The sequence below is a fragment of the Tachyglossus aculeatus genome, chromosome 2 (assembly GCF_015852505.1).
Source record: "Tachyglossus aculeatus isolate mTacAcu1 chromosome 2, mTacAcu1.pri, whole genome shotgun sequence".
Taxonomy (NCBI): Eukaryota; Metazoa; Chordata; class Mammalia; order Monotremata; family Tachyglossidae; genus Tachyglossus; species Tachyglossus aculeatus.
In genome coordinates this window covers 142,688,039-142,802,920 of record NC_052067.1, presented here as the reverse complement: position 1 = coordinate 142,802,920, position 114,882 = coordinate 142,688,039, and the positions used below count along the sequence as shown (strand labels likewise).

General features: G+C 45.5%; 1 protein-coding gene across 1 annotated transcript; it reads left to right on the top strand.

The window, feature by feature from the left end:
* The first annotated feature begins 25,487 nt into the window (after positions 1-25,487).
* ERGIC2 (ERGIC and golgi 2) lies at positions 25,488-92,386 on the top strand. The gene is made up of 15 exons (XM_038740856.1): positions 25,488-25,570; positions 34,203-34,322; positions 53,612-53,757; positions 56,786-56,894; positions 61,764-61,810; positions 62,817-62,887; positions 65,207-65,247; positions 67,611-67,712; positions 70,453-70,548; positions 73,755-73,810; positions 74,602-74,700; positions 77,644-77,741; positions 86,678-86,840; positions 90,918-91,000; positions 91,213-92,386. The coding sequence occupies exons 3-15, from the start codon at positions 53,652-53,654 to the stop codon at positions 91,273-91,275; spliced, it is 1,134 nt and encodes a 377-aa protein (XP_038596784.1). The 5' UTR covers positions 25,488-25,570; positions 34,203-34,322; positions 53,612-53,651; the 3' UTR covers positions 91,276-92,386.
* The last annotated feature ends 22,496 nt before the right edge of the window (positions 92,387-114,882 follow it).

Genomic DNA, 114,882 nt, shown 5'->3' with positions numbered 1-114,882 from the left:
ATGCAGAGCATTGTACCAAGGGCTAAGTTGAGCGCTTACTCTGTGCAGAGCACTGGACTAAGCACCCGTCTTGTCTTACGCTAAGTCGTCTCCGACCCATAGCGACGGCACGGACACATCTCTCCCAGAACGCCCGGCTCTCCATCTGACGTCGTTCTGGTAGTGGATCCACAGAGTTTTCTTGGTCAAAATCCAGAAATGGTTGACCATTGCCTCCTTCCGCGCAGTCAACTCGAGTCTCAGCCTCGACTCCCTCCCGTGCCGCTGTTGCCCAGAGTGGGTGAGTTTTGACTTGTAGCCGATTGCCTGCCACTCGCTAGCCGCTGCCCAAGCTAGGAATGGAACGGACAGGCCTCTGCTTGACTCTCCCTCCCATAGCCGAGACTGGCAGAGGACTGGAAACGCTCCTGGTGCCACCCTGAGAGGGGACTAAGCACTTGGGAGAGGACGGAGAAGCAGCGTGGCTCAGTGGAAAAAGCACAGGCTTTAGAGCCAGAGGTCATGGGTTCAAATCCCCGCTCCGCCAATTGTCAGCTGTGTGACTTTGAGCAAGTCACTTCACTTCTCTGGGCCTCAGTTACCTCATCTGGAAAATGGGGATGAAGATTGTGAGCCCCACGTGGGACAACCTGATCACCTTGTATCCACCCCAGCGCTTAGAACAGTGCTTTGTACGTAGTAAGCGCTTAACAAATAGACTTCTAGACTGTGACCCACCTTCTAGACTGTGAGCCCACTGTTGGGCAGGGACCGTCTCTATATGTTGCCAACTTGTACTTCCCAAGCGCTTAGCACAGTGCCCTGCACACAGTAAGCGCTCAATAAATACGATTGAGTGAATGAATGAACAAATACCAAAATTTATTTTTTATTTTCATTTTTTTTACAATTCAGTAGAGTTGAGAGACATAATCCCTCCCCAAAAGGAGCTTTCATATGCCCCTAAGCAGGCATGCTTGAAAATGCAAGTGGTGACGTTTAATTTGCAAGTTGATATTTTTCCTGGTTTCTCAATCACTTTGATTGAGAATTGATCTTCCAAACTCCTCACATGCAGGTGAAAGATTTGTTTGGAGAAATTGATATCATTCATATCCTGATTTCACATGACTATAAGTGAGTTCTATTCATGAACTCAATCTGTAGCTTTCAAATTGATGGAATATTGTTGGATATCACTAAATGCTATATGTCTACAACTTGTACTTCCCAAGCGCTTAGTACAGTGCTCTGCACACAGTAAGTGCTCAATAAATATGATTGAATGAATGAATGCTGCTGGATTTGAGTAGCAGCTTGAAGATCGCTAAAATCGGATGGAACATTTTGTCCTAGAATCATACCTCTGTATCATCTCATTTTCCATATTATTATTGTTATTATTAATCGTATTTATTGAGCACTTACTGTGTGCAAAGCACTGTATTAAGCACTTATATGACTTCAGGGGTTGTGTCTGCCAACTCTAAGGCATTACACTCTTTCAAGCGCTAAATACAGTGTTCTATCCACAGTAACGGTTCAATAAATATCACTGAATGGCTTAGGGTTATGTAAACATAACTCCAGTTATTTGAGACTTAGCCAAGCTAATGAGTTTGCCAAGCTAATGAGTTTTTTACTTTTCAAACAACCCATCAGGGAGACTTAAATGGAACTCTGTGATCTTGATAAACCAATAGCAATGGTATTCACATTTTATAAATTGGCCCCTAGAAAATGTTGCTTTTTTGGCTATAAGTGGCCTTATTTATAATTGCAACCTCAAGAGGCATCAAAGCCAGTGATATGAACAACTATACATCACTTTTTGAATTCGTAGCCTTTATCTTGCCTTTAGAAGGTACATCTTCATTCATACCTGTCAAACAGAATCCATCCAAAAATACTGCATTCCAACGTGGCTGCTAACTCTGTTTTATCGTACTCTCCCAAGCATTTAGTACAGTGCTCTACACATACTAAGCGCTCAATAAATGTCATTGATTGGTTCCAGATAGTTCGGATTGTACTGGGGCTATTATGTATAGGAGCCCAAATAGAAAGTGTCACACACATTGAATGTGTCTCAGGGCAGCTTGCTTGTATACTAAGCACAAATCAGGCCCTCTGTCAATCTGGAGGAAGGGTCATGATACCGAGGAGACAAAATCAGTGAAAATAAATGTGGCTTATTGTTTCAATGTAACACAAGGTGAGTGCCACTAAAATCATAGGGCAGATTTTACGTTAGCCGAGAAATGTGGTGAACCTAACGAGGCTGTTTTCCAAGCATGTGTTTCAGAACTTTTCTTCCCGTATGTTCAGTGATTTCCTGAGATTAAAATGACATCTGTGGAAGTTACAGACTGCCTTTTTCTTAGACCGAAGTTGGCCTCCAAGTGAGTTGACCCTGCTATTTCCTTTTGTCATTGAGGAATACTTGCTTTCGATTTTGTTAGGAGAAGCAGCGTGGCTCAGTGGAAAGAGTACAGGCTTTGGAGTCAGAGGTCATGGGTTCAAATCCCAGCTCCACCAATTGTCAGCTGTGTGACTTTGGGCAAGTCACTTAACTACTCTGGGCCTCAGTTCCCTCATCTGTAAAATGGGGTTCAAGACTGTGAGCCCCCCGTGGGACAACCGGAACACTTTGTAAACTCCCCACCGTTTGGAACAGTGCTTTGCACATAGTAAGCACTTAATAAATGCCATTATTATTATTATCATTCTTGTTTCCCAACCTCTATTTTTGAGATGTTTTTACTGTGCTTTTTTTTATTTACATCTGGAATACCGATTGGGAACATTTCATTTTAAAACACTTATGCCGCTTCCATGTTTATTACTGAATTCACAAATCATTATAAACTCGGCTTGTTCAATGTCTAGTTATGAATACTTTTGGCTAAAGAAGCCTTTCCCAAGCAAAATTGGTGTAAATGTCCATTTTACATAAAAATAATCATTAAAATAATGCCACTGGCCTGATTTTTCATGTCACAAGATGCAAGACATAGAATCCAATCCATGGATAGACTCTCTCCTTCCATTGACCATCATCATCATCATCAACCAACATTGACCACCCCTAACTCTCTGTCCGAGCCTCCCAGCCTCCTCTTCTTCTACAGGTCCCGCGGAATAGGTGCAGGGAGGAGGAAAGGGACAGCGAGAATGTTAAAACAGACACTAATAATAACTGTGGTATTTGTTAAGTGCTTTCTAGGTGCCAGGTACTGTACTAAACGCTAGGAATATACGCAAATCGAGTTGGACACAGTCCCTGTCTCACATCAGGCTCACGGTCTTAATCCCCATTTTACAGAGGAGGTAACTGAGGCCCAGAGACGTGAAGTGACTTGCCTAAGGTCATGCAGTAGACAAGTGGTGGAGTGGAATTAGAACCCATGACCTTCTGCCTGTCAAGTCTGTGCTCAGTCCTCTAGGCCACGCTGCTTCATTCATTCATTCAGTCATATTTTTTAAGCACTTAAGCTGTGTGCAGAGCACTGTACTAAGCGCTTGGGAAAGTACAATATAACGATAAACAGTGACATTCCCTGCCCACAACGAGTCTAGAGGTGCTCTAGACTGCTCACAGTCTAGAGGTGGGGAGACAGATGTCAGTAACAGTGCTTTGCACTTAGTAATCACTTAATAAATGCCATTATATCATTATTATTATTACACAGAAATAAAACAACAGATAGGTACATAAGTGCTGTGGGGCTGGGGAGTGGGGAGAGCAAAGGGAGCTAGTCATAGCGATGTAAAAGGGAGTGGGAAATGAGGAAAACTAAGGCTTAGTCTGGGAAGGCCTCTTGGAGGAGATGAGCCCTCAACAGGCCTTTGAAGATGGGGGAGAGTCATTGTCTGTAGGATTTGAGGAGGGAGGGCATTCCAGGCCAGGGGCAGGATGTGGGCCAGGGGTTGGCGGCATCATCAGCCTTTCATCATTTCTTCCACTATTCTACTTTCCCTTCCTCACCCAATAAACTTTTTCTCCTGCAGTTACAAGGCAAGGAAAAATTAAAATTGATCTCGAATGACCTTGAAACCTCAGAGACAAGTGGAGTACAGGCTCGTGAAGCTAAAGGGGCATCATATTATTGGTGCAGTTCAGCGAAGCCGAGGTGTAGGTAAATCACGTCATGATCAGATTACTGCTCTCAACTCTACCCTTTCTACTCAGCTAGACTCGCTCGCTCCCCTTTCCCTTCGCCGCTCTCGCACCACTAACCCACAGCCCTGGATCACTGCCACTGTCCGCCTCCTTCGCTCTTATGCTCGAGCTGCCGAACGCTGCTGGCGAAAGTCTAAACACCATGCCAACCTCGTTCACTTCAAGTTTATCCTTTCCTGCCTTAACTCAGCCCTCTCTTCTGCCAGACAAAACTATTTCTCCTCCCTTATTGACACCCATGCCCATCACCCCCGCCAGCTCTTCCGTACATTCAACTCCCTTCTCAGGCCCCCGGTTCCTCCCCCTCCTCCTTCCCTCACCCCCAACGATCTGGCCTCCTACTTCATTAACAAAATTAAATCCATCAGGTCCGACCTCCCCAAAGTCTCTTCCCCCCTTTCTCCAACCCCCCGGCTCTCAACACTCTCTGCTACTCTCCCATCCTTCCCAGCGGTATCCTCAGAGGAACTCTCCTCCCTCCTCTCAAGTGCTACTCCGGCCACCTGTGCTTCTGACCCCATCCCCTCTCATCTTATGAAATCTCTCGCTCCATCCCTTCTCCCCTCCTTAACTTCCATCTTCAACCGCTCACTCTCCACTGGTTCCTTCCCCTCTGCCTTCAAACATGCCCATGTCTCTCCCATCCTAAAAAAACCCTCTCTTGACCCCACCTCACCTTCTAGTTATCGTCCCATATCCCTCCTACCATTCCTTTCCAAACTCCTTGAACGAGTTGTCTACACGCGCTGCCTAGAATTCCTCAACAACAACTCTCTCCTCGACCCCCTCCAGTCTGGCTTCCGTCCCCTTCATTCCACGGAAACTGCGCTCTCAAAGCTCACCAATGACCTCCTGCTTGCCAAATCCAACGGCTCATACTCTGTCCTAATCCTCCTCGACCTCTCAGCTGCCTTTGACACTGTGGACCACCCCCTTCTCCTCAACACGTTATCTGACCTTGGCTTCACAGACTCCGTCCTCTCCTGGTTCTCCTCTTATCTCTCCGGTCGTTCTTTCTCAGTCTCTTTTGCAGGCTCCTCCTCCCCCTCCCATCCTCTTACTGTGGGGGTTCCCCAAGGTTCAGTGCTTGGTCCCCTTCTGTTCTCAATCTACACTCACTCCCTTGGTGACCTCATTCGCTCCCACGGCTTCAACTATCATCTCTACGCTGATGACACCCAGATCTACATCTCTGCCCCTGCTCTCTCCCCCTCCCTCCAGGCTCGCATCTCCTCCTGCCTACAGGACATCTCCATCTGGATGTCCGCCCGCCACCTAAAGCTCAACATGTCGAAGACTGAGCTCCTTGTCTTCCCTCCCAAACCTTGTCCTCTCCCTGACTTTCCCATCTCTGTTGACGGCACTACCATCCTTCCCGTCTCACAAGCCCGCAACCTTGTTATCATCCTCGACTCCGCTCTCTCATTCACCCCTCACATCCAAGCTGTCACCAAAACCTGCCGGTCTCAGCTCCGCAACATTGCCAAGATCCGCCCTTTCCTCTCCATCCAAACCGCTACCCTGCTAATTCAAGCTCTCATCCTGTCCCGTCTGGACTACTGCACTAGCCTTCTCTCTGATCTCCCATCCTCGTGTCTCTCTCCACTTCAATCCATACTTCATGCTGCTGCCCGGATTATCTTTGTCCAGAAACGCTCTGGACATATTACTCCCCTCCTCAAAAACCTCCAATGGCTACCGATCAATCTGCGCATCAGGCAGAAACTCCTCACCCTGGGCTTCAAGGCTGTCCATCCCCTCGCCCCCTCCTACCTCACCTCCCTTCTCTCCTTCTACTGCCCAGCCCGCACCCTCCGCTCCTCCACCGCTAATCTCCTCACTGTACCTCACTCTCGCCTGTCCCGCCGTCGACCCCCGGCCCACGTCATCCCCCGGGCCTGGAATGCCCTCCCTCTGCCCATCCGCCAAGCTAGCTCTCTTCCTCCCTTCAAGGCCCTGCTGAGAGCTCACCTCCTCCAGGAGGCCTTCCCAGACTGAGCCCCTTCTTTCCTCTCCCCCTCGTCCCCCTCTCCATCCTCCCGTCTTACCTCCTTCCCTTCCCCACAGCACCTGTATATATGTATATATGGTTGTACATATTTATTACTCTATTTATCTATTTATTTATTTATTTTACTTGTACATTTCTATCCTACTTATTTTATTTTGTTGGTATGTTTGGTTCTGTTCTCTGTCTCCCCCTTTTAGACTGTGAGCCCACTGTTGGGTAGGGACTGTCTCTATGTGATGCCAATTTGTACTTCCCAAGCGCTTAGTACGGTGCTCTGCACATAGTAAGCGCTCAATAAATACGATTGATTGATTGATTGATTGATTGATTGACGTCCGGCAACTCCCTGTCCAGCTGGTTCCTGAACTAAACCCCTCTTTGAGGTGCTCGGGTCTGCCCAGCCCTATCCTCTGCCCAGGGTCTTCTGATCCTACTTTTCTTGTCTCAGCCTCCTTGCAGACCTCCTTGCCCCCTGTCTCTCTCCACTCCAGTCCATACTTCCCTCTGTTTCCCGGATCATTTTTTTACAGAAGCGTTCGGGACGTGTTTCCCCACTCCTCAAGAAACTCCAATCACTGCCCATCCACCTCTTCGTCAAACAAAAACTCCTCACCATTGGTTTTAAAGCACTCAATCACTCGTACCTCACCTCGCTTCTTGCCTTCTCCAACCCAGCCCTCACACTCCGCTCCTCTGGTGCTAACCTTCTCACTGGGCCTCCATCTCGTCTATCTCACCGCCAACCCCTCGCCCACGGCCCGTCTCTAGCCTGGAAAGCTCTCCCTCCACAAACCTGACAGACAAGGACTCAACCCCCGCTTCAATGCCTTATTGAGGCCCAACTCCTCCAAGAAGCCTCCCCCAACTAAGCCCTCCTTTCCTCTCCTCCGGCTCCCTCTGCGTCGCCCTGACTCACTCCCTTTATTCATCCCCCCTCCCAGCCCTACAGCACTCTCATCCATATCTGTCATTTATTTATTTATGTTAATACCTTTCTTTAGACAGTAAGCTCAATGTAGGCAGGGAATGTATCAGTTTATTGTTATACTGTACTCTCCCATGCTGTTAGTACAGTGCTCTGCACACAGGAAGCCCTCAATAAATATGATTAAAAAAAAAACTGAGAATCATTATTCCAGAATCTGCCCTTCTGAGGGCTGAGGCCGCTCTGCAACTCCCAAGATATTGATGGCGGGGGCTGAAGGGGGTGGCATTTAGCTGCTGGCCATCAATGCTATATCCCCATTAATCACTGACTCCAAGGTATTTAATGCGCTCCTAATAATAATGGTAATTATGTTACTTGTGAATCACTGTGTGCCAAGCACTGTTCATTCATTCATTCATTCATTCAATCGTGTTTACTGAGTGCTTCCTGTGCGCAGAGCACCGGACTAGGCCCTTGAATGAGTACAATCAATCAATCAATTGTATTTATTGAGCGCTTACTGTGTGCAGAGCACTGTACTAAGCACTTAGCACTGTACTAAGTGCTTAGAATATAACAAGAAACAGACACATCCCCTACCCACAATGAGCCTACACTGATCCCCGTCCCTCATGGGGCTCCCACTTTGAATCCCCATTTTTTGCAGATGAGGTAACTGAGGCCCAGAGACGTGAAGTGGCTCGCCCAAGGTCACCCAGCAGACGTGTGGCAGAATCGGGATTAGATCCCAGGCCCTTCTGACTCCCAGGCTGGTGGTCTGTCGAGTAAGCCAGCCTGCTTCTTCCATGCTCTACCTGCTGAAAGCAGAACACTGAGACGGTAAAAGGGAAGGAAAAGAATCGGTTCCCCGCCCTCAACGTTTACAATCTAAGGGCCCAGCTCAGGAGGCCTCTGAACTTTTGACCGATTTATCTCTGATTTGGCCACTGTTGGCTTTATCGCTCCGAACTTTGGTCCGGACCACCAGGATTAACTGTGATCCATAATGATGAAATCCATCTCTGAGGTATGGCCAACGTGCCTGTTGCTGGGTAGGGACCGTCTCTGTATGTTACCGACTTGTATTCATTTAATCGTATTTATTTACTTGTACTTGTACTTGTGTACTTGTACTTCCCAAGCGCTTAGTACAGTGCTCTGCATGTAGTAAGCACTCAATAAATATGATTGAATGCATGAATGAATGGTCTGAGGGAGCTATATTATGCGAAATGGGTTTGTGTGACTGAGACTCCTAAAATGACGTCAATATAGTCTGAAGAGCAGAAAGAAGAGAAATTATCTGAATCTCCATTTGTCATGGGTTCTAATCCTGGCTCTGCCCCTTATCTGCCCCTTTTAGACTGTGAGCCCACTGTTGGGTAGTGACTCTCTCTATGTGTTGCCAATTTGTACTTCCCAAGCGCTTAGTACAGTGCTCTGCACATAGTAAGCGCTCAATAAATACGATTGATTGATTGATTGATTGATTATCAGCTGTGTGATTTTGGGCAAGTCACAACTTCTCTGGGCCTCAGTTACTTCATCTGTCAAATGGTGAACCCCGTGTGGGACAACCTGATTACTTTGTATCTACCCCAACACTTAGAACAGTGCTCGGCACATAGTAAGTGCTTGGCAAGTAAGCGCTTAGCAAATGTCATTATTATTATTATTATCTGAATCTCCATTTGTTTTAACTACCACCCACTTTTTTATGAGGGTGGAACAAACAAGATGCATGAAAGTGAATTCTGCCTAATCACAGGGTGGTTAGTTTATTATTACTGGCATTAAAAATAGAGTTAGGAAAAGGTCTGAGTTATATTTCCCAACTCCCAATTCTTTTTGCCCAAAATAAAATGTGTGGTAGTAAGTGAGTCCTGTCTAATCACAGGATGGTTGGTCTATCGCTACTGGAATAAAAAATGGTGTAGGAAATGGCCTGAGTTTTATTTTTAAAAAATGTGTGGAAGTACCATTGCTACTGGCATAAAAAATGGAGATGGAAAATGTGTGAGTTTTATTTCCCAATTACCGATTTATTTTATTTCTCCCTCCCCCACCCCTAAAAAAATGTGGAAGTAAATGAATGCCGCTTAGTCAGTTGGTTATTCTATAAGTCCTGTTATAAAATATGGAGTAGATACAGGTCTGAGTTTTATTTCTCAATTCTCAATTTTTTTTTTGCATTTCAAAAAAATGTGACAGTAAGTGAATTCTGCCTAATTACAGCGTGGCCAGTCCATCACTACTGACAGAAGTGCTTAGTACAGTGCTCTGCACACAGTAAGCGCTCAATAAATTCGATTGAATGAATGAACAAAAATGGAGTAGAAAAAAGGCCTGTTTTATTTCCCAATTGCCAATTTTTTTTTTAATTTTCCAAAAAAAAAAAATATGAAAGTAAGTGAATCCTGCCTAACAGAGGATGGTTAGTCTATTACTTTTGGCATGAAAATGGAGTAGGAAATGGTCTGTTTTATTTCCCAGTTTTTTTAAATTTTCCAAAAAAAATGTGTGAAAGTAAGTGAATCCTGTCTAATTAAAGAGTGATTAGTCTATCATTACTGGCATGAAAAATGAAGTAGGAAAAGGTCTGAGTATTTGTTTCACCATTGCCAATTCCTTTTATTCCCCACCCCACACACCCCCAAAAAAGATTTTTTTGTGGTTTGACATCGTGATTCGTAAATGCCACTGGCTAACGACAGTGGTCTTTTTATTTGGGCCGCGAATGCTCTGTGCTTCAGGCATCAGCCCTGCAGATACAATTTGCCATGATGCTAGAATTGGTAGAAAATTTTGCAGGTTGGTAGGTTAATTTTTTTCCTTACCTAGTCGATTATCATTATTAATGTTATTACATTAATTAATGATCCCTGTCCCACATGGGGTTCACAGTCTTAATCCCCATTTTCCAGCTGAGGGGACTGAGGGCCAGAGAAGTGAAGTGACTCACGCGAGGTCACATGGCAGACTGGTGGAAGCCCGTTGTTGGGTAGGGATGGTCTCTTTCTGTTGCCGAATGGTACTTTCCAAGCGCTTAGTAGCGTGCTCTGCGCACAGTAAGTGCTCAGGAAATACAATTGAATGAATGAATGAAGAGTCAGGATTAGAACCCATGACCTTCTGATTCTCAGGCCTATGCTCCAAGAGATCCCTGACTAAGCCCTCCTTTCTTTCTCTTTTCTCACTTCCTTCTGCGTCGCATGACTTGCTCCCTTTTATCATTCCCCCTCCCAGCCCCACAGCACCTGTGTCCGTATCTGCCATTTATTTGTCTGTATGAATGTCTGTCACCCTCCTCTAGACTATAAGCTCGCTGTGGGCAGGGATTGTGTCTGTTTATTGTTATATTGTACTCTCCCAAGCACTTAGTACAGTGTTCCACACAGAGTAAGACTGTGAGTCCCTTATGGGACAGAGACGGTATCCAACCTGATCACCTTGTATTTACCCCAATGCTTAGAACAGTGCTTGACACTTAGTAAACGCTTATCCAATAGCATCATTATCATTATTACAGTAGGCGCTTAATAAACGCGATTGACCGACTGACCACGGGGAGTCCTGATTGGCTCCCAGTTGGCTCCCAGAAGGTAAAGGGCCAAACCACATCCTAGCATGCCACCCCTTCCCATCCCGGTAGTTTGGTCTCCTTGAGGAATTTATTCAATCGTATTTGTTGAACGCATACTGTGTGCAGAGCACTGTATTAAGCACCTGGGAGAGTCCAGTACAACAACAAACAGACCCATTCCCTGTCCACAAGGAGCTTACCGTCAAGAGGAATAGCTTAAAGCAATCAGTTCCTGCCCTCCTTCCCCGTGACAACCGATCAATAGTCTGTCACAGCTTAGGTCCCACCTCCTGATAGAGCGGAGGCAAGATTGAGTTCAAGACTTGGAGCCTCCCTTAGGACTCTGCTTTCATTCAATCCTATTTATTGAGCGCATACTGTGTGCAGAGCACTGTATTAAGCGCCTGGGAGAACCCAGTACAACAACAAAAAGACCCATTCTCTGCCCACAAGGAGCTCACAGTCAAGTGGAATAGCTTGATAATAATAATAATAATAATAATAATGGCATTTGTTAAGCGCCTACTATGTGCAGAGCACTGTTCTAAGCTCTGGGGGGATTCAAGGTGATCAAATTGTCCCATGTGGGGCTCACAGTCTCAATCCCCATTCGACAGATGAGGGAACTGAGGCCCAGGGAATGATAATAATAATAAGTTCCTGCCCTCCTTCCCCGTGACAACCAATTGATAGTCTGTCACAGCTTAGGTCCCACCTCCTGATAGAGCGGAGGCAAGATTAAGTTCAAGACTTGGAGCCTCCCTTAGGACTCTGCTTTCATTCAATCCTATTTATTGAGCGCATACTGTGTGCAGAGCACTGTATTAAGCGCCTGGGAGAGTCCAGTACAACAACAAACAGACCCATTCCCTGCCCACAAGGAGCTCACCGTCAAGAGGAATAGCTTAAAGCAATCAGTTCCTGCCCTCCTTCCCCATGACAACCGATCGATAATCTGTCACAGCTTAGGTCCCACCTCCTGATAGAGAGGAGGCAAGATTGAGTTCAAGACTTGGAGCCTCCCTTAGGACTCTGCTTTCATTCAATCCTATTTATTGAGCGCATACTGTGTGCAGAGCACTGTACTAAGCGCTTGGAAAGTACAATTCGCGCTAGCCAGCCAGCCACCGCCACAAGGGGGGAGGGGAGGAGGGCTCAGTGGCCATCTTTGAATTCCCCAGAAAGGGATTATATTTGTTAAATATATATTAAATAATATATATATATTATATTTGTATTTGTTAAGCACTTACTATGTATCAGGCACTGAACTAAGCGCTGGGATGGATACAAGCAAATCGGGTTGGACCCAGTCGCTGTCCCACGTAGGGCTCACAGTCTCAATCCCCATTTTATAGGTGAGGTAACTGAGGCCCAGGGAAGTGAAACAATTGATGGAGCCGGGATTAGAACCCATGACCTCCTGACTCCCAGGCATGTGCTCTGTCCACTCCACCATGAGAGCCAGTCCTCTGGACTGTGAGTTCCTTTGGGGCAGGGATTGTTGCCAGTTTATTGTTGCATTGTTCTTTCCCCAGCACTTACTGCAGTGCTCCGCACCCAGTAGGCGCTTAATAAATATGATTGAAAAATGAATGAATGAATGAACCAGTCTCTGAGGCAGTGAATGTGTCTGTTTATTGTTGTGTCATACTCCCCCAAGAGCTTAGTACAGTGCTCTGTATATATGTATATATATATATATATATGTATATACATATATATGTATATATGTTTGTACATATTTATTACTCTATTTATTTATTTTACTTGTACATATCTATTCTATTTATTTTATTTTGTTAGTATGTTTGGTTTTGTTCTCTGTCTCCCCCTTTTAGACTGTGAGCCCACTGTTGGGTAGGGACTGTCTCTGGATGTTGCCAACTTGTACTTCCCAAGTGCTTAGTACAGTGCTCTGTATATATGTATATATATATATATATATATATATTATATATATATGTATATATGTTTGTACATATTTATTACTCTATTTATTTATTTATTTTACTTGTACATATCTATTCTATTTATTTTATTTTGTTAGTATGTTTGGTTTTGTTCTCTGTCTCCCCCTTTTAGACTGTGAGCCCACTGTTGGGTAGGGACTGTCCCTATATGTTGCCAACTTGTACTTCCCAAGCGCTTAGTACAGTGCTCTGTATATATGTATATATATATATATATATATATGTATATATGTTTGTACATATTTATTACTCTATTTATTTATTTATTTATTTTACTTGTACATATCTATTCTATTTATTTTATTTTGTTAGTATGTTTGGTTTTGTTCTCTGTCTCCCCCTTTTAGACTGTGAGCCCACTGTTGGGTAGGGACTGTCTCTATATGTTGCCAACTTGTACTTCCCAAGCGCTTAGTACAGTGCTCTGCACACAGTAAGTGCTCAATAAATATGACTGATTGATTGATTGCTCTGCACACAGTAAGTGCTCAATAAATACGATTGGATGAATGAATGAATCTCTGGACTCTCCCTCTCACCCAGAACCTAGTCGCTTTAAGCTGCCCCTGTTCCTGAAATCTCTTGGCTCCCCAATTTGCAGTAGAGAGAAAGGAGAAAAAAGACTGAAAATAGCTTTTGAAACATGTGTTTCTTTGGCGACCCTCAAAAGGTTACCTGTTTGCTGAAGTTTCACTGCTATTTAGGCTCCGGCAGTGAAAGCTTTCAGGTCCAAAGAGCTGGATTTTTTCTCAGCCAGCACTGGAAGGAATATCAGTCAGGTCCGTATTTTTACCAAGAAAACTCTCCAGATCCACTACTGGCAGATGGAGAGTGGGCGTTCTGGGAGAGATGTGTCCGCGGCGTTGCTATGGGTCGGAGACGACTCGACGACATATAAGACACACTTGCCCTTCCCCCTGGAGAGTTTCCAGTCCTCTACCAGTCTCGGCTATGGGAGGGAGAGTCAAGCAGAGGCCCGTCGATTCCATTCCTAGCTTGGCCAGTGGCTAGCGAGTGACAGGCCATTTGCTACAAGTCAAAACAGTAATCTAGGCAGGATAGGATAAGTAATTGTATGAATCAATCAATCATTCGTATTTATTGAGCGCTTACTGTGTGCAGAGCACTGTACCAAGTGCTTGGGAAGTACAAGTTGGCAACATATAGAGACGGTCCCTACCCAACAGTGGGCTCACAGTCTAGAAGACGTGGTAGCCATGTGGCTGGAGAGAAATGGGTGGATTTTAGCAATGTTGGGAGGTTCTTAGACTCTTGTGCTTACATATGGTTCTGCGTTTGTATTATTTCACCTTTCTTACTCTACCTGTTCACCCTCTCAGGGTCACACCTGGAGAGTTTCCAGTCCTCTACCGGTCTCGGCTATGGGAGGGAGAGTCAAGCGGAGGCCTATCCATTCCAATCCATTCCTAGCTTGGACAGAGGCTAGCAAGTGACAGGCAACCAGCGACAAGTCAAAACTCCCCCGTCCTGGGAGAGAGTCAATCAGTCAATCAGTCAATCGTATTTATTGAGCGCTTAGTGTGTGCAGAGCACTGTACTGAGCGCTTGGGAAGTCCAAGTTGGCAACATATAGAGACAGTCCCTACCCAACAGTGGGCTCACAGTCTAAAAGAGTCGAGGGCGGAGACTCAAGTTGACTGCCCGGAAGGAGGCAATGGTCAAACGCTTCCAAATTTTTACCGAGGAAACTCTGTGGATCGGCCACCAGAATGGATGGAGATGGAGGTGGGACTGTCCCGAGGTGACCCTGGGGTACCGGCCATCTCAAGGTCCGAAGCTATCTCGTGACCACCTGAGCCAGCAGGCGGAACTTGGAAGTGGGACTGTCTCTATGTGTTGCCAACTTGTACTTCCCAAGCGCTTGGTGCAGTGCTCTGCACACAGTAAGCGCTCAATAAATACAATTGATGATGATGATGATGAACCTCGTTCTCGCCCGTCCCGCCGTCGACCCCCGGCCCACGTCCTCCCCCTGGCCCGGAATGCCCTCCCTCCGCAGATCCGCCAAGCTTGCTCTCTTCCTCCATTCAAAGCCTTACTGAGAGCTCACCTCCTCCAAGAGGCCTTCCCAGACTGAGCCCCCTTTCTCCTCTCCTCCTCCCCTCCTCCCTCCCCACGGCACCTGTACATATGTTTGTACAGATTTATTACTTTATTTTACTTGTACATATTTACTATTCTATTTAGTTTAATGACGTGCATCTAGCTTTGTTTGTTCTGACAATTTGACACCCGTCCACATGTTTGTTTTGTTGCCTGTCTCCCTTTTCTAGACTGTGAGCCCGTTGTTGGGTAGGGACCGTCTCTTCATGTTGCCAACTTGTACTTCCCAAGTGCTTAGTACAGGGCTTTGCACACAGTAAGCGCTCAATAAATACGATTGAATGAATGAATGAATGAATGAATGAATACCGCCCCCACGACCAAATCTGCCGGATTGACAGCCCAAGCCGGGAATACAGAAGGTGTCCCTCGCCCCCGTGCCGATCAAATTAGGTATGAAGGAGGGGGGGAGGGCAGAGATTGGGTAGACTGAGGCTGGAAGCTGGAATGGCCTAGGGGCACAGGCAATAAATTCCTGTCGCCTCTGACCTTTGGGGTCAGAACACCAGAACAAGCAGGAGCAGCAGCCCACGGGTCTCTCCCTGCCCAGAAGACCAGATGCCCGCTCTACAACCAGAACCAACACACTGAGGCAAGGGCCGCGGGACGGGTCAGTGTCTCGTGGGTGGGACCCAGGTACCCCGCTGCTGATGGGAATCATGAGTGGATTCCTCCCATGGAGGGAGAGCACATTGGGAGAGCTAGCCGCCCACCACGTGCGCGGGGAATGGAATGAATTCTTCCCATTTGGGAAAGTAAGTGGATTCTTCCCGAGTGGGAAGTGCACATGGGTGAGAGCTAGCCGCCTCACCCAGCCACGATTAACGTATGATTGCGTTCCTCTTGTGTAGGGAAGCTCTAATATTGCTAATATTAGAGAAGCAGTGTTGCTCAGTGGAAAAGAGCCCGGGCTTTGGAGTCAGAGGTCATAGGTTCAAATCCCAGCTCTGCCAATTATAATAATAATAGTAATAATAATGGCATTTATTAAGCGCTTACTATGTGCAAAGCACTGTTCTAAGCGCTGGGGAGGTTACAAGGTGATCAGGTTGTCCCCATTGGGGCTCACAGTTTGTACATATTTATTACTCTATTCATTTATTTATTTTACTTGTACATATCTATTGCATTCATTTTACCCCATTAGTATGTTTGGTTTTGCTCTCTGTCTCCCCCCTTTAGACTGCTAGCCCACTGTTGGGTAGGGACTGTCTCTATACGTTGCCAATTTGTACTTCCCAAGTGCCTAGTCCAGTGCTCTGCACATAGTAAGCGCTCAATAAATACGATTGATGATGATGATGAATGGTATTTGCCACGTGCCCACACAATTGTCAGTTGTGTGACTTTGGGCAAGTCACTTCACTTCTCCGGGCCTCAGTTACCTCGTATGGAAAATGGGGATTAAGACTGTGAGTCCCCTGTGGGACAACCTGATCACCTTGTAACCTCCCCAGCGCTTAGAACAGTGCTTTGCACATAGTAAGCGCTACATAAATGCCATCATTAACTACGCCATGCTGCTTCTTCTATACTCTGCTCTCTCCAGGGCTTAGTGTTGTTTTAGAGAAGTGTTTAGTGTGTTTTAGAGAAGCAGCGTGGCTCGGTGGAAAGAGCCCGGGCTTTGGAGTCAGAGGTCATGGGCTCGAACCCCTACTCTGCCACATGTCTGCTGGGTGACTTTGGGCAAGTCACTTCACTTCTCTGAGCCTCAGTGACCTCATCTGTAAAATGGGGATGAAGACTGTGAGCCCCACATGGGACAACCTGATCCCCTTGTATCCCCCCAGCGCTTAGAACAGTGCTCTGCACATAGTAAGCGCTTAACAAATGCCGTCGTTATTTATTTAATTGATTGTATTCCTCCCGAAAGGGAAGTTCAATCCATTGCGCCTAAACAATTACATAAATTCAATTCACCTCGCGGAATAAATTTGATATAAAACTCAGGCTTTCCATCCCCGGCCTCTCTCTCTCTCTCTCGCCTCGCCGATCACTGAACGAACTCGTCCCCGGACGACGGGTGACAGGGACATTCTGGGAGAGATGTGGCCATGGCGTCACTATGGGTCAGAAACTACTTGACAGTGGAAGACAAGACTCTACCCGTTGTCCCCACCCTATTTTTAGATTGGGAGCCCGTAAAGGGCCAGGGTCCATGTCTATAACTGTCATCTGTCATCTAGACTGTGAGCCCACTGTTGGGTAGGGACCGTCTCTATATATTGCCAACTTGTACTTCCCAAGCGCTTAGTACAGTGCTTGGCACACAGTAAGCACTCAATAAATAGAATTGAATAAATGAATGAATAAAAACGATTGAATGAATGAATGAATCTGTGTGCTTTTTTCCCCAGTGCTTAGTACAGTTCTCTGCACACTGTGAGTGCTTATTAACTATTATTATCACTACTACTAATTGTCAGCTCTGTGACTTTGGGCAAGTCACTTAACTTCTCTGTGCCTTAGTGACCTCATCTGTAAAATGGGGATTAAGACTGTGAGCCCCCCGTGGGACAACCTGATCACCTTGTAACCTCCCTGGCGCTTAGAACAGTGCTTTGCACATAGTAAGCGCTTAATAAATGCCATTATTATTATTATTATTACTCCAATGACAAAAGCACATCACATTCCTGCCCGTAAGAAATGGTTATTCTAGCAAGTCCAGAGAAGCAGCATGGCTCAGTGGAAAGAGCCCGGGCTTTGGAGTCAGAGGTCATGGGTTCAAATCCCGGTTCCGCCAACTGTCAGGTGTTTGACTTTGGGCAAGTCACTTCACTTCTCTGTGCCTCAGTTACCTCATCTGTAAAATGGGGATGAAGACTGTGAACCCCCCGTGGGACAACCTGATCACCTTGTAACCGCCCCAGCGCTTAAGAACAGTGCAGTGAACATAGTAAGCCCTTAATAAATGCCATCATTAATTAATTAAGTCCCATGATAATTTGTAACACTAAGTCCACAACCTCCTACAGCAGAGACGCAGCATCCAGAGGACTTGGTATCCCCCCTCAATCAATCAATCGATCGATCACTCAAAAGTATTGATTGAGTGCCTACTGTGTGCAGAGCACTTTGGGTGAGTATAATCGAATTAGTGGACATAATAATAATGGCATTTATTAAGCACTTACTATGTGCAAAGCACTGTTCTAAGTGCTGGGGAGGTTACAGGGTGATCAGGTTGTCCCATAGGGGGCACACAGTCTCAATCCCCATTTTACAGATGAGGTCACTGAGGCCCAGAGAAGTGAAGTGACTTGCCCAAATTCACACAGCTGAGAAGTGGCGGAACTGGAATTTGAACCCATGACCTCTGACTCCAAAGCCCGTGCTCTTTCCATTGAGCCGCGCTGCTTCTCCTCTGCCCATAGGCTCCCACTGAAAGAGCCTGGGCTTGGGAGTCAAAGGACCTGGGTTCTAATCCTGCTCCGCCATGTGTCTGCTGGGTGACCTTGGGCTAGTCAGCTCACTTCTCCGGGGCTCAGTTACCACATCTGTAAAATGGGGATTAGTTTGTTGAGCCCCAAGTGGGCCAGGGACTGTGCCCAGCCTGATAACTTTGTGCCAACGGCAGCGTTTAGAAATGTCTGGCACATAGTAAGCCCCTAACAAATGCCATGAAAAAATAGTACTTACTATGTAGCAAGGGAGACAGATATTCAAATAAATTATGGACAGGAGGAACAATCCTCCTCTGAATCTCTTCCAGCCATTATTCTCAGCGATGTAAAGCCCATTTATCAAATGGGTAAGCCCTGGCTCACTATAAGACTTGCCTAATAATAATAATGATGATGTTGATGATGGTATTGAGAAGCAGTGTGGCTCAATGGAAAAGAGCACGGGCTTTGGAGTCAGAGGTCATGGGTTCAAATCCTGGCTCCACCAATTGTCAGCTGGGTGACTTTGGGCAAGTCACTTCACTTCTCTGTGCCTCAGTTACCTCATCTGTAAAATGGGGATTAAGACTGTGAGCCCCCTGTGGGACAATCTGATCACCTTGTAACCTCCCCAGCGCTTAGAACAGTGATCCCTTTTAGACTGTGAGCCCACTGTTGGGTAGGGACTGTCTCTATATGTTGCCAACTTGCACTTCCCAAGCGCTTAGTACAGTGCTCTGCACACAGTAAGCGCTCAATAAATACGATTGATGATGATGATGATGACGATGATAGTATTTGTCGAGTGCTTACTATGTACCAAGCATTGTTCTCAGCACTGGAGTCGATAACATGGTTGTCCCGTGTGGGGCTCACAGTCTTAATCCCCATTTTACAGATGAGGTAACTGAGGCACAGAGAAGTTAAATGACCTGCCCAAAGTCACATAGCTGACAAGTTGGCAGAGCCGGGATTAGAACCCATGACCTCTGACTCCCAAGCCCGGGCTCTTTCCACTAAGCCACGCTGCTTCTGGACAAGCTGCTTCTGCTTCTTCTTCCTAAGAGGAATAATCTGTCAGTCAGTGGTATTTATTTATTCATTCATTCATTTCATCGTATTTATTGAGTGCAGAGCACTGTACTAAGCGTTTGGGAGAGTACAATGCAGCAATAAACAGTGACATTCCCTGCCCACTATGGGCTTACGGTCTACAGAGAGGGAGAGAGACATCAATACAAATAAATAAAATGGCAAATATGTACATAAGTGCTGTGGGGCTGGGAGGGGGGAAGAACAAAGGGAGCGAGTCAGAGTGATGCAGAAGGGAGTGAGAGATGAGGAAAAGTGGGGCTTAGTCTGGGAAGGCCTCTTGGAGGAGATGGGCCTTCAATAAGTCTCCGAAGGGGGCACTTACTATGTACAGAGCACTATACTAAGCACTTGGAAGGCACCACGAAAGGACCAAGGTCTTTGTTCAGCTTTTTGGATCATTGGAAGAAAGTAAAAACATATTTATTTTCCAACTGTGGAGTTTAAAGTGCCCAGAGAGTGAGGTCTGCACTTCTCTTGCTTTGAGGTGCATCCAGCACAGAGCCAGGTCCCAGTGAATACTGATTAAATCCTATTAATCGATTGATTGGTCGATATTAATAAAAACAACTCTGAAGGAAAAGTCTTGTCTTATGCCGTCGAGTCTTCTCCGATCCATAGCGACGCCACGGACACGTCTCTCCCAGAACGCCCCACCTCCATCAGCCATCGTTCTGACTTTGGGCAAGTCACTTAACTTCCCTGTGCCTCAGTTACCTCATCTGTAAAATGGGGATTAAGACTGTGAGCCCCCCGTGGGACAACCTGATCACCTTGTAACCTCGTCTGAAAACTCTGATCCACAGAGTTTTCTGGGTCAAAATCCAGAAGTGGTGGACCATTGCCGCCTTCCGCACAGTCAACTTGAGTCTCCGCCCTCAACTCTCCTTTGACTCGTAGCATTTATTCAATCGTATTTATTGAGCACTTACTGTGTGCAGAGCACTGTACTAAGCGCTTGGGAAGTACAAGTTGGCAACATATAGAGACGGTTGCTACCCAACAACGGGCTCACAGTCTAGAAGGGGGAGACACGCAACAAAACAAAACAAAACATGTAGACAGGTGTCAAAATCGTCAGAATAAATAGAATTAAAGCTATATTCAGATGGCCTGCCACTCTCTAGCCACTGTCAAAGACAGGAATGGAATGGACAGGCCTCTGCTTCACTCTTCCCTCCCATAGTCGAGACCGGTAGAAGACTGGAAACTCTCCAGGTGCCACACTGAGAGGAACAGGCAGAGTAGGAAAGGTGAAATAATATGAACACAAAACCATATGTAAGCACAAGAGTCTAATAACTTCACAACACTGCTAAAATCCACCCATTTCTCTCCAGCCCCACCGCTACCACATTCATACAATTACTTATCCTAGCCTGCCTTGATCACTGTATTCATTCATTCATTCAATTGTATTTATTGAGCATCATCATCATCATCATCATCATCATCATCATCAATCGTATTTATTGAGCGCTTACTATGTGCAGAGCACTGTACTAAGCGCTTGGGAAGTACAAATTGGCAACATATAGAGACAGTCCCTACCCAACAGTGGGCTCACAGTCTAAAAGGGGGAGACAGAGAACAAAACCAAACATACTAACAAAATAAAATAAATAGAATAGATATGTACAGGTTAAATAAATAAATAGAGTAATAAATATGTACAAACATATATACATATATACAGGTGCTGTGGGGAAGGGAAGGAGGTAAGATGGGGGGGATGGAGAGGGGGACGAGGGGGAGAGGAAGGAAGGGGCTCAGTGTGGGAAGGCCTCCTGGAGGAGGTGAGCTCTCAGCAGGGCCTTGAAGGGAGGAAGAGAGTTAGCTTGGCGGATGGGCAGAGGGAGGGCATTCCAGGCCCGGGGGATGATGTGGGCCGGGGGTCGATGGTGGGACAGGCGAGAACGAGGTATGGTGAGGAGATTAGCGGCATCATCATCATCATCATCATCAATCGTATTTATTGAGCGCTTACTATGTGCAGAGCACTGTACTAAGTGCTTGGGAAGTACAAATTGGCAACATATAGAGACACTTACTGTGTGCAGAGCACTGTATTCCCCCATCCCCCCTGCCTTACCTCCTTCCCCTCCCCATAACACCTGTATATATGTATATATGTTTATACGCATTTATTGCTCTATTTATTTATTTTATTAGTACATGTTCATTCTATTTGTTTTATTTTGTTAATATGTTTTGTTCTCTGTCTCTCCCTTCTAGACTGTGAGCCCACTGTTGGGTAGGGACTGCCTCTATATGTTGCCAACTTGTACTTCCCAAGCACTTAGTACAGTGCTCTGTACATAGTAAGCGCTCAATAAATACGATTGAATGAATGAATGAATGAATGAATACTAAGCACTTGGAAAGTACAAATTAGCAACATATAGAGATGGTCCCTACCCAATAACGGGCTCACAGTCTAGAAGGGGGAGACAGACAACAAAACAAAACAAGTAGGTGTCAATAATATCAGAATAAATAGAATTATAGCTATAGACACATCATTAAATAAATCAATAGAGTAATAAATATGTACAAATCCCCCCGCCTTATCTCCTTCCCTTCCCCACAACACCTGTACATATGTATATATGTTTGTACATATTTATTACTCTATTTATTTATTTTACTTGTACATATCTATTCTATTTATTTTATTTTGTTAATATGTTTTGTTTTGTTCTCTGTCTCCCCCTTCTAGACTGTGAGCCCACTGTTGGGTAGGGACCGTCTCTATATGTTGCCAACGTGTACTTCCCAAGCGCTTAGTACAGTGCTCTGCACACAGTAAGCGCTCAATAAATACGATTGAATGAATGAATGAATGAATGAATACTAAGCACTTGGGAATCAATCATCAATCAATTGTATTTATTGAGCACTTACTGTGTGCAGAGCACTGTATTAAGTGCTTGGGAAGTACAAGTTGGCAACATATAGAGACAGTCCCTACCCCACTTGGGAAGTACAAATGGGCAACCTATAGAGATGGTCCCTACCCAATAACGGGCTCACAGTCTAGAAGGGGGAGACAGACAACAAAACAAAACAAGTAGACAGGTATCAATGCCATCAGAATAAATAGAATTATAGCCATAGACACCTCATTAATAAAATCAACAGAGTAATAAATATGTACAAATCCCCCCTGCCCAACCTCCTTCCCTTCCCCACAGCACCTGTATATATGTATATATGTTTGTACATAGTTATTACTCTATTTATTTTACTTGTACATATCTATTCTATTTATTTTATTTTGTTAATATGTTTTGTTTTGTTGTCTGTCTCCCCCTTCTAGACTGTGAGCCCACTGTTGGGTAGGGACCGTCTCTATATGTTGCCAACTTGTACTTCCCAAGCGCTTAGTACAGCGCTCTGCACACAGTAAGCGCTCAATAAATACAATTGATTGAATGAATGAATGAATGAATACTAAGCACTTGGGAATCAATCAATCGTATTTATTGAGCGCTTACTATGTGCGGAGCACTGTACTAATCACTTGGGAAGTACAAGTTGGCAACATATAGAGACAGTCCCTACCCGACTTGGGAAGTACAAATCGGCAACATCTAGAGACGGTCCCTACCCAATAACAGGCTCACAGTCTAGAAGGGGGAGACAGACAACAAAACAAAACAAGTAGGTGTCAATACCATCAGAATAAATAGAATTATAGCTATAGACACATCATTAATAAAATCGATAGAGTAATAAATATGTACAAATAAACACACGTACGGGCCTCCTTGCTGGTCTCCCTGCCTCCTGTCCCTCCCCACTAAAGTCAATATTTCATTCTGTGGCCTGTATCATTTTTCTACAAAAACGATCAGGTCACGTCTCCGGGCTCCTCAGAAAACTCCAGTGGTTGCCCATCCACCTCCATAACTAACCAAAACGCCTCACCATTGGCTTTAAAGCAGTCCGTCACCTTGCTCTCTCCTACCTCATCTTAATAATAATAACGATGGCATTTGTTAAGCGCTTACCAGGTGCAAAGCACTGTTCTAAGCACTGGGGAAGATACAAGGTGATCAGATTGTCCCACATGGGGCTCACATCCCCATTTTACAGATGAGGTAACTGAGGCACGGAGAAGTTAAGTGACTGGCCCAAAGTCACACAGCGGACAATTGGCAGAGCTGGGATTCGAACCCCTGACCTCTGACTCCAAAGCCCGGGCTCTTTCCATTGAGCCACGCTGCTTCTTGATGCTCTTCTACTGGGTTCTAATGCCGGCTTGGTCACTTGTCTGCTGTGTGACTTTGGGCAGGTCACTTAACTTCTCTGGGCCTGTTACCTCATCTGTAAAATGGGGATTCATTCAATCGTATTTATTGAGCGCTTACTGTGTGCAGAGCACTGTACTAAGCGCTTGGGAAGTACAAGTTGGCAACATATAGAGACGGTCCTTACCCAACAGTGGGCTCACAGTCTAGGAGTGAAGACTGTGAGACAACCTGGTCACCTTGTAACCTCCCCAGCACTTAGAACAGTGCTTTGCACGTAGTAAGCATTTAATAAATGCCATCATTGTTATTATGAACGGATGAATGAATGAAGGAACTAATGAATGAATGAGGGAACGGATAATAATGACTGTGAGCTCACTGTTGGGTAGGGACCGTCTCTATATGTTGCCAACTTGGACTTCCCAAGCGCTTAGTACAGTGCTCTGCACACAGTAAGCGCTCAATAAATACGATTGAATGATGGCATTTTATTAAGCGCTTACTATGTGCAAAGCACTGTTCTAAGCGCTGGGGAGGTGACAAGGTGATCAGGTTGTCCCATGGTGGGGGGGGGGGGGGAGGCTCACAGTCTTCATCCCCATTTTACAGATGAGGTAACTGAGGCCCAGAGACGTGAAGTGGCTTGCCCAAAGTCACACAGGTGGAAATTGGAGGAGCCGGGATTTGAACCGAATGAATGAACGTACGAATGAATGATTTAGGGAATGAATGAATGAACGATTTAGAGAATGAATGTACGAATGAAGGAATGAACTAATGATTGAATGAACTGAGGAATGGAGGGATGAATGAATGTGTGAATGAATGAACGAACGAATGAACGAACGAATGAATGAAGGAAGGAAGGAAGGAATGAGTGAACGAACGAATTAATGAATGAATGAACGAAGGAATGAACGAATGAACGAAGGTAGGAATGAACGAAGGAATGAATGAATAAGAGAATGAATGAATGAGTGAGCAAATGAATGTACGAATGAAGGAATGAATGAACGAATGAATGAATGAATGAGCAAATGAATGTATGGATGAACGAATGAATGAGTGAGCAAATGAATGTACGAATGAAGGAATGAATGAACTAATGAATGAATGAACTAAGGAATGAACGAATGAATGAATGAATGAATGTGCAAACGAAGGAACGAATGAGCGAACGAATGAATGAATGAACGAACGATTGAATGAACGGACGAATGAATGTACGAATGAAGGAACAAATGAACGAATGAATGAATAAATGAGCCAATGAATGTACGAATGAAGGAATGAATGAATGAATGTGCGAACGAAGGAACGAATGAGCGAACGAATGAATGAATGAACGAATGATTGAATGAACGAATGAATGAATGTACGAATGAAGGAACAAATGAACGAATGAATGAATAAATGAGCCAATGAATGTACGAATGAAGGAATGAATGAACGAATGAATGAACGAACTAATGAGTGAATGAACTAAGGAATGAACGAATGAACGAATGAATGGGCGAACGAAGGAACGAATGAGCGAACGAATGAATGAATGAACGAACGAAGGAACGAATGAATGAATGTATGAAGGAAGGAACAAATGAACGAAAGAATGAATGAACGAATGAATGAATGAACGAAGGACTGAACGAATGGACGAGGGAAGGAATGAACGAATGAATGAACGAAGGAGTGAACAAATCAATCAATCAATCGTGTTTATTGAGCGCTAACTGTGTGCAGAGCACAAACGAACGAATGAATGACTGAATGACTGAATGACTGAATGAGTGACCGAGCACTCACCCCCCCCGGTCACGTGGTCCCTCCCTCGGGCCCCCCCCCCCCCTCCCCGCCTCGGCCGCGCGGGCCACCCTGGTGTCGCGCTGAGGCGAAGTATCGCGAGATCCTGTGGGCTCTCTCGCTCGCTCTCTCTCTCTCCCTCCCCCCCCCCCGCCCAGTGGGGTTCCCACGTGTTCTCGCGATAGCCGTGCGGGCGGCGGGGCCGAGGGGGCCGAGGGGGCCGAAGAGGCCCTAGGCCGGCGGGCGGCGCCCTAGGTGAGCGGCCCGAGGAGGAGGCTGGAGGAGGCTGGAGGGTGGAGGAGGATGGTGCCACACCCGGACCCCACCGCTCCCTCTCCCCTCTGCTCCCCTCCCCCTTTCTCCTCACCCCCTTGTTTGCCCCCCCTTTTCCTGCTCCCCTTCTTGTCCTGCCCCCCTTTCCTGCCCTCCCTTTTTCTGCCCCCCTTTTCCTGCTCCCCCTTTTGTCCTGCCCCCCCTTGTCCTGCCCCCCTTGACCTACCCCCTTGTCCTGCCTCCCTTTCCTTCCCCCTTTCTTTCCCCCCTTTTCCTGCTCCCCCTTTTCTCCCCCCTTTTCCTGCTCCCCCTTTTCCTGTTCCCCCTTTTCCTCCCCTCTTTTCCCCTCCCCTTTTCCTCCCCCCTTTTCCTCCCCTCTTTTCCCCTCCCCTTTTCCTCCCCCCTTGTCCTGCCCCCCTTTTCCTGCCCCCTTTCTTTCCCCCCTTTTCCTGCTCCCCCTTTTCCTGCCCCCTTCTTTGTCCTGCCCCCTCTTGTCCTGCCCCCCTTTTTGGCCTCCCTTTTCCTGCCCCCTGTCTTTCCCCCCTTTTCCTGCCCCCTTCTTTGTCCTGCCCCCCTTTTTGGCCTCCCTTTTCTTGCCCCCTTTCCCCCCTTTTCCTGCTCCCCCTTTTCCTGCTCCCCCTTTTCCTGCCCCCTTCTCCCTCCTCCCTTTCCCGGCCCCCCTTTTCCTGCCCCCTTCCTTCCCCCCCTTTCCTTGCCCCTCCTTGTCCTTGCCCCCCGTTTCCTTTTCTTTCCTTCCCTCTCCGTCTCCCTCTCCCTCTCCCTCTCCGTGGGTCCCCGGGGGTCGTTGGGCGGTATGAGCAGCAGCGCTGGAGTGCTTCCCGGGGGCGCAGAGCACTGTGCTAAGGGCTGCGCGGCGGAGGGGGAGGGGCGGGGGGAGGACACACTGCACAGCGCCCGACTCAGCCCCTGGGCCAAGGTGGACACCATCAACCTTTCAATCAATGCTGTTGAGCGCTTACTACGTGCAGAGCACTGGAATGAGCGCTTGTGGGAATACGCTCTCCATCTTTCCATCAGTGGGGTTTATTGAGCGCCTACTGGGTACAGAGCGCTCCACTGAGCATTTGGGAGGCTTTGCTGTCAATCAGGGGTGTTGAGCTCTTACTGTGTGCAGAGCGCTGTACTAAACGCTTGGGAGAGTACACAATCAATCTTTCCATCAGTGGGGTTTATTGAGCGCTTTCTCTGTGTAGAGCACCGTACTAAGCATTTGGGGGACTGCTGTCAATCAGGGGTGTTGAGCGCTTACTGTGTGCAGAACACTGTACTAAACGTTTGGGAGAGTACACCATCTTTCCATCAGTGGGGTTTATTGAGTGCTTACTGTGTGCAGAGCCCTGTACTAAGCATTTGGGGAAAGCACGCTGTCAGTCTTTCAATCAGTGGTGTTGAGCGTTTACTGTGTGCAAAGCACTGTGCTAAACGTTTGGGAGAGTACACAGTCAATCTTTCCATCAGTGGGGGTTTTTGAGTGCTTTGTGTAGAGCACTGTACTAAGCATTTGGGGGACTTTGCTGTCAATCGGGGGTGTTGAGCGCTTACTGTGTGCAGAGCGCCGTACTAAGCATTTGGGGGATTTTGCTGTCAATCGGGTGTTGAGCACTTCCTGTGTGCAGAGCACTGTACTAAACGTTTGGGAGAGTACACCATCTCTCCATCAGTGGGGTTTATTGAGTGCTTACTGTGTGCAGAGCACTGTACAAAGCATTTGGGGAAAGCACGCCATCAGTCTTTCAATCAGTGGTGTTGAGCGTTTACTGTGTGCAAAACACTGTACTAAACGTTTGGGAGAGTAAATCTTTCAGTGGGGTTTATTGAGTACACAATCTTTCTATCAGTGGGGTTTATTGAGCACTTACTGTATGCAGAGCACTGTACTAAGCATTTGGGGGACTTTGCTGTCAATCAGGGGTGTTGAGCGCTTAATATGTGTAGAGCACTGTACTAAACGTTTGGGAGAGCACACAATCAATGGCACTGATTGTTTCCTGTGTGCAGAGTGCTTTACTAAGTACCTTATCCGTCAATTGAATGTATTGGGTGCTCCTTAAACACTTTAGAGAGTATGCAATCAATCCAAGGTATTCCTTGAGCGCTTACTGTGTGCAGAGCGCTGTACTAAGCATTTGGGGGACTTTGCTGTCCATCAGGGGTGTTGAGCGCTTAATATGTGCAGAGCACTGTACTAAACGTTTGGGAGAGTGCACAATCAATGGCACTGATTGTTTCCTGTGTGCAGAGCGCTTTACTAAGAACCTTATCCGTCAATTGAATGTATTGGGTGCTTCTTAAACACTTGAGAGAGCATGCAATCAATCCAAGGTATTCCTTGAGCGCTTACTATGTGCAGAGCAGTGTAGTAAGCGCCCGGGAGAGTACGCAACAGAGTTGGCAGAGATGTTCCTTGCCCCCAAGGGAAGGGAAATGGGCGAGGAAGGGAACCCAGGTGTGCTCGGGCCCTGCCCGCCCCAAACCCAGGTAGGCAATTTGTCAGACACTGATAGGCTGGGATCTTCCCAATCCCGGAGGACAGGAGCTGAAATCTCCCTCCCTCTCCCCTACCCCCTTCCCCTCCCCACAGCCCTTGCGTACATTTGTACATATTTATTACTCTATTTATTTACTGTGTGCAGAGCACTGTACTAAACGCTTGGGAAGTACAAGTTGGCAGCATAGGGAGACGGTCCCTACCCAACAGTGGGCTCCCAGTCTAGAAGGGGGAGACAGAGAACGAAACCAAACGTATTAACCAAATAAAATAAATAGAATAGATATGTACGAGTAAAATAAATAGAGTAATGAATCATCATCAATCGTATTTATTGAGCGCTTACTGTGTGCAGAGCACTGTACTAAGCACTTGGGAAGTACTAGTTGGCAGCAGAGAGAGACGGTCCCTACCCAACAGTGGGCTCCCAGTCTAGAAGGGGGAGACAGAGAACAAAACCAAACATATTAACCAAATAAAATAGAGTAGATATGTACGAGTAAAATAAATAGAGTAATAAATCATCATCAATCGTATTTATTGAGCGCTTACTGTGTGCAGAGCACTGTACTAAGCGCTTGGGAAGTACTAGTTGGCAGCATAGAGAGATGGTCCCTACCCAACAGTGGGCTCCCAGTCTAGAAGGGGGAGACAGAGAACAAAACCAAACGTATTAACCAAATAAAATAAATAGAATAGATATGTACGAGTAAAATAAATAGAGTAATAAATCATCATCAATCGTATTTATTGAGCGCTTACTGTGTGCAGAGCACTGTACTAAGCAGCTTGGGAAGTACAAGTTGGCAACATATAGAGACAGTCCCTACCCAACAGTGGGCTCACAGTCTAGAAGGGGGAGACAGAGAACAAAACCAAACATACTAACAAAATAAAATAAATAGAATAGATATGTACGAGTTAAATAGAGTAATAAATATGTACAAGCATACGTACATATATACAGGTGCTGTGGGGAAGGGAAGGAGGTAAGATGGGGAGGATGGAGAGGGGGATGAGGAGGAGAGGAAGGAAGGGGCTCAGTGTGGGAAGGCCTCCTGGAGGAGGTGAGCTTTCAGTACGGATTTGAAGGGAGGAAGAGTGCTAGCTTGGCAGATGGGCAGAGGGAGGGCATTCCAGGCCCGGGGGAGGACGTGGGCCGGGAGTCGATGGCGGGACAGGCGAGAACGAGGTACGGTGAGGAGGTGAGCGGCAGAGGAGCAGAGAGTGCAGGCTGGGCTGGAGAAGGAGAGAAGGGAGGTGAGGTAGGAGGGGGCGAGGGGATGGACAGCCTGGAAGCCCAGGGTGAGGAGTTTCTGCCTGATGCGTAGGTTGGTTGGTAGCCACTGGAGATTTTTGAGGAGGGGAGTAACATGCCCAGAGCGTTTCTGGACAGACAGTCCGGGCAGCAGCATGAAGTATGGATTACTCTGTGCCAAGCACTGTTCTAAGCGCTGGGGTAGATACAGGGAAATCAGGTTGTCCCACGTGGGCTCGCAGTCTTAATCTCCATTTATAGATGAGGTAACTGAGGCCCAGAGAAGTGAAGTGACTTGCCCAAAGTCACACAGCTGACAAGTAGTGGAGCCGGGATTAGAACCCATGACCTGACTCCCAAACCCGGGATTTTGCAGTCTTTAGGGGAGGGGAGACCCTCCCTTTCCAGTTTTTTTCCCTGGAGGGGGTGGGATGGGACGCTCTACAATGTAGATTTCATTGCAACAGCTTCTGTTATGCCAAATCATCATCAATCGTATTTATTGAGCGCTTACTATGTGCAGAGCACTGTACTAAGCGCTTATAATGAAGGCATTTATTAAACACTCACTCTGTGCAAAGCACTGTTCTAAGCACTGGGGAGGTTACAAGGTGATCAGGTTGTGCGACTGGGGGCTCACAGTCTTCATCCCCATTTTACAGATGAGGGAAGTGAGGCACAGAGAAGTTGGGTGACTTGCCCAAAGCCACACAGCTGACAATTGGCGGAGCTGGGATTTGAACCCATGACCTCTGACTCCAAAGCCCGGGCTTTTTCCACAGAGCCACGCTGCTTCTAATAAAAACTCAAAAAAAAGCAGAGGGCAGAGACAGTTGGTCTTATTTATTGAGCACATAGTATGTGCAGAGCACTGTACTAAGCACTTGGGAGAGTACAACAGAATCAGATATTTAAGAGACATCTAGAAGACTGTGTTGAAAATACAACTGAGGCTTTTTCCTCTTGGCTGGGTCATTACAACACTGTGTTAGGAAATATTTGGACAGTGTTAACAGCCATTGGAAAACGTTTAGTACATATTTACTATTCTTTTTATTTTGTTAATGATGTGCATATAGCTTTAATTCTATTTGTTCTGACGATTTTGACACCTGTCTACATGTTTTGTTGTCCGTCTCCCCCTTCTAGACTGTGAGCCCGTTGTTGGGAAGGACCCGTCTCTATATGTCCGACTTGTACTTCCCAAGCGCTTAGTACAGTGCTCTGCACACAGTAAGCGCTCAATAAATACGATTGAATGAATGAATTAGACATGTTCCCTGCCCGTAACAAGCAGACAAGCCTACAATCGGGACCAGTCTGGTTATGCACACATTTTGGGCAGTATTCTATTTGTTCTGAGCGTGGCTCAGTGGAAAGAGCCCGGGCTTTGGAGTCAGAGGTCATGGGTTCGAATCCCGGCTCCACCACAAGTCTGCTGTGTGACCTTGGGCAAGTCACTTAACTTCTCTGAGCCTCAGTTACCTCACCTGTAAAAATGGGGATTAAGACTGTGAGCCCCACGTGGGACAACTTGATCACATTGTATCCCCCCCAGCTCTTAGAACAGTGCTTTGCACATAGTAAGTGCTTAACAAATGCCATTATTATTATTATTTTTATTATTCATGAGAAGCAGCGTGGCTTAGTGGAAAGAGCCCGGGCTTTGGAGTCAGAGGTCATGGGTTCTAATCCTGGCTCCGCCACTTGTCAGCTGTGTGACTTGGGGCAAGTCACTTCTCTGTACCTCAGTTACCTCATCTGTCAAATGGGGATGAAGACTGTGAGCCCCTTGACAGACAACCTGATTACCTTGTATCTACCCCAATGCTTAGAACGGTGCTTGGCACATAGTAAGTGCTTAACAGATGCCATCAGTATTACTGTTATTCATTCAGTTTTATTTATTGAGTGCTTACTCTGTGCAAAGTCCTGTGCTAAGCACTTGGGAGAGAATGAGCAGCATTTTTAATGTAGAGCAGTTTAATTGCAGTGTGGCTCAATGGAAAGAGCACGGGCTTGAGAGTCAGAGGTCATGGGTTGAAATTCTGGCTCTGCCAGTTGTCAGCTGTGTGACTTTGGGCAAGTCACTTAACTTCTCTGTGCCTCAGTTACCTCATCTGCAAAATGGGGGTGAAGACTGTGAGCCCCACGTGGGACAAACTGATTACCCTGTATTCTCCCCAGCGCTTAGAACAGTGCTTTGCCCGTAGTAAGCGCTTAACAAATGCCGTCATTATTATTATTGTAAATAAGATCATCATCATCAATCGTATTTATTGAGCGCTTACTATGTGCAGAGCACTGTACTAAGCGCTTGGGAAGTACAAATTGGCAACATGTAGAGACAGTCCCTACCCAACAGTGGGCTCACAGTCTAAAAGGGGGAGACAGAGAACAAAACCAAACATACTAACAAAATAAAATAAATAGAATAGATATGTACAAATAAAATAAATAAATAAATAGAGTAAAAAATATGTACAAACATATATCCATATATACAGGTGCGGTGGGGAAGGGAAGGAGGTAAGATGGGGGGGATGGAGAGGGGGACGATGGGGAGAGGAAGGAAGGGGCTCAGTCTGGGATGCAATAAAGTATTACAAATTAACAGCAACCACATTTAATTGTGCATTTTATTGGGAGCCTAAGGACTTTTATGTCATTCCAGAGCCATTGCGAGTATTTTTTTTTATTTGACATTCGTTCAGTACTTTGTGCAGAACGTTGTTCACGCCCTGGGGATAGGTTCACGGATATTGTGTCAGACAATATCCTTGACATTGATTCATTCATTGAATAATAATAATAATAATGGCATTTAAGCACTTACTATATGTGAAACACTCTGATTTATTGAGCGCTTACCATGTGCAGAGCACAGTTCTAAGTGCTTGGGAGAGTAGAGTACAACAATAAATGGACAGATTACCTGCCCACAACGAGCTTACAGTCTAGAGAAGCAGCGTAGCTCAGTGGAAAGAGCCCAGGCTTTGGAGTCAGAGGCCACGGGTTCAAATCCCGGCTCCGCCAATTGTCAGCTGTGTGACTTCGGGCAAGTCACTAAACCTATCTGTGCCTCAGTTACCTCATCTGTAAAATGGGGATGAAGACTGTGAGCCCCCTGTGGGGCAACCTGGCCACCTTGTAACCTCCCCAGCGCTTAGAACAGTGCCTTGCATATAGTAAGCGCTTAATAAATGCCATCATCATCACCGTAGAGGGGTGGAAACAGACATTAATAGAAATAAATGAGAGATGTGGACATGTGTGCCGTGGGGCTGGGAGAGGGGGAGGGAATAAAGGGAGTCAGGGTGACGCAGAAGGGAGTGGAAGAAGAGAAAAGGGAAGTTTAGTCAGGGAAAGCCTCTTGGAGGAGATGTGTCTTCTGTAAGGCTTTGAAGGATGGGGGGATCTATAAAGGGAAGGAAAAAAGGAGCAAAAAATTATAGCTGGGGAAGTAACCTTCAGGCTTCCCATCCCTCAGTCCCAGCTCCAAGTCCCAAACTTCCCAACATTGTCCCTGCCAGGACTGAGCGATTTTATTTTGGCGTGCTCTGCCCCTGCGACCATAGTCAATCAATCAATCAATCGTATTTATTGAGCGCTTACTGTGTGCAGAGCACTGTACTAAGCACTTAATATGTACAAACATATATACAGGTGCTGTGGGGAAGGGAAGTGTCTTGCCCCAAGTCACACAGCTGGCAGCGCCGGGATTTGAACCCATGACCTCTGACGCCAAAGCCCGGGCCCTTTCCCACCAAGCCACGCTGCTTCTCCATGGTCTTCCATGGTCTTCCCCTCTGGGTGACCGGGAAGGAAATAGGGGGAAGGGGCTGCCCCGTAATCGGCCGCCTTCCGACAGGCCTTGGAGAGGGGCTGGGGAATATGTGCCTTATTTTATTTTATTGGGTCCTACTCTCCCAAGTGCTTAGTACAGCAAAGCAGCAGAGTGTAGTGGGGTAGAGCCCGGGCTTGGGAGTTAGAGGGTCATGGGTTCTAATCCCAGCTCCGCCACTTGTCTGCTGTGTGACCTTGGGCAAGTTACTTTACTTCCCTGTGCCTCCAACTTGGACTTTCCAAGTACTTAGTACAGTGCTCTGCACACAGTAAGCGCTCAATAAATATGATTGAATGAATGAATGTTACCTCATCTGTAAAATGGGATTGAGCCCCACATGAACCAAAGACTGAGTCCAACCTGATTAGGCTGTATCCACCCCAGCGCTTAGTACAATGCCTGGCACATAGTGAGTACTTAACAAATACCATAGTAATAATTATTATTACTATTATTATCATCAATCGTTTTTATTGAGCGCTTACTACATGCAGAGCACTGTACTAAGCGCTTACTATTATTATTATTATTATGTACTATTATTATTACAGTGCTCTGCACAGAGTGTGCGCTCAGTAAATGCGATTGATCGAGCGGGGTTTCCCCCGCACTGCCTCCGTTGCTCCAGCCGAGAAGCAACGTGGCTTAGCGAATAGAGCCCGGGCCCGTCTGCTGGGTGACCATGAGCAAGTCACTTCATTTCATTCATTCATTCAGTCGTATTTATTGAGCGCTTACTGTGTGCAGAGCACTGTACTAAGCGCTTGGGAAGTACAAGTTGGCAACGTATAGAGACGGTCCCTACCCAACAGCGGGCTCACAGTCCTGGGCCTCAGTTCCCTCACTGGGAAAGTGGGGATAAGAGCGTGAGCCCCATACGGGGCAGGGATTGTGTCCAACCTGATTAACTTGTATCTCCCCAATGCTTAGAACAGTGCTTGGCAGATAGTGCGCGCTTAACAAGTGCCGTAATTATTAATATTATTATTATTATTATTAGGTGGCGATAGAGTCTTCTCCCCTGTGATGGAGGACGGGGGACTGTAAGCTCCTTGAAGACAGGGATCTGCCAACTCTTGCTTTGAGCTCTTCAAGTGCTTATTACAGTAGTCCGCACACGGTAAGTGCTCGATAAATGCCATTAATTCGGAGGAAGAGGGGCAACGTTCCTGTCACTAGACCGCCCTGGGGCTTTATTATCGTTGTGCGCTCTCCCAAGCGCTTAGTACAGTGCTGTGCACACATTAAGCGCCCCCAAAATACGATTGGCCGACCGACTGAATGCAACGCTCGATTTGGTGTTAGTTCCCTCTCACTTGGGTCCGCCTAGTCCAGGACAGAGTATTTTCCGGTGATTTTCCTAGGTGTTTTCAGGCTACAGTATCGCAAAGTCTGAATCCAGCACCGTGAAGGCTTATTCCATAAGCTCCTATATAGTACTCGTTTTTATCCACAACAGTGCAAGGATTGTGGCGACCAACTTGAAGGTTTGCTTCGATACACCTCTTGGAAGCCTGTTTCTCCCCTGCACCGTCCATACGTTTTCCAATTAATTCCACGGCTGGAAGCTTTTCTTCATTACCTAAATGCCAGAATAAATGAGCTGTAATGTCGGTTATCACTCGATGTTTCCTCGGCAAGTCAGAGGTGGCAGGGCTGCATTCACAGCTCACGGGGGCGGCGTCTGTTGTGATATTGTCCTCTCCCAAACGCTTAGTACGGGGCTCCGCACACTGTAAGCGCACAATAAATACCATTGATCGACTCCGTGGCATTGTTAATGATGTGAATCTAGCTTTATTTTTATGTCTTCTGGCGACTTGACACCTCTCCACGTGTTTTGTTTTGTTGTCTGTCTCCCCCTTCTAGACTGTGAGCCCGTTGTTGGGTAGGGACCGTCTCTATGTGTTGCCAACTTGTAGAACAGTGCTCTGCACATAGTAAGCACTTCATAAATTCCATTATTATTATTATTACTTCCCAAGCGCTTAGTACAGTGCTCTGCACACAGTAAGCACTCAATAAATACGATTGAATGAGTGAATGAATGTCCTTTGTATCCTCTGCTTCTCGTCTAGTTTTTCCCAGCTTCTCTGGCTTCTAAGGAAGCAGCAGCAGGCTGATTTCAATACCGGGGGAAACGACTTTCTTTGATTGTTTTGCCCTGACAGCTCGGTGTCTCGGCCAGTTAATAATAATAATAATAATAATGATGGCATTTACTAAGGGCTTACTACGTGCAAAGCACTGTTCTAAGCCTTTGTATCCTCTGCTTTTCGTCTAGCTTTTCCCAGCTTCTCTGGCTTCTAAGGAAGGAGCAGCAGGCTGATTTCAATACCGGGGGAAAGGACTTTCTTTGATTGTTTTGCCCTGACAGCTCGGTGTCTCGGCCAGTTAATAATAATAATAATAATAATAATAATAATAATAATAATAATGGCATTTACTAAGCGCTTACTACATGCAAAGCACTCTTCTAAGCCTTTGTATCCTCTGCTTTTCGTCTGGCTTTTCCCAGCTTCTCTGACTTCTAAGGAAGCAGCAGCAGGCTGATTTCAATACCAGGGGAAAGGACTTTCTTTGATTGTTTTGCCCTGACAGCTTGGTGTCTCGTCCAGTTACTTAATAATAATAATAATAATAATAATAATAATAATAATGGCATTTACTAAGCGCTTACTACATGCAAAGCACTGTTCTAAGTGCTGGGGAGGTTGCAAGGTGATCAGGTTTTCCCATGAGGGGCTCACAGTCTTCATCCCCATTTGACAGATGAGGTAACTGAGGCACAGAGAAGTTAAGGGACTTGCCCAAACTTGCCACACAGCTGACAATTGGCAGAGCTGGGATTTGAACCCATGACCTGTGACTCCAAAGCCCACGCTCTTTCCATTGAGCCACGCTGCTTTCCATCTTCAGATACCTCTGGTACTTCCAGCGTACTTTTTTCCTGAGTTCTTTTTGAAGGGCTAAGATTGAGAAGTTTTCATTTTGGCCGTTTGTTTATAGGCTTGGCGGCTAAACTCTAAATCATCATCAATCGTATTTATTGAGCGCTTACTATGTGCAGAGCACTGTACTAAGCGCTTGGGAAGTACAAATTGGCAACATATAGAGACAGTCCCTACCCAACAGTGGGCTCACAGTCTAAAACTCTAAATGCCAAATTACCTAAGGCAGAGCGAGATTAATGGGATCAGTCCATCAGTGGTATTTATTGATTGCGTCCCCTATGCAGGGCACTGTAATAATAATAATTATATTTGTTAAGCTCTTACTATGTGCCAAGAACTCTCAAGTGCCGGGGTGGATACAAGCTAATCAGGTTGTCCCACCTGGGACTCGCAGTCTTAATCCCCATTTTACAGATGAGGTAACTGAGGCACAGAGAAGTGACTTGCCCAGGGTCTCACAGACAGGTGGCGGAGCCGGGATTAGAACTCACGTCCTCTGGCCCCCGAGCCCGTGCCCTTTCCACTAAGCCACACTGCGTCTCTAAGAAAAGGCATTAGCAGCAGGAGCTACACATGAGGTTCTCCCACGTGGGGCTCACAGTCTTAATCCCCATTTTCCGGATGAGGAGCAGAGGCGCGGAGAAGTGAAGTGACTTGCCCAAGGTCACACAGCAGACAAGCGGCGGAGCTGGGATTAGAACCCAGGTCCTCTGAGTCCCAGGCCTGGGCTCTTGCCGCTGGCCGTGCTGCTTCTCCGTGCTAAATTCATTCAATTGTATTTATTGAGTGCTTACTGTGTGCAGAGCACTGTACTAAGCGCTTGGATGCTTAGAGGACATTAGCAGATGTGCGGTTGATGCAGTAGGGAGGCTAATGAGATGAGTCCCGGAAAGCTTCCTGGAGGAGATGTAGTTTTATTAGGCCTTTGAACATGGGGAGGGTAGTGTTCTGCCCTATAGGAAGCAGGCGGGAAGCGAGGGGGGAGAAGGAGAGAGATGAGACTGAGGTACAGTGAGTAGGTTGGTGTTCGTATTATTAATCGTATTTATTCATTCAATCGTATTTATTGAGCGCTTACTGTGTGCAGAGCACTGTACTAAGCACTTGGGAAGTACAAGTCGGCAACATATAGAGACGGTCCCTACCCAGCAACGGGCTCACAGTCTAGAAGGGGGAGACAGACAACAAAACAAAACATATGGACGGGTGTCAAGTCGTCAGAACAAATAGAATTAAAGTTAAATAATAATGATGGCATTTATTAAGCACTTACTATGTGCAAAGCACTGTTCTAAGCGCCGGGGAGGTTACAAGGTGATCCGGTTGTCCCACAGGGGGGCTCACAGTCTTAATCCCCATTTTACAGATGAGGGAACTGAGGCACAGAGAAGTTAGTTGACTTGCCCAAAGCCACACAGCTGACAATTGGCAGAGCTGGGATTTGAAGCCATGACCTCCGACTCCAAAGCCCGGGCTCTTTCCACTGAGCCACGCTGCTTCTCAAATGCACATCATTAACAAAATAAATAGAATAGTAAATATGTACAAGTACAATAAACAGAGTAATAAATCTGTACAAACATATATACAGGTGCTGTGGGGAGGGGAAGGAGGAGAGGAAAAAGGGGGCTCAATCTGGGGAAAAGGGGGATTATTGAGCATGTACTGTGTGCAAAGCACTGTACTAAGCGTGTTAGAAGAGCCAAGAATGGGAGGGCTGGGTGGTGGTGGGAGAGGAGCGAGGGTGCCTTCAGTGGGAAGGAATTCCTGTTGGAGAGCAACTTATTTTCTCATCCGTGCCAATGGGTAAATGTAAAATAAAGGTAAATGTCAATAAAAGGTAAAGGTAAATGTAAAATAAAAGGTTTTTCTTGAGAGGTAAATCCGGACAACGTGCATTTTAAACACACCGGGTCAGATCCTGCGTGGGAAGCTAGTTGGTGGATCGTCCGGACACGAGGGGAAGTAGTTTAGAGAGTAATCTTGATGATGATAGTCGTGGAATTTGTTAAGCACTTACTATGTGCCAGGCACTGTACTACGCGTTGGCGTGGTTATAAGCAAATTAGCTTGGACCCATCCCCTGTCTCACCTGGGGCTCCCAGTCCAGCGCTCAGAACAGTGCTTTGCACGTGGTAAGCGCTTAACAAATACCCTCATCATCTTAATCCCCATTTTCCAGGTGAGGTCACTGAGGCCCAGTGAAGTGACTTGCCCCAGGCCACACAGCAGACAAGTGGCGGAGCTGGGATTAGAACCCAGGCCCTAGTGGCTCCCAGGCCCGGACGCTATTCATTCATTCAGTCGTATTTATTGAGCACTTTCTGTGTGCAGAGCACTGTACTAAGCGCTTGGGAAGTCCAAGTTGGCAACATATAGAGACGGTCCCTACCCAACAGCGGGCTCACAGTCTAGAAGATCCATTAGGCCTTTCTTTTTCTCCGATGGCCTGAAGGGATTTAGGAGCTTTCAAAAGCCTCTGATTTCAGTCATTCTTTCTCGTATTTATTGAGCGCTTACTGTGTGCAGAGCAATCAATCAATCAATCATATTTATTGAACGCTTACTGTGTGCAGAGCACTGTACTAAGCGCTTGGGAAGTACAGATCAGCAACAGAGACGGTCCTTACCCAACAACAGACTTACAGTCTAGAAGGGAGGAGACAGACAACGAAACAAAACATGGAGACAGGTTTCAAAACCTGATTTGCAACTAACAAATAGTGTATCATGTTAGAGTACTCTGTCATTTAGCCATTATCTTTAATTATATATGCAAGCATGTATATATATGTTTGTACATATTTATTACTCTATTTTACTTGTACATATCTATTCTATTTATTTTATTTTGTTAGTATGTTTGGTTTTGTTCTCTGTCTCCCCCTTTTAGACTGTGAGCCCACTGTTGGGTAGGGACTGTCTCTATATGTTGCCAACTTGGACTTCCCAAGCGCTTAGTACAGTGCTCTGCACACAGTAAGCGCTCAATAAATACGATTGATGATGATAATGATGATGATGATTAGCGTGCAGCATTTATTTATCTTCCTGAGGGCCACTTTCCGTTTATTCACCCCACCCTCAGCCCCACAGCCTGTCAATTCATATCCATAGCTTATGTATTTATATTCATGCCTGTGTCCCCCTCTAGACTGTAAGCTTCTGGTGGGCAGGAAATGGGTCTACCAACATTATTATATTGTACTCTGCCAAGCATCTAGTACAGGGCTGTGCACTTTATAAATAATCGGTTGATCGAGGGCCAAAGGAGAGGGCATGTGAGGATTACATCCCGGCACTCAGTTTCCATTTCTCTGGTTAATTTCAGGTCATACTACTTGGCAACAACCAGATAAGGAGGATTACAACCCCGTCACTCAGTTTCCACTTCCCTGGTTCATTCATTCAATCGTATTTATTCATCATCATCATCAATCGTATTTATTGAGCGCTTACTGTGTGCAGAGCACTGTACTAAGCGCTTGGGAAGTACAAGTTGGCAACATATAGAGACGGTCCCTACCCGACAGCGGGCTCACAGTCTAGAAGAGGGGGACGGACAACAAAACAAAGCATGTGGACAGGTGTCAAGTCATCAGAACAAATAGAAATAAAGCTAGATGCACATCATTAACAAAATAAATAGAATAGTAAATATGGACAAGTAAAATAGAGTAATAAATCTGTACAAATATATATACAGGTGCTGTGGGGAGGGGAAGGAGGTAGGGCGGGGGGGAATTGGGAGGAGGAGAAAAAAACGGGGGTTCAGTCTGGGATAATAGTGGACCTCATTCGGTTGTCACAGCTTCTTAGCAGGGGGAAGCAGTGTGGCTCAGTGGAAGGAGCATGGGCTTTGGAGTTAGAGGTGATGGGTTCAAATCCCAGCTCTGCCACTTGTCAGCTGTGTGACTTCGAGCAAGTCACTTACCTTCTCTGTGCCTCAGTTGCCTCAGTTACCTCATCTGTAAAATGGGGATTAAGACTGTGAGCCCCCCGTGGGACAACCTGATCACCTTGTAACCTCCCCAGCGCTTAGAACAGTGCTTTGCACATAGTAGGCGCTTGAATGAATGAATGAGGTGATCAGGTTGGCCCACATCTCTCTGACCCTGGTCTCAGCTCCATTCATTCATTCCATCGTTCATTAATTAATAATAATGATGGCATTTTTTAAGCGCTTACTATGTGCAAAGCACTGTTCTGAGCACTGGGGAGGTTACAAGGTGATCAGGTTGGCCCACAGACGTGCTCACAGTCTTTATCCCCATTTTCCAGATGAGGTAACTGAGGGTCAGAGAAGTGAAGTGACTTGCCCAAAGTCACCCAGCTGACAATTGGCAGAGCCGGGATTTGAACCCATGACCTCTGACTCCAAAATCCCGGGGTTTTTCCACTGAGCCATGCTTCTTCTGTGATTACTGTTTAGGATGCCTGGAAGGTCTAGGCAAATGCATCCTACAAATTGCCTGATTTTTGCATCTTGCCGTGCACGGCATATTGCCAGAACCAAGAATTACAATAAAACATCATAATGTGTACTGACATATGCAGAGTGTGTTTTTCATGAACACATACATTGCAGGAGATAAGTTCAACCCCTTTGAAATAAGCACCCTTTTGAACAAAAGCCAGTGGAAACCGTGAAAATGATTTGCCTGAAGTTATTTGAGACAAAGGTTATGTGGGCCCTTTCCCACTGATTATAAACAGTCTAAAAAATAAATGCCAGAGAAAACCCCCATCACGCTGAATAGTCTTTTTAGTGGTTTTGGATGGCTAAAAGGCCGGTCTCAAGAGGCCGTAAATAGATTGTCATATGAAAAATCACCCTCTTTAAATAAATAATAAATAACTCCAGATGCTGTAAATGCCGAATTTATTTCTGTCGTCCTAAGTTTCGTATGCCCTGGCCCGGGGACTTTTTATTAAATCGTACAGTGTTTTGTCTCTCCTGATAGTATCAGGTCTTCCTCTTTTGTAATTTACTACTGCATCAGTCAATAAATGGTATTTTTCAAGGGCTCGTTGTGCGCAGAGCACTGTACGAAGCGCTTGGGGGAGTCCAGTACTAAAGAGTTGGTAGGCATGTTCCTTGCCCTAAAGAAACGAACAGACTAGAAGGGGAGACAAGCATTAAAATTAAAGGCGGGCAGTGGAGTATGACGATATTTCTGTGAGTACTGTGGGGCTGGAGTGGGTGTTAATTGAATACTGTAGTGTGCTTGGAAAGATCTCAAGAGCAAGGTCAAACCCTCTGCCCAGGAGAGAGCATGGAATAATAATAATTATATTAGTGCTTTGAATAATAATAATATAATAATAATGATGATGATGTCATTTATTAAGCACTTACTATGTGCAAAGCACTGTTCTAAGCACTGGGGAAGGTTACAAGGTGATCAGGTTGTCCCACGTGGGCTCACAGTCCTAATCCCCATTTTACAGATGAGGTAACTGAGGCACAGAGAAGTGAAGTGAGCACCCTCCTTCCTCTCCCCATCCCCCCGCCTTACCTCCTTCCCCTTCCCACAGCACCTGTAGATATGTATATATGCTTGTATGTATTTATTACTCTATTTTATTTGTACCTATTTATTCTATTTATTTTATCTTGCTAATATGTTTTGTTTTGTTGTCTGTCTCCCCCTTCTATTGAGCGCTTACTATGTGCAAAGCACTGTACTAAGCGCTTGAGAAGTACAAGTTGGCAACATATAGAGACGGTCCCTACCCAACAGCGGGCTCACAGTCTAGAATGTTCTTGGCCAAAAGTCTGGGCCCTATGGTAGCCTGCTAGACTGTGAGCCTGCTGTTGGGTAGGGACCGTCTCTAGATGTTGCCAACTTGTACTTCCCAAGCGCTTAGTACAGTGCTCTGCACCCAGGAAGCGCTCAATAAATGCGGTTGAATGAATGAATGAATGAAAGGGACTTGCCCAAAGTCACACAGCTGACAAGTGGCGGAGCCGGGATTTGAACCCATGACCTCTGACTCCAAAGCCCGGGCTCTTTCCACTAAGCCAAGCTGCTTTAAGTGCTTACTTTGTGCCAAGCACTGTACTCAGCACAGGGGCAGATACAGGATAATAAGGTCATCATCATCATCATCATCAATCGTATTTATTGAGCGCTTACTGTGTGCAGAGCACTGTACTAAGCGCTTGGGAAGTACAGGTCCTACATGGGGCTCCTAGTCTCAGTAGGAGACTAGGTACCGTGCTTTCCCGTGTGCTTTGTATAGTGCTTTGCACACATTTTAAGCGCTCAGTAAATATGAATGAATGAATCCGCATTTTTGCGGATGAGGGAACTGAGGCACAGCAAAGTTGAGTGACTAGACTGGAAGCTCCATTCATTCATTCATTCAGTCGTATTTATTGGGCGCTTACTGTGTGCAGAGCTCTGTACTAAGCGCTTGGGAAGTACAAGGCAGGAAACGTGCCTACCAACTCTGTTGTATGGAACTCTCCCAAGCGCTTAGTACAGTGCTCTGCCCACAAAAAAAAATTCAAAAAATTCGATTGATTGATTGCACAGGGCCACGCAGCAGTGAAGTGGCAGAGCGGGGATTAGAACTCAGGTCCCCCAACCCCCGGGCCCCTGCTCTCTCCAGCGGGCCGCACGGCCTCCGAGCAAGGGAAGCGGCGTGGCTCAGTGGCAAGAGCCCGGGCTTTGGAGTCAGAGGCCGTGGGTTCAAATCCCGGCTCCGCCACTTGTCAGCTGGGTGACTTCGGGCAAGTCACTTCACTTCTCTGGGCCTCAGTTCCCTCCTCTGTAAAATGGGGATGAAGACTCTGAGCCCCTCGTGGTACAACCTGATTACCTTGGATCTACCCCAGCGCTTAGAACAGTGCTTTGCACATAGTAAGCGCTTAACAAATACCAACATCATTATTATTATTATCATTATTATTATTATTATTATTATTATTTGAGACTTCCTAGTGGAATTCAGTCCAAGCTCTGGCCCCACCAGACCCTTTTCGCGTCCAAGATGAAGCGAAATCTCACACGTTGGAACCGTTGATGAGAACTGGCCATGGAACTGAGGCATCCATTGATAGCGTCTTTCACCTCCTGCTTGTTCATTCCTCTGATAATCAGGGTTTTTTTTATGCTAGCCCCTCAACCCTCTAGGCAAATAACTCTCCCCCTCGTCCCCCTCTCTATCCCCCCCATCTTACCTCCTTCCCTTCCCCACAGCACCTGTATATATGTATATATGTTTGTATATATTTATTACTCTATTTACTTATTTTGCGTGTACATATCTATTCTATTTATTTTATTTTGTTAGTATGTGTGGTTTTGTTCTGTCTCCCCCTTTTAGACTGTGAGCCCACTATTGGGGTAGGGACCATCTCTATATGTTGCCAACTTGTACTTCCCAAGCACTTAGTACAGTGCTCTTCACTCAGTAAGCGCTCAATAAATACGATTGATTGATTGATTATTGGGTAGGGACTGTCTCTATATGTTGCCAACTTGTACTTCCCAAGCGCTTAGTACAGTGCTCTGCCCACAGTAAGCGCTCAATAAATACAATTGATGATGATGATGATAACTCATTCCCCGTTGGACAAAAAAAGATCTCAAGGAATCAGTGCCTCCGCTCTCCATTTCCAGTAAACTGAAATATTCCATTCAATAAAATTTTCTACTGGCAAGGTGGTAGCTGGTTGTCCTCTGTTTTAGAATACCTTACCAATCAAAAGAAGAGAGTAAACACAGACCAACAGATCCAGTATGTCATTTTAAAAGTAACAGCTCTACTTGAGTGTTTGCAGTGGGCCACTCGTAAATTCGGGTAATAGGCCAATAATCCAGTTTTGTGTAAAAAGAAGCAAATGCTACATATTCATGGGTTCTAATCCCAGCTCTGCCACTTGTCAGCTGTGTGACTTTGGGCAAGTCACTTAACTTCTCTGGGCCTCAGTTCCCTCATCTGTAAAATGGAGATTGACCGTGAGCCCCACCTGGGACAACCTCATCATCAATCGTATTTATTGAGCGCTTACTGTGTGCAGAGCACTGTATTAAGCGCTTGGGAAGTACAATTTGGCAACATATAGAGACAGTCCCTACCCAATAGTGGGCTCACAGTCACAACCTGATTACCTTGTTTCTACCCCAGCGCTTAGAACAGTGCCTGGCACTTAGTAAGCGCTTAACAAATGCCAGCATTATTATTATTATTATTATATTCAGTCTTCCATTCCAGGCACAGATTGGTTCCTGGGGTGACAAAAAAACAGAACCCGGATGAAGGAGGTTTGCCCAGAATGAATACCAACTCATCCAGTCTTTTAGACTGTGAGCCCACTGCTGGGTAGGGACTGTCTCTGTGTGTTGCCAACTTGTACTTCCCAAGCGCTTAGTACAGTGCTCTGCACACAGTAAGCGCTCAATAAATACGATTGATGATGATGATGATCCAAAGCTCCGAGTTTGCCGTTATCCGTGCTTAGCCCATCAATTGTATTTATTGAGCGCTTCTTGGGCGCAGAGCATTGTACTACTACTACTACTAATAATAATGGCATTTGTTAAGCACTTACTATGTGCAAAGCACTGTTCTAAGCGCTGGGGGGATACAAGGTGATCAGGTTGTCCCGCGTGGGGCTCACAGTCATCATCCCCTAGGACAATAAACAAATGCAGTCCCTGCCCACAACGAGCTTACAGTCTAGAGAGGGATTTGGCCAGACTGACAAACCTGGTGTCTCCGGATTTGTAGCGCGTACAGATGCAGCCTTGACTATGCAGGTGTAAGAATTCATTCATTCATTCAGTCGTATTTATTGAGCGCTTACTGTACGCAGAGCACTGTACTAAGCGCTTGGGAAGTACAAGTCAGCAACATATTCATTCATTCAATCGTCTTTATTGAGTGCTTACTGTGTGCAGAGCACTGTACTAAGCACTTGGGAAGTACAAGTTGGCAACATATAGAGACAGTCCCTACCCAACAGTGGGCTCACAGTCTAGAAGGGGGAGGCAGAGAACAAAACAAAACATATTAACAAGCTAAAATAAATAGAATAAATATGTACAAATAAAATAGAGTAATACGTACAAACATATATACATAAATACAGGTGCTGTGGGGAGGGGAAGGAGGTAAGGCGGGGGGGAGGGGGAGGAGAGGGAAATGAAGGAGGAGGCTCAGTATGGGAAGGCCTCCCGGAGGAGGTGAGCCCTCAGTAGGGCCTTGAAGGGAGGAAGAGAGCTAGCTTGGCGGATGTGCGGAGGGAGGGCATTCCGGGCGAGGGGGAGGACGTGGGCCGGGGGTCGACGGCGGGACGCGCGAGAACGAGGCCCGGTGAGGAGATTAGCGGCAGAGGAGCAGAGGGTGCGGGCTGGGCTGGAGAAGGAGAGAAGGGAGGAGAAGTAGGAGGGGGCGAGGGGATGGACAGCCTTGAAGCCCAGGGTGAGGAGTTTTTGCCTGATGCGTAGGTTGATCGGTAGCCACTGGAGATTTTTGAGGAGGGGAGTAATATGCCCAGAGCGTTTCTGGACAAAGACAATCCGGACAGCGGCGTGAAGTATGGATTGAAGTGTGGAGAGACAGGGATGGGAGATCGGAGAGGAGGCTGATACAGTAATCCAGACGGGATAGGATGAGAGCTTGAACGAGCAGGGTAGCGGTTTGGATGGAGAGGAAAGGGCGGATCTTGGCAATGTTGCGGAGCTGAGACCGGCAGGTTTTGGTGACGGCTTGGATGTGAGGAGTGAACGAGAGAGCGGAGTCGAGGATGACACCAAGGTTGTGGGCCTGTGAGACGGGAAGGATGGTAGTGCCGTCAACAGAGACGGGAAAGTCAGGGAGAGGGCAGGGTTTGGGAGGGAAGACAAGGAGTTCAGTCTTGGACATGTTGAGTTTTAGGTGGCGGGCGGACATCCAGATGGAGATGTCCTGAAGGCAGGAGGAAATGTGAGCCTGGAGAGAGGGGGAGAGACCGGGGCAGAGATGGAGATCTGGGTGTCATCAGCATAGAGGTGAGAGTTGAAGCCGTCGGAGCGAATGAGGTCACCAAGGGAGTGAGTGTAGATAGAGAACAGAAGGGGACCAAGCACTGACCTTTGAGGAACCCCTAGAGTAAGGGGATGGAAGAGGGAGGAGGAGCCTGCAAAAGAGACTGAGGCATATAGAGACGGTCCCTACCCAGCAACGGGCTCACAGTCTAGAAGGGGAAGACAGAAAACAAAACATGTAGACAGGTGCCAAAATCATCAGAAAAAATAGAATGACATCTCTCCCATGTGCTAATGAATCTCCATTTTGCAGGGGAGGGAACTGAGGTACAGAGAAGCCAAGCAACTTGACTTTAAACCCATCATAGACAGGAAATGTATCTACTGAGTTGGTACTTGTATCCAGTGCTTAGAACAGTGCTTGGCACATGATAAGCGCTTAACAAATACCATCATTATCACGATCATTATTATTATTATTATCTACCCAACCTTCAACCCCACGGCGCTTAAGTATGTAACCTCGGCACTGAAAGCTCGTTGAGGGACCGGGAGTATGCCTCCCGTATCTGTTGTTGTGTGCCCTCCCGAGTGCTTAGCACAGTGCTGTGTGCACAGTAAGCACTCAAATACGGTTGGTCCATAACTTAGGTATGTGAACGGGTCTCTCCCCTTCCAGACTACCGGCTCTTCATGGGCCATTCTAACTGTGAGCCCACTGTTGGGTAGGGACTGTCTCTATATGTTGCCAACTTGTACTTCCCAAGCGCTTAGTACAGTGCTCTGCACAAAGTAAGCGCTCAATAAATGATTGATTGATTAATTGATTAATGATAACAATGGCATTTATTAAGCGCTGGCTATGTGCCAAGCACTGTTCTAAGCGCTGGGGGAGATACAAAGTAATCCGGTTGTCCCACGTGAGGCTCACAGACTTAATTCCCATTTTACAGAGGAGAGAACTGAGGAATAGGGAAGTGAAGAGACTTGCCCAAAGTCACCCTGCTGGTAAGTGGCGGAGCCGGGATTCGATCCCGCGACCTGTGACTCCCAAGCCCGGGCTCTTTCCACTCCCGGATGCTTAGTACAGTGCTCCGCACACAGGAAGCGCTCCATAGGTACCACTAATTGATTAATTGTCAGTAATCTGACGTAAAAAGTGGAGCTAACTGCCAGAGGTGTAGTGTTTTTGGAACGGTAAAGCTGATTTTAAGATCGTAGTGTTGTATGGTTTTGACTGGAACATCACCTTCATATAGGTTCATTTGCGTATCTAGTGGTTTGTTCAATCAGTAGTATTTATTAAGCACTTAACTGTGTGCAGAGCATTGTAATAATAATAATAATGGCATTTATTAAGTGCTTACTATGTGCAAAGCACTGTTCTAAGCGCTGAAGCACTGTTCTAAGCGCTGACTAATAATGATGATGGTATTTGTTAAGCGCTTACTCCGTGCAAAGCACTGCTCTAAGCGAGGTTACAAGGTGATCAGGTTGTCCCACAGGGGGCTCACAGTCTTAATGCCCGTTTTTCAGATGAGGTAACTGAGGCACGGAGAAGTGAAGTGACCTGCCCAAAGTCACGCAGCTGACAATTGGCGGAGCCGGGATTCGAACCCATGACCTCTGACTCCAAAGCCCGGGCTGTTGCCACTGAGCCACTGCTGCTTCTCATTGTACTAAGTGCATGGGAAGGTACAGTCAGTGAATAGCATTTATTGTGTGCTTGGGCTGGTGAATCTAGACTGTGAGCCCGTTGTTCGGTAGGGATTGTCTCTGTTGCCGAATTGTACTTTCCAAGTGCGTAGCACAGTGCTCTGCACACAGTAAGCGCTCAATAAATATCATTGAATGAATGAATGAATCAATCAATCAATCGTATTTATTGAGCGCTTACTGTGTGCAGAGCACTGTATTAAGCGCTTGGGAAGTACAAGTTGGGAACATATAGAGACGGTCCCTACCCAACAGCGGGCTCACAGTCTAGAAGGGGGGGGGGGAGTCTACAATATAGTTTGCAGACAGCGATCCCTGTCAACAAGGAGCTTTCTGTTATATTGTAGTCATCAAGCAATTGTTTTTGTAGAGTGCTTACTGTGTGCAGAGCACAAGCAGCGTGGCTCAGTGGAAAGAGCACGGGCTTGGGACTCAGAGGTCGTGGGTTCTAATCCCGGCTCCGCTACTTGTCTGCTGTGTGACCTTGGGCAAGTCTCCCCACGTGGGACAACCTGATTACCTGTATCTGCCCCAGCGCTTAGAACAGTGCTTGGCACACAGTAAGCACTTAACAAATGCCAACATTATTATTATTATTACTAAGTGTTTGGGAGAGTACAACACAATGAAACACATATTCCCTGCCCACGTGCTCCCCAGCTCTTAGTACAGTGCTTTGCACATAGTAAGCACTCAATAAATACCATTGACGGATTACTGAGAGCGGTTATCAGCTTTCCATTGCTTTAAGGTCTGTAGTATCTCCCACCAAATAGTCGGGGCCGCCGGTCCCTCATCACCAAACTGTTAAGATGACTGCGAAGACAATGCAGTTTGATCAGATCCAGAAACCCGTTTTAAACAAAATCTGAACTAAGTACAATGTCATCTATAACCGAAATCACGAAAGTGTTTATTCTCCCTGCGTGAGCTTCACGGTTCGTCTTGTCCAGGGTCTGGTTTTGAAATTTGGTGCTATTACTTTATTTATTTATTTATTTATTTTACTTGTACATATCTATTCTATCTATTTTATTTTGTTAGTATGTTTGGTTTTGTTCTCTGTCTCCCCATTTTGGACTGTGAGCCCACTGTTGGGTAGGGACTGTCTCTATATGTTGCCAATTTGTACTTCCCAAGCGCTTAGTCCAGTGCTCTGCACACAGTAAGCGCTCAATAAATACAATTGATTGATTGATTTTGCATTTCCTTGGCTCATTTAGCTGTTTTTTTGACAAATGTGAATGAGAATCAGTCAGCGGTTGCTATTGAGCGCTCACTGTGTGCAGAACACGGTACTAAGCTTTGGGGAAAATACAGTATTACTAGAGTTGGTAGATGTGATCCCTGCCCACAAGGGGTTTGCAGTCTACAGTCTAATCCCGGCTCCTCCACTTGTCTGCTGTGGGGTCTTGGGCAGGTCACTTCACTTCTCTGTGCCTCGGTTCACTCATCTGGAAAATGGGGATTAAGACTGTGAGCCCCATGTGGGATAGGGACTGTGCCCAACCTAATTTGCTTGTATCCACCCCAGCACTTAGTTCAGTGCCTGACCCACAGTAAGCACTTTATAAATATAATAATTGTAATACAGATTGAAGGGTAGAAACTAGGCAGGGAATGCTATTTGACTTTTAAATCGGTCTGATTGTTTGCTCTGCTTAAAAAAGAAGTAGGAAAGCATTTTTATGGAAAAATTGGACTTTGAACAGAGAACAGTGTGTTCTTGACATTAAAACATTTCGTTCAGTTTGAGTTCATTTTAAAGTCAGACAGAGAGAAACAGCGTGGCCTAATGGATAGAGCAGGGGCCTGGGCGTCAGAAGGAGCTGGGTTCTAATCCCAGCTCTGCCACTTTTCTGCTGTGTGACCATGGGCAAGTCACTTCACTTCTCTGGGCCTCTGTTCCCTCATCTGTAAAATGAGGATTAAGGCTGTGAGCACCATATGGGACAGGGACTCTGTCCAACCTGATTACTTTGTATCTTCTTTAGAGCTTAAAACAATTCCTTGGAACATAGTAAGCGCTTAACAAATACCATAAAAATATATAGGTATAGGTTCATTCAATCATTTATTGAGCACTGACTGTGTGCAGAGCACTGTACCAAGCGCTTGGGAAGTACCAGTCGGTTGTGTCAACCAAAAGTTATCCTATAAAGGTCAGATCTAGGAATATTTATAGGTGTACCAATCTCCTGCCTCCAGCCACTTCAGCCTGTTTATCATCCTAAAGTGTCGTATAGAACCCACGTCTCCCCTTCCTCAGATCCTCTGATGTCTATCTGTTTGGCTCCATCTCACCTCAAAACCCCAGACTCGAATTAAAGGCTGCCTATTAGCCGTGCCTGTTAAATAGCAGTGAACCTTCTCGTTGTCATTCTCACTGTGCCCCTGTCCAACCCATTGTATATGCCTCTCCCCCTACCTTAGCACCAAAGGTTCCAATTCCTCTTCTCTTCAGTGGTATTATCCTTACGGATTATCTCTGTGCAGAAACGCTCTGGGCGTGTTACTCCCCTCCTCAAAAATCTTCAGTGGCTACCAATCAATCTGCGCATCACCCTGGGCTTCAAGGCTGTCCATCCCCTCGCCCCCTCCTCCCTCCCCTCCCTTCTCTCCTTCTCCAGCCCAGCCCGCACCCTCTGTTCCTTCGCCGTTAACCTCCTCACCGGGCCTCGTTCTCGCCCGTCCCGCCGTCGACCCCCGGCCCACGTCCTTCCCTTGGTCTGGAATGTCCTCCCTCCGCACGTCCGCCAAGCTAGCTCTCTTCCTCCACAGTTTTAGACTGTGAGCCCACTGTTGGGTAGGGACTGTCTCTATATGTTGCCAACTTGGACTTCCCAAGCGCTTAGTACAGTGCTCTGCACACAGTAAGCGCTCAATAAATACGGTTGATTGATTGATTCCTCCCTGGGCAAGTCACTTTGCTTCTCTGGGCCTCAGTACTCTCCCAAGCATTGAGAGAAGTGCTCAGCACACAGTAAGCACTCAATCAATACGATTGATTGACTCTGTCTCTCAGGCCCATGCTCTATATTGTAGTCTCCCAAGCGCTTAGCCCAGTGCTCCGCACACAGTAAGCACTCAGTAAATACGATCGAATGACCGACTGACCCTGTCTCCCAGACCCAGGCTCTTTCCCTTAGGAAAGAGCTGCTTCTCCAGCAAAAATGTGATTTCACTGGACTTGAAGCAGTCGCATCCTGTCCGCAGTTTTCCCAACGGGGTCGTTTCTGCCCCTTCAAATCTGACAGACCATTACTGTCTCTCCCCTGCATATTTATTACTCTATTTATTTATTTATTTTACTTGTACATATCTATTAATAATAATAACAATAATGATGGCATTTGTTAAGCGCTTACTATGTGCAAAGCACTGTTCTAAGCGCTGGGGGGGATACAGTGTGATCAAGTTGTCCCACGTGGGGCTCACAGTTTTAATCCCCATTTTTGCAGATGAGGTAACTGAGGCTCAGAGAAGTTAAGTGACTTGCCCAAGGTCACACAGCAGACGTGGTGGAGCCGGGATTCGAACCCATGACCTCTGACTCCAAAGCCCGGGCTCTTTCCACTGAGCCATGCTGCTATTCTATTTATTTTATTTTGTTAATATGTTTGGTTTTGTTCTCTGTCTCCCCCTTCTAGACTGTGAGCCCACTGTTGGGTAGGGACTGTCTCTATATGTTGCCAACTTGTACTTTCCAAGTGCTTAGTCCAGTGCTCTGCACACAGTAAGTGCTCAATAAATACGATTGATTGATGGATTGATTCAAAGCCCTACTGAGAGCTCACCTCCCCCAGGAGGCCTTCCCAGACTGAGCCTCCTTTTTCCTCTCCTCCTCCCCTTCCCCCACCACCCTACCTCCTTCCCCATCTCAGAGCACTTGTATATATATTTGTGCAGATTTATTACTCTATTTTACTTGTACATATTTACTATTCTATTTATTTTGTTAGTGATGTACATGTAGCTTTAATTCCATTTGTTCTGACGATTTTGACACCTGACTACATGTTTTGTTTGGTTGTCTGTCTCCCCCTTCTAGACTGTGAGCCCGTTGTTGGGTAGGGACCGTCTCTATGTGTTACCGGCTTGTACTTCCCAAGCGCTTAGTGCAGTGCTGTGCACACAGTAAGCGCTCAATAAATATGATTGAATGAATGAATGATATTTATTGAGCGCCTACCATGTGCAGAACACTCTACTAAACGTGTGGGAGAGTACAGTACATCAGTTTTGGCAGATACATTCCCTGCCCACAACGAGCTTGTGGTCTAGAAGTCTGCATTTCCTTCTAGCTGAAAAAACAAAAGATGAGGGTAATTTTGAGAAATAGTCTCCGATTTCCGCCTCTTGGACGCCCCATCAATCAGTCGTGTCGATTGGGAACTGATTGTGTTGACAGCAATTATACTGAATGCTTGGGAGAATATAATACAGTAGCGTTGGTAGACACAGTCCCTGTCCTCAAGGAGTTTACAGTCTAGTGAGGGAAGCCCATATTAAATTCAGTTCCAGTTAGGGGAAATGGTGGAGTATGAAGATATGTGGAAGCAGTGTGGCTCAGTGGAAAGAGCCCGGGCTTTGGAGTCAGAGGTCATGGGTTCAAATCCCGGCTCCGCCACTTGTCAGCTGTGTGACTTTGGGCAAGTCACTTCACTTCTCTGTGCCTCAGTGACCTCATCTGTAAAATGGGAATGAGGACTGTGAGCCCCCCGTGGGACAACCTGTTCACGTTGTAACCTCCCTAGCGCTTAGAACAGTGCTTTGCACATAGTAAGCACTTTATAAATGTCATTATTATTATTATTATTATGTCTGTAAGTGCTCGGGGTTGGGGGGGTATATCAAAATGCACAGATTCAAGTTTATCAAACCACACCCCCTTTTCCATTCAGCAGTATTTATTGAGTGCTTACTGTGTGCAGAGAACTGTACTAAGCACTTGCTAAGTACAAGTCGGCAATATAGCGACAGTCCCAAAGCCCTCCCGAAAAGTCACCTCTCAGGTAGACAATTCCTTAACTAACCGCCGCCTCTGTACTAAATGTCATCACATCTGACACCTCTCTAGCCCTCTTGGGTCCTGGCTTAACTAGAGGAGGGCTTTGCTTGGAGATTGTTAAAAGATTAGATGACCACATGGAGAAATGAGCTCTTTTTTCTTTTTACATGGTCATTTTTCTCTGTGGAATACCCGTCCTTGAATGGATCTAAGTGTCGTGTTCTGCACCCTAGGAATGCTCTTTTGAAGTCTGTTTCATTCATTCATTCATTCAGTCGTATTTATTGAGCACTTACTGTGTGCAGAGCACTGTACTAAGCCCTTGGGAAGTACAAGTTGGCAACATATAGAGACGGTCCCTATCCAACAGTGGGCTCACAGTCTAGAAGGGGGAGACAGAACAAAACAAAACATATTAACAAAATAAAATAAATAGAATAAATATGTACAAATAAAATCAATAAATGAATAGAGTAATAAATACGTACAAACATATATACATATATACAGGTGCTGTGGGGAGGGGAAGGAGGTAAGGCGGGGGGGAGGGGGAGGAGGGGGCTTCGTTGTTTATCCAAAAGTTTTTGCAGAATATACCCCGGACATCATGACAGTGTCCTATTAAAATAACAGAAGAAAGAAAGACTCGAGCCAGCGATGGATACAGAAGGGAATAAAGTAGGGATAATCATCAGGGATTAATGTTGAGTGGAAAAGCTTGTTTTGTAATGATTTCCTTTTGTTACAGGGGGAATATATGAAGGGAGGAAAGGACGAGTCTGCTGAAGATGAGGCGGCTGAATCGGAAGAAAACCCTCAGTTTGGTGAAGGAGCTGGATGCCTTTCCAAAGGTTCCTGAAAGTTATGTAGAGACTTCAGCAAGTGGGGGTACAGGTGGGCTTTATGCTTTTCATTTTTATACAGAACGGTTCAGTCCTTCTTTCCCCACTCCTCAAGAAGCTTCAGTTCCACCTCAAACTGTTGCGTGCTGTTGGACGCAAATCAATCACTCAATCGTATTTATTGAGCGCTTACTGTGTGCAGAGCACTGTACTAAGTGCTTGGGAAGTACAAGTTGGCAACATATAGAGACAGTCCCGACCCAACAGTGGGCTCAGCCAATCACCTGCCCCGTCTTACCTCATCTTTCTGATTTCCTACTAAAATCCAGCCCGCACACTTCACTCTAACTCCAATCCACGCACTGCCTTTCCACGTCATCCAACTCGATCCTGACCCCTCGCCCACATCCTGCCTCTGGCCTGGACTTTCCTCCCCCTAAATATGCAAAAGATATCCCCGCCTTCTAAGCCGTATTGAAATCACATCTCTTCCAAGAAGTCTTCCTTGGCTACACCCTCATTTCCTCTCCTCCCATTCCCTTCTGCATCACCCTCACACTTGGATTTGCCCGCTTTATTCACCCCACCCTCAGCCCTACAGCACTTATAATGATAATAATTGTTATGTGTCAATCACTCGTCTAAGCACTGGGGAAGAGACAAGATAATCAGGTGAGACCCAGTCCCTGTTCTTAGAAGATCAGCTCTCAAATCTGCATTTTACAGATGAGGAAACTGAGGCACAGAGAAGGTAAATGAGTTGTTCAAGGTCACACAACAGACAAGTGGCAGAGCCAGGATTAGAACCCAGGTCCTCTGAGTCTCAGGCCCGTGCTCTTTCCACTAGGCCATGGTGCTACACTTATGTACATATTTGTAAATTATTTACATTAATGTGTATCCCCGTGTAGACTGTAAGCTCCTTGTGGGCAGGGAATATGTCTACCATCTCTGTTATATTGTACTCTTCCATCCATGTAGTACAGTGCTCTGCACATAGAAAGTGCTCAATAATTTTGATTGAGTGATTGATTTACTGAAAGTATCTGGTTCCAGACTTGACATATACGTATGTATTCCATTAAGCAGATTTGTTCCATTTACTATTCATTTCCATGCCACATATCCAGGAGGCAGTTTGGAAAAGTGAACACTTGTGTAGTATATAGGGATGCATAGATTATTCATATTTTATAAACCCGTTTAAAAAATTAGTTTTCAGGGGCAATGAAGGGTTTTTTTTATATCTTTGATTTTGCTTATTTTTGATTTTGTGCATCTTTTTTGGGTATCTTTGATCCACTGACAAGAAATGCTTTGAGCCAGTACACAATTTTGTAGTTATGCACTTTTTGCATTGAGAATTTGGAAGTTCAAGTATTTTATTGCTTTTATTTATTTTCTAAATGGTATTTGTTAAACACTTAGTCTGCTCCAGACACTATACTAGTCTTTGGGGTAGATACAAGATGCCTCATCTGTGAAATGGGGATTAAAACTGTGAGCCCCTCCGTGGGACAACCTGATCTCCTTGTAACCTCCCCAGTGCTTAGAACAGTGTTTTGCACATAGTAAGCGCTTAACAAATACCAGCATTATTATTATTATTATATTCAAATCGAACACAGGCCCTGTCCTACACAGGGCTCACAGTCTTATTCCCCATTTAACAGATGAGGGAATTGAGGCCCAGAGAAGGTAAGCGATTTGCTCAGGGTTACACAGTAGACAAGTGGTGGAGCTGGAATTTGATCCCAGTTCCTCCACCTCCCAGGCCTGTGGTCTTTCCTCAGCCTTACTGCTTCTCGATTTTATTTGGAAAACGTGGCAAAATTTGGTTAGTTGAAATAATAATAATAATAAGAATTATGGGATTTTGTTAAGCGCTTACTATGTGCCGAGCACTGTTCTAAGCGCTGGGGCAGATACAAGGTAATCAGGTTGTCCCGTGTGGGGCTCACAGTCTTAATCCCCATTTTACAGATGAGGGAACTGAGGCACAGAGGAATTAAGTGGCTTGCCCGGGGTCACACAGCAGACAAGTGGCAGAGCCGGGATTAGAACCCGTGTCCTCTGACTCCCAAGCCCGGGCTCTTTCCCTGAGCCACGCTGCTTCTTAAAATCAATCAATCAATCAATCTGAAAAATGGGGATTGAAACTGAGCTCCACATAGGACGGGGAACCGATTTGCTTGTATAATGATAATGGTATTTGTTAAACGCTGACTAGGTACCAAGCACAGTGCCTGGCACATAGTCAGTGCTTAACAAATGCCATTATTATTATTATTATTATTATGTCAATCCACTCTGCCTGTCGTGCTCTCCCAAGCGCTTAGTGTCTATCCTCTCATCCAGCTGCCTTGGTTGGTGGGTCTTGGTTGCCTTTGAGCGGGAGGCTTTGAGCGGGAGCGATCTATTTATCGTATTTATTGAGCGCTTACTGTGTGCTCAACAGCGGAACAGGGTAGGAAAAACTGTCCACAGGCATTTGTTGCGTGAGTTGTTCTGGTGTTACTTCGTTGTAATTTGCTTTCTGAGGAAGATACTCAATACCCATTCCCCCCTTCTGCTTAAATTGCGAGCCCCGGGTGATATCAGAACTGAATCCGGCCTGATAAGCTTGTATCTTCCCCAGCGCTTAGGAAGGTGCTTGGCACATAGTAAGCACTTAAAAATACCCTGAAGCAAACAAAAAAAACCTGAATGAGGTTAATGTATCAGTCTCTCCAAGTTCAAACAAGGTGCAGTACCTCTGGATTCTGTCTGTATTCCAGCTAGCTGAACTGGGGCTTGGGAATTATAAGAAGGGAAGAGACCCTGGAAAAGGGAGAGATTTTCTGAAATGCGACTCCTGGTTTCACCAAACCATCAGTTTTCTTTAAGAGCGTTGTAGAAGGAGCATTTGTAAGAGAGAGGGTGGTTGCGTTCTTCCTATTACACTTTTATAGAACTCATAAAGATAAAACAACTGCATCGCTCTAGTTAGACATTTTGTACAAAATTTGTACAAAAAGAGGAATAATTGAGAATACTATTGCATCTCTAAACCATTTTGTTTTTCCTTTTTGCTTTTTCAGTTTCTCTAATTGCGTTTACCACTATGGCTTTTTTAACCGTAATGGAATTTTTGGTCTATCAAGATACCTGGATGAAGTATGAATATGAAGTAGACAAGGATTTTGCTAGGTAAAACTCGTTTTTTTTCCCTTTTTTTGTCTTTTATTTTTTCTTTTAGACCTCTTTCGGTTTCTTGTCACTGTCTCCTTGCTGATCTGTTCTGGAAGAAGTTAGTTCTGTCCTAGCCTGAAAGACTTTATATCCGGGGAAGTTTTTCTTGACTCTCGACGTGAGTTGCTCTGGTGTTACTTAATTGTAATATGTAATATTGTGAGGAAGATACTCAATACCCATCCTCCCTCCTGCTTAAATTGTGAGCCCCGGGTGATACCAGAACTGAATCCAGCCTGATAAACTTTTATCTTCCCCAGTGCTTAGAACGGTGCTTGGCATATAGTAAGTGCATAAAAATGCCCTGAAGCAAGCAAACAAACAAAAAAACCCTGAATGACATTAATGTATCAGTCTCTCCAAGTCCAAACAAGGTGCAGGGGGGAAAAAATGATCAATTGCATTTGTTTTGGGTGGAGCCTTTCAGAATCGAATTTTTCAAATAGGGTGTCTTATTTTTGCCCATTAATTGATCCCGTAAATCAGGTGCAGCTGTTGAATTTCACAGTGACGTACGTGTTTGACCTTATGGAGACAGGGAACGTGTCTGCCAGCTGTATTTTATTGTGCTTTCTCAAGCGCTTAGTATGCTCTGCACGCAGTAGGTGCTTAGTTGGTGTTTTCCTCCCAGAAGTGAAGGGGCGCAGCAGCGTGGCTTAGTGGAAAGAGCACAGGCTTGGGAGTCAGAGGTCGTGAGTTCTAATCCCACCTCCGCCACTTGTCAGCTGTGTGACTTTGAGCAAGTCACTTAACTCCTCTATGCCTCAGGTACCTCATCTGTAAAATGGGGATTAAGACTATGAGTCCCACGTGGGGACCACCTGATAACCTTGTATCTACCCCAGAGCTTAGAACAGTTCCGGCACATAGTAAGCGCTTAACAAATACCATCATTATTATTATTATTATTCTTTGGAAGCCTGGGGAGGGAAGCCTTTTACTCGTGGAGCGGGAATTCATTCAATCATATTTATTTAGCGCTTACTGTGTTCAGAGCACTGTACTAAGCGCTTGGGAAGTACAGGTCAGCAACATATAGAGACGGTCCCTACCCAACAACGGGCTCACGGTCTAGAAATGCTACTCAGAGTTCCAGGCCCGGGCTGAAAACCCCCGGGTTTCTAAGTGGCATTTGACATTTGGGAACGGAGCAGCAAATCACACGCTTCCTATGTTTGGGGCGGCGTGCCATTGCAGTTCCCCAAAGCATCTCTTTCAGACGAGGTGCATAAAGACACAGTTATTGTGCTCGAAAGCCCATCTGGGAGGGGATTGTTTTCCTCCGTGGCCCCACGGGGCACATTCTGGAAACTCTGCGCGAGAGCAATGAGGAGGAGAACGCTCAGGATTTCACAATTGCTCGTTTGTATGCTTTGGATGAGAAACAGCGTGGCGTAGTGGATGGAGCCCGGGCCTGGGCGTCAGAAGGACCCGGGTTCTAATCCCGGCTCCGCCACTTGTCTGCCACTTCAAGTTCAAGTCACTTCACTTCTCTGGGCCTCAGTGACCTCATCTGTGAAATGGGGATTGAGACTCTGAGCCCTACGTGGGACAGGGACTGTGTCCAACCCGATTTGCTTGTATCCACCCCCAGCGCTTAGTACAGTTAAGTACCATAATCGTTATTAATAATATTCAGACACGGAAATAACTTAGAAATGGGAATATCAGAGAGATTTTACTGATGATGTACATATTACCTGGGAAGCTGCAAGGGCCTGGGAATCAGGGGACCTGGGTTCTAATCCCGGCTCCGCCACTTACACTTTTGGGTGATCCCAGGCAAGTCACTTCACTTCTCCGTGCCTCGGTTCCCTCATCTGCAAAATGGGGAGTCAGTCTTGTTCTCCTTCCTACGTAATCTGTGAGCCCCATGTGAGACCCGATTGTCCTGTATCAGCGCTTACAGCACCTGTATATATGTATATATGTTTGTACATATTTATTACTCTATTTATTTATTTTACTTGTACATATCTATTCTATTTATTTTATTTTGTTGGTATGTTTGGTTTTGTTCTCTGTCTACCCCTTTTAGACTGTGAACCCACTGTTGGGTAGGGACTGTCTCTATATGTTGCCAACTTGTACTTCCCAAGCGCTTAGTACAGTGCTCTGCACACAGTAAGCGCTCAATAAATATGATTGAATGAGTGAATGAATGAATTTTATTTTGTTGGTGTGCTTGGTTTTGTTCTCTGTCTACCCCTTTTAGACTGTGAACCCACTGTTGGGTAGGGACTGTCTCTGTATGTTGCCAACTTGTACTTCCCAAGCGCTTAGTACAGTGCTCTGCACACAGTAAGTGCTCAATAAATGCGATTGATTGATTGATTGATTGATTGGCACATAGTAAGCGCTTAACAAATACCATTATTATTATTTTTTTATCCCAGCATTTAACAGCGCTTGGCACATAATAAGCACCGTAGGCAGGCAATGTGTCTGTTATTGTTGGCTTGCCCTGACTAAGCCCTCCTCTCCTCCCACTCCCTTCTGCGTTGCCCCGACTTGCTCCCTTCATTCATCTTCCCTCCCAGCCCCACAGCACATATGTATAGATCTATCATTTATTTATTTATTTATATTAATATCTGTCTCCCCCTCTAGACTGTGAGCTTGTTGTGGGCAGGGAGAGTTCCTGCTGTTGCATTGCACTCTCGTGGCTCTTAGTACAGCGCTTTGCTCAATAAATACGATTGACTGACAACAGAAAGCAGAATTCTTACAAGTCCACCATGCAGCTCCTTCTCCTTGTTTGGGTCAGCTCAGGAGTTCATTCACCACATTCATTTGCATTTATTGAGCGCTTACTGTGTGCAGAGCACTGTACTAAGTGCTCATAAGAATACAATCTAACTTTAAGGAGACACATTCCCTGATCACAATGAGTTTACATCTAAGCCATGGGGTAGACACAAATCGATTAGGTCGGACTCAGTCCCTGTCCCCACATGGGGCTCTCAATAAGAATAATGATGGCATTTGTTAAGCGCTTACTATGTGCAAAGCACTGTTCTAAGTGCTGAGGAGGATACAAGGTGATCAGGTTGTCCCACGGGGGGCTCACAGTCTTAATCCCCATTTTACAGATGAGGTAACTGAGGCACAGAGAAGTCAAGTGACTTGCACAAAGTCACACAGCTGACAACTGGCGCTTACTATGTGTCAGGCACTGTACGGGGTTAGAGAAAGGGGCAAGGGGAGGCCGAGGGGACAAAGCTGGAGGTCCGGGGTTTGGGTGGGCTCACAATCTGAAGTAGGAGGGAATAGTTGGTTCTCAACCTTTGTTAGACTATAATAAATTCAGCAAACAGGATCCCGTTCCTCCAGGAGCTTACCATCTCATGAGCTCTTTGGTCTTCTACTTAACATGGAAACTGATGTCTCTGATTGTGGCATAACTTAAATATCTATTATTTATTATTATTTATTTATTTTACTTGTACATATCTATTCTATTTATTTTATTTTGTTAATATGTTTGGTTTTGTTCTCTGTCTCCCCCTTCTAGATTGGGAGCCCACTGTTGGGTAGGGACTGTCTCTAGATGTTGCCAACTTGTACTTCCCAAGCGCTTAGTACAGTGCTCTGCACACAGTAAGCGCTCAATAAATACAATTGATTGATTGATATCTAAATGCCATTATTGTTCCTTGAGAAAAAAACAGGGCAGCAATTGAAGGAAGAGGAAAAAATGAAAAGTGCACAGACCCGGAAGTCTGCGGACCTTGGTTCTAGTTGTGGTCCTGGCTTTGCCATCTTCCTGCCTTGTGACCACGGGCAAATGGCTTAATTTCTGTTTAAATGGGGATCCAAATCCTGTCTCCCTCCTGCTTAGATTGGGAGCCCCTTGTGGGTCAGGGACTGAGTCCAGTATGATTATCTTGTATCGACGGCCGCACTTAGTACAATGTTTTATGCAAAATATTCACTTGACAAGTCTGTCATTATGGCTATTATGATTTTATTCGTAGACTTTCCTAGATGGCTCGATTGTGACCCACATCAGACCAAAATGTATCATTTAACGAACTTCAGAAATGAAGTACGCAAATTAAACTGTACCCATTTCAGAGTTTTACTGTGATTTAGAGAATGCTTTTTATGCTCTTTCCTGAGCCTGGATCAATTTTGGGAAAGGGGGTTGCTCTCCTGAGCTCATGCTGCCTTGCCTCCTCCCCACTCTTCATCTTAGTCATTTCTCCATCCCACTTTCCCTGCCCAAGAAAGTGAGGCTTGGACTTTCTATTCATGTGGCGTAATGGTCTGACCCTGCTGTCTGGAGCCGAAAGCAGGCTACCATAGGGCCCAGACTTTTAGCCAAGAAATTCTGGACTGTGAGCCCGTTGTTGGGTAGGGACCGTCTCTGTATGTTGCCAACTTGTACTTCCCAAGCGCTTAGTACAGTGCTTTGCACACAGTAAGAGCTCAATAAATACGATTGAATGAATGAATGAATGCAGTGGGCAGGGATTCTTGGCGAGGGATTCATAGATCTCATCAGGGCAAGCAAACAGCTAGGTCTTTATCATAGAAATTTCCCATTTTTGTTTCGGGTCCTGCTCTGAGGAATGAAGAAGTATGTTTCCCCCAGTTCCTAAAGGGAAATTCCTGGCGCTCAATCTAGTTATTTAGCTGAAAATCTAAAAACTGCCTGGATAGATTTGAGATTATGCTGTCAAAGCAGATGAATGTAACTCCCAATTTGTTTGCATGCTTCCTTTGGTTATCTATTGCTGAATCAAGCCTTACTTTCTTCTATATCCTTGCCCCTTTACGTCGACATGAAACAGTGTATTAATTGTGACTTTTCTTGTGTTCCAGTAAATTAAGAATCAATATAGATATCACTGTTGCCATGAAGTGTCAATGTAAGTATCCCTTCTCCTTGATGAGCTAGTGCCGTGTCAAGTTCAGGCATGTCACATAAATTTTCAGTTGCCCGAGATGTGTGCTTAAATTTTGCCTGAACATAGCCGGAGACAGCTGTCATATGCTCTTTTCCAGATACAAATGGCTCTTTAACTTATTGCTTGCTTTTTCTGTCCAGAGATTTTTTTTTTCCTATTTCTCATTCAAGTCTTCAAAGTATGAGGCCAATTAAAATTAACAGGATCTGAGGAACGACAGAATGACTAAGTAGATTTTAAGAATACGACATTCCTTCCCTGTCCCTCTCAATTCCTGCTCTTTGCACTTTGCCTTCCCATCTTCAAGCACAAAGGATCCTCCAGTCCCTCTGATCTTATTTGCGTGGACACAGACTCTTATCTTAACTGGCACCAGCGATGAGTCACTGAATTCAGATTCGCCCTGGCCATTTCTTGGTTGAGGGACACTTGTACAATAATTGAGAGAATCTTCTTGGCGATATCGAATGAGACATTTTTTAATCTGCCATTGCAGTGGAGGGCTAGCAGGAAAACTTTAATAACCAGGAGGAAATTTTGAAGGAGGTGACAAATTACCTTTTCAAAAATGATCTATTCTGTGGGTGATCAAATGAAAAAGCAGAACTTTCTTTTGCCTGGTGCCTTATTATTGAGCAGTTTTCATATTCCTCTCCTCCTCTTCACAAACTCTTTGTGTTCAGCAAAATTTCCATTCTGATGCTTAGGGTTGTCTCTTGACCACAACGAATAGAGAAAATATTGGTAGTATTATTGGTGATCAAGGGAATAACGCTGTTGAAGATCTGTGATTTTTCAAACGAGGGGTCCTGTGATAAAATAGTATAGAAAACAACTCTAACCTGATTGACAAACCCTCTTGTAGCATTTGTCACAATTTCTGGTAATTATTTTCACAAGATAAACCTTGCTTCTGAGTCCTTGGGCTGCAAACAATCTTATATTTTCCTATCTTCCCTCTTTTCAGATATTGGAGCCGATGTGTTAGATTTAGCAGAAACAATGGTTGCATCTGCAGATGGCTTGGTTTATGAACCAGTAAGTTTTTGTTTTTATTATAAACAAAAGACTGGCTCACCTGTACTTTTTCCTTTTTGTTTCTTTTTTACACGAACTGGACATTCCAGATTTTTGTATTTAGGCTTACCCAATAAGCGCTGTAATCTTTAAATTTGAAAAAAAGCTCCAAATTCATTCATTCATTCAGTCGTATTTATTGAGCGCTTACTATGTGCAGAGCACTGTACTAAGCGCTTGGAAAGTACAAATGAAAACCTGCGCAGTCAGTGTGAGTTCAGAAAACCTGGGATGATGAAACGACATTCTCTTAGGGAAGCAGTCGAGCAATTTCCCCAGGACCCGGGCTTGGGAGTCAGAGGTTTTGGGTTCTAATCCTGGCTCCTCCACTTAGCTGTGTGACTTTGGGCAAGTCACTTCACTTCTCTGGGCCTCATTACCTCATCTGTAAAATGGGGATTCAGACTTTGAGCCCCATGTGGGACAACCTGATTACCTTGTATCTGCCCCAGCGCTTAGAACAGTGCTTGGCCCATAGTAAGCGCTTAACAAATATACCACCATCATCATTATTATCATTATTATTATTAGATTGAAACCCAAACTTTAGTGCCTCAGCCATCAGTGAATTAGAACTCCGAGCTATCAGTACGGGAAGAGGAAGTAAATTGTATTTGGGTTTCTTCAAGGACTCTGAAAACAGTAGGAAATCTTTCAACAAGCACTGTGTTTCAGGGGTTCCTGCTTTCAAATGTATTTGAAGTCACTTTCTTGGCATTTCGGAAATCATTTTTTCCCTTCATTTTTTTTCTCTAAGGTTAAACAGCTTTTAAGACTGCCAAGCATGATTGGGGAAACACATATTTTTAGGAAAGAACCACCATCCCTGCCCTTACACTACCAAATAATTCAGAATGTTGAAAAGGTTAGCGTGTAACATGAGTGCTTGTTAGAAGAAGTAACATGAAGCATGATTAAGGTCCTCCAGGAGCTTCAGGTTCAAGTCAGTAAATAGAACAGTGCTTAACAAATACCATCATTATTATTATTGTTATTATCAAATGGATCTTCCAAGGCAACCAGTAAAGTGGACAGTTAGGGTTTTTTTATGGTATTTGTTAAGCGCTTATTTTGTGCCAGGCACTGTTTGAAGGGCTGGGGTAGATAACAAGGTAGTCGGGTTGTCCCACATGGGGCTTACAGTCTTAATCCCCGTTTTACAGATGAGGTAACTGAGGTAATGGGGTATTTAGGATGGGTTGGAAGATGCCTGACTCATAAATCCTAAAGTGTATCCCGATGAATAGTATTTAACTTCTGGAAATTTTCACTGTAGGGGAAAAAAGTTCATCTCCAGGAATTTTTTTTTTCATGCTGCCGGTTTAGCAGTCAGTCATTCAATCATATTTATTAATAATAATAATAATGACGGCATTTATTAAGCACTTACTCTGTGCAAAGCACTGTTATGTAAGCGCTGGGGAGTTTACAAGGTGATCAGGTTGTCCCACAGGGGGCTCACAGTCTTAATCCCCATTTTACAGATGAGGGAACTGACGCCCAGAGAAGTGAAGTGACTTGCCCAAAGTCACACAGCTGACAAGGGGCGGGGCCGGGATTTGAACCGATGACCTCTGACTCCAAAGCCCGGGCTCTTTCCACTGAGCCACGCTGCTTCCCCTAATTTGGCCCTTTCAGTGTGCAGAGCACTGTACTAAGCACTTGGGAGAGTATATAGCAATCAGCAGACACATTCCTTGCCCACAGCGAGCTTACAGTCTAGAGGGAGCTTGCATGATGATGATGATGATGGCATTTATTAAGCGCTTACTATGTGCAAAGCACTGTTCTAAATGCTGGGGGGGTTACAAGGTGATCAGGTTGTCCCACGGGGGGCTCACAGTCTTAATCCCCATTTTACAGATGAGGGAACTGAGGCACAGAGAAGTTTAAGTGATTTGCCCAAAAGTCACACAGCTGACAATTGGCGGAGCCGGGATTTGAACCCATGACTTCTGACTCCAAAGCCCGTACTCTTTCCACTGAGCCACGCTGCTTCTTCAGAGACTATACCAATGGTCTCTGAATACCATTGGTGTTCCTTCCTGGAGGTGGACAGTGAAACGCTTAGAATTATTTCCCGCAACTGAAATTTTAGGAATTCATCCATCTGTAACAACTCCCGGCTCTTTAAAGGTTCCTAGATTCTGGTACAATCTTCCTGCAGAAAAATGATGGCTTTTTTCTCTTATTAGTGTCTTCTTTCTATGTATCAAAGAATTACTGTGTATTGTGTTGCAATTTGGCATCCCTAATGACTTACGTTTTGCTTTATTACAGGTGATATTTGACCTCTCACCGCAGCAGAGGGAGTGGCAGAGGTAATAGGAAGCTAAAGTATAATAATAATGGTATTTGTTAAGCGCTTACTATGTGACTCCCTGGAAAATTGAGGTCGAATGGTAGATGCCCTGTCAGCTTTCCGCTCTGAGAAGCACCATGGTCCACTGGGAAGAGCCCGGGCCTGGCAGTCAGTAGGTCACGGGTTCGAATGCTGCTCCACCACCTGTCTGCTGTGTGACCCTGGGCAAGTCACTTCACGTCTCTGGGCCTCAGTTCCCTCATCTGGAAAATGGAGATTGAGACTGTTAGCCCCATGTGGAACATGGGACTGTGTCCAACCCGATTGGCTTGTATCCACCCCAGTGCTTAGTACAGTGCCTGGCACATAGTAAGTGCTTAACAAATACCAGAATTATTATTGCTATTATTATTTTTCCAAAGAAGTTGAGCGTCCAGATAGGGTGTTGCATCAAATGAAGCCATTCTACTTGAGACAACTCGCCGTCTACTATCCCATAATAATAATAATAATAATACTATCCCATAATAAGAAGAATAATGATGGTATAATACTATCCCATAATAAGAAGAATAATGATGGTATTTGCTAAGCGCTTACTGTGCCCCAAGCACTGTTCTAAGCACTGGAGTAGATACAAGGCGATCAGGTTGGACGCAGTCCCTGTTCCTCGTGGGGGCTCACAGTCTTAATTCTCATTTTCCAGATGAGGCAACTGAGGCCCAGAGAAGTGACTTGCCCAAGGTCACACAGAAGACGAGTGGCGGAGCTGGGATTAGAACCCAGGTCCTTTTGGCTTGCAAGCCCATGCTCCTCTACCCCAGGCTGCTCCTATCTTCAGAACTACCGTACTCGGGGGTTAGGGTTGAATCAGAAATCGCCAAAGTCCGGCATCCCGACATTCCCGCCCCAGTATCCCTCCTCCAGTCACCCACCTCCCAGGCGTTTACGACATGAGCCCCCTCTAGGACATGGACCCATGGGCTTGTATCCACCCCAGCGCTTTGTTCAGCGCCTGGCACGTAGAATTTAAAAAATGGGGCACTGTGATCCCGAAACTTAGACCGCAATCAGGTGAGCGCTTTCTGTGTGCGAGCACTGTATTAAGCGCTTGGGAGCACAGTACAACAGAATAACAGGACATGGACCCATGGGCTTGTATCCACCCCAGCGCTTTGTTCAGCGCCTGGCACGTAGAATTTAAAAAACAGGGCACTGTGATCCCCGAACTTAGATCACAATCAGGTGAGCGCTTTCGTGAACGAGCACTGTATTAAGCGCTTGGGAGCACAGTACCACAGAATATCAGACGCATTCCCTGCCCACAACGAGCTTCCAAACCCTGAAGCATATTGGGTAACTTCATTCGTTCATTCAGTCATATTTATGGAGCGCTTACTGTGTGCAGGGCACCATACTAAGCGCTTTTCTCCGACCAGTATCTTCTCATGTTGGTGGACGAACATTTTCCAGTTCCCTAACAAGGTTCTTGAAGCAGTACCATAGCGACCGTGTCCAAACTGATTTTCTTGTATCCACCCCAGTGCTTAGTATGGGACCCCGGAACATAGTAAGCGCTTAACAAATACCATCCTTATCATTATTATTATTATTATTATTATTATTATTATTATTATTAGAGCAGAAACAGGTGGTCAGGTGGAAGTAGGAGGGCCATCTCTAAGTGGCATGGGGATTCCTAACAAACTCTGGTTTGGCAACCTGAATTCATTGTTCAGCTTTATTTTTTTCCTGAAGACAGTAAATGCTTTCACAGCCCTGTGTTTGCTATTCTTTGTGGTGAATGGTACATGCAACAGCGTGGCTTAGTGGAAAGAGCCCGGGCTTGGGAGTCAGAGGACGTGGGTTCTAATCCCGCCTCTACCACATGTCAGCTGTGTGACTTAGGTCGAGTCACTTCACTTCTCTGTGCCCCAGTTACCTCATCTGTAAAATGGGGATGAAGACTGTGAGCCCCACGTGGGACAACCTGATTAAATTGTATCTAGCCCAGCGCTTAGAACAGTGCTTGGCACATAGTAAGCACTTAACAAATGCCATTATCATCATCAGCGCTTAGAACAGTGCTGGGCACATAGTAAGCGCTTAACAAATACCATCATTATTATCATCATACCAGAAATCTTGGTCATAAAGCTGCCGGGTTATTTTCCAGGATCCTAATTTTTCCATGTGGTTGGCACTTTTGCTATAATTTATGAAGCGTTCATTTTTTCTTTTCCTTCAGAAGTTATTACTAGAAGTAGAACCATGTGGCTCTCCTCAAGTGCAAACCTTTGTTGCTTTAGGCCTAGAAACAAAGAATATATTCTCCCTTGTGCATATTCTTTCTCAAGCGTTTCTTCTTCACTTTTCCTGTAGAATGTTGCAGATGATTCAAAATCGGCTGCAGGAGGAACATTCGCTCCAAGATGTGATATTCAAAAGTGCTTTTAAAAGTGCTTCAACTGCATTGCCACCAAGGTGAGAAATCAGAAAGAATGGGAAGTTATTTTATTTCATTTTTAGAAAGGAAGCGTCACTTTATATTTTTGAAAATATCTTCCAAACTGGGTTCACTTTACCTGGGGAAAATAGTTTGTTTCCAAAGGTCACTGTGTATTTGAATGCGTGTTCCCCAAAGAAGTGAGGCTAATTTGGTTCATCCCGCCTCCGCCACTTGTCTGCTGTGTGACCTTGGGCAAGTCACTTAACTTCTCTGGGCCTCAGTTACCTCATTTGTAAAATGGGGATTAAAAGTGTGAGCCCCACGTGAGACAACCTGATTAACCTTGCATCAATCCCAGTGCTTAGAGCAGTGCTTGGCACAGCGTAAGTTCTTAACAAATACCATAATAATAATAATAATAATAATTATTATTATTATTATTATTATTATTATTATTATTATTATTATTATCCAAATGCGACAGTTTAGGATCAGACCGAAATGCACCAGTGATTTGTCTGGAAATAGTCAAGACGAATTTAGAATTTTGTTCAGAGTTATCTGAATTTTTACTTACTTGGTTAGTCTAGGTTCTGATTTGTTTGGATCACTGGCTTTCTATTTTATTTCTGCCCACCTTCCTTTTCCTTTTGACAAACCATGCAAGAGCTCACATTCTTATTTGCTCTTTCTTTCTTTCGGCTCCTCTTTCTCTCTGTTTCCTTTCTTGTATTAAGATGATTGATATCATTCATTCATTCAGTCATATTTATTGAGCACATACTGTGTGCAGAGCACTGTACTAAGCACTTGGGAAGTACAATTGGCAACTGTAGAGACAGTCCCTACCCAACAGTGGGCTCACAGCGTGGAAGGGGGAGACAGACAACAAACTAATACAAGTAGACTGATGTCAATACCATCAGAATAAATAGAATGCACACATACACATATATACACACGTCATTAATATTATAAATCGAGTAATAAGTATATACAAATATACACAAATGCTGTGGGGAGGGGAAGGGATAGAGCAGAAGGAAGGAGGGAGCGATGGGGAGAGGAGGAGGAGAGGAAAAGCGGGGTCTCAGTCTGGGGTCACTGACTGACGTACCTGGCTGTCACTCTGACACCTCAAACTGAACATGTCCAAAACAGCCCTCCTTATCTTCTCACCCAAACCCCAACCTCCCCATCACTGTGGACACTACCACCGTCCTCCCTTGTCTCACAAGCCTGTAGCCTTGGCGTTGTCTTCAACTCATCGCTCACTCAACCCGCCACCCGGTCCTGTCAGCTCTACCATCCCACCATTGCTAAAATCCACTCCTTCCTCTCCATCGAAACGACGACTAGCCGAACCAAGCCCTTACGTGATTATTATTATTACTAAGCACTTGGGAGCGCAGTGTACAGACATGAGTCCCGACTGATCCCTCAAGCAACGGAAAAAAGGTGCAGAATTAGCTGGAGGCTGTATAAGCAGGAAGGCCTAGGATTAGCTCGTGTCTACCCCAGCTCGAAGAACAGCGCTTGGCATATAGTAAGCGCTTAACAAATACCATAATTATTACTTACTGTGTTCAGAGTACTGTATTAAGGGATTGGAAGAGCACTTATCCTACCCCACCTTCTTTACTGAATCAGCCTCCTCTCTGACTTCCCTGCCTCCCCTTTCCCACATCCTTCCTCTGGTCTGGAATTCCATTCCCCTCCATAGACAGCAGGTCATCACTCTCCCACCTTCAAAGCCTTTTTACGGCCACCTTCTCTTCAAGAGGCCTTCCCCGATTAAACCCTCTTTTCCCCCAGCTTCCTCTCTCTTCCCTGTCATCTGTGCGCTTGGATCCGTGACTTTGGAGCATTTGTTATTTGGTCCACACTCCCTCCCCCCATCACTTTTGTTCATATTTGTAATTCATATATCATATTTTTTATATTGATGTCTGTCTCCCCCTCTGATAAGCTAGTTGTCGGCAGGGAACGTGTCTTCCAACTCTTGTATAGTATTCTTCCAAGGGCTTTGTGTTGTGCCCTGCACACAAGTAAGTGCTCATTGATTGATTGATTGAGGGGGTATGTGTGTGTGTGTGTGTGAGAGAGAGAGAGAGAGAGAGAGAGAGAAAGGGAAAGGGAGGGAGGAAGGGAGAAAGAAAGAGAAAAGAAAGAAAAAGGAAGGAAGGGAGAAAGAGAGAGAAAGGAAAAGAAAGGAAGGGAGAGAGAGAGAGAAAGAAAAAAAGCGTTAACAGAGAGAGAAAGAAAGAGAGAAAAAGAAAGAAAGAGAAAGAAAAAAGAAAGAAAGAAAAAGGAAGGAGGAGAGAGCGAAAGGATATTTTTTCTTCTGTTGTTGATCCAGTTCCATGTAGCTGATGTGCTACATAGTAAGCGCTCAATAAATACGATTGATGATGATGATGATGATGTGCTAGCTTCACATCCTAGGCTCAGTTTATCTTCTACTTAGAATTCTGAGGATTATCCAACCTAACATTCAGTGAGGAAGTTAGTTATCCAAGGAGTCATTTCAGTGGGTCCGCTTTCCCATTTTATCCCACTGCTTTCAATCTCTGAAAGCATTTTTATACTGATCTAACTGTGAGACACCTCAGTCTAAGGACTTTGGGATTCACGGTCCCATTGATGAAATTCCGGGCCTTCACCAAGTGACTGGATTTCACTCAATATAATTTTCTTTATGCTCGAACACTTAGGGAATTGATAACCGCTCTGTTTAATGGACTTGCTTTCTTACCATGTTTTGCTTTCCAACAGGGGAGATCTTTCACTACAACCTCCTGATGCTTGCAGGATTCACGGACATCTTTATGTTAATAAAGTGGCAGGGAATTTTCACATAACTGTGGGCAAGTATGTTCTTTTTACTGGTCTAATTCACATGCACAGTTGCATTTTAATTGGACCCAAGTCCCAAAGCTGAGCCCCAGGGGAACTGGGACGTCACTCTAAAATTTGGGGAGTCAAAGAACTGTTATCCACCCATGTGATATTTCCACTCGTAGAATTTTTAGCAGATGGAGTGACAACTGATAAAATTTACAGAAATCAAAAATGTTTAGTCAGTGCACGTGTATCTGAGCCCAGAATCAAGCTATCCCCACTCAACTGCGGATATGGGGCTTGAGAGCAATTGAAATAATTAAAAGTGGGGTGGCAAGTGTAAGAATTTTCTGAAGTTTTAATATTTTGTGTTCTTGGCATGTTGTGATGAGTAAATGCCATCGAGCCCAAGCGCTTAGTACAGTGCTCTGCACACAGTAAGCGCTCAATAAATACAATTGAATGAATGAATGAATGAGAAGTAGCGTGGCCTAGTAGCTAGAGCCCGGGCTTGGGAGTCAGAAGGTCATGGGTTCTAATCCTGGCACCGCAACTTGTCTGCTGTGTAACCTTGGGGAAGTCACTTCACTTCTCTGGGCCTCAGTTCCCTCATCTGGAAAATGGGGAATGGGACCGTGAGCCTCCTATAGGACAGGGACTGTGTCCAACCTGATTTGCTTGTATCCACCCCAGTGCTCAGTACAGTGCCTTTCACAAAGTAAGCGTTTAAAAAATACAACAGTTATTATTAACAGCAGTAGTTTTCTTATTTGGGCCATGAATGCTCTGGGCCTCAGGCATCAGCTGTGCAGATATACTTTATTTCGATGCCAGTAACCAGGGGCAGAATTGGTAGAAAATTTTACACATTGGTAGATTTTAATTTTTTCCATACCTAGTCAATTATCATGATTAATATTATTACACTAATTAATTAACCCTGTTCCTTATGGGACTCGGTCTTAATCCCCATTTTCCAGATGAGGGGGACTGAGGCCTAGAGAAGTGAAGTCACTTTCCCAGGATCACACGGCAGACTAGTGGCAGAGCCAGGATTAGAACCCAGGTCCTTCTGACTCCCGAGCCTGGGCTCTGTCCATGAGGCCACGCTGCTTCTATGTGCTAAACACTCGCCCTAAGAGTCGTAAATCTAAGGTAATCAGATGGGAGCAGCTTTTGTTGTTTATGAGGCTCACGATCTCTAAGAGGCGGGGAGAAGGGATATTTAGACTGTGAGCCCACTGTTGGGTAGGGACTGTCTCTATATGTTGCCAACTTTTACTTCCCAAGCGCTTAGTACAGTGCTCTGCACACAGTAAGCGCTCAATAAATAAGATTGATGATGATATTTACTCTCCACACAAGGCACGAAGGGGTTAGGCGACCTTGGCCAGGATAAATCCTGGCAGGCAGCAGCATAGCTACGATTAGAAGGTGGATCTCTCGGCCCCCAGGCAATCCCAGTCAATCAATCAATCGTATTTATTGAGCGCTTACTGTGTGCAGCGCACTGTACTAAGCGCTTGGGAAGTACAAGTTGGCAACATATAGAGACAGTCCCTACCCAACAGTGGGCTCACAGTCTAAAAGATTGAAATAAAAGATCCCAGCCCCGGGCTCTTTCCATCAGGCCAGGCTGCAGTTTGTGGCTTGGATTTTCAGCGTGGCCTAGTGGATAGAGCAGGGGCTGGGAATCAAAGGACCCAGGTTCTGTATCTCTAATTCTATTTATTTATATTGATGCTACTGGTAATAATAATAATAGTGGCATTTCTTAAGTGCTTACTATGTGCAAAGCACTGTTCTAAACTCTGGGGAGGTTACAAGGTGATCAGGGTGTCCCACGGGGGGCTCGCAGTCTTAATCCCCATTTTACAGATGAGGTAACTGAGGCCCAGAGAAGTTAAGTGACTTGCCCAAAGTCACACAGCTGACAGTTGGCAGAGCCGGGATTTGAACCCGTGATCTCTGACTCCAAAGCCCGTGCTCTTTCCACTGAGCCATGCCTGTCTGGTTGTTTTGTTTTGTGGTCTGTCTCCCACTTCTAGACTGTGAGCCTGTTTTTGGGTAGGGATTGTCTCGATCAGTTGCCGAATTGTACTTTCCAAGCGCTTAGTTCAGTGCTCTGCGCACAGTAAGCGCTCAGTAAATGCGATTGAATGAGTGGATGAAAACCCCAGCTTTACCGCTTGTGCCCCGGGTGACCCCTTGGACAAGTCACCTAACTTCTCTGGGCGTCAGTTTCCTCATCTGTATAATGGGGGTTAAGACTGGGTTCAGGTGGGTTCCTGTTGACCATGAGCCATCTCCCTGCCTGCAGTCCTCATTTCCCACCTGAGATCCAAGTGTCTTTGTACATATTTATTACTCTATTTATTTATGTATTTTACTTGTACATATCTATTGTATTTATTTTATTTTGTTAATATGTTTGGTTTTGTTCTCTGTCTCCCCCTTCTAGACTGTGAGCCCACTGTTGGGTAGGGACTGTCTCTATATGTTGCCAACTTGTACTTCCCAAGCACCTAGTACAATGTTCTGCACACAGTAAGCGCTCAATAAATACGATTGATTGATTGACTGTGAGCCCCATGTGGGATCAAGGACTGTGATCTTGATCTTGTATCTCCAATCGGACAGACAGTTACTCTCCCGCCCTTCAAAGCCTTATTGAGCGTGTGCCTCCTCCAGAAGGCCTTCCCAGACTAAACTCCTCCTTTCCTCTTTTGCTCCCTTCAACATCACCCTGCTATTTATTTGTTGGTGTTGATGTCTGTTCTCCCGTCTCTAGAATGTAAACTCCTTGTGGGTAGGGAATGTGTCTGTTTACAGTGTTCAATACACTCCTGGTGCATAGTAAACACTTAACAAATAAATTCATTCATTGTCATATTTATTGAGCTCTTACTGTCTGCAGAACACTGTACTAAGTGCTTGGCAGAATACAATACAACTATAAACAGACACATTCCCTGCCCACCGTGAGCTCACAGTCTAGAGGGGGAGAAAGAAGGTAAGAAAGAAAATGAAGGAAGGAAGGAAAGAAAAAGGAAAAAAGGAAGGAAGGAAAAGAAGGAAGGAGAGAAAGAAAGCGAAATACCACGATTATTATTCTTCATTAGGAGATATTGTTCTTTGCAGTTGATCTTCAGCTAAATCCATTTTCTGATCTTTGATCAAATGCCCATGAAGCGTGGTTACTTTTTAAACACTTTTTTTTTCTCCCCTCTTTTTAGGGCTATCCCCCATCCTCGAGGTCATGCACACTTGGCAGCCCTCGTTAGCCATGACTGTAAGCATTTTCTGAAAACTTTTTTTTTCAGTGATGGTGTCTTTGAAGGGAGTGAGATGTTTCTTTAGAGTCACTAGATAATGAATGACAGTTTCGTATCGAATGAATATCTTCCCCTTCATTGTGGTACTGGGATCAATCTAGAAAATCAAGCTAATGTCAACGGATGCCGTTTTGGCGTGACTGACTCTCTGAAGCAAATCCTGTCGAATTTAGAAGTGTCAATGTAGGGAATCCTACCCGCTAATTATAATGTACATTTGAATGTTCCAAGTGTAGAACAGCTAAAGTTCAGTGTTTTGAAGATAGAAAATTGGGGATGTAGTGAAAAATAAGCAGTTCTGTCATTGGACCACATGAGGGTTATCTATGCTGCTCTAGTGGTGTAGAGAATCTCTTATCACTTGGATTCCTGCCGAGGGGAATGCTTTCGACATGCGATTTATCGCCTCAAAAAATGTTCTGTTTAGTAAACAGAACTTGGTAGAATATCATCTCTTAATAGTTGATTTGGAAAGGGAAATGAGATCATCAGCTATAACCAGCAGTCAATTGATAATATTGTAGCTCTCTGTACCTCTGGATTTCCAAACAATTTATAATATTTTGATGCTTGCTTTGGATCAGATAGTTCAGTGGTATAAAATAATATTACTACATTTAGGTAAATTTTTAGCTCTTAACTCGAATCTGGAGCAGATTGTAAATTGAGCAGTTTGAAATTTTATAGTTTTTTTTTAATATGTAGTCTTTAACTTTTTTTTTTCTGGATTTTTTCCTTTCCTTCTCAGCCTACAACTTTTCCCACAGAATAGATCATCTGTCTTTTGGCGAACTTGTCCCAGGAATTATCAATCCTTTAGATGGAACCGAAAAAATCGCCGTAGATCGTAAGTATTTCACAACAATACCAATAATAGACCCTTATATTCGGGAAGTTGTTCCCTTCATTTAGATCCTTGGTCATATAGTACAGTGCTCTGCACACAGTAAGCGCTCAATAAATACGATTGAATGAATGAATGAATTTTCAAATATACCCAGCTCTCCTGTAATGCGAAGCTGAAAGAAAATTTTGCACTCTGGGATATGCGCTTGAAATGATGCTGTACACAACTTCTGTTTTGTTTTTTTTATGGTATTCGTTGAGCACTTATTGTGTGCCAGGCACTCTACTAAACGCTGGGGTAAATACAGAGTAATCAGGTTGGACTCCGTCCTTGTCCCACATGGGGATCTTAATCCCCACCGAGGCACGGAGATGTGAAGTGACTCACCTAAGGTCACACAGCAGACAAGTGGCAAAGCTGGGATTCGAACCCAGGGCCTCCTGACTCCTAGGCCTGGGCTTTATTCAGCAGGCCACGTTGCTTCTCAGCATCACATCACGTTTGGGAGCGGTAAATGTGCATTGCCAGCGGAATATTCACTCCATAGTTATGCGTTATGGAGACTAAAGGAACCGGTGTTAATTTCAGTTTGGAAAAAGTAGGTGGAGAGTAGGGCTTTCGGTCAATTTCAGATGTCAAATGGACACAGTCTTTTGTTATTGTGAGGAGCCACCATCCATCTCTACCACACCAAACTCTAATAACTGTAGGATTTGTTTGGCGCTCACTGTATGCCAGGCACTGTGCTAGATAAAATCTAAAATAATCAGATCAGTCATCCTCTCTGTCCCTAACTGTAGGATTTGTTTGGCGCTTGCTGTATGCCAAGCACTGTGCTAGATAAAATCTAAAATAATCAGATCAGTCATCCTCTCTGTCCCACGCAGTTCTAACAATTTAGGGAGGAGGGAGGAGAGGTATGTAATCACCCCCGCCCATTTTTTTTTCTTTCCCCAGAGGAGGAAGCTGAGGAACAGTGAAATTAGATGACTCGATCCAGGTCACCGAGTAGGCAAGGTTTAGAACCTAATTTCCTGTGATGCCCAGGCCTGTGGCCAGAGTGACCTTTAAAAGGTCGAGGACTGAATTTTTAATTTCTAAAAGAATGACCTTCAGGGCACATAGTTAACACTCGGAAATCATGGCGACGTATGCCGCTACACCGGTTCAGAAAGAAGAGACCCAGTACGGTCCTTCTTCACCCGGGATTTTGGGCAGTTGTCATCCAGGACCCATTCGGATTATTAAAATAGTAAGTGCTCAATAAATACGATTGAGTGAATAAAATGAGGATTAAGACTGTGAGCCCTGTGTGGGATCTTGGCTGTGTCCAGCCTCACAAACTTTTTTCTACCCCAGTGCTTAGAGCAGTGCTTGGCACAAGTACCATTATTATCATGATTGTTATTAGGGAGGCCTGACTATGGAGGGTCTTCTACTGCCTGAATTAGTCCAAATTCTGGCTTCATTTGTTCTGAAGGTACATTGGAATGTCAACTTGAAAAGTCTTCCCCTAACAGTATCCTCCAGCTTAACTGATCGTTTTGGAAGGAATAAAGCATCAAATGTCAAGTTTATTTAAAACCATTTGGGAGGCCTCGGTGACTCTTTTTTTTTTTTCATAGTTTGAGACCAAATTAAGCTCCTTGAGGGCATGTAAAATATCTCCCAACCCTGTTCATTCATTCAATCATATTTATTGAGCGCTTACTGTGTGCAGAGCACTGTACTAAGTGCTTGGGAAGCACAAGTTGGCAACATATAGAAACGGTCCCTACCCAACAGCGGGCTCACAGTCTAGACAAAACAAAATATGTGGACAGGTGACAAGTCATCAGAATAATTAGAAATAAAGCTAGATGCACATCATTAGGAAAATAAATAGAATAGTAAATATGAACAAGTAAAATAAATAGAGTAATAAATTTGTACAGACATATACAGGTGTTGTGGGGAGGGGAAGGTGGTAGGGTGGGGGAGATGGGGAGGAGGAGAGGAAAAAGGGGGCTAAGTCTGGGAAGGCCTCCTGAAGGAGGACTCCCCCAAGCACTTAGTGCAGTGTGTTGCACACAGTAAGCGCTCAATAAATACCATTCATTGATCGATGTCAGCGTATGCGCTACAAATGAGCATTTGGATCGACGCAGTCATATTGGAGTGTCTGCCTACCCCACTGGATTGGAAATTCCTTGTGGGCCGAGATAATTTCTGCTAATTCTATGACACTCTCCCAAGTGCTTAATAAAGTGCTGTGCACATAGTAAGCGCCCAGATGCTATCAATCAATCAATCAATCAATCAATCGTATTTATTGAGCGCTTACTATGTGCAGAGCACTGTACTAAGCGCTTGGGAAGTACAAATTGGCAACACATAGAGACAGTCCCTACCCAACAGTGGGCTCACAGTCTAAAAGGGGGAGACAGAGAACAGAACTAAACATACCAACAAAATAAAATAAATAGGATAGAAATGTACAAGTAAAATAAATAAATAAATAAATAAATAAATAGAGTAGTAAATATGTACAACCATATATACATATATACAGGTAATTTCAAAGAGTAGTGCATTTTTAGATACTAATTGCCGGGCAACATCAGTTACCACATCAAATGTAATTTAGGAGAAGAATCGCTCAATTAATGATATTTACTGAGCATCTTAGCATCACTTTAGTGAATACTACAGGAACAAAAGACGTGTTCCCTCAGTCAACCAACCAATAGAATTTGTCGAACAGAGCACTATACTAAACGTTTGGGAGAGTACAGTACAGTAGAGTTGGTTGACACATTTACTTTTAGTGGGTAGACAGGCACTGATAAAAGTAAATTATGGAAGTGTACCTAAAATCCCTCAAATGGTAAAATACTATGTCTGTGCTTTATGATCACATTTTTGATTGAACATTTGTTGAGAAGCCTCTTATTTTCATTTCAGACAACCAGATGTTTCAGTATTTTATCACAGTTGTGCCAACAAAACTCCACACATATAAAATTTCAGCAGACACCCATCAGTTTTCAGTGACAGAAAGGGTAAGTTAAATTCAAGCATTCAAACACATGTATTTTTCTACTGATTCTCATGGCAGCATGTTTTACATCAAGAATCTCCTGTGGCAGAATAAATACCGTCAATTAATTTGCCGGTTTTGTATTCTTCAGATGTTTCTAGTATAGGAAGCAGAAAAGTATTTTTCCGTGGCAAAGAGTTTAGCAAGTACAATATTCTGAAATACACGTGCGTTGTTCCTTGGTTTTGGTGGCGGTGGTTGTCACTTGATGAGCAGGAATGGGAGACTTTAGCTGCTAGAACCCTTTTGGGATTCGGTTGTTATCGGTTGAGGCATTCCAATGAATAATTTACAGCCTCCTTCCGCTTCTCATCCGGCACAGTGTTAATTAGAAATTTCAGTGCCGTACGGAGGACAGGCTCCTTTTTATTGGAAACTCAGTCTCCACTCGGTGTCATTCTCTCGTGACACCTCAGGAGGTTTGCGCTAATGCGTAAGGAGCGTTTCCAAAGTGGCCCAGTTCCAAGTCAGCCTCGTTTCCTCCGGCAGAGGTTGACCTTAGTTTTCCTGCCGCTCAGAGGCTGGGTAATTGGGACAGTTGAGATAATATCGGCAGAAGCCTCCTGCCTCCCAAAGAGAGTGTCCTACTTATTCTCTTAAGGAAGCGGGGCTAGAGAATTAGAAGGAAGCCGACTGTGATACTCTATCCAAGCAGAGTAGTACTAATAATAATTGGGGAATTTAAGTGCTTACTATGTGCCAGGCACCGTATGAAACACTGGGGTAGGTTAATTGGGTTGTACATAGTCCCCGGTCCCACACTGGACTCACAGTCTTCACCCCCGTTTTCCAGAGGAGGGAACTGAGACCCAGAGAAGTGAAGCGACTTGCCCAAAGTCACACAGCAGACGAGCGGTGGAGTCTGGATTAGAACCCAAGACCTTCTGACTCCCATGCCAATGCTCTATCCACTAGGTCACACTCCTTCCTTATTATGGTTATTGTTAATGGTAATAATAATAATGATAATAATAATGATGGCATTTGTTAAGCACTTACTATGTGCAAAGCACTGTTCTAAGCTCTGGGGAGGTTGCAAGGTGATGAGGTTGTCCCACGGGGGTCTCACAGTCTTAATCCCCGTTTTACAGATGAGGTACCTGGGGCACAGAGAAGTTAAGTGACTTGCCCAAAGTCACACAGCTGACAGTTGGCGGAGCCGGGATTTGAACCATGACCTCTGACTCCAAAGCCTGTGCTCTTTCCACTGAGCCACCCTGCTTCTCTAACAACAATAATAATAATAATAAAGTTACGAAATGTATTGTGATAATATATCCAAGCAGGGTCAGTCCCCCGGCTGAAGAGTTGACAGGGAGGATTTAGGATCTTGATTATATTCACCTCAGTTTGGGCTAGGATGGTTTTTCGAAGTCACCGCACTCAAGTTTGGACTCTAAGCGGGAACATCCTTGTCTCTTGGGGCATGAGTCTGTATATATGTGTATATGCTTGTACATATTTACTACTCTATTTTACTTGTACATATCTATTCTATTTATTTTATTTTGTTAGTATGTTTGGTTTTGTTCTCTGTCTCCCCCTTTTAGACTGTGAGCCCACTGTTGGGTAGGGACTGTCTCTATATGTTGCCAATTTGTACTTCCCAAGCACTTAGTACAGTGCTCTGCACATAGTAAGCGCTCAGTAAATACGATTGATGATGATGATGAGTCAGAGTTAGGCCGGCAACCCACAGCCCCGGCGGCTACTGTACACGACGCACCCGGGCAACGCGGTGCCGTGGCCGAGTGGAGAGGGCCCGGGCTGGAGAGTCAGAAGGACCTGGCTTCTAATCTCGACTCTGCCACTCGCCTGTCGGGTGACCTTGGGTAAGCTCCTTTGCTTCTCTGGGCCTCAGTTATCTCATCTGGAAAATGGCGATTTAAGAGTAAGATTAAAATGTGGGACAGGGACTCATTAGCCTGTAATAATAGTAATTATTATTATTATGGTATTTGTTTTTGTTTTTCTGTGGCATTTGTTAAGCTTTTACTAAGTGCAAAGCACTGTTCTATGCCCTGGGGGGATACAAGGTGATCAGGTTTTCCCACGTGAGGCTCACTGTCTTAATCCCCATTTGAGGGAACTGAGGCACAGAGAACTTAAGTGACTTGCCCAAAGTCACACAGCTGACAGTTGGCAGAGCCAGGATTTGAACCCATGACCTCCGACTCCAAAGCCCGTACTCTTAAGCGCTTCCTACGTGCCAAGCACCGTTCTAAGCGCTGGGGTAGATACAAGGTAATCAGGTTGTCCCACGTGGAGCTCACAGTCTCAATCCCCATTTTACGGATGGGGGAACTGAGGCACTGAGAAGTTAAGTGACTTGCCCAAGGTCACACAGCAGACAAGTGACGGAGGCGGGGTTAGAACCCACAACCTATGACTCCCAAGCCCGGGCTCTTTCCACTGAGCCATTGCTGCTCCTACCCCAGGGTTTAGAACAGTGCTTGACACATAGCACTTACCAAGTGCCATCATTATTGTCATTATTGTTGCATAATGTGATGTCGACCTAGGGGATCAATCAGTGGTACTGAGCGCGTGCAGAGCACTTATCTATTTATTTTATTTTGTTAGTATGTTTGGTTTTGTTCTCTGTCTCCCCCTTTTAGACTGTGAGCCCACTGTTGGGTAGGGACTGTCTCTATATGTTGCCAATTTGTACTTCCCAAGCGCTTAGTACAGTGCTCTGCACATAGTAAGAGCTCAATAAATACGACTGATGATGAGAGGACAGTATAACAGTTTGGTAGACATGTTCCCCGCCCACAACGAGCTTAGGGTCTGCGGAAGGCAACCCGAATCCCTCCGGACCTTTTTGAGGGATGGTTTCCTCAGCTCCTCTACTTATTCCAGAGCCTTTGGATTCCTTTCCCGGTCCCTGTCAACTCAGGGGTCCCTACCCCATCCCCTCTCAGAGCTCGCGGGCAGGAGCTGAGACGGAAGGCGGTTGGGAGCTCAAATAAATATTTTAGCCAAAAGTATATCCAGTACCTTTTCATTCATTCATTCAATCGTAGTTATGGAGCACTTATGCTCCATATTGAGTAAGCGCTCAATAAATATGATTGAATGAATGAATGAACTTACTGTGTGCAGAGCTCTGTACTAAGCGCTTGGGAAGTACAAATTGACAACATATAGAGATGGTCCCTACCCAACAAAGGGCACACGGTCTAGAAGGGGGAGACAGACAACAAAACAAAACAGTTGACAGGTGTCAATACCATCAGAATAAATAGAATCATCATCATCAGCTGTTTCCCTCCCTCTCACCCACCAAGACCGCTCCCCCTCACCCCCTACCAAGGATTCCTCTGTACCAGCGCAGGTCCTCCGCTTCTCCCTCCCGGCCCCCCCCCCTCCCCTTCTCCCCGCCCCCACCCCATCCCAGTTCTCCTTTCCCATCGCCACCCCCCTTCCCACTCTCCCCGCCCAGGCCCCCGCCAACTCATCCCAATCCAAACCCTCCCCACCCCTCGCACCCTTCCCCCTCCCTCCCCTCCCTTGACAGCTGATGCCAAATGTGGCCTCTGGAACCCCCGCTCCGTTTTAAGTAAGATCCCTTTCATCCTGGACCTTTTCCTTTCCAGTTCTCTACTCCTCCTCGCCCTAACTGAAACATGGCTGTCGCCGGACGACACGGTCTCTTCTGCTGCTCTCTGCAGTGCAGGCCTCTTCTTCTCCCACTCCCCCAGACTCACCGGAAAAGGAGGAGGTGTCGGTTTCCTTCTCGCCCCCCAATGTCGCTTTCGCACTATCCCTCCTCCCCCTTCCCTTTCCTTCCCCTCCTTTGAAGCCCACATTATTCGCCTCTACCACCCCCTCCAGATTCTTGTAGCCGTCATCTACCGCCCTCCGGGCCCCACTTCCAACTTCTTTAACGACTTTGACCCCTTCCTCACCTTCCTTCTCTCCTTCTCCATGCCCACTCTGATCCTCGGAGACTTCAATATCCACGTGGATATCCCTAACGACTCCTCTGCCGCCCGCCTTCTATCTCTCCTTGACGCTGCCAACCTCTTCCTCCACCCCACCTCACCCACTCACCAACCTGGTCATACCCTCGACCTCATCATCTCCTACCGCTGCACTGTGTCCACCCTCACCAACTCTGTGATCCCTCTCTCTGATCATAATCTTCTCACCTGCCTCCTCACTCACACTCCTTTCCCCTGTAAATCCGTATTACTCCCTCACAGAGATCTCCGCTCTCTGGACCCCACCCATCTTTCGGAGCGCCTCACACCCCACCTCGCCGCCCTCTCCTCTCTACCCAGTCTTGATGATCAGATTACTGCTCTCAACTCTACCCTTTCTACTCAGCTAGACTCGCTCGCTCCCCTCTCCCTTCGCCGCTCTCGCACCACTAACCCACAGCCCTGGATCACTGCCACTGTCCGCCTCCTTTGCTCTTATGCTCGAGCTGCCGAACGCTGCTGGCGAAAGTCTAAACACCATGCCAACCTCGTTCACTTCAAGTTTATCCTTTCCTGCCTTAACTCAGCCCTCTCTTCTGCCAGACAAAACTATTTCTCCTCCCTTATTGACACCCATGCCCATCACCCCCGCCAGCTCTTCCGTACATTCAACTCCCTTCTCAGGCCCCCGGTTCCTCCCCCTCCTCCTTCCCTCACCCCCAACGATCTGGCCTCCTACTTCATTAACAAAATTAAATCCATCAGGTCCGACCTCCCCAAAGTCTCTTCCCCCATTTCTCCAACCCCCCGGCTCTCAACACTCTCTGCTACTCTCCCATCCTTCCCAGCGGTATCCTCAGAGGAACTCTCCTCCCTCCTCTCAAGTGCTGCTCCGGCCACCTGTGCTTCTGACCCCATTCCCTCTCATCTTATGAAATCTCTCGCTCCATCCCTTCTCCCCTCCTTAACTTCCATCTTCAACCACTCACTCTCCACTGGTTCCTTCCCCTCTGCCTTCAAACATGCCCATGTCTCTCCCATCCTAAAAAAACCCTCTCTGGACCCCACCTCACCTTCTAGTTATCGTCCCATATCCCTCCTACCATTCCTTTCCAAACTCCTTGAACGAGTTGTCTACACGCGCTGCCTAGAATTCCTCAACAACAACTCTCTCCTCGACCCCCTCCAGTCTGGCTTCCGTCCCCTTCATTCCACGGAAACTGCGCTCTCAAAGGTCACCAGTGACCTCCTGCTTGCCAAATCCAACGGCTCATACTCTGTCCTAATCCTCCTCGACCTCTCAGCTGCCTTTGACACTGTGGACCACCCCCTTCTCCTCCACACGTTATCTGACCTTGGCTTCACAGACTCCGTCCTCTCCTGGTTCTCCTCTTATCTCTCCGGTCGTTCTTTCTCAGTCTCTTTTGCAGGCTCCTCCTCCCCCTCCCATCCTCTTACTGTGGGGGTTCCCCAAGGTTCAGTGCTTGGTCCCCTTCTGTTCTCGATCTACACTCACTCCCTTGGTGACCTCATTGGCTCCCACGGCTTCAACTATCATCTCTACGCTGATGACACCCAAATCTACATCTCTGCCCCTGCTCTCTCCCCCTCCCTCCAGGCTCGCATCTCCTCCTGCCTTCAGGACATCTCCATCTGGATGTCCGCCCGCCACCTAAAGCTCAACATGTCGAAGACTGAGCTCCTTGTCTTCCCTCCCAAACCTTGTCCTCTCCCTGACTTTCCCATCCCTGTTGACGGCACTACCATCCTTCCCGTCTCACAAGCCCGCAACCTTGGTGTCATCCTCGACTCCGCTCTCTCATTCACCCCTCACATCCAAGCCGTCACCAAAACCTGCCGGTCTCAGCTCCGCAACATTGCCAAGATCCGCCCTTTCCTCTCCATCCCAAACGCTACCCTGCTCATTCAAGCTCTCATCCTATCCCGTCTGGACTACTGCACCAGCCTTCTCTCTGATCTCCCATCCCCGTGTCTCTCTCCACTTCAATCCATACTTCATGCTGCTGCCCGGATTATCTTTGTCCAGAAACGCTCTGGACATATTACTCCCCTCCTCAAAAACCTCCAATGGCTACCGATCAATCTGCGCATCAGGCAGAAACTCCTCACCCTGGGCTTCAAGGCTGTCCATCCCCTCGCCCCCTCCTACCTCACCTCCCTTCTCTCCTTCTACTGCCCAGCCCGCACCCTCCGCTCCTCCACCACTAATCTCCTCACTGTACCTCGCTCTCGCCTGTCCCGCCATCGACCCCCGGCCCACGTCCTCCCCCGGGCCTGGAATGCCCTCCCTCTGCCCATCCGCCAAGCTAGCTCTCTTCCTCCCTTCAAGGCCCTGCTGAGAGCTCACCTCCTCGAGGAGGCCTTCCCAGACTGAGCCCCTTCTTTCCTCTCCCCCTCGTCCCCCTCTCCATCCCCCCGTCTTACCTCCTTCCCTTCCCCACAGCACCTGTATATATGTATATATGGTTGTACATATTTATTACTCTATTTATTTATTTATTTATTTATTTTACTTGTACATTTCTATCCTACTTATTTTATTTTGTTGGTATGTTTGATTCTGTTCTCTGTCTCCCCCTTTTAGACTGTGAGCCCACTGTTGGGTAGGGACTGTCTCTATGTGATGCCAATTTGTACTTCCCAAGCGCTTAGTACAGTGCTCTGCACATAGTAAGCGCTCAATAAATACGATTGATTGATTGATTGATTGATTAAAAGGGGGAGAATAACTATATGCACATTATTAATAAAGTAAAGAGAGTGATAAATATGTACAAGTATACACAAGTGCTGTGGGGAGGGGAAGGGGGTAGGGCAGAGGGGGTGTGTGGGGGCGATGGGGAGGAGGAGATGAAGAAGGGGGTTCAGTGTGGGAAGGCCTCCTGAAGGAGGTGAGCTCTCAGTAGGGCTTTGAAGGGAGGAAGAGAGCTAGTTTGGGGATGTGTGGAGGGAGGGAATTCCAGGCCAGGGGGAGGACGTGGGCAAGGATTTACCAGCTGGAAGCCAGTCTGTCCAGTTTAAATCTGGATAAATGTCCACCCCAGGCAGAAGGCTTATCGAACCCTGAGATTTTCCAGCTTAACTCTTGATGTAGTGGCTGATATTAGAAAAACCGTTTTACCTCATTTCTCCCTCTGTCTGTCAAATCGTGGTGTATCTTATATTGGGACAGTTTGTTTTCAGAGCGCATGCAGTGACAACTTGGACCTTTTCATTCATCGTTGTATTTATTGAGTGCTTACTGTGTGGACACTCATTCGTGTACTTTCCCAAGTGCTTAGTACTGTACTGTGCACACAATAGGTGCTCAATAAATACGATTGAATGAATCCTGGGAGGGAGAGCAGGTACTTTGTCCCCCTTTTACAGATGAGCTGCTTGGGAGAATACAATCTAACAATAAACAGACACATTCCCTGGCCTCAACGAGCTCACAGTCTAGAGTGGGGAGACTGGATTTTCATTCATTCATTCATTCAATCATATTTATTGAGTGCTGACTGTGTGCAGAGCACTGGACTAAGCGCTTGGGAAGTACAAGTTAGCAACATATAGAGACGGTCCCTACCCAACAGGGGGTTAAAGGCGAAGCATACGCTTTACTCCCTAGAGTTGGTCTTGGTAGCACTCATAAAGCAAATAACCAGGACCCCGTATGTATTAAAGGAAAATCGCTTATAACCCGGCCAAGAGGCAAAATGAGAATTTAGGAAAGCAGTTGCGTCTTTACATTTACCACTCGATCAAATGCTTGTAATGAAAAAGGACGACACAGTTTACGCTGATATCACACTCGGGGAGAGCATGAGCAAATGAGCGGTCAAAATAAAAAATACCTTTTATCATATTAATTGGAAATTTTCCGATTCCAAGCAGGTGTTTGTTTCAGGTGTGTTTCTCTCCTTCACTGAAGGACCTTTTCAGTTCAGCAACATTAATAAATATTTCATGACTAATGATAGTATCCTTGAGTAATGGGTCTTTTTTCCAGAGGGTGGCCACCACCAATAACGTTGGCATTGAAGGTCCTTTCTCATAAGTTGGATCGCGTTTGAGTTAAGATTTTTTAAGGTCCTTTATCTTATAAACCTAATCTCTAACTCTCCCTACCTCCAAAGCCTTATTAGAATGTGTGCTCCGCTCCTTCTCCAGCCCAGCCCTCACCCTCCGCTCCTCTGCCGCCGCTAACCTCCTCACTGGGCCTCATTCTCGCCCGTCCCGCCATCGACCCCCGGCCCACCTCCTACCTCTGGCTGGGAACGCCCTCCCTCCACACATCCGCCAAACTATTCTCTTCCCCCCTTCAAAGCCCTCCTGAAAGCTCACCTCCTCCAGGAGGCCTTCCCAGTCTGAGCCCCCGTTTTTCTTTTCCTCTTTCCCCTTTTCTTCCCCTCCCCATTGCCCCTACTTCCTCCCTCTGCTCTACCCCCATCCCCATCCCAGCGCACTTGTGTATATTTGTACATATTATTCTATTTATTTTATGAATGAAGTGTATAGATCCATAATTCTGTTCATTTATATTGATGCTCTTGATGCCTGTCTACTTGTTTTGCTTTGTTTTCTTCTTTGTCCCCCCTGCTTCTAGACTATGAGCCCGTTGTTGGGTAGGGACTGTCTCTATGTGTTGCCGATTTGTACTTCCCAAGCGCTCAGTACAGTGCTTTGCACACAGTAAGCATTCAGTAAATACAGTTGAATGAATGAATTTATCGTGCACTGCTTAATGTGTGCAAAGCTCTTGGGAGAAGACACTACAATAAACAGAAACATTCCCTGCCCCCAGCGAGCTAGGGAAAAGACTCTGCCATTCTCTCAAGTCTGCGCTGGTTCCGATCACCAAAGACCGCCGCTCCAAAGATTCCCACAGTAGGGCCATGGTGGTCTCCGAAGCGGGGACAGGGAGTGCCTTGATGTGTAACGGAGCCCCTTGTTTCTGTCCTCCTCTTAGGAACGCGTCATTAACCACGCAGCGGGAAGCCACGGGGTATCTGGAATATTTATGAAATACGATATCAGTTCACTGATGGTGACAGTGACGGAAGACCACATGCCGTTTTGGCAGTTCCTTGTGAGGCTCTGCGGCATCGTTGGGGGCATCTTCTCCACAACAGGTAGGCATCGCTCAGTCGATCCGCGGTATTATTCGAGCCCTTACTGCGTGCGGAGCACTGGGCTGCGTGGTTGGGAGAGCGCGATATAACAGCCGGTGGACACGGTCCCTGCCCACAGCGAGCTTACGGTCTAGAGGATGCCTTTGTCTTTAGTTTCTGAAATGCCCTACTGTTCAAACTGCTTCTCACCGCTTATCATTATTATAGGGCTTTCGCCAATATGGGGGAAGAGCTGTTTTATCCATCAGTGGTATTAATTGAGCACTTACTACTACTACTAATAATCATCATTGTGTTTGTTAAGCGCTTACTATACGTCACACACTGTTCTAAGCGTTGGGGTAGATATGAGATAATCGGGTCATCCCTGACCCTCATGGGGCTCACAGTCTTATCCCCGTTTTGCAGATGAGGTAACTGAGGCACAGAGCAATGAAGTGACTTGCTCAGGGTCACACAGCAGACATTTGGCAGAGCTGAGATCAAAACCCAGCTCCTCCTGATTCCCAGATCCGTGCTGTAGCCACTAAGCCACACAGCTTCTCCCTTAATTGCTTCTCCCTCCTCCCCCTCCTCCATCCCTCACCCCCAATGATGTGGCCTCCTAATTCATTAGTAAAATTAACTCCATCAGGTCTGAGCTCCCCAAAGTCACTCCTCCCTCTTCTCCAACCCCCCAGCTCTCAACCCACTCCGCTACTCTCCCATCCTTCCCAATAGTATCTTCAGATGAGATCTCCTCCCTCCTCTCAAGTGCTACTCCATCCACCTGTGCTTCAGACCCCATTCCCTCTCATCTTCTCAGATCTCTTGCCCCTCCTCCCCTCCTTAACTTCCATCTTCAACCGCTCACTCTCCACCAGTTCTTTCCCCTCAGCCTTCAAACGTGCCCACGTCTCCCCCATCCTAAAAAAACCCTCTCTTGACCCCACCTCCCCTTCTAGTTATCACCCTATCTCCCTCCTACCCTTCTTTTCCAAATTCTTAGAACGAGTCCTCTACACCCGCTGCCTCGAATTCCTCAATGCCAACTCTCTCCTTGACCCCCTTCAGTCTGGCTTCCATTCCCTACACTCCACCGAAACTGCCCTCTCGAAGGTCACCAATGACCTCCTTCTTGCCAAATCCAATGGCTCCTACTCTGTCCTAATCCTCGTCGACCTCTCAGCTGCCTTCGACACTGTGGACCACCCCCTTCTCCTCAACACGCTATCCAACCTTGGCTTCACAGACACCGTTCTCTGCTGGTTCTCCTCTTGTCTCTCCGGCCGTTCATTCTCAGTCTCTTTTGCGGGCTCCTCCTCCCCCTCCCATCCCCTTACTGTAGGGGTTCCTCAAGGGTCAGTTCTTGGTCCCCTTCTGTTCTCTAGCTACACTCACTCCCTAGGTGAACTCATTCACTCCCACGGCTTCAACTATCATCTCTATAATGATGATGATGATGATGGCATTTGTTAAGCGCTTACTATGTGCAAAGCACTGTTCTAAGCACTGGGGGGATACAAGGTGATTGGGTTGTCCCACATGGGGCTCACAGTCATCACCCCCATTTTGCAGATAAGGTAACTGAGGCTCCGAGAAGTGAAGTGACTTGCCCAAGGTCACACAGCAGACACGTGGCAGAGCTGGGATTCGAACCCATGACCTCTGATTCCAAAGCCCATGCTCTTTCCACTGAGCCATGCTGCTTCTCTATGCTGATGACACCCAAATCTACATCTCTGCCCCTGCTCTTTCTCCCTCCCTCCAGGCTCGTGTCTCATCCTGCCTTCAGGACATCTCCATTTGGATGTCAGCCGGCCATCTAAAACTCAATATGTCCAAGACTGAACTCCTTATCTTCCCTCCCAAATCCTGCCCTCTCCCGGACTTTCCCATCACTGTAGACGGCACTACCATCCTTCCTGTCTCACAAGCCCGCAACCTTGGTGTCACCCTCAACTCCGCTCTCTTGTTCACCCCTCACATCCAATCCATCACCAAAACCTGCCAGTCTCACCTCTGCAACATCGCTAAGGTCCGCCCTTTCCTCTCCTTCCAAACAGATACCTTGCTGGTTCAGTCTCTCATCTTATACTGACTGGATTACCGCATCAGCCTCCTCTCTGATCTCCCATCCTGCTGTCTCTCCCCACTTCAGTCTATACTTCACACTGCTGCCCGGATCATCTTTGTGCAGAAACGCTCTGGGCATGTTACTCCCCTCCTCAAAAATCTTCAGTGGATACCAGTGATACGCATCAGGCAAAAACTCCTCACTCTCGGCTTCAAGGCTGTCCATCCCTTCGCCCCCTCCTACCTCACCTCCCTTCTTTCCTTCTACAGCCCAGCCCACACCCTCCACTCCTCTGCTGCCGCTAACTTCCTCACTGTACCTCATTCTCGCCTGTCCCGCTGTCGATCCCTGGCCCACGTCCTTACCCTGGCATGGAATGCCCTCCCTCCACACATCCACCAAGCTAGCTCTCTTCCTCCCTTCAAAGCCCTACTGAGAGCTCACCTCCCCCAGGAGGCCTTCCCAGACTGAGCCCCCTTTTTCCTCTCCTCCTCCCCATCCCCCCCGCCGTACCTCTTTCCCCTCCCCACAGCACTTGTATATATATTTGTACAGATTTATTACTCTATTTTACTTCTACATATTTACTATTCTATTTATTTTGTTAATGATGTGCATATAGCTTTAATTCTATTTGTTCTGACGATTTTGACACCTGCCTACATGGGGTTTTTTTTTTTGTCTTCCTCCCCCTTCTAGACTGTGAGCCCATTGTTGGGTAGGGACCGTCTCTATATGTTGCCAACTTGTAGTTCCCAAGCACTTAGTACAGTGCTCTACACACAGTAATCGCTCAATAAATATGACTGAATGAATGAATGTGTAAAGCACTGTACTAAGCATTTGGGAGAACAGCATAGCCTAGTGGGAAGCAGCACAGCTTGGGATAGATAAAACACTGGCTTGGGAGTCAGACGGACCTGGGTTCTGACCCCAGCTCCATCACTTTTTTTGTGTGTGTGACCTTGGGCAAGTCAGTTTACTTCTCTGGGCCTCAGTTACCTCATCTCGAAAATGGGGATTAAGACTGAGCTGCGTGTGGGACAAGAATTCAACCCGATTTGCTTGTATCTACCCCAGTGCTTAGTACAGTGCCTGGAACATGGTAAGTGCTTAACAAATACCATTATTATGATTATTATTATTCTTGTCATTATTATAATAACTATTATTACAATACAGCAGCGTTGGTAGGCAAGTTCTCTACTCACAACGAGCTTACATCTAGAGGAGGAGTATTTTATCATTGTGATTCCAGAGCCTGGAACCTTCCCAAATGGTTTGGCTTCAGTGCCTGTCATAAAAGATACATGATTAAGTTTTTCCAAAATGTACTCTTCCTGAAGCAACTGATATCCCTTTTAAGTTTGTGTTAATTCACTTTACGTGTATTATCTGTAGGCTTGATAAAGATTCATATGGGGTTCAGCTTGGGCTTTGCCAATTGTTAGAGACACTGTAGTTGAAAATTATAGGTAGATTTAAACTGAGCTGCAGTAGATGTGCTTGAGGTGAGAAGTTACAGGAGAGTGTTTGGCAAATACAGAAATCTGTGATTGAAAATCATAGACACGGGCTTTTTGCCAAGATTTGAGGTAGTAACTTGCTGAATTTTAAGTAAATGTAGTTTGCTCATTACAGATGCTGCTTGGTTGGAAAACTTGAAATTAGCGGTCGCATCAAAAACTTGAAGTTTTCAGGATCACTCTGTCTTTTGAGGGCTTCACTGAAGCTCCCTCTCTGGACTCATAATTTGAAAATAAACTAATTTGCCTTAGAAGTAATAAATCTCATTTAGGTGACTTTGTGAGTAAATTTGTAGATAAGAAAGATAAGATAAGAAGATAAGATAAGAAAGAAATAAGATAGATAAGAAATGTAGATAAGAAATAAGCAGATTCCCTCCCTCCCCTTCCCCAATACAATAATCTGTTCCAACCCAGTTACGGAAAAATGAGGTCATAAAATTATTTAAAACAGCTGCCCTTCTAACATGATGTAATGCCCATGTTTGATTACAGGCATGCTACATGGAATTGGAAAATTTATAGTGGAAATAATTTGCTGTCGTTTCAGACTTGGAGCCTACAAACCAATTACACCTGTAAGTCATAGTACTATTAATAAACTTCTCGTGTCGTCCTTAGTACCGAAGAATCCACTGATTTTTTTTGGGGGGTGCCAAAGTTCTTTAGTGAAAAAAGAGTGCAGTGGTTGAACAGGGTGGCTTTTGAGCCTTCAGATAGGGGAGAAATTTTGAGAAGTGTGGAAATCCCTCTGGAAAATTGATTTCTGTTTAAACTGTATTTTTTCCAGGTCCTGTTTCAAGATGGCCACACAGACAACCACTTACCTCTTACAGAAAACAACACACACTAGAACCTCCGGAGTGGAGGGGGAAAAACTTTTTTTTGCCTGACGGAAATCTTTTTTATAATAGAACATTTGTGCAATACGTTCAACGCAAACAGTATGGCCGGGAAGCGAAAGTCACACCTTTAAAAAATGGAAGCCCCCCAGCCCATGTACTTTGTGTCTGTTGCTCCATGGGGCTATTGCTTTGAAGACGACCGCTACTTTTCTCGGCACGTTGGGAGGCCCGAGGTCTTGTGATCGCCCATCACTTTGCGGGGAGAGAGAGCCCCCCCGGGGGTGGGAATAAAGCAAAATAGATCAGGTTGAGGAGAAATGCTCAAGGCCTTCATCTTTAAAGGGAATCCTGGCTGAAGAAAATGCGAGTTCAGATCACGTCCGGCTCTCAATAAGTAGCAGGTTACCGGTCCCAAGATGAATAAAGAAGGCGGAATGGTAGAAAATAATGTCCGGCAGGATCCAAAATGCATCCAGTGAAGAAATTGGCGTCAGGAGGTCGATTTGGTTTTCTGTTCATACTCCGATTCATCGAAAGTGAATTGCGAGGGCTTTTAAGATTTGGTGTCTTCCACCTGCTCTCGAGTGGTGGGGGACACTTTGGGCAGGCACAGGGCCTGCCGGGAAAACAGGTAATACCCGTAGAATGACTTCTAAATCTGGGGAAGTATAATTAGCATGTCCAGTCTCCTGCTTTGGATTTAGTCATCGATTCGGCATATCTAAGATGAGTAAGTAGGAAAGGGGGACTTCTCGGCAGGAGATGTTAGAGGTTTTGAGCAGTTCCTGCATTGAAATTGCAAACAGACTGAAGGAAATGAAATCTGTCAAGTGTGAAAGGAGACGGGACTTTTTTTCTTTATCCCCGAGAGCTTCCGGAAGGGTGGCGTTGTATAAAATGAATCAAAGGGTAAAGCGGAGAAGAAGAACAGAGTGGTTGAAGCGTGCCGTGCGCGTTGAGGGCGTGTCTCGGGATGGTCACTGGCGTTTTCTGTCTCTGCCTCTGCTCCGAGGTTGTTCTAGCCGATTGAAGGACTAATTACTAATCACCGCAAAATTAATTTTGAAAAGAGGCAAATGGCACAAGAGTTGGAAAAGAATAAAAAGAAAAGCAACCGGCCCCTGTATGTTTCTTACCGACCCAGACGTCGGCTGCTGTCTTCATCCCCACCCACGGCAGGCTTGGACACGGAGATTTTTCATCACAGATCAGTGTGGTAGGGCTGGATAATCGATTAGGTCAAACGAAAGGCGACAGGCGAGTGTGCCCCTGAGTTTATTTCCTTGCACTCGCTCCTGAGTAGCACGTGGTTGACACCCGCTGCTTTGGTGTGCTGGATCCCCATCTTTCTTCCTCCGGTCCCATTTCCACACCAGGGACACCAGAGGCCGAGCTGATCTGGCAGCTAGACACGGTGATATCAAGGTTCCTTGCTTGGGACCAAAGCTGTTGACATACTAGCCTAATTGATGCATTCAGTCGTATTTATTGAGCACTTACTATGTGCAGAGCACCGTACTTAAGCGCTTGGAAAGTACAATTTGGCAACAGAGGCAATCCCTACCCAACAACGGGCTCACAGTCTAGAAGTGGGGAGACAGACAAGAAAACAAAGCAAAACAAGTACGCAGGCATCAATAGCATCAATATAAGTGAATAGAATTATAGATATATACACATCATTCATAAAATAAGTAGAATAATAAATATTTACAAATTGCACAAGTGTTTTGGGGCGGGGGGGAGTAGAGGGAGGGAGTCGGGGCGATGGGGAGGGGAGGAGGAGCAGAGGGAAAGGGCTCAGTCTGGGAAGGCCTCCTGGAAGAGGTGAGCTTTCAGGAGGGCTTTGAAGTGGGGAAGTGTGGTTGTTTGATGGAGCCTAATGGTTGTTGTGTCTCTTAGGGTCTCTGGGATTGATGGGTGATAACTGTGCCACTAAATTGGCAATCTTAAAAAAGTCATATCCGATCACAGTAAGAGTGAGTCCTCCCCTTGCCACACTTTTATTTGTAAGCATAAGAGGAATAATAATAATGATGATGATATTTTGTTAAGCACTTACTGCATGCCAAGCACTGTTCTAAACCTGCTGTTGGGTAGGGACCGTCTCTATATGTTGCCAACTTGTATGTCCCAAGTGCTTAGTACAGTGCTCTGCACACAGTAAGTGCTCAATAAGTATGATTGAATGAAGGAACGAATACAAGGTTATCAGGTTGTCCCACATGGGGCTCACAGTCTTTATCCCCATTTTACAGATGAGGTAATTGAGGCACAGAGAAGTTGTGACTTGCCCAAGGTCGCAGAGCAGACAAGTGTCAGAGCCGGGAAGAAAACCTACAACCTTCTGATTCCCAGGCCAGTGCTCTATCTTCTAGGCCATGCTGCTGACCTGCTGTTATTCCCGTTAAAAAAAAACATTTAGGGGGGAAACAAGAAAGTGCAGGCAAAATCACTCCTGAGTTGGAGGAGTGGTATAAATAGTAGGTGTGTCGTGGCTTGACAAATGCAAGAAAAATTGAGTTGAACCTTTGCCCAAAGCAAGTGCGTTGTAGGGAGCATAGCTAGTCAGGCAATGGTTATTGAGCACTTAGTGTGCAAAGAGCACTGTACTAACAGCTGTGTGACTTTGGGCAAGTCACAACTTCTCTGTGCCTCAGTTCCATCATCTGTAAAATGGGGATGAAGACTGCGAGCCCCCCGTGGGACAACCTCATCACCTTGCCACCTCCCCAGCGCTTAGAACAGGGCTTTGCACATAGTAAGCGCTTAATAAAAGCCATTAAAAAAAAATGGGCGAGTCCAGTGTTAAGTGGATTGGTAGACACTGTGTTGGAAATAGATTGTACAGTGGTTTCATTCACCATATAAGTAGCAGCATTGCCTAGTATACAGAGCACAGGCTTGGGAGTCAGCAGGACCTGGGTTCTAATTGTACTTTCCAAGCGCTTAGCACAGTGCTCTGCACACAGTAAACGCTCAGTAAATACGATTGAATGAAGCCGTGTGGCTCAGTGGAAAGAGCATGGGCTTTGGAGTCAGAGGTCAGGGGTTCAAATCCCGGTTCCACCAATTGTCAGCTGTGTGACTGGGCAAGTCACTTAAATCTCTGGGCCTCAGTTACCTCATCTGTAAAATGGGGATTAAGACTGTGAGCCCCCGGGGGGGCAACCTGATCACCTTGTAACCTCCCCAGCGCTTAGAACAGTGCTTTGCACATAGTAAGCACTCAATGAATGCCATCATTATTATTATTATTATTATTATTATGAATGAATGACTCTGCCACTTGTCTGCTGTGTGACCATGGTCAAGTTCCTTTATTTCTCTGGGCCTCAGTTACCTCATCTTGAAAATGGGGATTAAGACTGTGATCCCTATGTGAGAAAGGGACTGTCCAACCAGATAAGCTTGTAGTGAGTTTATCAGGTGTAAGCTTATGTAGTGATCTTACCCCGTCTCTTGACCCCACCTCCCCTTCTAGTTAACACCCTATCTCCCTCCTACCATTCCTTTCCAAACTCCTTGAACGAGTCATCTACACGCACTGCCTCGAATTCCTCAATGCCAACTCTCTCCTCGACCCCCTCAAATCTGGCTTCCGTCCCCTACATTCCACCGAAACTGCCCTCACAAAGGTCACCAATGACCCCCTGCTTGCCAAATCCAACGGCTCATACTCTATCCTAATCCTCCTCAACCTCTCGGCTACCTTCAACACTGTGGACCACCCCCTTCTCCTCAACACGCTATCCAACCTTGGCTTCACAGACTCTGTCCTCTCCTGGTTCTCCTCTTATCTCTCCAGCCGTTCATTCTCAGTTTCTTTTGCGGGCTCCTCCTCCCCGTCCCATCCCCTTATTGTGGGGGTTCCTTAAGGGTCAGTTCTTGGTCCCCTACTGTTCTCGATCTACACTCACTCCCTTGGTGACCTCATTCGCTCCCACGGCTTCAACTATCATCTCTACAGTGATGACACCCAGATCTACATCGCTGCCCCTGCTCTCTCTCCCTCCCTTCAGGCTTGCATCTCCTCCTACCTTCAAGACATCTCCATCTGGATGTCCGCCAGCCACCTAAAACTCAACGTGTCCAAGACTGAACTCCTTGTTTTCCCTCCCAAACCCTGCCCTGTCCCTGACTTTCCCATCTCTGTTGACGGCACTACCATCCTTCCCATCTCACAAGCCCGCAACCTTGGTGTCATCCTCGACTCCGCTCTCTCGTTCACCCCCCACATCCAATCTGTCACCAAAACCTGCCAGTTTCACCTCCGCAACATCGCCAAGATCCGCCCTTTCCTCTCCATCCAAACCGCTACCCTGCAGGTTCAATCTCTCATCTTATCCCGACTGGATTACTGCATCAGCCTCCTCTCTGATCTCCCGTCCTCCTGTGTCTCCCCACTTCAATCTATACTTCACGCTGCTGCCCAGATCATCTTTGTCCAGAAACGCTCTGGGCATGTTACTCCCCTCCTCAAAAATCTCCAGTGGCTGCCAGTCAACCTACACATCAGGCAAAAACTCCTCACCCTGGGCTTCAAGGCTGTCCATCACCTTGCCCCCTCCTACCTCACCTCCCTTCTCTCCTTCTCGAGCCCAGCCCGCACCCTCCTCTCCTCTGCCGCTAATCTCCTCACCGTACCGCGTTCTCGCCTGTCCCGCCATCGACCCCCGGCCCACGTCACCCTCCGGGCCTGGAATGCCCTCCCTTTGCCCATCCACCAAGCTCGCTCTCTTCCTTCCTTCAAAGCCCTACTGAGAGCTCACCTCCTCCAGGAGGCCTTCCCAGACCGAGCCCCCTCCTTCCTCTCCCCCCCCCTCCCCATCCCTCCTGCCTTACCTCCTTCCCCTCCCCACAGCACCTGTATATATGTTTGTACATATTTATTACTCTATTTTACTTGTACATATTTACTATTCTATTTAATTTATCTTGTTAATATGTTTTGTTCTCTGTCTCCCCCTTCTAAACTGTGAGCCCACTGTTGGGTAGGGACCGTCTCTATATGTTGCCAACTTGTACTTCCCAAGTGCTTAGTACAGTGTTCTGCACACAGTAAGCACTCAATAAATATGATTAAATGAATGAATGAATAGTGAATAATAATAATAATAATAGTATTAAGCACTTACTATGGGCCGAGCACTGTTCTAAGCACTGGGGTAGATACAAAGTAATCAGGTTGTCCCATGTGGGGCTCACAGTCTTAATCCCCATTTTACAGATGAGGTAACTGAGGCTCAGAGAAGTTATATGACTTGCCCAAGGCCACACAGCAAACAAGTGGCAGAGCCAGAATTAGAACCCATGTTCTCTGACTCCCAATCCTGGGCTTTTGCCACTGAGCTATGTTGAATGATGTTTGTACCTACTCCTGCACTTAATAATAATAATAATAATAATAATAATGGCATTTGTTAAGCGCTTACTATGTGCAAAGCACTGTTCTAAGCGCTGGGGGGGGTAATACAAGGTGATCAGGTTGTCCCATGTGGGGCTCACAGCCTTAATCCCCATTTTACAGATGAGGGAACTGAGGCTCAGAGAAGTTGTGACTTGCCCAAGGTCACACAGCAGACACGTGGCGGAGTTGGGATTAGAACCCACGACCTCTGACTCCCAAACCTGGGCTCATTCCACTGAGCCACGCTGCTTCTCCCATGCTTCTCTTAGTACAGTGCCTGGCACATAGGAAGCGCTGACAGAGAAGCAGCATGGCTCAGTGGAAAGAGCCCGGGCTTTGGAGTCAGAGGTCATGGGTTCAAATCCCAGCTCCACCAACTGTCAGCTGTGTGACTTTGGGCAAGTCACTTCACTTCTCTGTGCCTCAGTTACCTCATCTGTAAAATGGGGATTAAGACTGTGAGCTCCTTGTGGCACAACCTGAGCACCTTGTAACCTCCCCAGCGCTTAGAACAGTGCTTTGCACATAGTAAGCGCTTAATAAATGCCATCATCATTATTATTATTATTATTAACAAATACCCCCCAAAAGGGTAAAATCAGATGACTACAAATTGGTTTTATCATTTTATAAAATTATGTATTCATTCAATCATATCTATTGAGCACTTACTATGTAAAGCACTGTACTGTAAAGCAAGGCCCTACTGAGAGTTCAAGGCCCTACTGAGAGCTCACCTCCTCCAGGAGGCCTTCCCAGATTGAACCCCCTCCTTCCTCTCCCCCTCGCTCCCCTCTCCATTCCCCCGTCTTACCTCCTTCCCTTCCCCACAGCACCTGTATATATGGATATATGTTTGTACATATTTATTACTCTATTTATTTTACTTGTACATATCTATTCTATGTATTTTATTTTGTTAATATGCTTGGTTTTGTTCTCTGTCCCCCCCTTCTAGACTGTGAGCCCACTGTTGGGTAGGGACTGTTTCTATATGTTGCCAATTTGTACTTCCCAAGCGCTTAGTATAGTGCTCTGCACACAGTAAGCGCTCCATAAATACGATTGATTGATTGATTGATTACTAAGTGCTTGGGAGAGTACAATATAACAATAAGCAGATGCATTCCTTGCACCTTATGAAAAAGCATTTCTACAATCAAAATGGTGCAATTTCTCTCAAAGCAGGCATACCACTAGCACCCTTGGCTAACACCAGCAATTAATAATGTAGCATTTATTTTTAAAGTTCTTTGAGGGTTGGAATTGTTTCCACCAACTCAATTGTATTGGACCCTCCCAAGCGCTTTAGTAAAGTGCTCTGCGCACAGTGAACATTCAAATACCATTGAATTCATTCAATCATATTTCATTCAGTCGTATTTATTGAGTGCTTGAATGATTGAACAGGTCCTGTTTCCAGGGTATCTGAATTGTTAGACTTAAGAATGATTTCTTTTCATATTTTGAATAATGCAGCAGACCAGAAATGCTGTAACTCCGTGTAGTAAAACCCCTCTTCAAACTCGATTTTTGTTCTTGAAATAATTTGCTTTTTCTAAATTATTGGGTCAGTGGGATTTAGGGAGGTAGAATCACAGTCTGACTTTTCTGTATATGCTGATGACATTATGGTCCTCTCCCAGGCGTTTGGTACAGTGCTCTGTATATAATAATAATAATGGCATTTATTAAGCGCTTACTATGTGCAAAGCACTGTTCTAAGCACTGAGCACTGTTCTAAGTGCTGGATAATAATGATGGCATTTATTAAGCGCTTACTATGTGCAAAGCACTGTTCTAAGCGTTGGGGAGGTTACCAGGAGATCAGATTGTCCCACGGTGGGCTCACAGTCTTAATCCTCATTTTACAGATGAGGGAACTGAGGCGCAGAGAAGGTAAGTGACTTGCCCAAAGTCACACAGCTGACAAGTGGTGGAGGCAGGATTAGAACCCATGACCTCTGACTCCCAAGCCCGGGTTCTTTGATAGGCTGGGGAGAGAATGGGTCAGGCACTGTCCTAGGCTTTGGGGTTGGTACAAGGTAATTGGACACAGTCCCTGGCCCACATTGGGCTCACAGTCTTAATCCCCATTTTACAGATGAGGGAACTGAGGCCCAGAAAAGGAAATTGAATTGCCCAAGGTCACAGAGCAGAACCTGGTCAGAATTAGAACCCAAGTCCTTCTGGCTGCCAGATCCGGGCTCTCTCCACTAAACCGGTGAACTGTTACCTACTGCAAGCTCGTTGCGGGGAGGGAATGTGTCTGTTTATTGTTTCATACTCTCCCAAGCTCTTAGTACGGTGATCGGTGTGCAGTAAGTGCTCAGTAAATGCGATTGAATGAGTGAATGTTTACTGTGCACTTAACTGTGTGCATCATCATCATCAATCGTATTTATTGAGCGCTTACTATGTGCAGAGCACTGTACTAAGCGCTTGGGAAGTACAAATTGGCAACATATAGAGACAGTCCCTACCCAACGGTGGACTAGAGCACCGTTCTGAGCTTTTGGGAAATTACAACGCAGTAGTCGTTAGCCTAAATTCGAAGAAGCAGTGCTGCCTAGTGGGTAGAGCTAGGGCCTGGGAATCAGAAGGATCTGGGTTCTAATGCCGGCTCTGCCCCGGGTCTGCTGTGTCTGTCTCCCACCTCTAGACTGTGAGCCCGTTGTTGGGTAGAGACTGTTTCTATATGTTGCCGACTTGTACTCCCCATTTTACAGATGAAGTAGCTGAGGCACAGAGAAGACAAGTGACTTGCCCAAAGTCACACAGCTGACAAGTGGCGGAGCTGGGATTAGAACCCATGACCTCTGACTCCCAAGCCCGGGCTCTTTCCACTGAACCACGCTGCTTCTCTTTGGTAACGATGGTATTTGTTAAGCGCTTACTATGTGCCAAGCACTATTCCAAGTGCTGGGGAGGTTACAAGGTGATCAGGTTGTCCCACGTGGGGCTCACATCTTAATCCCCATTTTACAGATGAGGGAACTGAGGCACAGAGAAGTTGTGACTTGCCCAAGGTCACACAGCAGACAAGCGGCAGAGCGGGATTAGAACCCAAGACCTCTGATTCCCAAGCCTGGGCTTTTTCCACTGAGCCACCCTGCTTCTCCCATTAGATTGTTAACTTCTTGATGGCACGTATGGAGAATTACACTTTTATTCTACTCTACCATACCAAGTGCTAAAATGCTCGAGGGATTTTGTTAATGAAGTGCATTTAGCTTTAATTCTATTTGTTCTGACGACTTGACACTTGTCCACATGGTTTGTTTTGTTGTTTTTGCTGGTCTTGGGCAAGTGTATTCACTTCTCTTTGCATTAGTTATCTCATCTGTAAAATAAGAATTAAAATTGGGAGCCCCATGTTGGACAGGGACTGTTTCCAACCTGATTTGTTTGCATTCATTCATTCATTCGTTCAATTGTATTTATTGAGTGCTCACTGTGTGCAGAGCACTATACTAAGTGCTTGGGAAGTACAAGTTGGCAACATATAGAGACGGTCCCTACCCAACAGCGGGCTCACGGTCTAGAAGGGGGAGACAGATAACAAAATAAAATATGTGGTCAGGTGCCAAGTCGTCAGAATAAATAGAAGTAAAGCTAAATGCACATCATTGACAAAATAAATAGAATAGTAAATATGTACAAGTAAAATAGAGTAAAAAATCTGTACAAACATATATACAGGTGCTGTGGGGAGGGGAAAGAGGTAGGGTGGGGGGATGGGGAGGTGGGGAGGATAAAGGGGGCTGAGTGTGGGAAGGCCTCCTGGAGGAGGTGAGCTCTCAGTAGGGCTCTTAAGGGAGGAGGAGAGCTAGTTTGGTGGATGTGCAGAGGGAGGGCATTCCAGGCCAGGGGGAGGACGTGGGCTGGGGGTCGACGGCGGGACAGGCGAGAACGAGGCTCAGTGAGGAGGTTAGTGGCAGAGGAGCGGAGGGTGCGGGCTGGGCTGCACCTAAGCCCCACCCCTGAGCTTAGGACAGTGCCTGGCACATTGTAAGCATTTAACAAATGCCACTATTATTATTATCATTATTACTAATAAATTCCTGCCCAGGAGGAGCTTACAGTCTAGAGGGAGAAAGACATATAAATAGAGCATAAGGGTATGTACATAAGTGCTGTGGGGCTGGGTGAATATTCCGGCTCTGCCACTTGTCTGCTGTGTGGCCTTGGGCAAGTCACTTTAGTTCCCTGTGCCTGGGTTGTCTTATCGTCTCCGACCCATCGCGACCCCACGGGCACATCTGTCCCAGATCGCCCTGCTCTCCATCTGCCATCGTTCTGGGAGTGGATCCACAGAGTTTTGTTGGTAAAAATCCAGAAGTGGTTGACCACTGACACCTCCTGTGCAGTCAACTTGAGTCTCCACCCTCACAGTAAGCGCTCAATAAATACCATTGAATGAATGAATGAATCTCTCCCGTGCTGCCGCTGCCCAGCACGGGGGAGTTTTGACTTGCAGCCGATTGCCTGCCACTCGCTAGCCACTGGCCAAGCTAGGACTGGAATGGCCAGGCCTCTGCTTGACTCTCCCTCCAGTAGCCGAGACTGGTAAAGTACTGGAAACTCTCCAGGTGCCATCTGTTACTTCATCTGTAAAATGGGGATGGAGACTGTGAGTCCCACGTGGGATAGCGACTGTGTCCAACCCGATTTGCTTGTATGTTACCCAGCGCTTAGGCCTGGCACATAGTAAGCATAGTAAATATCACACCATCATCATCATCAATCGTATTTATTGAGCGCTTACTATGTGCAGAGCACTGTACTAAGCGCTTGGGAAGTACAAATTGGCAACATATAGAGACAGTCCCTACCCAACAGTGGGCTCACAGTCTAAAAAGAGATGCGTCTGTGGTGTCACTCTGGGTTGGAAACGACTCGACGGCATAAGACAAACTATGTTGTGCAATTTATTTTTCTCAGTTACACTGACACTGTGCCATATCTCCCCTGTATTAGCCTTCAGAGGTAGTGCATTTATAGATATTTACAAATGTCATCATTACTGATGATTTTCCTAGAAAGACAATATTACTTGTATTTTTATTTTCAATCTAAAGACCATATATGCACACTTTAAATGTAACTGACAAATCATCACACACAGTCCAAAAAACCTCCAGTTAATACTTTCCTGTGGTTCCTCAATCAGTAGGTCTTCTTGCCAAGAAAAATATCATTCATTTTTACAGATGGCTTAATAAAACTCAGGAAATACGTAAAAATATTCAAAAGTAAATATCTGTTCCCCTCTTGTCATTTTACACAGAAGTCATAGAATTTCGAAGTCAATGTTTTTTTTCCCCAAAACAAGTTCAGGTACCCCTTGTCATAGCTACCCCTTCTAGCTATGAATCTATAGCAGCCGCGTAGCCCGAGGGAATGAGCAGCAGCCTGCCACTTTCCTTATGTGAGCTCAGGTTGGCTTCCTCATCTGGAAAGCAGCGGCCATGTCCCAGTGGATATACATTTATTAACTGATATGATAAGGTTTTTTTGTAGGAGGGCACTGAAACTAAATGAGGAATTAAAGCTATCTGCGTGTATGCTCTGCATCATATTTCTGTTAACTGTGAATATGTTCTATCGCAAAAGGAAAAACAGACCCACTGGTTCCTGGAAAGCTTCTTTTTCTAAACTAAGGAATAATTGATTACTACTCTATTTTATTTTGTTAATCTGTTTTGTTGCCTGTCTCCCCTTTCTAGACTGTGAGCCCGCTGTTGGGTAGGGTCTGTCTCTATGTTGCCGACTTGTACTTCCCAAGTGCTTAGTACAGTGGTCTGCACACAGTAAGTGCTCAGTAAATACGATTGAATGAATGAGTGAATAAGCACCTAACAAATACCGTAATTATTATTAAAGTACTTAGGTGATGCAGAGGGGAGAATGGATAAGAGAAATGAGGGCTTAGCCAAGGTCTTGTGGATGAGATCTGCTTTTAGGAGGGTTTTGAAGGTGAGGAGAGATATGAAGGGGTTCCAGGCCAGAGGGTGGAAGTGGGTTAGGGGTTGGTGGTGGGATAGATGAGATGGAGGTAATGAGAGGAGGTGGATGTTTGGAGAGCAAAGTGTGCGGATCGGGTAATGGGAGAGCGGTGAGGTAATAATAATAATAATGGCATTTATTAAGCGCTTACTATGTGCAAAGCATTGTTCTAAGTACTGGGGAGGTTTCAAGGTGATCAGGTTGTCCCCCAGGGAGCTCAGAGTCTTAATCCCCATTTTACAGATGAGGTAACTGAGGCCCAGAGAAGTCAAGTGACTTGCCCAAAGTCACACAGCTGACAATTGGTGGAGCAGGGATTTGAACCCACGACCTCTGACTCCAAAGCCCACGCTCTTTCCACTGAGCCATGCTGCTTCTCTGAGCAGGTAGGAGGGGGAGAGCTAATTGAGTGCCTTAGAGTCGCTGGCAAGGCATTTCTGTTTGACAATGCTCTGCACACAGTAAGCACTCAATATAGTTCATTCAATCGTATTTATTGAGCGGTTACTGTGTGCAGAGCACTGTACTAAGCACTTGGGAAGTACAAGTTGGCAACATAGTTGAATGAATTTGGAGTTGATGGGCAACTATTGCAGGTTTTTTTGAGGAATGGGGAGCTAAGGTCTTAAACGTTTTCAGAGAAACGATCCAGGCGGCAGTCAAGTATGGATTGGAGAAGGGAGAGACAGGAGGTTGGGAGAATGGGATAAGATAAATGCTGGGATCAGTGCGTAGCAGCTTGGATGGAGAGGAAAAGGTGGATTCTAGAGCGGTGATGGTAGACTGGCTTTTGTAATGTTCCCCTCTGCCTTGTTATTTACAGATTTCATTGTTCACACCACTTGAGTCTTTAGTCAGAGCTAGCGGTTATTTCAGTAACTCTAATTTTAAGGCACTTTCTGAAAAGTGGCATACTTTATATTTCCCTTTTCTGTACTGAACTGAATTTAGTTTTGAATTTGCCCACAAGATATAATAGTCTGGAATTGAGTAGGGAGTACCTTGTGTAATAATAATAATAATAATAATAATAATAATAATAATAATAATAATAATGATGGTATTTGTTAAGCGCTTACTATGTGCACAGCACTGTTCTAAGCGCTGGGGAGGTTACAAGGTGATCAGGTTGTCCCACGGGGGACTTACAGTTTTAATCCCCATTTTACAGATGAGGTAACTGAGGCCCAGAGAAGTTAAGTGACTTGCCCAAAGTCACACAGCTGACAAGTGGCGGAGTCGGGATCTGAACCCACGATCTCTGACTCCAAAGCCAGGGCTCTTTCCACTGAGCCATGCTGCTTCCCCCATAATAATAATGATGGCATTTATTAAGCACTTACTATGTGCAAAGCACTGTTCTAAGCGCTGGGGAGGTTACAAGGTGATCAGGTAGTCCCGGGGGGGTCTCACAGGTCTTAATCCCCATTTTACAGATGAGAGAACTGAGGTACAGAGAAGTTAAGTGACTTGCCCAAAGTCACACAGCTGACAGTTGGCGGAGCTGGGATTTGAACCCATGACCTCTGACTCCAAAGCCCGGGCTCTTTCCACTGAGCCACGCTGGTAGCTCTTAGCAAATCTGTGATTTCTGAACTTGTACTTTTTCAAAGCCAATATGGTCATGGCGAAAAGAAGCTAAGGTTCCTTGAAGAGATGACAGCAGAGTAGAAATTGGCAGAAGTCTTCTTGGCTTGCAGTCAGAAGGACCTGGGTTCTAATCCTGCCCCCACCGCCTCCTCCACAGCCTGTTAGGGGACGTTGCCTCAGAATACCATGTTACTACTGATCAAGGCTGCCTGTAGTTCAGACTTTTCCCTCCTATATCAGCCCCATTTTTATAATAATTATAATATTTGTTAAGTGCTTGCTATGTGCCAGGCACTGTACTAAGCCCTGGGGTGGATACAAGCAAATTGGATTGGACACAAGGCCCCGTCCCACGTGGGGCTCACAGGCTCAATCCCCATTTTACAGATGAAGTAACTGAGGCCCAGTGAAGTGAAGAGTGTAATCTCTTATCAAATACTATTATTATTATTATCAATATTATTATTATTACTATTATTATTATTAACATATCTCCCCAGAGTTTAGGAAAATGCTTGGCACATAGTAAGCACGTAACAAGTGCTATTATTATTATCATTATTATTATTGTTGTTTGCTTGTATCTCCCCCAGAGCTTAAAACAGTGCTTGGCCCATAGTAAGCACTTAACAAATACTATTATCATTATCATGATTATTATTATTATTGTTATTTTGTATCTCCCTCAGAGCTTAGAACAGTGCATGGCACCTAGTAAGCACTTCCCAAGTATCCGAACGATTGTGATCATTATTCCAGGCAGGAAGACACGAGTCATCCTGGAAGACAAGTTGAAAAAGCTGAAGAATGAAAAAGCATGGGTTCTAATCCTGCTCCCGCCACTTGTCTGTTGGGTGACTTTGGGCAAGTGACCCAACAGACAATTGGCAGAAGCAGGATTAGAACCCACGACCTTTTGATTCCCAGGCTATCTGCTACGCCAGATCTGTTTCTCAATTATTAATATATACCTGGTAGCCTCAACATCCTTTGCAAATTTAAAGCAATACAACAAGACCCTAAAAACAGTTTATCCTAAGTCTTCTGTTCATAAGGGACTGAGCATTTTCGTGGCATTGGTTAATCAATCAATCGTATTTATTGAGCGCTTACTGTGTGCAGAGCACTGTACTAAGTGCTTGGGAAGTACAAGTTGGCAACATAGAGAGACAGTCCCTACCCACCAGTGGGCTCACAGTCTAAAAGGGGGAGACAGAGAACAAAACCAAACATACTAACAAACTAAAATAAATAGAATAGATATGTACAAGTAAAATAAATAAATAGATAGAGTAAGCTCTTAGTATGTGTCAAACACTGTTCTAAGCACTGGGATAGAAGCAAGGTGCTGGGGTAGAAACACGTTAATTAGGTCGGACACAGTCCCCGTCCCACATGGAGCTCACAGAATAAGTAGGAGGGAGAAGAGGGTATCCTATTCATTGAGTTCCCCCCACTCAGTATCGAATAATCATCTCGACCAAAGGATGTGATGGAAATTCCCTTGTTTTCTGATTATTACGTTTTAAGTTTCCATCAGCCCATTTTGTGCCATTGGCCCGACTTACACCGCCATCTCTTTATTTCAGAAGAAAGTGATGAGAAAGACGAGGAAGATGAATAAGCTAGCTGGCAGCAAGAAGCCAACAGCGAATAGAAACATCCAACAAATGGGATCATGGGCTGGGAACTTTTCCCCCTAGTCTGTATAATGGACTTGAATTACTAGCCAGAGAAAAAAGGTTAAAATATATTTGCCAAACTATGGGTTGTTTTGCGTTTCTTCTTACTTGGAATTTTTATTCCAAGGGGGATAGAAGGCGTCTGAAGTGTGAGTAAAGGTAATAATAATAATAATAATAATAATAATAATAATGGCATTTATTAAGCGCTTACTACGTGCAAAGCACTGTTCTAAGCGCTGGAGAGGTTACAAGGTGATCAGGTTGTCCCACAGGGGGCTCACGGTCTTCATCCCCATTTTACAGATGAGGGAACTGAGGCCCAGAGAAGTGAAGTGACTTGCCCAAAGTCACCCAGCTGACAAGTGGCGGAGCTGGGATTTGAACCCATGACCTCTGGCTCCAAAGCCCGAGCTCTTTCCACTGAGCCACGCTGCTTCTCTTGGTAATGGCAGAGAATATGTGTAACCATGGATGATTGAAATTGGATGGCCGACTTGTACTTCCCAAGCGCTTAGTACAGTGCTCTGCACACAGTAAGCGCTCAGTAAATACGATTGAATGAATCCTCATTTTACGGTTGAGGGAACCAAGTCACAGGGAAGTTAAGTGACCTACCCAAAGTCACACAGCAAGCAATTGGCAGGTTCCGGATTTGACCTCGGGTCTTCGGACTGCCAGGCCAGTGCGCTTTCCACTAGGCTATCCTGCTTCTCTTCTCCCGCAGCAGTTCCCCGAGGCTCGGAAAACGGGCATCAGGATGAGGGGAGAGCATAATCCCCTATCATCTTCCCACGGCATTCCTCATCTGGGCCCGCTGAATCAATTAGAAGCCAGGCAGGCGACGGTTCTCATCCTGGATCTGCCAATTGCTTGCTGTGTGACCTTGGACAAGTCACTAGTGGAAAAAGCCAGGGCTTGGGAGTCAGAGGTCGTGTGTTCTAATCCCGGCTCCTCCGCTTATTGTCTGTGTGACTTTGGGCAAGTCACTTCACTTCTCTGGGCCTCAGGTAACTGCTTTTGAGTACTTTCTCAGCTATGGCGGCTGGGTGGCAAACAGCCAGATTATGAGAAAAGAGCACAGTGAAGTAGGTTGGAGTAGTATTAAACCATTTATATTCTTGGTACAAATAAATTGACCTAGACACTTAAACCAGTACGGAACAAAAGTAAGTTTAGGCAGAATCCCTGGAAAAACCTACTATTGTTTCACACGGCATAAATACGATTGATTGATTGATTGATCACCAAGCCAGGTGACCCTCGGTCCCTTCTCGGGGTGCCTGTCTTAACCTCCCCGTCCACCCTTTCTGCCCATCTTTTAGACTGGGAGCCCACTGTTGGGTAGGGACCGTCTCTATATGTTGCCAACTTGGACTTCCCAAGCGCTTAGTACAGTGCTCCGCACACAGTAAGCGCTCAATAAATACGATTGATTGATTGATTGACTTCCTTAATATCCCAGTAGGTGTAGTGAAATCCCCATCTGTAAAATGGGGATTAAGACTGAGCCCCCCGTGGGACAACCTGATGACCTTATATCTCCCCCAGCGCTTAGAACGGTGCTTGGCACATAGTAAGTGCTTGACAAATACCATCATTATTACTCTGGGCCTCAGTTCCCTCAACTGTAAAATGAGGATTAAATACCTATTCTTCCTATTTAGGCTGCGAGCCCTGTAAAAGATGTGATGTGTCTGACCTTATTAGCTCCTACCTAACCCAGCGTGGCTTAGTGGAAAGAGCCTGGGCTTGGAAGTCAGAGATCATGGGTTCGAATCCCGGCTCTGCCACTTGCCAGCTGTGTGACTTTGGGCACGTCACTTAACCTCTCTGTGCCTCAGTTCCCTCATCTGGAAAATAGGGATTAAGATTGTAAACCCCACGTGGGACAACCTGATTACCTTGTGTCTACCGCAGTGCTTAGAACAGTTTTTAGCACATAGTGCTTTACAAATACCACTATTATTATTATTATTACCCCAGTACTTAGGACAGTGCTTGACACATAGTGAGTAATTAACAAGTACTGTATATATAAAAAAAAAACAAAAAAACAAAGGCTTTTGGTTCTTCCAGATTGAATTGTGGCAAAAAGATCTATGAAAAAATAGCTCTGTTGTTAGCTGGTTTAGGAGTTGTTATAATTAGGCCAGATGTGGAATCTGTTTAAAATTCAACTTTTATTCTGGGTAGACACAGCTTTCTTTGGAATAAATGTCATCCCATTAAGGCTGACCTTTCATTGCACCTACTGGGATATTAAGGAAGTCCCTTGTGAAACAATAATAGGGTTTTCCAGGGATTCTGCCTAAATTTACTTTTGTTCCATACTGATTAAAGTGTCTAGGTCAATTTGGCTCAGTGGAAAGAGCATGGGCTTTGGAGTCAGAGGTCATGGGTTCAAATCCTGGTTCCGCCACTTGTCAGCTGGGTGACTTTGGGCAAGTCACTTAACTTCTCTGGGCCTCAGTTACCTCATCTGTAAAATGGGGATGAAGACTGTCAGCACCCCGTGGGACCACCTGATCACCTTGTAACCTCCCCAGCGCTTAGAACAGTGCTTTGCATGTAGTAAACGCTTAATAAATGCCATGATTATTATTATTATTAATATAAATAGTTCAATATTACTCCAACCCACTTCACTGTGCTCTTTTCTCATAATCCGGCTGTTTGCCACCCAACTGCCATAGCTGAGAAAGTACTCAAAAGCAGCGTGGTTTAGTGGATAAAGGCTGGGTCTGGAAATCAAGAAGGACCTGAGTTCTAATCCTGCTCCTTCACTTGTCTGCAGTGTGATCTTGGACAGGTCACTTCTCCGTGCCTCAGCCCCATGTGGGACAGGGACTGTGACCAACCTGATTAACGTGTATCTATGGCAGCGCTTAGAAAAGTGCTGGGCACATAGTAAGTGCCTAATAAATAACATAATTATTATTTTTAAATGTAGTTGCCTGCCAAGACCTTTCTCCCTGCCTTACAAACCTACATTCTGTATGTACACAATTAGTAATTTTCAGATTCTCCTTATATATAAGTCCCTATTAGCACAGGATGCATGATTTTTTTCTCATTCTAATAATCTATTGTTCTCTATTTAGTGCCTTACAGTCTGCGTCTCTGTTGCTGAATTGTACTCTTCAAGCGCTTAGTACAGTGTTCCGCAAACAGTAAGTGCTCAGTAAATACAACAATGAACTTTTCTCACATTCCATATGGCCTCCGTTTTGTAGCATTTGACATTACACAGTTTTGCATGAACCTGTCATTTTTCTCCTGAAGAATATTAACAATAGCGATCAGACCAGAGAATAGTAGTAGCAAAAAGAGAGAATGATTGTCAAAGTACTAGAGGATTTTAATTTACCTTCACACCGGTTTTTCCCTTTTAGGAAATAATCTTTTAGACATCAGGCCCTTTGAACCCGTTGGTCAAAATGTCAGCCTAAGTGGGTGTTTTTCCCTGGAACACATTAGGATGGGAGCACAGCACTTGAATGCATTTCTGTAATTAACTTTTAATATCTGTCTCCCTGTCTAAACTGTAAGCTCCTTGTGGGCAGGTAACATGTCTACTAAATCTGTTTTATTGTGCTCTCCCTTGCACAGGTCTGTGTTCTGCACATGGTAAGTGCTTACTAAGTACAATTGAAGAGGAAGGACACTCCAATAAACCTTTAGTTTGAAAGAAAAAGGCGATGGAAAGTACAATCTATTTAGTGACCTCACTAAAACTAGACGTTCTGCCATCTTTGCATAAGTAGATTATAGAAGTTAAGGGAAAGAACCCAGATCTGAGAGTCAGAAGGTCCTGGGTTCTAATAGCTCCAACACTTGTCTGCTGTGTGACCTTGGGCAAGTCACGTAACTTCTCTGGGCCTCAGTTCCCTCATCTGCAAAATGGGGATTCAGTACCTGTTCCCCCTCCCACTTAGGCTGAGAGCCCCAAGTGGGACTTGATATCTTGTACTGACCCCAGCACTTAGTACAGTGCTTGACAAATAGAAAGCACTTAACAAATGCCACTATGATTATTGTTCATTCTTTCAATCGTATTTATCGAGCACTTTACTGAATGCAGAGCACTGTACCAAGTGCTTAGGAGAGGACAGTACAACAATAAACAGTGACATTCCCTACCCACAACGAGCTCGCAGTCTAGAGTAAGTCAATTAACGTCTCTGCGCCTCAGTTCCCTCATCTGTCAAATGGGGATTAAGACTGTGAGCCCCACGTGGGACAACCTGATCACCTTGTATCCACCCCAGTGCTTAGAACAGTGTGCTTCGCACACAGTAAGTACTTAAATGCCACCATTATTATTAGAGTAGGGGAGAGAGACGTCAATATGAGTAAATAAAATTACAGGTATTTATGTAAGTGCTTTGGGGCTGGGCAGGGGGAAGAGGCATAGCGGTAAATAAAATGACAGATATGGACATAAGTGCTTTGTGCCTGGGAGGGGGGAAGAGGAAAGGGAACAAGTCAGGGCGACACAGAAGGGAGTGGGGGATGAAGAAAAATGGGGCTTAGTCCGAGAAGCCCTCTTGGAGGCTTTGAAGTTGGGGAGAGTGGTTGTCTGTTGGATTTGGTAGGATTTGGGCCAGGGATCGACGGCAGGACGGGCGAGATTGAGGCCCAGTGAGGAGGTTAGTGGCGGCAGAAGAGCAGAGAGTGCGGGCTGGGCTGGAGAAGGAGAGAAGGGAGGCGAGGTAGGAGGGGGCGAGGGGTTGGAGTGTTTCCAAGCCAACGGAGAGGATTTTTTTGTTTGATATGCAGGTGGATGAGCAACCATCGGAGTTTTTTTGAGTAGCAGGGTGACGTGTCCAGAATGTTTTTGTAGAAAATGATCCGGGCAGCAGAGTGAAGTATGGACTGGAGTGTGGAGAGACAGGAGGCTGGGAGGTCAGCAAGGAGGCTGATGCAGTCATCCAGGCAGGACAGGATGAGTGATTTGTACTACTGTGGTAGCAGTATGGATGGAGAGGAAAGGGTGGACTGTATCGATATTGTGAAGGTGGGTCCGACAGGATTTGGTGTCGGATTGAATACGTGGGTTGAATGAGAAAGAGGAGGCAAGGTTAACTCCAAGGTTACGGGCTTGTGAGACAGGAAGGATGGTGGTGCCATCTACAGTGATGGGAAAATTGGGGGGAGGACTGACTTTATTATTATCACTGTTGTAATTATTAGTTATACCGTAATCAACCTTTCTCTTCTCCAAAGTCATTCAACAAGTGAGGGAAAATAGACTTTAAAAGCAGGCCCCTCCCAGCTCCCAGGAAATAGATGTTTATGCTTGCTGTTGTTCGTTCAAGAATGGAAATTGGCCCAAACCAAAAACTGTCCAACACTCAACCCAAGCTATTAACTAAGCGTCCATCGCATGCGCAGATGGCAGATATTAGAAAGAAATGGACATCAGCAAACCAACCATCTCCATCGCTGTAGGATATTTTTATTTTTAAAATCGGCTGCTCTGACAAAGCTTGCGATTCCTAACAGGTTTCATCTGAAAAGCCGCAGGATTGGGATATAATGAAAAGTCACCTTAAACAGTGAGATAGAAAGAAGCGAGTGCATCTTTGAACCGCTCAAGCTGCTGACTAGTTACCATTCTATACAAGCCCTCTTTTAAGTATCAATAATTCAAACTTGGTTACAAGTAAAAAGCCGTGTAGCTTGGAATTTGGGGAAACGGTAGCTTCTACTTTACTTTCTTTTTAATGCCGTAGTTGTGGTACAATCTTGTTTTTCCATCTACAAATCCAGCAACAGGTGATGGGTACCTCGGTGCTTAGTAAAGTGCCCGGCACATAGTGAGCACCGAACACATATCTTTAAAAAAACCCTCAAAAAAAGCATGGTATCAGGATATGCTCATTCATTTATTCATTCAATCGTATTTATCGAGCGCTTACTGTGCGCAGAGCACTGTACTAAGCATTTGGGAAAGACAATTCAGCAACAAAGAGAGACAATCCCTGCTCACAGTGGAAAATTAGGGACTGCCATGATCCAGTCCAGCAGCATTCAAAATGGCCCATTAGTGGGGGAAAGACCAGGGGACGGCCCAAAATGGACCCAAAATGGACAACATCGCCAAATTTTGCGCCATCACAGGGGAACACTTCATTGGTCATGGCGGAGGCCGTCAAATTGCGAAGCCTCTGCGCCACCTCATTGTCCCCCTCCGTTCTTCTTGGCCGTATTCCTTGTCGGTCCTTTGGGGCCAGCTCTGACAGACTCAGTGGCTGAGCTTTCTCTTTCTGAAGGCTGGTTGCCCATCACTTTCGATTTCCAGAACAGAGCAACCCCGTTTCTTCTAGCCGTATGTGGGTCGAGACCAAAAATGGGTAGATCTTTAGGCATTTATTAGGAGTGGAACGAAAGAAGAGTGATTCAGGGAACCTGGGATTTACCGAATAGTAAAGCACAAACAAATCCGCGTTCAACCTAGGAGGTGAAAGAGATGGTTATTTAAAAATCGACATGATTCAGCCAACTGCTCTGGCCACTTCCTTCTTCTAAGGTGAAACTGTTGTGCATAATAGAACCTGGAACCATTTACCCACTCCTTCTCTTACAGAGGTGAACATAAACTTTTCTGGTGAGGTGAACCTTATTTTTCTGGCCGGCTAAAGCACCGATAGAGAGGAGTTGTGAGAACAAACAAATTAATGACAGGCCTTTTCAATTAACGGTCAACAATCACTAACCAACTAAATTACTCAAGAATCCCTATGGGCAATTTTTTCAAGTAACCCCACTGTTGGGTAGGGATTGTCTCTGTTGCTGAATTGTGCAATCCAAGCGCTTAGTACAGTGCTCTGCACACAGTAAGCGCTCAATAAATATGACTGAATGAATGAAATAACATACTTGAAATATGCTATACTAGTATTGAGATGTTGATTTACCTCAATCTCCTCAGCTTGAGGGGGAAGTGAGGTGAGGGTTGTTAAGGGGAGAGACAGTTTTACTCCCTGCCATACACAGGTAAGTCTGTCAATTGTATTTATTGAACACTTGCTGTGTGCAGAGCACTGTACTAAGCGCTTGGGAGAGTACAATATAATAGACACATTCCCTGTCCCTCTCTGTTTCCATTTATGGCATAGTGAATAGAGCCTGGGCCTTGGAGTCAGAGGTCATGGGTTCTAATCCCAGTTCCACCACTTCTCTGCTGTGTGACCTTGGACAAGTCACTTCACTTCTCTGTGCCTCAGTGACCTCATCTGGAAAATGGGGATTGAGACTGTGAGCCCCACATGGGACGGGAACTGGGTCCAACCTGATTTGCTTGTACCTGCTCCAGCGTTTAGTATAGTGTCTGACACATAGTAAGCACTTAAATACCATTTTTCCATTTTTCAGAGTTTCCCTGTGCTGCTGCTGACACCACCCCCTAGCAAACCTCGAGCTACCTTTAGCCTACTATTCCACTTATCTAAAAAGAAATTAATCTGGAGATGACAATCAAGTAGAGGAAAATAGGGCAGCCTTTTGTCATTACATAACACCAGCTCCAAATGTTTAGCAGTCTTGTTTTTTTCAGGAAAAGTAGCAGAGCTTTGATTTCAGGGGCATCAGCTCCACATGCCCTAGGATCTTCTGTGCATGTTTGGTTGGGGTGGTCTTCGGATAACTCGGTTCGTAGCCTAATGTGAGGTCATCTGGAAAACATAGCTACTTGAATCAGGGGGCTCCTCTGACATCATTCAAATCAGGACAGAAATATCACAAGCAACTATTCCCTCAAACTTTTAAATCTTAGAATTATAGCTAATCCCAGAATTATGGCACACCCTGAAAAAAAAATTCTAACAAAGTATCAGCTGGAAGTTATCCCAACAGTGACCTCAGACTTTCTAATCCCGGCTCCGCCACTTTCATTCATTCATTCAATAGCATTTATTGAGCTCTTACTGTGTGCAGAGCACTGTACTAAGCACTTGGAAAGTACAATTCGGCCACAAATAGAGACAGTCCCTACCCAACAACGGGCTCACAGCCACTTGTCTGCTGTGTGATCTTGGACAAGTCACTTCATTTCTCTGGGCCTCGGTTACCTCATCTGTAAAATGGGGATTGAGACTATGAACCCCTCGTGGGACAGGGACTGTGTCCAACCTGATTTGCTTGTATCCTCCCCAACCCTTATGTCTGGCAAATAGTAAGTGCTCAACAAATACCATAATTATTATTATTATTGTTAGCCTTCTTTTTTCTTTTCTTATGTTTGCAGGACGAGAAGTCCCATTGCAACTTTTTTAGCCTGCTGCTGTTTCATTACAGTAGTTATGTTTTCTCATCTGTAAAATGGGGGTTCAATCCCTGTTCTCTCTCCTACTTAAACTATGAGTCCCATATGGACAGACACTGATTCTCTTATATCTGCCCCAGGGCTTAGAGCAGTGTCTGTCACAAAGTGCTTAACAAATACCGCAGTTATTAGTTGACTTAATGCCTATCGGCTCCTCACTTGAGCCATTTCTGTGGTCAGGGAATGCGTCTACCAACTCTGTGAGATTGTACTCTCTCAAATGCTTAGTACAGTGCCCTACAGAGTAAGCGCTCAGTAAATACCATTGATTAATTGAGCTCCACCAATAATGGCCTTAAACAGGCCAGAAGAATAATCTTCCCAACAGAGGGGCTGTTTCCTCCCAAAGGCCCAGTTGCCAACTAGTAACAGGCTCCCTCTTTTCCAGAACTTCTGATTAGATGCTATTTTTGCAACTGAAGTTTCCCCACACATTATGCAATCGTTTAGCCAATATCTGTGTTGCAACTTTTTCCTGTTTTTAATTTGTGTCTCAAATCCTTGATTTGAATGCTGCTCGATGACTCAGTCCTCCGTCTGGTCCAGGCTATATAAGTTACGCTGGTCTTGTTAAACAGTAGAAAGTCAGTTCAAT

Excerpts from the sequence above, each read along its gene's own strand:
- ERGIC2 (XM_038740856.1), top strand. The coding sequence starts at position 53,652 with ATGAGGCGGCTGAATCGGAAGAAAACCCTCAGTTTGGTGAAGGAGCTG. Across the intron at positions 53,758-56,785 it reads TTCAGCAAGTGGGGGTACAG|TTTCTCTAATTGCGTTTACC; the intron begins GTGGGCTTTATG and ends TTGCTTTTTCAG. Across the intron at positions 65,248-67,610 it reads CAGCAGAGGGAGTGGCAGAG|AATGTTGCAGATGATTCAAA; the intron begins GTAATAGGAAGC and ends CTTTTCCTGTAG.